This window comes from Apus apus, chromosome 24 (genome assembly GCF_020740795.1).
Source record: "Apus apus isolate bApuApu2 chromosome 24, bApuApu2.pri.cur, whole genome shotgun sequence".
NCBI lineage: Eukaryota > Metazoa > Chordata > Aves > Apodiformes > Apodidae > Apus > Apus apus.
Genome location: NC_067305.1, coordinates 3,043,370 through 3,183,456, shown reverse-complemented (window position 1 = coordinate 3,183,456; position 140,087 = coordinate 3,043,370). Strand labels below are relative to the sequence as shown.

At 54.8% G+C, this 140,087-nt stretch overlaps 2 protein-coding genes across 3 annotated transcripts; one reads left to right on the top strand and one right to left on the bottom strand.

Moving 5' to 3' along the window:
* The first annotated feature begins 12,662 nt into the window (after positions 1-12,662).
* Positions 12,663-14,726, top strand: CTXN1 (cortexin 1). 2 transcript variants are annotated; one of them, XM_051639804.1, is made up of 2 exons: positions 12,663-12,780; positions 14,360-14,726. In XM_051639804.1, exon 2 carries the CDS (start codon positions 14,377-14,379, stop codon positions 14,629-14,631), a length of 255 nt encoding a protein of 84 aa, XP_051495764.1. In that variant the 5' UTR covers positions 12,663-12,780; positions 14,360-14,376; the 3' UTR covers positions 14,632-14,726. The 2 variants fall into 2 exon arrangements, with proteins under 2 accessions (XP_051495764.1, XP_051495763.1); XM_051639803.1 differs by having other exon boundaries at positions 14,184-14,726.
* Positions 14,727-20,035: 5,309 nt separating this feature from the next.
* LOC127394028 (fibrillin-2-like) lies at positions 20,036-121,406 on the bottom strand. The gene is made up of 64 exons (XM_051639725.1): positions 121,237-121,406; positions 109,489-109,571; positions 105,984-106,082; positions 101,939-102,034; positions 97,544-97,639; positions 80,393-80,590; positions 79,714-79,839; positions 72,473-72,598; positions 67,354-67,506; positions 65,845-66,042; positions 64,916-65,059; positions 64,343-64,462; positions 62,284-62,409; positions 62,054-62,176; positions 60,867-61,142; positions 59,879-59,932; positions 57,829-57,954; positions 56,750-56,875; positions 55,387-55,506; positions 54,095-54,232; positions 53,402-53,452; positions 52,323-52,448; positions 51,047-51,274; positions 50,803-50,928; positions 50,329-50,457; positions 46,392-46,517; positions 45,835-45,960; positions 45,429-45,551; positions 44,499-44,624; positions 44,260-44,385; positions 43,500-43,622; positions 42,774-42,896; positions 42,272-42,397; positions 41,639-41,761; positions 41,138-41,260; positions 40,341-40,502; positions 39,707-39,775; positions 39,347-39,472; positions 38,583-38,708; positions 37,609-37,758; positions 36,594-36,665; positions 35,453-35,578; positions 34,851-34,976; positions 33,315-33,440; positions 32,950-33,066; positions 32,194-32,322; positions 31,245-31,364; positions 30,723-30,848; positions 29,902-30,054; positions 29,477-29,542; positions 29,106-29,231; positions 28,733-28,852; positions 28,097-28,219; positions 27,702-27,833; positions 26,589-26,714; positions 26,161-26,367; positions 25,810-25,935; positions 25,401-25,523; positions 25,151-25,267; positions 24,348-24,476; positions 23,228-23,347; positions 22,120-22,351; positions 21,275-21,443; positions 20,036-20,410 (listed from the first exon to the last, which is right to left on the bottom strand). The coding sequence occupies exons 1-64, from the start codon at positions 121,404-121,406 to the stop codon at positions 20,036-20,038; spliced, it is 8,622 nt and encodes a 2,873-aa protein (XP_051495685.1).
* Positions 121,407-140,087: the final 18,681 nt, after the last annotated feature.

Genomic DNA, 140,087 nt, shown 5'->3' with positions numbered 1-140,087 from the left:
CCTGGCTGTGCCTCCCCGGTCTGAACCGCCTGGGTGGGGAGGGGTCCGGGTGGTGCCCCCCGGTCTGAGCTGCGTGTTGGGGGGTCCTGGTTGTGCCCCCCCCCCCCCAGGTCTGAGCTGCCTGGGAGGGGGGGGGTCCGCGTGGTGCCCCCCCCGGTCTGAGCTGCCTGGAAGGGGGGGGGGGGGGGTCCGGGTGGTGCCCCCCCGGTCTGAGCTGCGTGTTGGGGGGTCCTGGTTGTGCCCCCCCCCCCCCCCCGGTCTGAGCTGCGTGGGAGGGGGGGGGGGTCCGGGTGGTGCCCCCCGATGTGAACTGCTTGGGGGGCGGGGGGGGGTCCTGGTTATGCCCCCTCCGGTCTGAACTGCATGTTGGGGGGGGGTCCGGCTGGTGCCCCCCCGGTCTGAGCTGCATGTTGGGGGGTCCTCGTTGTGCCCCCCGCGGTCTGAGCTGCGTGTTGGGGGGTCCTGGTTGTGCCCCCCCCGGTCTGAACTGCATGTTGGGGGGGGTCCGGCTGGTGCCCCCCGGTCTGAGCTGCGTGTGTGGGGGGGTCCTGGTTGTGCCCCCCCCCTCGGTCTGAACTGCCAGGGGGGGGTCTCGGTGGTGCCCCCCGGTCTGAGCTGCTTGGGAGAGGGGTGGTCTCGGTGGTGCCCCCTCCCCTTTCTGAATTATCTTGGGGGGGGGGGTCCCGGTGCTGCCCCCCCGGTCTGAGCCGCCGCCTGTTGTGGGGGGGTCCCGGGGCGGGGAGCTCTGGAGAGGTGGGGGGTCCCCGGGGTTGGGTGGGGATGGGGGGGGGGGGGTGCGTTGCTGGGGGGGTCTAGGACAGCCTGGCGGGGGCGGGGGGGGCTGAGAAAACCGGGCTGGGCTTTTTGGGGAAGGAGAAGTGGAAAACGGGGGAATTTCCTGCAGCTGCTGCGAAGCTGCTGATTTCCAGAGTTGTTCCTGCAGGAAACCTTTGGGGGGGGTGTGTGTGTGTGTGTGTCTGTGCGAGACCCCCTTGTGCTTGGGGAGGGGGGCTTTGCAGGGTTGCCCACCCCCCCGGGTCTGGCAAGTGGGTGTGGATCTGGGAAAGTTGGGAATGAAATGGAGCTGGTTCCTGCTCCCTGGAATTGAGGGGAGGGGGCTGGACTGCCCGGAGCCCTGTTGGGGGGGTTGGGGGGGATGGGGGGGGGAGGGAGAAGAATGAGCCCTGGAAATCCCCAAAGCAGCTGCTTTCCTTGAAATTTCGACCCCCTTGGGGAAAGAGTTGGAGCTGTGGGAATTCTGGCAGGCCAGGAGGGGCTGGTGAGCCCGTGGCAGAGGGAATTCTGCTCCCTGGAGCCCTGGGGAGCCTGGGCAGGGTTTGGTGCAGAGCCTGGTGGTGGCCACGGAGAGGATGGAAGCAGCTGCAGGGCTGGGTTTGACACTGGAGCTGGGTTCCCCGAGCAGGACGGGTCCCATCTTCACCTTCCTGCCCTTCCCAGGGATGTTCTCCTCTCTCTCAGTATCATGATTTGCTCTCAAGGATGAAATCGGTGGTTCTGTGAAGTGTGCCCACGAGTGGAGGAGGTAGAAGCTGTTCCCAGGGGTTCCCAGGGGTTCCCAGGGGTTCCCAGGTGTTCCCAGGGGTTCCCAGCTGTTCCTCTTTGGAACTGAAAAGCCAAAAGGTGCCTCCTGCCCCCCCAGCTCAGGTTCTGCTGCTGGGACCAAACCCTTTGAGGGCTTTGGCCTGGTTTAGTCTCCATCAGCTCAGGGCAAGGAGCTGGAGGGGGGGGTCACTGTGCCCACTGGGGACTTGGTGCCCCAGTTTGGGGCTGGTGGGCACGAGGTCCTACAAGGTCACAAGGTGGGCCTGGAGCATGTGCTGGTCCTTGCAAACATCTCCGGGTGGTTCTGCTGCTGCTTTGCAGGGCTGGGGGTGGGATGGGTGGTGGGGCTGGCTGGTTCTGGCAGGTTCTGCCTTGCTGCACAAGCCCAGCTTGTTCCCTGCCAGGCAGTCCACGTGCAAAGGCAATGATTCCAGGAGCTGTGCAGATCTTTGGGGTGAGGTTCTTCTCCTCCCCAAGCTCCAGGGAACCCTTGGGGTGGGAGGTGAGCTCAGGGTGGTTCCCCCCCCTGCTCTGCTTCCAGGAGGGGAAAGGAAAGCTGGCATCACCTTCTGCAGGCTGCCAGCACATGGTGTGGGTCAAATGCCCAACCTGCAGGTCTCCCTGGAGGGGGTTTTGGAAGCATCCTGGGAATACACGAGCCTGGAAGAGCCTGGCTGCTCCTCTCGACCCGCTGGGCACTTGTTGCAGGTGGCACCAGCTGGGAGGTGGAGGTTGGTCCTGCTGCCTTCTTGGCACTGCTCCTGCCAGGGAAATCTGCTCTTTTTGTCTCTAGCAGGTGGCCAGCTCTGCTGCACTGTCTGCAGCCTGGCTGGGGCAGCATTCCCACCCCTCGGGGGGGATGGAGTGGGCAGCACAGCAGGGACCAGTGCTGCCTTCTCCTCCTTCTAGAGGACTGGGCTGGAGCAACGGGCAGGGTGTGGGTGGGAGCTGGAGTGTTGGAGGGTTTTAGAGTCATGGAATGCTTTGGGTGTGAAGGGACTTAAAGATCATCTAGATCCAACCCCCTGCATGGGCAGGGACACCTCCCACCAGCCCAGGCTGCTCCAAGCCCCATCCAACCTGCCCTTCAACACTGCCAGGGATGGGGCAGCCACAGCTTCCCTGGGCAACCTGGGCCAGGCTCTCACCACCCTCACACTCCAGAATTCCCTCCTCATGTCTCACCTCCATCTCCCTCTCCCAGATTCAATCCATCCCCCCTTGTCCTCTCCCTCCCTGCCCTTGTCCCAAGCCCCTCCCCAGCTTTCCTGGAGCCCCTTCAGGCCCTGGAAGCTGCTCTAAGGTCTCCCTGGAGCACCAGACCAGCTCTATCAGCTCTGTGGTTGTCTCACCTGAGTGACAGAAGCTCCTGCTCGTGGCTCTCAGCTCCCTCCTGTTGCCAAGTGTCACTAAACCCCCAGCTGATGGATTTTCTGAGCAGCTGCTCCTGAGGAGGAAAATGCTGTTGAGCTGTCAGGAGCTCTGGGAGCTGCTTGGATTATTTTGATTATTTTTTTTTTTTATTATTGCAAATGTTCTCTACAAAGTAAAATTGATGGATCTGAATCTAATATTCCGAAGGGGAACTTAATGGCCATTAGGCTGGTTCTTTCCAGCTCTGAGTGCAGAGCTGCACCATTTAACTGCAGGATTAAAGGCATAAAGATCAATGGTGAGGACTGGCAGATGATGGGGGGGGTGGGGGGGGTGGTTGGGGCTTGGTTGCTCCAGGGATCCAGGCCAGGAGATGGAGCACAAGGACCTAGAGCCTGGGGGAGGCTGTTGGGAGGTCTGGGTGAGGCTGTTGGGAGGTCTGGGTGAGGAGGAGCTGCTACCAGAGCAGAGCTGTGGTGACCTGGGGGATGATGTGTGAGGTGGGTCTGAAAGGGTCAGACCTCCAGGGATCAGGGGTCTGTGAAGTTCCCAGTCCTGGCTTGGCTCTCAGCACTGTTCTGCTTGGGGTTCTCAAGTACTTTTGGGGGCAGGAGTCAATCCCAGACGTGTCACCTGTTGTCCTGAGGTTCTTCTCATTGCACTGTTGGGACAAGGACACCAACTGCTTGGGCAGATCAGGAGTACCTGGGGTGCAACCAAGGCTTGAGTGAAGAGCCCTCTCCTCCAGGGAGGGAGGTGGATGGTGACAGAGCTGCTGCTGTGGGCACAGTTACACCAGCAGACCTATCTCCTGGCCTTTCTCTGCTTGATGGGGTTGGTGAAGCTGATGGTGGGGGCTCTGGAGCTGTGTGGGTGGATCAGTAACCCTCTGGAGAGCAGAGCTCAGCATCACAAGTTGCACCAGAGGAGGTTGAGGTTGGATCTTGGGAACTATTTCTTCCTGGAAAGGGCTGTCAGGCCCTGCCCCAGGGGGGAGTCCCCACCCCTGGAGGGGTTTCCAAGCCCTGGAGATGGTGCTGAGGGACACAGGGCAGTGGTGGCCTTGGCAGGGCTGGGGGAAGGGTTGGACTGGATGATCTGCAAGGACAGAACCTCATCCCCACCAGCCGCAGGAACTCGTGTACTTCCCTGGAGGTGCCAAAGTTTGGGACAGACTGTGTGTTTGTGTGTGTGTCTGGTTGTGATCCTCTCTTCCAGTAAGAGCAGTCTGGCCAGAGGACTGGGACCAGCCCCCTTCCCAGGCCACGGAGACGCTTCCAGGAACGTTCCCGGGACGCGTTTCCCAGCCGGGGCAGCAAATCAAGCAGCTCTGACAAGCCCTTGGCTTGGAGATGGCACAAAGTGTCCTGGCACGGGGGACCTTCTGCCATCAGCCAGGGGAGAGCAGACAAGGGTGGGTGCTGCCCGGGAGCTGGGACGTGGAGGGGCTGGCTCTGAGACACCCAACCTGGCTGAGGACCAAGGCAAGGAGAGGACACTGGTCCCTGCTGCCCGTGGCCCCTGCCCAGCCTGCTGGTTTGTAGATCACAGGACCCCAGGCTGGTTTGGGTGGGAAGGGACCTTCAAGATCATCCAGTCCCACCCCCTGCATGGGCAGGGACACCTCCCACCAGCCCAGGCTGCTCCAAGCCCCATCCAACCTGCCCTTCAACACTGCCAGGGATGGGGCAGCCACAGCTTCCCTGGGCAACCTGGGCCAGGCTCTCACCACCCTCACACTCCAGAATTCCCTCCTCATGTCTACACCTAGATTTCCATCACAGAACCCCAGATTGGTTTTGGTCTGAAGGGACCTTCACGATCCCCCAGATCCAACCCCCTGCACGGGCAGGGACACCTCCCACCAGCCCAGGTTGCTCCAAGCCCCATCCAACCTGCCCTTGGACACCTCCAGGGATGTCTGTGATTCCATGATGGTTCAGGTGCTGGGAACTGTGGCAGAAATGAGTTGGTTTTTTTTTTTTCCCCCTCCCTGAGGACCAGCAGAAAGAGGACACCTGGGCTTCCTGAGGCTTTGTGTCTCCCTCCCTGCTGGTGGGAGGTAACACTCCCCTGAGTGAGGAGCCATCTGCTCCAGTCATGGGAGCAGCATCGATTTCCAGCTGAGGACCTGGCCCTGGAATCGATCTGCATTTTTATCAGCTCATCTCAGCTGACAAGGAGATGTTCTGAGGCTGCAGAGGAGGAGGAGGAGGAGGAGCAGCTCTGCTCTGCTCAGGGATTGCTCCTGGTGGTTGCCTCAGCTCCTCAGGTCTTCTCCTTGCTCCTGCAATGTCACGTTGGTGGGGGCTGCCCTCACCCCCCCAAACCTGGCAGGTCTTTTGACTGTTGTGGTGCTCATGGAAGAGGTGAACCTGGAACCAATTCCAGGAAGGTTTTGCCTTTCACTTTCTCCCCTCCCTCTGCTGAACTCTTGGGCTGGAGATCAATTCCAGAGTGTTTGGCCACCAAAGGCAGGGTTGGCTGCTCTTCTGGTGCCTGTGCTCTTTCAGGAGAGCAACCAGCCCGTGTGGGCACCTGAAAACTTCCTTCTTGTGGATTGCTGGGGATGCTGGGCTTGGAGGCTGCTTCTTGATCCCATGGCAGAAGAAGATTTCACATGCTGTGTCATCTGCTGCCTCTTTGCAGGGCCCAAGCTCTGCTGTGTCCCCTCCAGACCCACCCTTTCCTGGCTGCTGTTTTCTTCTCGTTGCCTTCTGCACAGGCTGGTGTGGTCCAGGCCTGCCTGGCTGTGTCCTCAGCCCAGCAGAGTCAGCCACCCTTCCAGCAGGGAGGTTTGGTGGGGGTGAGATGGGATGGGATGTTCTTCTGGTGATTCTCTCCTTCTTGGGTTATCCCACATCCCACCAGACCTGAGAGCCATAGAATCATAGAACCCCAGACTGGTTTGGGTGGGAAGAGACCTAAAAGACCATCTAGATCCAACCCCCTGCATGGGCAGGGACACCTCCCACCAGCCCAGGCTGCTCCAAGCCCCATCCAACCTGCCCTTCAACACTGCCAGGGATGGGGCAGCCACAGCTTCCCTGGGCAACCTGGGCCAGGCTCTCCCCACCCTCACACTCCAGAATTCCCTCCTCATGTCTCACCTCAATCTCCCTCTGCCAGTTTTCATCCATCCCCCCTTGTCCTCTCCCTCCCTGCCCTTGTCCCAAGCCCCTCCCCAGCTTTCCTGAAGCCCCTTCAGACCTACATGATCTGAAACTGGGAATAAATGTGGAAGGCTGGGAGGAGGAGGACACCTTGGCTGTGTTTTCCCTGGGTGGGCTGGTTTCCTGCCTGAGCTGCACCCCCTGCCTTCCTCCTCTTCCTCCTCCTCCCAACGTTGCTCCCACTGAAGGACTTGAGAGAGTTAAGAAGGACCAGGAGGGTTGACAGAACCAGCTGAATCTGAGTAGCAAGGAAGGGGAACAAACTCTTCCCAGCACATGAAGCTGCTCCAAAGTGACCAAATAGTTCTCTGCTGGGACCAGTTTAACTTGGAGCTGGTGAGATTTGAGCTCTGACATGAGTGAGGTGCAGGGTGGGATTTCTGGGAGAACCCCCTTCAGCTCCACCTTCACCAAGCAAAGGGCTCTTCTGGGCATCCTTGGGCTTCTGTCAGTGCTGAGGGCAGGTGGGTTTTGGGGACATCCAGGATGTTCTTACTGGAAACCCTTCCTGAAAACAACTCAGGGGGTGGGAGGGGGGGGGGATTGGGCTGGTGCCAGTGCCACTCAGCACCCCCGGGGGGGTGCAGGATTGGAGCTGGCCAGGTGGCCAATCCAAGCTCTTCCACTTCTCCAGCCAACCTGGCTCCTTCTGCTGGGGAATTCAGCTCCACCACCCCCAGGACCCACCCAGCTGTGGGGAAATGGTGACAGGCAGGACAGCAAACCAGGCAAAAGGAAGATTTAAAACCCCCTTAAATTGCAGCACTGGATTCCTTTGGAGCAGCTTCTTTGCCCACTTGATGAATAATTCAGAGGGGAGCCTGGTAATTAAATGCTAAAGACTTGATTTGCTTCCCATTGTTTGTGTTTCTATTACTATTGAAATGCAAGGAATTTCCAAGTCGGTTAATTGCTAATTAAAAAGGATACAGTTAGTGAGGCTCTGAGAAGAGTTAGTCAGCATTTCTGTGTGGTTTGCTTTGGGTTTTTTCCCCCCCCTTAGGCAATTTTCTTGTGAACTTGTCCCCGTGTTGGTGCTGCTGGAAGGTGTGTGGCCCATCTCCTCTTCATGGCTGGTGAACCCAGGAGGGAAAATGCAAATTAAGGGCTAATTAAGCAGCACAGGCTGGCTGGGGGGAGCAGCCAGCTTTCTTCTCCATCTTCATCTCCCAGCAGAAGGTCCCTGGAGGCCAAGCCAGCTGCTCCTGCACTGCCAGGCTCTGTGTGGACTTGGGGTGAAGGTCTCGGAGCAGGGAGGTTGGATCTAGATGATCTTTAAGGTCCCTTCCAACCCAAACCAGGCTGGGAGTCCATGACTGTCTTTTAACTGCTGGGTGCAAGTGGCTTTTGCAGAAGATCCTTTGCTTTCCACTCTTCTCGGGCTCTGCCCAACAAAGACCTGGCTGAGACTTCTGGAGAGGGCAGGAGAACTGGTCCTGGGCAGAGCAAGGTGTCCAGTTGTGTGGTTGTCCCAGGGGGGTGGCATTTCTGGAGGCTTTAACTGGTTGCCTGAGTTCTTGGAAATGATTCCTTCAGCTCTGGCACCCTCTGCCCTTTCTGCTGCTCCCTCATTTCACTCTCCAGTGGAGCTCTTCTCCTCACCTCTGTTTTGGTTGATGGGTTCAGCTGACACTTCCCCTACATCACGCAGCAGTTGGTCTTCATCTCCTCAAGGGCAGGAAGAGAACTTCAAGATCATCCAGTCCCAACCCCCCTGCATGGGCAGGGACACCTCCCACCAGCCCAGGCTGCTCCAAGCCCCATCCAACCTGCCCTTCAACACCTCCAGGGATGGGGCAGCCACAGCTTCCCTGGTTTTTGGGACTGGTGAGGAAAACCTGAGATGGGCATCCCTCTGGAGAAGTGGCTTTTGGCTCTTCTTGGGCCCAGCCTGTGTCCTGAGGAGAGGACACTGCAGTGTATTGGCAGAGACCTTCCCTGCCAGCCTGCTCATTAGGGGGTTTTAATTATGGAGATGCTCATGCTGGTGGTGTCCCCTGGTTCCTGCTCTGCTGAAATTACATCTGCTGTTGTTTTCTGCCCACTGGCTCTTCTCCAAGCCTCTCTGCTGCACACATGGAGTGTGCACGGGGGAAACTCCCCCAGCAGCCCAGGGACTGGGATGCTCATTGTTCTCCACCACCTGGGAGGAGAGCTGGAAGCACCAGGGGTGCTGGGAGCACTGGTCATGGCTTGATGACAACTGCTTTTCCAGACGAGGGCATGTGAACCTTCCCCTTCTTAGTTAGCTCATTATCCTGCTCCTTCAGATCCATCTTCACAGAGTCACAGGATCCCAGAGTGGGGGGGTTGGAAGGGACCTCTGGAGATCATCCAACCCCTGCCAGAGCAGGATCCCCTAGAGCAGATCCCACAGGAACACATCCAGGTGGGGTTGGAATGTCTCCAGGGATGGAGACTCCACAGCCTCCCTGGGCAGCCTGTCCCAGGGCTCTGTCACCCTCAGAGTCAAGAAGTGTTTCCTCATGTTTAGCTTGACCCTCCTGTGCTCCAGTTTGTGCCCATTGCCCCTTGTCCTGTCCCTGGGCACCACTGAGAAGGGTCTGGCCCCCTCCTCCTGACACCCCCTGGAGATATTCACCAGCACTGATCAGATCCCCCCTCAGCCTCCTTCTCTCTCAGCTGAGCAGCCCCAGCTCTCCCAGCCTTTCCTCCCAGGCAGATGCTCCAGCCCCCTCAGCATCTCAGTGCCCTGGGCTGGACTCTCCAGCAGCTCCTTGTCCTTCCTGACCTGGGCAGCTCAGACCTGGACCCAGTTCTCCAGGTGGGGCCTCCCCAGGGCAGAGCAGAGGGGCAGGAGAACCTCAAGACCTGCTGGCCACGCTCTCCTCAACACGCCCCTCTTTATGGCTTCCTCATGGCCCCAGCATCTTTCCACTGATGTCCAACTCTCCCACGGCCTCCGTGGTCCCTCCCCAAACTGCCCCCTTCTCGTTTCTTCCCCAGCCCTTTTCTTCTGGCTGGTGTCTGGCCAGGAGGACACCCCCCCCCCCCCGCCAGCAGCCAGGCTGCAGGGCTGAGCTGTGAGGTTAGAATCATCTCTGCAGGCTTCCTCCTGCCACCCCCACCTCTCTCTGCCTGCCAGCTCATCCTGTCCTTCACCACCAGCCCCTGCCTCAGGTTTCCCACCGTGCCAGCTCCTGGGCAGTGCTGGGAGGTGCCACCAGCTGCTGGTTTCTCTCTCCCAGCAGGGCTCTTGCTGGGCGCAGCTTCCAGCCTGGCGTGGTCGGGCTCCAGGGCTGCTGCAGCTTTTCATCTCCCACGGGTGGTTTTGCTCAGGTCCCAGCTCGTTTTAGAAGCCCCGAGAGCTGCTGTGGCTGGGCTGCACAGGCTGGAGCCCTTTGGGTGTTTGTTGTTCACTCCGCAGTCCAGGAACTGGGAGCTGTTGCTCTCCAGAAAGAGGAGGAGAGGAATCAATAGCCTGGACTCTCACTGAATCCCAGACTGGTTTGGCTTGGAGATCATCCAGCCCCCTGCCCTTCAGCACTGCCAGGGATGGGGCAGCCACAGCTTCCCTGGGCAACCTGGGCCAGGCTCTCCCCACCCTCACACTCCAGAATTCCCTCCTCATGTCTCACCTCAATCTCCCTCTGCCAGTTTTCATCCATCCCCCCTTGTCCTCTCCCTCCCTGCCCTTGTCCCAAGCCCCTCCCCAGCTTTCCTGGAGCCCCTTCAGGCCCTGGAAGCTGCTCTAAGGTCTCCCTGGAGCCTTCTCTTCTCCAGGCTGAACACCCCAACTCTCCCAGCCTGGCTCCAGAGCAGAGCTGCTCCAGCCCTTGGATTGTTACCAATCCCAGCTAAAAATCCCTGACTCCAAGCTCTGGTTTTCCAAGGAAGACACAACATAGATTATCTGATCCTGCTGATTCAAACATGTGGGAGCTCAGACTGATGCTCAGCTTGGCCAAGCTGCTCCCCCTGGCCCCTTGCCTCCCTCTCTCTGAATTGGCTGAGTTCTTCTGTCCCTTTGGCTGCAGCTCAGGTGCCCAGAGCATTTCAGGTGAAGGCACCAGCCCTTCACTCTGATCCCAGCAAAGCCAGTGCATCTGTGCCTGCCGTGTCCCACCTGCCCCTCAGCTGCACCTCCAGGGATTTCAAGGCAATCTGAAGCAAGATAGAATCTTATAATCATGGAATGGTTTGGGTTGGAAGGGAACTTAAAGATCATCCACATCCAACCCCCCCTGCTTGGGCAGGGACACCTCCCACCAGCCCAGGCTGCTCCAAGCCCCATCCAACCTGCCCTTCAACACTGCCAGGGATGGGGCAGCCACAGCTTCCCTGGGCAACCTGGGCCAGGCTCTCACCACCCTCACACTCCAGAATTCCCTCCTCATGTCTCACCTCCATCTCCCTCTGCCAGTTTTCATCCATCCCCCCTTGTCCTCTCCCTCCCTGCCCTTGTCCCAAGCCCCTCCCCAGCTTTCCTGGAGCCCCTTCAGGCACTGGAAGCTGCTCTAAGGTCTCCCTGGAGCCTTCTCTCCAGCCCTGCTGCCCTTTCCCTGCTCTGCTCCTCTCCAGCTCTGCTGTGCCTGCTGCAGTCCCTGGCTCAGAGGACACTGAGGTGACACTGCCATGAGCTCCACAGGTGCTGGAGCATCTGAAGGCTCCTGGCTCTTCTCCTGCCCTTTCTGTGAAGGTTGAGGGAGCTCTGGGAGCTGTGCAGGGAGAGGTCCCAAGGCTTGCAGGTCTCCAGGGCCAGGGCAGATGATCTGTGCTGGCTTTGCAAGGCTGAGCTTGCCTGGCAGGGAAGAAGGATGGGCTGTGAAGCTCTGCTGGGTCAGCTGCCATGGCAGAGCACTCAGCTGCTCCCAGGGCTTTGGAGGAGCCCAGGAAAGGACAAGCTCTTCCCTCCTGGTCACCTGAGAAATGTCCCCAAGCCCTGGGAGGGCAGGTCCAGGGCAGCACTTGGTACTTTCCAGGGAATGTGCCCCAGCCCTGCCAGCCTTGGGGGATGGAGAAGGGGATTTTCCAGGCTCCATCCTCCCCTGCCTCTCCCTGGGCAGCCCAGCAGGTGCCTCCAGAGCAAGGAGACCCCAGGAGCTTCCCTGAGGGCTCCAGAAGCAGCAGCAGCACTTTCTGCAGTCCAGGCTCACCCTGAGTCAGGTTGATTGCCTTTAATTCCCATTGGCAGGGAAAGGAAACCATCTCCTGGCTGAAACCTGGGGGGAACAAAGGGTTTCCAGTGAGCCAAGGGCAGCTATTTTTGCCTTGAGCTGGAGCATCCAAGCGTGCATTTGATGACCATGAGCCAGCAAAGTGCCCTGGTGGCCAAGAAGACCAGGGGCATCCCGGGGTGGATCAGAAAGGGGGTGGTTAGTAGGTCAAGGGAGGTTCTCCTGCCCCTGTTCTGCCTTGGTGAGGCCCCATCTGGGATATTGTGTCCAGTTCTGGGCCCCCCAGTTCAGGAAGGACAGGGAACTGCTGGAGAGAGCCCAGGGCAGAGCCACAGAGATGCTGGAGGGAGTGGAACATCTCCCTGGTGAGGGAAGGCTGAGGGAGCTGGGACTCTTGAGCTTGGAGAAGAGGAGACTGAGAGGAGACCTCATCCATGTTCACAAATATGTTCAGGGCAGTGTCAGGAGGACAGACCAGGCTTTGTCCAGTGACAGGACAAGGGGCAGTGGGTGCAAACTGGAGCAGAGGAGCTTCCATGTGAATATCAGGAAGAACTTCTTTCCTGGGAGGGTGACAGAGCCCTGGGCCAGGCTGCCCAGAGAGGCTGGGGAGTCTCCATCCCTGGAGACATTCCAGCCCCACCTGCATCCTGTGGGATCTGCTCTGGGTGGGGAGCCTCTCCATGCCAGGTGGCTCCCTGCTCTGGGAAACACTTCTCCCTGCTCCTCCTTTTGAAAAAAAACAACCCATCCCAAGACATCTCAGCTCTTTGCCACCCCCCAGTGAACACTGAATTGGTGTTTCAGGGCCAGAAAACCCTCCCTGGAGCCTTCCTGATCCTCTTCCTTCTTGAGATCCTTCCCTATTAAGCCATTCCCTTGCTCCTCTAGCCTTTTTAGTTACTAAGGGAACCAGGATCTTAATAAAACTCAATCAAATGTTCCCTAATTAACAGCTGCTTTCAATGAGCTGTCTTATCAGCCCCCTCCTTGCCCCCCCCTGCTCAAAATTCCTGGGAAGGTCCTCAACGTGGGGCAGAGCCAGCCTGGTCCTGCTGCCTGGGGACCTTGGCCTGGGCTTTCCCACCCATCCTGCTCCCAGGCTCATGGTGTTGCTGGGAGGGCAGTGGGTCCTTTGGATGTTTCCTGGTATCTCCCAGGGTTTGGTTGGGTCGTTTTCTTTTGTTGTTTTTTGGAAGCCCCACAGCACTGAGAACCCTCAGGCTCCAGGAGGCTGCAGGGAGGAGGTTGGTGTGGATGTTCCTGGTGTAAATTCCACCCAGTGCTGGTCTGAGAAGAGACACTGAGAACTTCAGAGGTGCCCTCTGGTATTTTTTGCTACCACTCTTGGTAACTATGGTCCTTTTCACCTCTTTTGCTCTCTTTATCCTTCTGTTTTGCATCCCTAGCCCAATAAAACTGGACCCTGGAGATCTTTCCTCAGTGCTGTGACAGCTTGGAGGCAGCCTCCTCCTCCTCCTCCTCCTCCTGCTGCAGTAGAAATGCTGGTGGCCCCGTGGAGCTGCAGTGAGGTACGTGTCCTCCTCCATCTGAACCCACCTCCTGGACCTGGTGGAAGACCAAAGGCAGTCCCTGCACCAAGGGACGTGCTGGGCACCTGTCCCTTAGCAGGAGTGGGCAAGTTCTAGGCTTGTGTCCACCTTGGGAGAGCTTCAAGGCCAGACCAGACAAAGCCCTGGCCATGGGGACTTATGAGCAGGGAGGCAAAGCTCTGCACCAGTGCCCTGGGCTGCCCACCCATCCCTCTGCCCTCACCCCTGGCTTCTTCAGCTTGCTGAAAACCCAGGGATCCACTGGAGAACTTCCCTGCTCTGGCTGTTGCAGGAGTGTTCCAGGTTGGATGGGGCTTGGAGCAACCTGGTCTAAGGGGGGTTGGACCCCCCATGTGGGAGAGTTGGACCCCCATGTAGGGGGGGTTGGAGTAGATGCTCTTCAAGGTCCCAACCCCTTCCACGGTTCTGTGATTCAGGCATGTGGGCAGTTCCTCCTCCCTCACCATCTCTCCTCTCCCTTCCAGGAGCTCTGGGCTTGGCCAGCAGCTCAACCCAAGCTGGGCACGGCCTTGCTGGTGGCTGTGGAGTAAACTGGTGGGGCAACCTGGTCTGGGGGGAGTTGGACTCCCATGTAGGGGGGGGTTGGACCCCCATGTGGGGGGAGTTGGACCCCGATGTAGGGGGACTTGGACCCCCATGTAGGGTGGGGTTGGACCCCCATGTAGGGTGGGGTTGGACCCCCATGTGGGGGGAGTTGGACCCCAATGTAGGGGGGGGTTGGACCCCCATGTAGGGTGGGGTTGGACCCCCTTGTAGGGGGGGTTGGACCCCCATGTAGGGTGGGGTTGGACCCCCAGGTGGGGGGAGTTGGACCCCCAGGTGGGGAGAGTTGGACCCCCATGTAGGGTGGGGTTGGACCCCGATGTGGGGGGGGTTGGACCCCCATGTAGGCGGGGTTGGACCCTGATGTAGGGTGGGGTTGGACCTCCATGTAGGGGGGGGGGTTGGACCCTGATGTAGGGAGAGTTGGACCCCCATGTAGGGTGGGGTTGGACCCCCATGTAGGGGAAGTTAGACCCCCATGTAGGGTGGGGTTGGACCCCCATGTAGGGTGGGGTTGGACCCCCATGTGGGGGGAGTTGGACCCCCAGGTCGGGAGAGTTGGACCCCCATGTAGGGTGGGGTTGGACCCCCATGTAGGCGGGGTTGGACCCTGATGTAGGGTGGGGTTGGACCTCCATGTAGGGGGGGGGGTTGGACCCTGATGTAGGGGGAGTTGGACCCCCATGTAGGCGGGGTTGGACCCCATGTGGGGGGGTGTTGGAGTAGATGCTCTTGAAGGTCCCAGCCCCTTCCACGGTTCTGTGATTCAGGCATGTGGGCAGTTCCTCCTCCCTCACCATCTCTCCTCTCCCTTCCAGGAGCTCTGGGCTTGGCCAGCAGCTCAACCCGAGCTGGGCACGGCCTCGCTGGTGCCGATGGAGTAAACCAGTGGGCAGAGCAGGGGAAAGGGGGGGGGGCCAAACCAAGGAGCTGCCTTCCCCGGGCAACTCCCCCCACCCCAAAAAAAAACCCCAACAAACCCCAACCCCTCCAGCTCCTCCTCCCTCTGCCATGAATGATGCGTCGACCATGGACTACGAGCTGCTCTCCCCTGCCTTGGCGGAGCAGCCGGGGGGCTCGGCGGGGATGGACGCCGAGCAGAAAACTGTCTTTGCCTTCGTCATCTTCCTCCTGGTCTTCTTGGTGATGCTGATGGTCCGTTGCTTCCGCATCCTGCTGGACCCCTACAGCCGCATGCCCGCCTCCTCCTGGACCGACCACAAGGAGGGCTTGGAGAGGGGCCAGTTCGACTACGCCCTGGTCTAGCGGGCCCAGACCCTGGGGAGGGGGTCGTCGAGCCCCCCCCTTCCACCTCCAGACCCACTCCCCACCCTTCCTAACCCCCCACCCTGCTCCCTTCCTCTCTGCTGTTGTTCCCCCCCCCCCCCCGCTCCCAGGGATGGGCTGGAGGTTCTAGCTCCGAGGTGGTGGGTGGGGGGGTTGGGGTTTTTTTTCTAAAGGGTTTCTCTCTTTTTCTAAGCACTTTCCAGCTCTCTCAGCAGTCTTGGTTGGGGGGGGGGCTGCTGGAGGTGGGGGGTGTTGGGTAAGGGAGGGGGTGAGGCGGGGTGGTCCCTGCTGCTGCCCCCCCCCACCCCCTCCCTGGGGGGCTCGTGGGCAGGAGGGGAAGGGGCAGGGGATGGCAGGACCTGCCCTCAGGGCTCCCAGTTTGGGTAGGGGGGCTCTGACTGGTGTTTTGACCCCCCCCCCCTCCTCCAGAACAACCCCCCCCCACTCCCCTGGCCCTGTGTCACCCCTCCAGGGAGCCCAGATCATGGCCCAGTGTGTGTGTGTGTGTGTGTGTGTGTCCCTGCAGCTGAGCTGTGTCTGTCAGGGGGTTTATGGGCACCAGACCCAAGTGTTGGCTTCATTCCTCTCCATGTGGCAGCCCCAAGTGCCCCCCTCCCTGACCAATGAGGAGGAGATGGAGACACGTCTCCTCCCCCCCACCCCCAACTCCTTTGCACAGCCCCCCCTTTGGTCTCCAGCAGCTTGCTCTGCTTCCCACCACAGTGCCCTGGTCCTCCCTGATGGCCACCATGGGCTGAGCAAGGCATGGACCTGCAGCCCCAGCTTGGGTGACCCCGCTGGGGTCCCCAGGAGGGGGGGGGATCAAAGGTCCCACATGATGCTTGGGAGATGCTCCTCAACCAGCCCAGGCCTGGCAGCCTCCCAGCAGCATCACCCCCTGCTCCAGCAGGATCTGGGGTGGCCACCCCAGGTCCACCCCAAGGTGTCTGACCCTTCCTTGGCCAGCAAAGGGCTGTGTCACAGCCCAGGGGACACCAAGGTTGGTCTCCTGCCCACTCCTGTGGGGCAGGGGTGCTGCATGTGGCCACTGGGCTAGCAGAAAAAAACCAAACAAAGCCAGGGTGGGTTTGTGGCTGTGGGCCAGGCAGAAGGTTTGTATGGAGGGATTTGAGCCCACGGGGGAAGATCTTCCACCATGGAAATAAAGCTGCACTGTGCTAACCCCACAGAGCTCTGCCTCTGCTCCTTGCTGTGGCCCCAGGGGCACTTTAGGGGGTCCTGGCCACCCCCAAAACCCCAGGCAGTGCTGTCCCAGCTCTGAGCCAGCACCCCAACACCTCCACGCAAGCAGGAGCTGCTCTGAAAGGAGGTGGGTGCTGTGAGGGACGGGAGGGTCCCCATGGCCGTGGTGCCCCAAGCCCTGCACGGGCTGTCAGGGTCCTGCAGAAGAGGCTCCTTGGTCACAGTTTCTGGACAGGGACAGTCACAGGGGACACGTCCCCTGCAGGGGCTGTGCCTGGACGTGGCTCCTACATCAGCCTGGGTCTGAGCCAGCCCTGCAGGCAGCACCCAGCAGGTTCTGCTGCAGCATGAGGGACCTTCTGGTCCAGGTTGCTCCCACTGACACAGAGGAGGAGACAAGGAGCCAGGGGTGGGTGCAGGACATGGGCTCCCAGGGCGCCCTTGCTCACCCAGCCCAGGCTCAGGAGCTCTTTTTTTTGAGGACAGGTTCCAGCTGCCTGAGCTCAATGGACTCCTGTTTCCCTTCCTCTGGGTTTCATGGAGTGGTTGTGCCCCCCCCACACACACCCCCAGAGGTGTCCCTGCTCCCCACGACCCCAGCAGGACCCCCCCCCCCCCAGGCTGGAGATGCTGCAGCCCTGCCCACCCTCTTGTGGGCCTGAGAAAAATGGGAACATCAACCTGGAATGAAGGGTGGAGCTGAGCTCCAGCAGCTGGACTCTGGAGCTGGGACACAGGGCAGGATCATGGCCAAGCACCCAGGTCATCACACCCTGCACAAAAGCCCCCCGGGCAAACCCTGCTTGGGAGCAACTCTGCTGGGCAGGAGAAGTGAGACCCAGACTGATCCTGGGAGGGGATGAGGCTGGAGCCAAGGGCAGCTTTCCTGGGGCAGGTCAGAGCAGAGCAGGACAGGTCCTGGCTGCAGGGTTGTCTTCATGCTCCTGCATCCCCTGGGGAGCCTGCAAGAAAGCTGGGGAGGGGCTTGGGACAAGGGCAGGGAGGGAGAGGACAAGGGGGGATGGATGAAAACTGGCAGAGGGAGATTGAGGTGAGACATGAGGAGGGAATTCTGGAGTGTGAGGGTGGTGAGAGCCTGGCCCAGGTTGCCCAGGGAAGCTGTGGCTGCCCCATCCCTGGCAGTGTTGAAGGGCAGGTTGGATGGGGCTTGGAGCAGCCTGGGCTGGTGGGAGGTGTCCCTGCCCATGCAGGGGGTGGGACTGGATGATCTTTCAGGTCCCTTCCCACCCTGACCAGCCTGGGATTTGATGATTCCCCCATCCCTTGTGTTCCCACCTCCCTGTCCCGTCCATGTCCCCAGCCCAGCAGCAATGATGGGCCATGGACACCCCTCCCCTGGGCTCCACGACCTGGTCTCCAGGCTCAGAGCTCTGCCAGGGCTCCCCTTGCAACTCCCCATGCTGAGGGAGAGAGCAAAGGATCAGGAGAGACTTTGCTGATGGGAATTCCACGACGGGACTTCCACCAGGGGCCTCTTCCTTCCTTCCAGAGACCTCCTCCCTCTGCTGCTGCTGCTGCTCCTTTGGGAAGGACCCATGGGAAGAGTTGGGTGAGGCTGTAAAACTGTGTCCCTGGGGTGGGGGGGCACAGATGGGACCACCAACCTCAGCCTCACTCCATCCAGGACCTGAGGCAGATGCTCCTACAGCCCCAAGAGGAAGCCACAGAACCCAAACTAACCCAAAATAATTTTATTGTTGCTGCTGCTTCTGATACAAAACCAAAAAATAAAATAGGAATTCCACAAAGAGCCACCTCTCTGTGTGGGACAAAGTGGGGGGGGGGGGGGCACAGGGGAGGGGGTTTCAATGCTCTCCACGCCCCCCCCCCCCCCAAAAAAAAATACAACCAAACAACCAGCAAGAAATGTCAATAATACACAAAAAAACCCCCAACCCCAACAACCCTCACCAGAGAGGAATGAAGGAAAACCTGGAGTTGTTGGGGTTTTATTTTGAGACTTCTGGCTCAACACACACACACAAACCCCATCCCTGCTCCTCTCTCTGGATGAATGTGGTTTGTTTGGGAAAGGAACCAACAAAACAAACAACAAATGAAACGAGAGCACCTGTTGGAAAAACCAAACCCAAATAATAATAATTAATAATAATAATAATTAAAAAAAAAACCAAAACAAAAAAACAAACCAAAACCAAACAACCCAAAACAACAACAAAAGCAAAACCCCCCCACCCCCCCCCCAAACATCAGGCCACCCATCCTTGTCACAAACTCTGGGGCCTCTTGCAAAAATAAATCCAGAGCCTGGAGCTGCGTGATGAAAAAAAAAACACACAAAAGGAGTTTTCAAGTTTGACACGAGCCCAAATACAGTGAAAAAAACCCCCCAAAATCAACACAACCACTTCCCCCCCCCACCACCCCGTGGTGGCGACGAGGCAGGAAAATAATCAAACCCTTTCCCCCCCAGAATAAAACAAACCAAAAATGAGCCCCCCCCACCATGAAATAAAAAGCTACAGGGCCATGCACTCCTCACAACAACAAGCAAAAAGGTGGTGGTTGCAGATGAAGATGAGGGTGGATGGGTACAGTGCATGATTCAATTCCAGCACCAGCTCCCAGCTGCTGGGAGCAGCTGGGAATGGGTTGGGAAGGGAGGTGGGGGGTGGGTTTCCCCTTCCCCCCCCCCCAGGGACAGAGCACCCTGGTGATGGTCAGGGTGGGTGGAGAACTTCATGCAAAAGTAGGGGGTGGTGGGGTTGGTTTGTTTTTTTCTGGAGGGGGGGGGAGAGATGGGTTGTTGGGAAGGACAGGTTGGAGGGAGGAGGAAAGAAAGGCCACCTGGACAGAAGGGTCTGGGTGCCTGAAGCCTCAGGTCATTGGATCCATCTTTTCCAGACTCTTTTATTTTTTAGTGCATCGGGTTTGTCTGCATGAACCAGAGATTGTCCAGCTTGGTTGTTCCCCTTGGACTGAGCAAGGTGGCTGGGAGAACCAGATGGGGGTTGACTTGTAGCCCCTGTTCCTGGAAGTTCTCCTGGTTTTGGGGGGGGGGGGGATTTTGGGCCAGAAGTCCCTGGAATCACCTGGCCAGGAGGGGCTGGGACTCAAGGACAGTTTGTAGAATGGAGCTCTGGTTGTTCCTGCCTCTTCCTTCCTGCCAGGCTGCAGAGACCTCCCCCCTCCATTCCCATCTCTTGCTCCTGCTGGTGGGAAGCCCTGCCCAGGTTTTTCCAAGGCTGCCACGGGGTGGTGGCCAGCAAACCTGTCCCTGCAGCGTGTCACCTGTGTCCCTGCCAAGCCCTCCACCCCCTCTGCCGTGGGGAGCATCCAGATGCTCTCCCACCAGATCTTTTCCTCCCTGCCAGCTTAGTTTTGGCCCATCACAGCCAGCAATGCAGGTATCTGCCTTTCCCCAGAGCTCCTCCTCATGCAGAGGAGGACACATCATCCCCTGGATCTGCTGGAGCTCTGGAAAAGCTTTTCCAGCTCTAAGTCTTTGGAGAAGATGCGTGTGGGAAAGCCCCAGGTTGCCTACAGGAGCCTCGTGGTCCCGTGGCCTGGCTGCTTGGTGGTGTGAGGTTGGCAACCTGACCTGCCCCTGGACTCAGAGGTGACCTTTTCTGTTTGCCAGAGGAGCCTGCAAAGGACCAGAGGACGTGGAGAGGACAGAGAGAGACAGAGCACAGCCCGGCTGGGTGTGGGATGGTTCCTGCAGCACCGCCAGGAGCAGAAGAGGCAGAAGAAGGTTTGGGCAACGCTCTTCACACCACGCTGTGCTGCTTCCACAGCTGCTCCCTTGGTCCCCTTCACACTTCCTGGGCCGTGGGGTGGTGTGTGGCCTGTGCCCGTGGAGGATGAGCAGCTTCCCCGTGGTGCTGCCCGTGCCAGCCGGGACCAACAGCGTCTTGGCTGAAGGAGACGGGAGCTGAGCTGAGCAAGGCTGGACCCTTGGGTGAAGCTTCCATCAGCTCCTTCGTGGTGTGGCTTCGACTCCAGCACCCCAGGAAGCTGAGCAACCCTGCGTGGCCAAGGGAAGGGGTGGGGGGGGGGTGGTGCTGAGCCCAGAGGGACACTTCCCAGCAGAGGGGGAGGTGGTGGCAGGGGGTGCAGCGAGAGGAGAGGCAGCTGTTTCCAGGGGTGGCTGGCGAAAGGACTCGACTGTCGGTTGGGTGGGTGGGTCTCACGGCTGTTAGTAGAGCTGGAGCTGGAGCTTCATCCTCAGTGCTTGGCCCAGCTCCCCTGCTAAGTAGTTGAGGTGGTTCTTGGCCTCCAGTTTCTGCAGTTCCCTCTTTCGGAAGAGGGACACGCTGACGATCTCCAGCCGGTAGGTGCCCGGCAGGACCCGCTTGCGGCCCAGGTGCAGGTAGCTGAGCCCCTCCTTCTGGTGGATCTGGAAGTAGCCCTCCTCATTCCCCTGGGAGATCAGGTACCTGACACGGTTCTCCAGGGGTTCCACAGCTGGCAGGAGCTCCAGGATGTGCTCCTTGTGAGCCAGGTCGGAGAGGTTCAGGGTCATGGACAGAGGAGCGTCCACGTCCATGCTGGCCAAGTTCACAGCGTGGTCCTTGGGAAGGAAGCAGGGGGGTTAGTGTGACAGGTACCAGCTCATGGCTGGGTGAAGGAGAACTTAATTTAGAGGAGGTGTGCCCCATGGGTCAATCCCAAAACCAGCTCTGAGAAGTGGGTGTGACTTCTATGGTCCTTGGGGTGTCTTAGTACCCTCATAGAATTGCCAAGGTTGGAAAAGACCTTCAAGATCATCAAGTCCAACCACCCAGCCCACAAACCCTAACCACTAAACCATCCTATGCAACACCACGTCTACCCCTTTTTTGAACATCTCCAGACCTCTTTGTGTCTCAGACTCCAGCAGCCAGTACCCAGCCCCCAGCAGCAGGGACCAATACATTCATGGACACTTTTCTCCCAAGGTTGAAGGGCCCATAATGACTTCCCAACCCAGTCTGTCCTGTCCAAGCTTTTAAACTTCTTGGGGGAGCCTTGGACAGAGGCCAGAACTTCCCTCCAAGGAAGAACCTGTACTTGTAGCCCCAGGTCTTGTCTGCAGTCAGACAGTGAGTGCTGACATCCCCTGTGGGACCTGCTCCCCCACCAGTTCCCCTTGCAAGGAAACCTCTGTTCTTGGTCCCACGCATCTCCAGCCATTTGTGGCCAACCCACCTCAGCGGGTGTCACTTCAGGTTGCCCTGATCTCCTCTAAGGTATTTGTGAAAGACCACCTTCCATTCCTGCAGGACTGCTGGACTCGGTGCCACCAACACCCAAGCACCCAGCACGGGCAGGGGCAGAGCTGCTGTCTGAGGCAGCCCCACAGGTTGGGGGCACGTTGCATGGGACCCACTCCAGCACCCACGGGACCCAGCTCTGGCCTTGCCCCACCCCAACCAGGAGACCATGGAGTCCTTACCTGGTGCTTCTCGGTGCCATTGACGCTGCGTCGCTGCCGACCCCTCTTGGGGTAGCCATTTATCTTGCACTCGTAGCAGGTCTCGGGGGACAGCAGGTTGTCTTCATCCTCCTCCTGAGGGGCAGGAAGGTAGGAACCTTTCCCGAAACCCAAGCCAGAAATACAGTGTCTGGTGGCAGAAGAGCAGAGAGACCCATCTCAGATTCCTGCTTCGAGAAGGGAATCTCACCGTTGCCCTGGCAGGTTCTCCAGGTGGCACCCAGGAACACATGGAGGACCATCCCTGGGGACAGGGCACGGCAGGTTCTCCAGGTGGCACCCAAAAACACATGGAGGACCATCCCTGGGGACAGGGCACGGCAGGTTCTCCAGGTGGCACCCAAAAACACATGGAGGACCATCCCTGGGGACAGGGCATGGCATGTTCTCCAGGTGGCACCCAGGAACACATGGAGGACCATCCCTGGGGACAGGGCATGGCTTGTACAGAGTGGCTTGTACACAGGACCTGCCTGAGGGACACCTAAACAAGATGGGTAGGTTGAATCTGTCTGCACTCTGGACTAGCTGGACCTGCAAGAGCATCTGCTCAGTGCCAGCAGCTGCACTTGACCATTGGAAGTGGAAGAGGAGATGGGCATTAAGATGAGGATCTTGTGCTGGGTGAGGAACAGTCTGGCAAGGAGCAGCCCATGGGACTCCCACGGGAATGGGAGCTCCTGGGGCTCCTTCAGATGGGTGGCAGCGAGCATGAAGCCTGGAGCATTTCTGGGGGCACCACAGCCAGCCAGTATCCCCCAGGAAGGTACAAGGGCCTGGGGACAACCTGCTGGCTGCCCTCTTACCCTTGTCCTGCTCGGAAGTAGCCTCCAGGACATCCACAGAGGTAGCCCCCATCCGTGTTGGAGCAGCCGTAGCTGCAGGGGCTGCCGCCGGCCGAGCACTCGTCCACGTCCTGACACCCCCCAAAGGTCTGGTCAAAGTCGAAGCCAGAAGGACAAACACACTTGAAACTCCCCAGGGTGTTGTAGCAGGAGGCAGAGCCACAGGCGGTGGGGCTGGAGCACTCGTTTTCATCTGTACCCAAGAAGAGCAGAACTGGTCAGATGTGGAGCAGGAAGGAGCTCCGGGGGCTTCCCAACCCCCCCCCAGCCCAAGGAACCACCTCCAAGCTCCAGCACCTGCCCAGGGGCACTTCAGCCCTGCAGGGCCCTGGAATTTTTTTCTCCTCCTGCAACGCAGGGAGCTGTTGGCATCAGGAGCAGCAGGAGCTCAGCCCTCTGCAGAACAGCTCCTGGGAGCCCCTGGGGCAGGGAGAACCTGGGGCAGGACCAGGACAGGGCTCTGGGCACCACCCGTCCCTGGGGCAGGAGGGAAACTCTGATGGGTTTCATAGAACCCCAGACTGGTTTGGGTTGGAAGGGACCTGAAAGATCATCCAGTCCCAACCCCCCTGCATGGGCAGGGACACCTCCCACCAGCCCAGGCTGCTCCAAGCCCCATCCAACCTGCCCTTCAACACTGCCAGGGATGGGGCAGCCACAGCTTCCCTGGGCAACCTGGGCCAGGCTCTCCCCACCCTCACACTCCAGAATTCCCTCCTCATGTCTCACCTCAATCTCCCTCTGCCAGTTTTCATCCATCCCCCCTTGTCCTCTCCCTCCCTGCCCTTGTCCCAAGTCCCTCCCCAGCTTTCCTGGAGCCCCTTCAGGCACTGGAAGCTGCTCTAAGGTCTCCCTGGAGCCTTCTCTTCTCCAGGCTGAACACCCCAACTCTCCCAGCCTGGTTCCACAGCAGAGCTGCTCCAGCCCTTGGATCACCTCCGTGGCCTCCTCTGGACTGGCTCCATTTCATTGGCAGAGATGAACCCAGAATCCAGTGTCCAGAGATGACCAGGGGTGTCCGGAGAAGGACTCAGGGCTTGGCCATCCCCTGTCCCTGTCCCCCACTCACCCACACACTGGTTCCACTGGTAGTGCTGCACGTAGCCCTGGGGGCACCCACATCTGTAGCCCCCCAGCACGTTCTGGCAGCCGTGCTGGCACCGGTGGTTTCCATCACACTCGTCCACATCTGCAGCAAGGGAAGACAGAAGGTGGTGAGACAACCTCTCCCTGTCCTGCAGGCAGGGCTGGCTGCACAGGGCCCACCTGCCTGGCAGGCAGCAGCCTTGAGGGTGCTCATGGGGTTGGGTGGGTGGTTCTTCTGCCTAATTATGTCTCTGCAGCTTGGATTTGAAGAACAGCCAAGGCCCCCATGCACCTCTTGCAGCCCCTGCTGGGATGGCTTTTGCTGTAAGGTCACAGAATCATCCCATCATCAAGGTTGGAAAAGACCTCTAAGATCATCAAGTCCAACCACCAACCCAACACCACCATGCCCACTAAACCATGTCCTGAAGTGCCACGTCTCTGTGTTTTTTGAACACCTCCAGGGGTGGGGGTTCCACCACCTCCCTGGGCAGCCTGGGCCAGGGCTTGAGAGCCCTTCCAGGGAAGAAGTTTCTCCTAATATCCAACCTAGACCTCCCCTGGGCAACCTGAGGCTGTTGCCTCTGGTTCTGTCGCTTGTTCCTTGGGAGAAGGGACTGACCCCCCTTGCTCCAACCTCCTCTCAGGCAGTTGCAGAGCCAGAAGGTCTCCCCTCAGCCTCCTCTTCACCAGGCTGAACAATCCCAGTTCCCTCAGCTGCTCCTCATAAGACTTTTTCTCCAAACTTCTTCTCTTAACCACCTGCCCCAGACCATTACCAGATCTCACCTACTTCAGGCTTTTCTTTAGTGGGGTTTGGCCAGCATGAGATCTCTCCTGAGGAGACACAGGCCCATTCCTTCCCCACCTTTGGCTGCTATGGTTGCAGCACCAAGACCTCCATCTACTTGTCCAAGAGCCAGAGTTTCTCCAGGCAGGTCAGGCACTGACCTCTCCTGTGCACCAGGGCTTCCCATGTGGGCCTCCCCAGGGAGGATCAGTCCCTTCTTGGCTGGACTGAGCTGCCTTAGAGACTGTGAGTGAACGTGGAGATCTTCCACCTGGAACACGTGCCTGTCAAAGCCCCAGAGCCCCAGACCCACCTTCACAGTTGACACCAGAGCTGTCGAGGGAGAATCCTTTCTGACACTCGCAGTTGTAGCTGCCTGGGGTGTTCAGACACTGTCCTTTGGCTCCGCACAGGGAGGGCTGAGCTGTGCACTCATTATTGTCTGCAAAACACCAGTGGCTGCTTGGAAGTCCATCCCCAAGGATGTGTGGAAGCTCTGCAGCTCCCTCAAGCCTGGAGCTCAGCCCTGGCTGAGAGCAGACAGACCAGGCAGGTCACAGAAGCTCAGAGTTGTTCTGGTTGGAAAAGACCTTTCAGAACATCGATCCCAAGCACTAACCCAACTCCACCCAGTCCTGTGCTGACCCATGTCCCTCAGCACCACATCTCCAGGGCTTGGAAACACCTCCAGGGGTGGGGATTCCACCACCTCCCTGGGCCAGGGTTTGAGAGCCCTTTCAGGGAGGAAGTTTCTTCTAATATCCAATCTCAACCTCCCTTGGGCACCTTGAGGCCATTTCCTCTGGTCCCATCACTTGTTCCCTGGGAGCAGAGACCGACCCCCCTGGCTCCAACCTCCTCTCAGGCAGTTGCAGAGCCAGAAGGTCTCCCCTGAGCCTCCTTTTCTCCAGGCTGAACCCCCAGCTCCCTCAGCTGCTCCTCCCAAGACTTGGGCTCCAGCCTCTTCCCCAGCTCCCTTGCCCTGAACAGAAGCCCAGGCCAACTGGAGAGGGGCAACGCTCTAGGGTCAGAGCTGGGGGGGCTGGAAAGACTCCCCATGGCTCCAAACTCAGCCCAGGACCTTGTTGGTGCTGCTCAGGGAACATCTCTACTCACCAATGCAGGACGAGTGGTGCTGAGTGAAGCCTGGGGGACATTTGCAGTTGAACCCTCCAATAACGTTCACACAGAGGAACTGGCAGTTGTGCTGCTTGGTGGAACATTCATCCAAATCTAAAGCAACAGGGACAAGACCACGTGTCTCATGGATCCTACTGAGATATCTTTGTGGTCTGAGTTTGGGACACCTAGATGTGGGGGGAGAGAGATGGGGCAGGGTCTCCTCTGCCTTCTCCTTGGTGAATACCTTTGCAGATCTTCCCATCTTCTTGCAGAACGTAGCCTCGGGGGCAGGAGCACTGGTAGCTGCCTTCTGTGTTCTTGCAGATGAAGTTACATGGCTTGGGGGACTGGTTGCACTCATCCAGGTCTAAACTCGAGAGATGAGACACATCAGCATTCAGAGGGTGTGCTGCTGGACTGAGTCCCACCACCCCATGGACCAAAGGGCTCCTCAATACTCCTCAGACCCAGCTCCCTCGGTCCATCTTCATAGCAGACCATGGGCAAAGCCTCCAGAGCTACGGAGAGTCTGGCCAGGGGGGCAGGTCCCGGGAGGGGGGTTAGAGGACTCTCCTCCTGCTTCAAAGCAGGGATGGAAGCCTGGCCAGGTCTGTCTGGAGCTGGGGTCTCCCCCTCCCTCCTTCTGTCCTCACCCACGCAGGCGGTGCCGGTGATCTCGGCCGTGTAGCCCAGGCGGCAGTGGCAGCGGAAGGAGCCGATGCTGTTGATGCACTGCCCGTTCCTGCAGAGGTTGGGCAGGACCTTGCACTCATCGATGTCTGTGGGAGGGAGAGAAGGAGCCATCAGTGCCACTGCTGCCCCCGTCCCCACGTCCCTGTGCCCCTGCTGGGACACCAGGGACATCCAAAGAGCTGCAAAGTAACCTTGCGGGGGCATCTGGTCACCGCGTGGGTCTGGCCCAACCGCTTCCCAGGGGAATTCTGCTCAGAAGCATCCGAGCAGAACACATCTCTGCTTCCTCTTCCCTGCCCTGCCCAGCTCACCTCTCCCATCTGTGGAGTACCCTGGCCCATGAGGACACATCTTCTTGTACTGGGCGGTGCCGGGCAGGGGGCAGAGCTCGCACTGGGGGCCCCAGCTGCGCCCGCTGTTGCAGCAGCACTCGGATTTGGTGACCAGGTTGCGGTTGGTGGAGGACATCTGGCACATGGTCTGCAGCACTTCGGTGAAGCAGAACCCCTGGCGGGTGTCTGGGAAGAGGGAATAGGGAGACGAGGTCAGGACCTGAGTCAGTGTCAGCACTAGGGACAACCGAGCAGCTTCTTCAGGCTGTCCCAGCTCCAGCCCGGAAGGTAGCGCAGTTTGGATGACGCTAAAGGAGACGCCCCAACAACCTTCTCAGGAAGCCTGAGAAGCATCATCGGTGATTAAAGAGAAGCTGCTCAAGACCCTCCCAGGGCTCAGGACTTACCAATACACTCCGTGCCAGAGGGGCTGACTTCAAAGCCCTCGTTGCAGTCGCAGCGGTAGCTCCCGACCGTGTTGACGCAGCGGCCGTTGGGGCAGATCCCGGGCTTGGTGCGACACTCGTTCTCATCTAGGAAGGAAGGAGCCACCAAGAGATGTGGTTGAGGACAGATCTCAGCTTTCTATGAATCCCCACGCTAGCCCTCAGTATGAAATGTCCTCAGCTAGGACTTGAGGACCATCTCCACGTCCTTAGGCTGTTGAGAAGCACAGCCACTCGCCCAGGACCTCATGCAGAGTAGGGTGACTGAGGATCCAGCCATGAGGGCCATGGAGATGATCCAAGGCTGGAGCAGCTCTGCTCTGGAGACAGGCTGGGAGAGTTGGGGTGTTCAGCCTGGAGAAGAGAAGGCTCCAGGGAGACCTTAGAGCAGCTTCCAGGGCCTGAAGGGGCTCCAGGAAAGCTGGGGAGGGACTTGGGACAAGGGCAGGGAGGGAGAGGACAAGGGGGGAGGGATGAAAACTGGAAGAGGGAGATTGAGGGGAGACATGAGGAGGGAATTCTGGAGTGTGAGGGTGGGGAGAGCCTGGCCCAGGTTGCCCAGGGAAGCTGTGGCTGCCCCATCCCTGGCAGTGTTGAAGGGCAGGTTGGATGGGGCTTGGAGCAACCTGGGCTGGTGGGAGGTGTCCCTGCCCATGCAGGGGGTTGGGACTGAATGACCTTTAAGGTCCCTTCCGACCCAAACCACTCTGGGGTTCTATGATTCTCTGGTTTGCTGGGCTCACTCCACATTCCTGCTGTGCCCAACACTGGCCCTTCCAAAAGCAGCTCAGTGCAAAGCAGGTTGACACAGACATGGAGGGACCTCCTAGAAAGGACACACAGCATCATCCTGTGCCCTCCTGTGTGGGACCTGTGCAGAGCCACGGGCCAGAGGTGAACAGAGGGTGGGTTTGTGCAGGCATCTAGTGGGACATGCAGGAAGTTCTGACATGTGGGAAACCCCACGAGAAGCTGTTTTGTCAGAAGGACAAGAAATAAAGCTACATGGACAATGCCTGGAAGAGGATGGTCTCCAGCCCCAGTGGGACCCCCTCCCAGCCTGGCCCCTGGTACCTGTGCAACCTTCTCCATCGGGCCTGCGCTGCATTCCTGGTGGGCAGATGCACATGAAGGTGCCGATGAGGTTCTTGCACAGCATCCCTCGAGACTCACAGTCGTGCAGCCCCTCTGCACACTCATCCAGGTCTGCAACAGAGAACCTGATGAGACCACGTCCCACCTGCCAGCTCTGCAGCACTCTGAGGACGACTGGGTGCTCACATCTGCACCATCCCACCAAGCCCCCTGCCTTGGTCCGGGCTGGCTGGCAACACAGCACGGACACCAGGGTGGGTGAGCACAAGAGGTGCCAGCCTGGATGTTCTGCCTTCTCTGTGCAGCACCAGAGCCCGTGCAGGGGCTGGGGAGGGCGTGGGTGCTCCCCTGATGGGTGCAGGAGGGGCTGTTACCTCTGCACATCCTCCTGTCTTCTCGCAGGGCGTACCCAGAGGGGCAGGTGCACTCGTAGGAGCCGAAGGTGTTGATGCAGCGGAAGGCGCAGAGCAGGGGGTTCAAGGAGCACTCGTTGATGTCTGGGAGGCAGGAGAGAGGGGAGAGCTCGACCCTGCTCCCAGCACAGTCAGCTGGGCAGTACTGGTGGCAGGGGACCCCCCCTGGACAGACTGTCCCCCTCCCCTTCATCTCATGAGAACTTTGTCCCACCAAGGCTTCCTGTCATGGTCTCTGGTGGCAGAGGGGAAGGCACCTTTGATGGGTTTGATGGGGATGGGGTCCTGGCTCCCTGGGGAGCCAGCTCCTGCATTTAGACAGGTCTCACAGAATCATAGACCATGCCGAGTTGGAAGGGACCCATCAGGATCATCGAGTCCAACTCCTGTCCCTGTGTCTCCAGACCACCTCCTGGGCTCCAGCCTTGGGGGAAGCCGCAGGGGACCAGCACTGGTGTGCACGCTGGTGTGGAGATGAGCCCCAGCCAGCTTCTCTGCACTGTCCAGCAGAGACTGACCCAGGCAGTGACCCAGTGGGGTGACAGCCATGGCCCGGCACAGCACGGGGGTGCAGGGACTGTCCCCCAGCAGTGTTACCTTCACAGGTCATCATGGGCCCAGGCTCGAAGCCCTCGTCGCAGGCGCACTCGAAGCCTCCCACCACGTTGGTGCAGGTGCCATTCCCACAGGGGTTGCCAATGGAGCACTCGTCGGTATCTGGAGGAGGTTGGGACCACGTTAGGTGGACGAGGTGGGCAGGAAAGGTGCAGGCTGGTGTCTCCTTGCAGCTCAAGCATTCCAACAAACCCAGCCAAGCCAGGAGCCACAGGGGAAAGAGCAAAGGGGCAGGGGAGAAGCAAAGTCCCTTCTCTCCACACAAGCACCCAACACGTGCTGCCAGCCAATGCCCTGAGGAGGAGGAGGAGGAGGAGGAAAGGCAGAGGAGCAGCTGGTCCCACCAGCTCCTTACCCACGCAGTTGACTCCTGTGTAGTCCAGGTTGTACCCAAAGGGGCACTCGCAGCGGAAGGAGCCGTCGGTGTTGATGCAGGCCCCGTTGATGCAGACACCCAGGTTCTCTGAGCACTCATTCACATCTAGAAGGGAAACCCAGGCACTGACACCTCCCCTGAGCACCTAGCCAGAGACTCCTGGATCCTACAGTCCCAGGATACTTCCTCTCCAGAGCTGGGAGATGAATCTTTGGTGAGCCACCAGAGCCCATGAGCTTGGGAGGGCACCCAGTCCTCCATCCCCCCCTTCTTGCCACTGGGATCCAGATAGCCTGGGTTTGGCTGCTCCTAGAGGACAAACTTCTCCACACCCCAAGATCAGACCTTACCTTCTCGGGTGTCACCTGGGCCTGGGATGGCTCCATGGCCATATGGACACAGCTCCTGGAAGGCAACTGGAAGAAAGCAGAGAAGTGAGATATGCTTACAAGTGTGTCCACTTCCAGAAGCTGAAGTGTGCTCTGGTGGCTTCTAAGGCATGACAGAACTTGGGAGGCCACGAAACCCTGGCTGGTTGGAAGACCTTGGATCTGGAGGCACTGAGGTGCTTTTGGCTTATCTAAAGCCCTGCAGGGAACCAAGAGCAGATCCAAAGCAGAAAAACCAATCCAGTTCCCAAGAGCCTGACTGTGGTTGCTGGAGATCCAAGGAATATTGGAGCCCAGCTTGTCTTGCTTGTTGTCTTGCCTGACCTGTGCTGGTTGGAGACCCCCTCAGCCATCTCCCCCGTGGAGCTGAGTCCCAGAACACCTACCATTCCCCTCCTGAGGGCACAGCTCACAGGGGTCTCCCCAGCCTTCTCCTGGCATCTTGCTGCAGCAGCACCGAGCCTTGGTGGTGTTGAAGGCCTTGGGCACAGAGCACTTCCCGTTGTCAAAGCGGGTGAAGCAGAAGCTCTGGCGAGTATCTGGAGGAGGAAAGAGAACCATGGAATGGGTGGAGTGGGAAGGCACCTTTAAAGGCCATCTAGAGCAACCCTCCTGCAGCGAGCAGGGACATCTCCAGCCAGATCAGGGCGTGCACAGGGCAGAGGAAATTAGTGAATCGTTGAATCATTTTGGTTGGAAAAGACCTTTGAGATCATGGAGTCCAACGATTCACCCAGCCCTGCCAAGGCCACCACTGACCATGTCCCTCAGCACCACATCTACAGGGCTTGGAAATCCCTCCAGGGATGGGGACTCCACCCCTGCCCTGGGCAGCCTGGGCCAGGGCCTGACAACCCTTTGGGGGAAGAAATTGTTCCCAAGATCCAACCTAATCCTCCCCTGGCACAACCTGAGGCTGTTTCCTCTTGTCCTGTCACTTGTTCCTTAGGAGAAGAGACCCACCCCCCCTGGCTCCATCCTCCTCTCAGGCAGTTGCAGAGCCAGGTCTCCCCCCTCAGCCTCCTGGTTCTCCAGGCTGAACATCCTCAGCTCCCTCAGCTGCTCCTCCCAAGACTTGGGCTCCAGCCCCTTCCCCAGCTCCACTGTCCTTCTTTGGATTTCATCTGGCTTGAGAAGTTTATTCCCAGGCCGTGGTGGACACCCAGGAGGGTTCTCCTCCCTGCCCACCCCCAGGAGCTGCACTCACCAAAGCAGCGCCGGCCGTTGTCAGAGAGGACAAAGCCTGGAGGACACACACACTGGAAGCTGCCAGGGGTATTGGTGCACGTCCCAAAGAGGCAGATGTTGGGCTCCTCTTCACACTCGTTGATATCTGGGAGCACCAGGGACAGGTTAGAGAGCAGCCAAAGCTCACTCCTTTCCTCATTGCATGAAGACCAGGGGAGGCTGTGATGTCTGGGGAGCTCTGATGCCTGCAGAACCATCACCCCAGCTCCAACCCTTCAGCCACCCTCAGGGCAAGTGGGACAATGAAGGGGCAGAGCAAAACCATGGAACCTGCTCCATCACGGGAGCAGGTCTTGCCCTGCCTGGTGTCCAATTGCTTTCCAGAAGATACCTGGGGTTGGTGATACATGTCCCAGACTCCCTTAGGAAGCATAGGGTTGTGCTGGGAATGGCCAGAGGTGCCCACGTGCTGGGCTGGGAACTTCCCAAGGTGCCCCAAGGTGCTGTGCTGGGAATGGAGGAGGTGGAGAGGCAACATTACCAATGCAGTTGTCGTTCTGCACCTCGTAGCCAGGGGGGCAGATGCAGCGGAAGGAGCCCTCCAGGTTCTGGCAGGTCCCTGGGGAGCAGGTCCCAGGCAGGCTCACACACTCGTTGATGTCTGCAGAGGAGGGAAAAGAACCAGTGACCCTGTCTGTGCTCACCTCGAAGGACTTGGGTGCAGGGAACCTTGCAGCAGCCAGGCAGCTGCACCCTGCTCTGCCCGAAAAGGTGCTAAGGAAACAAGAAGGCATCTCCCAGGATGTTCTGCCTGGTGCACCCTGGGGACACAGACAGCCTTGCAGGACCTGGCACTGCCCAAGTCAGAGTCATGCGAGTAAATGGGGTAAAATGTGCCTGTTTGCCCTCACAGCCCCTGCCTGAGGGGGCTCCCCAGGCAGCCCTGGCACAGCTCTGGGGACATGGACAGGACAGTGTCCTCCTCACTGCCTGCAGCAGTGGAAAGGGACAGGACTGACTGTTCCCTGTGTTGCTGGAAGGGAGATGGGGCCCAGCCCAGCTCCCCCTGGGCACTCAAATCATAGAATCCTAACACAGAATCCTAGAATGGTTTGGGTTGGAAAGGACCTTGAAGATCATCTAGATCCAACCCCCCCTGCATGGGCAGGGACACCTCCCACCAGCCCAGGCTGCTCCAAGCCCCATCCAACCTGCCCTTCAACACTGCCAGGGATGGGGCAGCCACAGCTTCCCTGGGCAACCTGGGCCAGGCTCTCACCACCCTCACACTCCAGAATTCCCTCCTCATGTCTCACCAAATGACCAGGCTTTGGCTCCAGAGCACGTGGAGCTTTGTGAGCAGTTCTGGAGAGTCCCCTGCTCTGCTGGACCAGCTTGGAGCACCGTGTCTCCCAGCACTGCTCGGTGCCAGCTGTGCCAACACCCAGCTGAAGCCACCCAGAAGGGTCAGGCTGTGCCTGGACACTCACCCACACAGTTCTTCCCGTCGGGGGTCCGGTCATAGCCCTCCTGGCACAGGCACTGGAAGGAGCCGACGCTGTTGATGCACTGGCCGTTCCGACACACCTGCCCCACCAGGGACGAGCACTCGTCAACGTCTGCGGGGGAGAGGACAAGGCCAAGGGGGGAGAGATGCAGAGGGGAGAGTGTCAGCAAGACACCCCGGCCAGCCCCCCACCTGACACCTACAGACACCACCAGGTGACATCCAGGGGTCACTTCTACACCCACCACCAGGTGACACCTTGAGATCACTTCTACACCCACCACCAGGTAACACATTGAGATCACTTCTACACCCACAACCAGGTAACACCTTGAGATCACGTCTACACCCACAGCCAGGTGACATCCCGAGGTCACTTCTACACCCACAGCCAGGTGACACCCCAAGGTCACTTCTACACCCACCACCAGGTGACACCCCGAGGTCACTTCTACACCCACCACCAGGTGACACCTTGGGATCACTTCTACACCCACAGCCAGGTGACATCCAGGGGTCACTTCTACACCCACCACCAGGTGACACCTTGAGATCACTTCTACACCCACAGCCAGGTGACACCTTGAGATCACTTCTACACCCACAGTCAGGTGACATCCCGAGGTCACTTCTACACCCACAGCCAGGTGACACCCTGAGCTGACTCCCTGTGTGCCACCTCCTGGGGCCCACCCTGAGCCCAGCAGCAGTCGGGGTGCTCAGGAGCCCTGCAGCTCACCCATGCAGTCGTTGTTGTGTGTCAGCTCGAAGCCAGGGAAGCAGAGGCAGTTGTAGGAACCCACGGTGTTCTTGCAGGTCCCGTTTCCACAGGGCTGCCGGTCACACTCATCAATATCTGCAGAGAGAAGGTCACACCTGCTGGAGGAGCTGAGGGAGCCAAGAGCCACTGTCCTGGGTGCTCAGACAGGCTCCAGGCAGCTGCACAACACCCGGTGGCTTGTGGGGACAGCCTGGGATCAAGAGGACACTGTGGCCCTTGGCTGTCCTTGGAGGTCCCCAGCAGGTGCTGGAGTAGCTGAGGTGGTGGAGCTCAGGTCCATCGTGGTGTGTGGAGCAGGGCAGGGCTGTGACTGTCACACTGACCCATGCACATGGTCTGCTCCCCCGTGGCCTTGAAGCCATTGTGGCAGATGCAGACGTAGCTGCCCTCAGTGTCCACACAGTCCCCGTGGCTGCAGACGTTGGGGATCTCCTGGCACTCGTTGCGACCTGGAACAAAGGCACGTGGGGACCAGTGAGTGGAAGGGATGGACCCCGATGGGAAGAGCTCCCATGAAGGCCTTCCCACGAGCAGCAGCACAGCAGAACAGTGTCTGTGTTTTCTGACAGGTCACAGAGTCACAGGCTCACAGAGTGGTGGGGGTTGGAAGGAACCTCTGGAGATCATCTAGTCCAACCCCCCAGCTAGATTAGGATCACCTACAGTAGATCCCACAGGAACATGTCCAGGTGGGTTGGGAATGTCTCCAGAGAAGGAGACTGCACAACATCTCTGGTTCTCTTCATAGAGAATTCCCTCCTCATGTCTCACCTCAATCTCCCTCTGCCAGTTTTCATCCATCCCCCCTTGTCCTCTCCCTCCCTGCCCTTGTCCCAAGTCCCTCCCCAGCTTTCCTGGAGCCCCTTCAGGCACTGGAAGCTGCTCTAAGGTCTCCCTGGAGCCTTCTCTTCTCCAGGCTGAACACCCCAACTCTCCCAGCCTGGCTCCAGAGCAGAGCTGCTCCAGCCCTGGGATCATCTCCGTGGCCTCCTCTGGACTCTCTTCAGGAGCTCCATGTCCTTCTTATGTTGGGGGCTCCAGAACTGGACCCAGTGCTCCAGCTGGGGTCTCATGAGAGCTGAGCAGAGGGGGAGAATCCCCTCCCTTGACCTACTGGCCACGCAACTGGTGGCACAGCCCAGGACATGGGTGGTTTTGGGGCTGGAAGAGCAAGGAGAGTAGGTAGCCAAGATACCAGGTAGGCAGGAGAACAGGCGGGCAGGAGAACAGGTAGCCAAGAAATCAGGTACCCAGGAGAACAGGCAGCCAGGAGAACAGGTACCCAGGAGAACAGGTAGCCAAGAGAACAGGCAGGAGAACAGGCAGGCAGAACAGCCAGGCAGGAGAACAGGCAGGCAGGAGAACAGGCAGGCAGGAGAACAGGCAGGCAGGAGAACAGGCAGGCAGAACAGGTAGGCAGGAGAACAGGCAGGCAGGAGAACAGGCAGGCAGAACAGGTAGGCAGGAGAACAGGCAGGCAGGAGAACAGGCAGGCAGGAGAACAGGTAGCCAGGAGAACAGGTGGGCAGGAGAACAGGCAGGCAGGAGAACAGGTAGCCAAGAGAACAGGCAGGCAGGAGAACAGGTAGGCAGGAGAACAGGTAGCCAAGAAAACAGGCAGGCAGGAGAACAGGTAGCCAAGAAAACAGGCAGGCAGGAGAACAGGTAGGCAGGAGAACAGGCGGGCAGGAGAACAGGCGGGCAGGAGAACAGGTGGGCAGGAGAACAGGCAGGCAGGAGAACAGGCAGGCAGGAGAACAGGTAGCCAAGAGAACAGGCAGGCAGGAGAACAGGTAGGCAGGAGAACAGGCGGGCAGGAGAACAGGCAGGAGACCAGGTAGCAGGAGCTCCCCTCTTACCCACGCAGGCTCCGCTGGGTGACAGCTTGTATCCCGTGGAGCACTCGCACCTGTAGCTGCCCGGGATGTTGATGCAGTCGGCGTTGCGCTGGCACAGGTTCTCCCCACTGCTGCACTCATCAATGTCTGTGGGGCAGAGCAACACGACCCTGGGCTGTGCAGAGGGGCAGAGGTTCCCCCCGTCCTGCCCTCCTCCAGCTCTCCAGGAGGAGAGCAACCTGGACTGGACACGGTACCAACCACCCCACCGGGAACCATCCTGGCAGGGCTAGAGGGGCTGGGTGGACTCCACTGAATCTGAACCCTTGGTTTGGTCCTCAACCTTTTTCGAATGTTTTCCCATAAAAGGATGAACTGGAGTTGCAGTTTAAAACCTTTTCCAAAAAAAAAATCCCCCCCCCCCCAAAAAAAAAACCACAGGAAGGGAAAACCAGGCAGGAAGTCAAATCAGTGACCTTTGTCCAGCCACTGGACGGTGATTTCCACAAAATGATGGTTTCCAGAAGGCTGAGGAGATGAGGTCTGAGTGTCCCTGTGGTGCCCTCCCCCCCTGGTGCCCCGTGGGGTGAGGAGATGATCCCCCCCCCCCAGGCTCCTGTTACCTTCACAGATGAGCAGGATGTTGTTGTAGCTGAAGCCGATGGGACATTCGCACCTGAAGCTGCCGATCTGGTTGATGCAGACCCCGTTGGTGCAGATGGCAGGGATCTCACTGCACTCATCAATATCTGCAGACAGCACCCCTCAGCACCCCTCAGCACCCCTCAGCACCCCGGGAGGGGAGCAGGGAGGGAAGAACCCCCCCACCACCACCCCAGAGCTTGGAGACCGTTGCCCTTGTTCGTTCTAGAAAGACAACTAGCAGGAAAGGGCCACCAGACAAGGAGTGGAGCAAATCTGGGAGGGTTGGTTATGGATCCTGAAGATCATGCCAGGCCAGGGACACTCTTGTGGGGACCCAGAAGAGCCACACAAGGCGTGGGAGCCATGGGATTGCTGGCAGACCTGCACAGCACGTGTTGGGAGGGATCCTACTCAGGACATCCACCTTGGTTCCTCCAAGTGTGTCTCTGCAGCAACAGGGACATTTGCTCAGGCTCTAGGGCCAGGCTGCAAGTGGGAAGTCCAGGGGGTCACAGAAATACTGAGATGGCTCCAGGATCTCTGCCTGTGCCCAGCACAAGCCACCAGAAGCCCTGCACTTTCTTCCTGGGAGCAGAAGATGAGCTTATCTCCTTCCTCTGCAGTCCCCTGGCCCCTCTGCCAAGGCTGGGAGAAGCCACAATTAACTCATCTGTTGGTTGGACCAGCCAGTCCACCTTTCAGGACTGCAGAACATCTGGAGACAGGCCTCAAATCCCAGGAATTTCAACAGCTCCTCTGCTTTTCCATCTCCCAACCCACACCCCTTGGCTCTCAGCAGTGTCCTGCTGGCAGTGTGAGTGCCAGGGCTACCACAGGGCTGGAGCCACCTGCCCACTGGTCACTTGTCACTCCAGGTGGGACAGAGACCAAGGCACATGGCAAAGGTGGGCTGGTCCAAGCAGCCCAGCTGCTCAGGACACAGGCTTGAAGGCTTGACCAGCTGCTTGCAGCCAGGTCTGCCACCTCTTTCCTTTCTATCTCCTCTGCTTGGGGCTTCATCTCCCAAGGGAGGGGAAGGGCAGGAGCTCCCAAGGACCACGGGGGAAGGCAGAGGAGCAGGGAGCAGGGCTGGCTCTGCAGGGCCTGGGCTCTACTCACCAATGGGCTTTCCCGTGTGGATATCGATGATAAACCCGGGGGCCTGGTTCCCACACAGGATCTGGTACTCAGCTGGAAGGGAACACCAAGGTCATGGCTGGGCAGAGCAGGGTGTGGTGAGGGACAAGAGGGATGAGGGCCATGGCTGGAGTGAGGGGTCTGACAGGAGGGACTTCTTCCTTGTGAGGGTGGGGAGAGCCTGGCCCAGGTTGCCCAGGGAAGCTGTGGCTGCTCCATCCCTGGTAGCCATGAGGGCCATGGAGATGATCCAAGGCTGGAGCAGCTCTGCTCTGGAGCCAGGCTGGGAGAGTTGGGGTGTTCAGCCTGGAGAAGAGAAGGCTCCAGGGAGACCTTAGAGCACCTTCCAGTGCCTGAAGGGGCTCCAGGAAAGCTGGGGAGGGACCTGGGACAAGGGCAGGGAGGGAGAGGACAAGGGGGGATGGATGAAAACTGGCAGAGGGAGATTGAGGTTGGACATGAGGAGGGAATTCTGGAGTGTGAGGGTGGTGAGAGCCTGGCCCAGGCTGCCCAGGGAAGCTGTGGCTGCCCCATCCCTGGCAGTGTTGAAGGGCAGGTTGGATGGGGCTTGGAGCAACCTGGGCTGGTGGGAGCTGTCCCTGCCCATGCAGGGGGTTGGGACTGAATGACCTTTAAGGTCCCTTCCCACCCAAACCACTCTGGGGTTCTATGATTCTCTGGTTTGCTGGGCTCACTCCACATTCCTGCTGTGCCTGACACTGGCCCTTCCAAAAGCAGCTCAGTGCAAAGCAGGTTGACACAGACATGGAGGGACCTCCTAGAAAGGACACACAGCATCATCCTGTGCCCTCCTGTGTGGGACCTGTGCAGAGCCACGGGCCAGAGGTGAACAGAGGGTGGGTGTGTGCAGGCATCTAGTGGGACACGCAGGAAGTTCTGACATGTGGGAAACCCCATGAGAAGCTGTTTGCCCACAGGCTTGGAGCAACCTGGGCTGGTGAGAAGTGTCCCTGCCCGTGCAGGAAGGGTGACTCACGGCTGGCTGGGGTGGGGCAGGGCTCGCAGGGCTTGTTCCAGGCCTTGCCAATGTTGTAGGAGCAGCAGCACATCTTCTTGGTCATGTTGAAGGACAACTCGTTCTCACACGTGTCGTTGTAGTTGCGGTAACACACGCTCTTCCTCATGTCTGCAAAGGCAGCCCAGGCAGGGTCTTGTGCCAGCCCCTGGAATGGGTGCTCCCAACCCCTGGAATGGGTGCTCCCAGCCCCTGGAATGGGTGCTCCCAACCCCCAATATAGGTGCTCCCAACCCCTGGAATGGCTGCTGTCAACCCCAGGGATGGGTGTTCCCAGTCCCAGAGATGGGTGTTCCCAGCCCCAGGGATGGGTGTTCCCAGTCCCAGAGATGGGTGTTCCCAACCCCAGGGATGGTTGTTCCCAGCCCCAGGGATGGGTGTTCCCAGTCCCAGAGACAGGTATTCCCAGCCCCAGAGATGGGTGTTCCCAGCCCCGGGATGGTTGTTCCCAGCCCCAGAGATGGGTATTCCCAGCCCCAGAGATGGGTGTTCCCAGCCCCAGAGATGGGTGTTCCCAGCCCCGGGATGGTTGTTCCCAGCCCTGGGGTGGTTGTTCCCAGCCCCAGGGATGGGTGTTCCCAGCCCCAGAGTGCTCATTGCTGAGGATGTTCCAGTCTGCCCTGTCCTGGTGCTCAGAGCCCACAGGTGACACTGGGGGCCTGCTCCAAGGAGAGCCTGGGGTGCTGCCCGTGGCAGGTGGGTACAAGGCTCTGCTGGGTCCCTCCCCACCCCATTCCAGCCATTCTCCCTCTACCTGCTGGCACGGACAACGTGCACGGTGCAGGAACATGGGGAGGGACATCCTGACCCTCCAGCCCCTGCTCCAGCCCTTCTGCTCAGCCCCCCTGTCCCCTCACAAGCTCAAGATGGGGGCCAGGTCCCCTCCCAGGGGCAGGGCAGGGCCAGGTCCCCTCCCAGGGGTCCCCATGCCATACCCATGCAGTTATTCCCTCCGTTGACTTGCATGTACTCCGGTGGGCACACACAGGTGTAGTTGCCCAGGGTGTTGTAGCAGGTCCCGGGGCCACAGATCCCGATGTGAGCAGAGCACTCATCAATATCTGCCCAAGAGAGACACAGAGAAGCCACACCAGGTTGGAAGGGACCTCGAAGATCATCTGGTCCAACCTAGACAAGGTGGCCCAGCCCCCTGTCCAACGGAATCTGAAGAGTGTCCCATGTTGGAGAACCCACCACTTCCCTGGAGGCCTTCTAATGGCCTTGCAGAACCTGAAGGGGCTACAGGAAAGATGGGGAGAGACTTTTCACCAGAGAGGGCAGTGACAGGACAAGGGCTTTAAACTGGTCAGACATCAGGAGGGAAAATTTCCTCCTGGAGACCAACTGGAATCTCCCCAGGAGCAACTTGTACCCAACTTGTACTTAATTCACAGTTTCTCCTTTTGGCCATGAGACAAAAGCCCACACTGATGCACAACGACCTCTACAATGGAAGAAGCATCTTCTGGCCATAAATGGTCAAGTGATCCTGCTTGGATGTTTGGAAGAAGGGGATGGGATGAGGATGGGAAGAGTGGAAGAGGAAGGGATTTTGCCAGCAGCTCCTAGGGCAGCTCAGCCAGCTCTGTCGCGCACACGTGTCTGCACCCCCACAGGTGTCTGCACCCGCCCACAGGTGTCTGCACCCCCCCCACAGGTGTCTGCACACCCAGGCAGGCCCAGCAGCAGGGGCAGGTACCTTCACAGATCCGGGTGTCCTCGTTCAGGTAGTACCCCAGGGGACATTCACACTGGAAGCTGCCGAAGGTGTTGACGCAGTTGCCTCCCTGGCAGAGCCCCGGGAGCTCCTGGCACTCGTCGATGTCTGGGAAGGGGGAGAAGCAAGGAGAGGGTCACCCAGGTGCCTTCACCCCAGAGTCTTCACCTCGGGATCCTCACGGGGTCATCCCACCACCTCCAGCCCTCCCTGGAGCCTGGGAAGCTCATCCAGGTGGCTGCGCCTCCTCGGAGAACGTCCAAGGAGGACACACACTGGCTTCTTTATCACTTGGTGGTCAGGGGGTGGGTGGGCTTGGCTTTGGAGGTTGGGCTGGCCTACCTTCCAGGATGACAGTGATGGGGTTGGGCCGAAAACCTTCTCCTCCAGGGCACAAAGTCTTGTACTCAGCTGTGGAAAAAGTAATGCAGGGAGATCCTGAGCTGAGTGGGTTCCCATGAGGGGTAGGGAGAACCAGCAGAAACCCAGGAGAAACAGGCCAGGAGGATGGTGACAGTGATCCAGGTGGAACAGCCTGGGCTCCCACCACACACCGAGCTCATTTGGCTGCTCTCCTTCTGCCTGCCCACCCCTGGTCAGGGTTATTCCAGATCCACTGCTCCTCCCCAGCCCGCTGGACTAGGAAGGTTCCCAACCTGGACCCCCAGGTACAACCTGGACCCCCAGGTACAACCCAGGTTCAGGTTCCTAACCTGGATCCCCAGGTACAACCAGCCTGGTCTCCCCCACCCCACTTCACCTCTCCCCTGCCCTGCTCCACCCATCTAGTGCTGTCCTGAGACAACAGGATTGCAATCTTCTCCCTCAGCTTCCCTTGCTCCACCATGATGATGGCACATCCTGCATGCAGGACCCCCAAGCCTGAGCTGGGAAGCCACAGGGAAGTGTCCACATGCCTCTCTGCTCTGCCCACCAGCCCATGCCCAAGTTCACCCCAGACATCCCCCCAACTCACTTGTGTTGGCTGGAGGACAAAGCTCACAGGGGTTGCCCCACGCACGACCCAACGAGCAGCAGCAGGACGCCCGAGTGACCCCAACTCCAATTTCTGCACTGCAGGAGATGCCTCCATCTCCTCGATCCTGGGTGTCCAGGAAGCAGTTCCCAACACGGGTGTCTGCACAAAGACAGGGCTGGGTGAGCAAAGCTGCTCCAGTCAAGGCTCGTGTGCCCAGCAGGAACGAAAGGCCTCGAGAAGCAGGGAGAGGGTTAAAGCTCCAGGTCCTGTCCCAGGTGGCCACCCAGCTGTGGTGTAAACCCCATCCAGGCTGTCCCTGAAGCTCATGGCTTTGGGAACCCTTCAAGGATGAAGGGTGCCCACCTTGTCTGGCAAAAGCCACTCTGTATCACCCAGAGGTCACGGCAGGGTGGCCTGTCTTCAGTCTGGCCAGGGAGAATGACCCAAATAATGCCACCCAGGGCCTTCCAGACACTCCAGAACAGCTCCAGAGTTGCCCAGGCAGCTGTTGGTGGTGCAGGTTCTCCCTCCTGCCAGTGTCAGTGGCACTTTGCTACCTCTAGGGCTGAGGCTGAAGGAATAACGTGGTTTCAACCAGGAGAGTGACACGAGGTGGGCCAGGAGGTGGGTTCTGTGCTGCTGCAGGGGTCAGCCCATCATGGACAGCCAGGTATTTTGTAGGACAGACCGTGGGCAGTCCCTGGGAGTGGCTAATTCCAGCTATGTGGGACCAACAAGAAGGAGCACCAAGCTCTTGGGTGGAAGGGGTGGTCTCCACACAGGTCCCCACTCACCCACACAGCCCACCCCAGTGGGGTTGAGCTCGAAGTCCTGGGGACAGTTGCACAGGTAGCTGCCTGGGGTGTTGACACACAAGCCATTGATGCAGTTCACAGGGTCTGCACATTCATTGATGTCTGAAAAAGGTGGGAGAGACAAAGACTGAAGAGGACAACTGCCACAGACACAACCCTGAGCTCTGCACTGTGTCTTCAGGCTGTACCCCCACCACCCTGGTGTTTCTAAGGCTCTTCATGTCAAGGTGGAGCTCTTCAAGACCTCACCTTGTCCTACCTTGCACCCCCTGGCCCAGAGTCAGCAGAAAAGAGCAGGACCCACCCAACTTCCCTCCCCACCCACCGAGGGGCCTCCTTCCAGCAGCACCTTGCCAAGAGCAAAGACACATCACCAGGTCCCCCAGGGATGTTTAGTTGGCTTCAGGCTGCTGCTGCCACCCCCTGGGATGGTCAGGGCAAGTTCCCACCAGCAGGTGACACAGCAGTGAAGTCCTGTACCTGTGCAGTTGCCTCCACTCCTGTCCAGCTCATACCCATCGTCGCAGGCACAGCGGAACATCCCGGGCAGGTTCTGGCAGGTCCCAAAGACACAGATGTTCTGGAAGGTGCACTCATCAATGTCTGCAAAACAGGGAGAGCTGGGTACTCAGGACCTGGCAGAGTGGTCCTGAGTCAGAACCTGGTCCACAACAGGTCTCTCCTGATCCCATCACAACGAACAGCCACAGCTGTGGGTAAGCTATCTGAGGAAAGTTCTAGTGCCATGGGTGACCACCTCCTGGGTGAGCAGGACCAGGCATGCTGTGTGCACACCCTCTCCCCTCACCCCTGTTTTGTCCACATCTTGCATGGACACACCTGCAGGCTGGGGACCAGCTCCTCTACGTGAAGAGCTGGCACCTCAGGAGCCTTGAACCACCAGGGGATGGTGGGTCTTGGTTAGAAACCCATCAGGTGGTGACAGCAGAGGGACAAGGCCAGAAAGGAGGTGGACACGGGGTCTCCTGGAGTAGCAGTTCTGGGTTCTCCTGGAGTAGCAGTTCTGGGATCTCCTGGAGTAGCAGTTCTGGGATCTCCTGGAGCAGCAGTTCTGGGATCTCTTGGAGCAGCAGTTCAGACTGTGGCACTCACCCTGGCAGGCCTTGCTGTCCTCCGTGGGGTTGAAGCCCATCTCGCACTCGCAGCGGTAGCCCCCGGGGGCATTGAGGCACTGCCCATTCTCACACAGGTTCACGTTGTCTGCACACTCGTCCACATCTAGGGAGAGCCAAGCACGAGCCTGACGTGGGGTCCACCTGGGAGCTTCCCCTCAGCTGGCCCAGGAAATGCCCACAACTTTTTTACCCCCCAACCCCATTGCTGGGAGGCGACGAGGAGGGGGCTGCAAACACTTCTCGTTGCCTCGGTTGCCCCCCAAAGCCCTGCTGAGGTGAAGGTGGGTCTGTGCTGAAGGCATCTGAGCAGGCTTTGGTGCAGACCAGGCTGCAGTGGCATTTTAGGGGGCGGGGGGGGTCATCAGCTTTGGGGAACCCCAGATGGGTGCTGAGCCAGGCCGGTGGTTGAGAGGGGGTGACCCCATGTCCCAGGACACACAAGCCCCCTCCCTGCTGGCAGTGGAGCCCACGGGCCTCACCTGAGCAGGAGAAACCATCCCCGTTGAAGCCCTCTCGGCAGGCGCAGCGGTAGGAGCCCGGGGTGTTGACACAGTTGGCGTTCAGGTTGCACTTGTGCTCCTCCGTGGCACACTCGTCCAGGTCTGCACAGGGAGATCACCACCTCAGCATTTTGCCTTCCCAGACCTTCCTCTAAGCCTCGGGCAGCTCGTGTGGGACCCCAGGAAAGGGCCCAGGAGGCTGCAGCCCGCGGGGACTTGGAGCACTCATGAGGCTCCAGCACATCCCTCTGAGCCTCCATGGCCACAAGACACTGTCCTGGCCGTGCTGACGCTGGCACTGAGGCACAGTGACACCCTGACACCCTCCCAACACCCCCCACCCCAGGCCTCCCACACCTTCTACCCCTGCCCACGCACCCCCCTGTGCCCCAGCACCCCCCCCCCACAGCCACACCTCTGCTCTGACCCCCACGCCCTGCCATGCCCACCTGCTCCACACCCCACAAACAAAGGTCTTCACCCCCACATTTACAGCTTGAGGCCTTCACAGACCTGGCCTTGACAGACTCAGGGGACACCCCCACCCCTCTGTCACACCCCCACGTCTCCCCACACTTCCATAAATCCTCACGCGGGGGGTTCCTGGGGCTAGAAGTAGGTGCAGGCACCGGCTCAGCAGAGCCTTCAGAGGTGCCCACAGAGCACCTGGACTCACCAAGGTCCTCTCCAGGGGTGGGAACTCACCGTTGCACTTCAGCCCATCTCCCAGCCAGCCTGTCCGACACTTGCACTTGAAGCTGCCGGGCACGTTGATGCAGGAGGCGTGCATGTCACAGTTGTGAGCCCCGATCTCACACTCATCGATGTCTGCAGGAGGGAAGGAGGACACCAGAGCTGACACAGCTCCTCCAGGAGGGCAGGGGGCACCTGGGTCTGGACACCAATGAGCCTGAACCCCAGAGGGTGGGAACAATGAGCTTTGGGGTAACACCTGCCTGGAGCGACACCCCAGAGCTGAGGAGTCATAGAGTCATCAGGGCTGGAAGGGACCTCTGGGGATCATCTAGTCCAACCCCCTGCCCCCCTAGAGCAGATCCCACAGGAACACATCCAGGTGGGGCTGGAATGTCTCCAGGGATGGAGACTCCACAATCTCCCTGGGCAGCCTGTCCCAGGGCTCTGGTACCCTCAGAGTCAAGAAGGATTTTCTTGTATTCAGGTGAAACCTCCTGTGCTCCAGTTTGTACCCACTGGCCCCTGCCCTGATCTGTGCTCAGCTCTAGAAGATGAAGACAAAATGGAAGGGCAGGTCCCTGGCTTGGCTACCAACTAGGGAAGTGTTCACTCCTGCATGCAGAAGAAGGGTCTCCAGCACCTCCCCCCCCATCCCTGCCATCCACAGCATCTCCCACTGCAGGAACAGTGTTCCCTCCACGGCAGCTCCAGGAGGTGTTTGTGGAGCCTCCCACCAGCAGCCCCAGCTCCAGGTCTGGTGAGTTCCCACCTGTGCAGCCTGTGGTTCCCTTCTTGACAAAGTACCCCAGCTGGCAGTGACAGATGAAGGAGCCCTTGGTGTTCTCACACTCGCCGTGCAGGCAGATGTTCGGGTTCAGATCACACTCGTTCACATCTGCAGGAGAAAAAGGACTTGCTTGGAACACCACAACAACCATCACCTGACTCTGGGCCAACCTTCCTCCCTCTGCCAGCTCTGGCAGGTCCCCAGGGCAGACTTGTCCTCACCAATACAGGTCTTCATGTCCAGGGATGCCATGAAGCCATCGAAGCAGAGGCAGCGGTACTCGCCGGGGATGTTGGTGCACTGCCCACCATCACAGATGTCTGGGTTGTCCTCACATTCATCAATGTCTAGAGAGAGGAGACCGTGGCCAAAGGGAAGATGTTAGAGCCACTCAATGGGACCTGTGGGAGCAGGAGGGAGTCCCAGGAGGGGCTTTGCTCCAAACTGTGTAGTTGCAGGAGTCTGGAGCCTCTAAGGAGGGGCTGGATGGAATAACAGAATCGTGGAAGGTGTGGGGGTGGAAGGGACCTTTCAAGGTCACCTAGTCCAACCTCCCCTGGAGTGCACAGGGACCTTTTTAACACGATCAGGTTGCTCAGAGCCCTGTCAAGCCTGACCTTAAATACCTCCAGGGATGGGGCCTCCACCACATCTATGGGCAACCTGTTCCAGTGTCTCACCGCCCTCATGGTAAAGAACTTCTTCCTAATGTCTCACCTAAACCTGCCCTGCTCTAGTTTTCATCCATCCCCCCTTGTCCTCTCCCTCCCTGCCCTTGTCCCAAGCCCCTCCCCAGCTTTCCTGGAGCCCCTTCAGGCACTGGAAGCTGCTCTCAGGTCTCCCTGGAGCCTTCTCTTCTCCAGGCTGAACACCCCAACTCTCCCAGCCTGGCTCCAGAGCAGAGCTGCTCCAGCCCTCAGATCATTTTTGTGGCCTCCTCTGGATTTGTTCCAGCAGCTCCATGTCCCTCTTGTGTTGAGGGCTCAGGAGCTGGACACGATGCTTGAGCAGTGCAGAGCAAAACCAGGGAAATCACCACTCTGGAAGTGACTTAAAACACGAGACCCTTCCCCAACCTGAAGCCAACAGTGTGGCTGGCTGGCAAGGGACCCCAGAGGTCCCTGGGGCAGCACCCTGAGCCTCCTGCTCACCTGCACAGGACCTCTTGTCTGGCATCAGGGCGTAGCCCTCACTGCAGCTGCACTCGTAGCTGCCCTCCGAGTTGGAGCAGTGGGTGTCGCAGCCCCCGTTGGTGATGGTGCACTCGTCAATGTCTGGGGAGAAAGGGAAGGCAGAGCTGCTCAGCCCCGGTGCCAGCAGCAAAGACTGGGCTGGGAGAGGTGCTGAAGAGGAAACAAAAGCTCCTCCAGCCAGCAGAAAGCACCTCCTGCCTCCTCTGCCAACCACGGTGGTTTCACAGCTGGTGAGAGCCCCTCACCTGCAGCGCCAAGAGGTCTCCCCTTGCTTTGCCCTCACACAGCCCACACAAAGAAGGAGGAGGCCAGGAGGGTCCTGGATGGGTCTTGGCACAGCTTTTTGGCCAAGGGGAGCACTCACCCACACAGCCCTGCCTGTCCAGGGTGGCCTGGAAGCCCGAGTCACAGGCGCACTGGTAGGTCCCGATGACGTTGACGCAGCGTCCGTTGCGACACAGGTTGTCACTGAGGGAGCACTCGTTGATGTCTGCAGTGGGAGGAAGGGTCTGAGCAGCCAGCCATGCTGAGGCCACCTTCAGCACCATTGCTGCCCACCCCTGGGTACCCCCCACCTACTGCTGTCTCCAAACTTGTCACTGTCCCATTGGTCAGTCTTCAGTGAAGGGCAGGTAGAACAACAGACATTGTAAGTACAATGAAACCCTGGGAGTGACTTTGGTCCCTCCTGGATGAGTGTGTTCTAACCCCTGGATGAGTGTGTTCTAACCCCTGGAAGAGTGTGTTCTAACCCCTGGAAGAGTGTGTTCTAACCCCTGGAAGAGTGTGTTCTAACCCCTGGAAGAGTGTGTTCTACCCACACACGGGATTGGAAGGAGAGATCCACATGCTCAGCATGAGATCCAAGTCCCATCACCCTCAAACAGGCTCTGGTCATGACGTGGCTTTCCATCATCTCACCTATGCAGGTGTTCCCTTCAGGAGTCAGCTCATGGCCAGGGGGACAGATGCACTCAAAGCTGCCATCTGTGTTCATGCAGATCCCACCACGACACAGCAGAGGGTCCCGCTCACACTCGTTGATATCTGCAGAGAACCACAGGAGAGGTGGTGGGTTGTCCCCTCCAGCTGGGTTTTCCAGCTAATGGAGTGGTGGTGGCACCATGGATCGCAGTCCCACCACCAGAGGCATCTCCCAAAACAGAAGGATGTCACAAAATGAACATGGCAGTGGCTTGGCAGAGCCTGGTGGATTTCTGGTTGAAGTTCCCACTTGGGGAACAGCAGGAGGAAAGAGTTTCTGAGCTTTGTGCAGATTATCTAGACTGGAAAAATAACTCCCAGCTCCCTTATTGTCCACCAGCTTTCACTTCACTTGAATAAAACACTCTGTTGGGATTTTCAGTTTATCTACAGCTAAAGAGGACTGGAAGCCATCTGACCATGGGGGGACAGTCCCCCAGGCTCTGCACCTCCAGTTCTCTGGGGTGGGACACGGTTCCCAGTGCCCTGCAGGATCAGTGCTGATGGTGTCTATTGCCAGGGGCTGGCAAGAATTCCTCCCTCATGGGGCTGAAGCCAAGTTCTTGGGTGGAAAGAAGTTAATCCTTGCCCACAGGCAATGCCAGTGTCACACCAGGCTCTGGGCTGGAATGACTCAATCCCCTGTCACCTAGAAACAGAGATAAGGTGGAATTGTGCAGCTGAGCATGAGAAAAGAGAGCAATGAAACACAACATCCTTATCTAAAGATACCATAGAATCCTAAAATGGTTTGGGTGGGAAAGGACTTCAAAGATCATCAAGATCCAGCCCCCCTGCATGGGCAGGGACACCTCCCACCAGCCCAGGCTGCTCCAAGCCCCATCCAACCTGCCCTTCAACACTGCCAGGGATGGGGCAGCCACAGCTTCCCTGGGCAACCTGGGCCAGGCTCTCACCACCCTCACACTCCAGAATTCCCTCCTCATGTCTCACCTCCATCTCCCTCTGCCAGTTTTCATCCATCCCCCCTTGTCCTCTCCCTCCCTGCCCTTGTCCCAAGTCCCCCTAATTATTCAGAAACCTCATGACTGCAAGAAGTCATCAGGCCATTGGTGGGGATGGTGACCTTCCCAGTGACCCAGAACTGGAGGAGGAAGATGCTCAGGGTGAGCTTGGTGACCCACACTACAAATTGTACAGCAAAGCCAAAACCAGGGCAGTGGCAGGGAGAAGAAAATCTGTAAAGAAACCAGAGAATCAAATACGAGAAATCACTAAGTGCTCTTGAATCCTGTCACAGACTGATGTGGTTTGGAAGCCCAAGCCAAGAAGAAAGAGCAGAACATTCAGACTAGGTCAGTCAGACAAGTTAGTCTGGCTAGACAGAGGAGAAGAGGAACGTGGTATGCCAGGAATTAGAGGACAGCAACAGTCTGGCTGACTTGTTGGAGACAAAGTGAGGTACTGAGGTCATTCATGGGATTTTTTTTTAAGCTCCAAACAAGAATGAGGCAATTGAAACCAGATGAGAACTTGACAGAACAAAAATCAGCAGTGGCCAGATGGGAGGAGCTGTAAAGAATTCACTGAGGGTAAAGGATGTGGAAGTGGGCAGGTGAAAAGGAGCCCTTGTCATTGTCACTGGAAACAGAGTGGGGTGGAAGGGTGCAGCTGGTCTACCAGAACTTCTCATGAAGGATTTGGTCTGTGCAGGTGTCTGGGGAGCTGGATGGGAGCCTGATGAATGGGTGGAGCTGGTATGGAACTGCTGCAGATCCCAAGGAAAGGGGCAGAAACAGCCAGAGGTGCTTAGAGATCACATGTGAGAGCAGGTTGAGAGTCACTGTAGAAAAGGGTGAGTGGAAAGCAGCCCAAGTGGATCCATCAGCAACATGAAGAGCTGGAAGAGACACAAGCTGGTGAACCTCCAGCTGAGCAAGGTGCATCTCCATCATCTCATGCCAGGGGAGGGACTGGATTTCATGGCATTAAAGCCCATTGGGATGGGCAATAACAGACCAAGCAGTGCTAGGAAGACCAAAGCTCATGGTGTCTCCTAATATAGGAGTGGAAATAACAGGTCTAAGTGATCTCAGCAGTGATCTCCTGATGATAAAACTGACAGCAACTCACAAGGATGATCTGTTATCTAGAAAAGGCACCAAGCATCATGTAACTGGATTAAAATGACTGGTGTGGTGTGTGAGACACCATTGAACCAAGCTAAGAAGATAACTGTGGTGGCATGGATTGGGTACCACACAAAGAGAGCTACAAGCTGAGGAACATTCTGCAATGGTGTTTGAAAAGCTCTGGTTGAATGTCAGGGTTGAAGAGATGACCTTAATCATGCCTGGAGATGGGTGGCTATGTCAAGAATCAGTGGCAGAAGAAAGAATAGATGGAAACAGAAGACTGAAAAGGAGTAGAGGGAGATGAGAATCACACAAAGGACACAGCCAAGTGTGTGTAAGACTTGGAGCTCCCAGTCCCAGCTGCTGGGCTGGCAGAGCTCCCCTGTCTCCTTGCCAATCCCCAGTATCAAGGTTGCCATCTCCTTCTGTAGCAGGAATGAAAATACCAGGCATGGATCATGTCCCAGCTCCAGGGCAATTGCTCAGGCTCCAGCTGCTGGTGGCTGAAACAAGATGGAAGGTTTAGTGGCCAAGGTTTGGTGCAAGGGAAGGTCCCAGTGAAGGAAAAGGACAAGAATAAACGTTGCACAACATGAAGAAGGAAATAAAAGGCCTTATGGAACAAAAAGGAAAGGCAACGTTGCCCTGGGGTTGCAGGGAAATGCCCTTGGGCTACAGGAAGCAGCAAAGGGATGGGAAAGGACCATGAGAAAGCTGGTTGGTGGCCCCACAGGCTCCCAGTGTGGGTTCCCCTGTGGGCTAATGGTGGCCAGGAGGCAGCAGGGCAGGACCAACGATGTCCCATGAGTGTGGTGGCAGGAAGGGCCCAGGATGCTGCCCTGGTCTGGCACCCAGAGTCCTCCCTGGTGCTGGCCTGGGCTCCCAGTCTCCTTCCCCAGCTCTTGGGGCACCAGCAGGCCAGGTGCTCTGGCCTCATACATGGAGGTCTCTGAGGGAAAGCTGCCAGGCTGGGCTTCAGGTCTGGCAACATTTCAGGGTCTGTCCTTGCTCTGGATGGTGCAGAGCCCTGGGGCTCCCAGGGGCACCTGGCACTGAGGGGCTGTTGGTCCCCATAACACACACCACCCACACCTCCTTCTCTGGAGGGGTCTGGGGCTCCAGCCAAGCCTTGCTGGGGACGTGGCCTCTCCCTTTAGGTCCTCCAGCTTAAGAGAGTCTGGGCTGTGTCTCGTGGAGCCCTGACTTCACTTTGCACGTAGAATCATAGAACCATCCAGGTTGGAAAAGCCCCTTGGCATCACCCAGTCCAACCAGCATCCCTACTCTACAAAGTTCTCCCCTAAACCATCTCCACCAACACCACATCCAAACGACCCTTCAACACATCCAGGGATGGTGACTCCAGCACCACCTCCCTGGGCAGCCTGTTCCAGTGTCTGACCACTCCTGCTGTGAAACAATTGTTCCTAATGTCCAGTCTAAACCCACCCACCCTGCCATGCTTTGCTGTCCTCCAGGGCTACATCTGTGGTGCTGCCACCTACACCCAGAACATTCTTCTCTCTCCCCTTCCAACCAAAGCAAGGCAGAAGACCCTCTGCCCTGGGGAGATCTGAGCCTCCCAGGGCTCTCTGCACCTCAGGGCCTCCCATAACTTCCCTGGAAGGCAAGGAGGAGCTTTCCCTTGATCCCAGAGAAGAGTTAGCTGGACACCCAGACACCCAGCAAGCTGCTTGGCACCGAGCATCTGGCCTCAGCTGCTTTCTTCCCTGCTGCAGAAGAGGGAGGGTGCTGCCCTGCCCAGGAGGGGTCCTCACCCATGCAGTTCTTCATCATCATGAAGCCACTCTCGTAGCCCTCGAAGCACTCGCACTCGAAGCTGCCCGGGGTGTTGACGCACGTGCCGTGGCCGCACAGGTCCGGGGAGATGCGGCACTCGTCGATGTCTGCGGGGAGGAAGAGCAGGGGCTGGAGGCAGGACAGGCTGCAGCACCACCCCAGCTGCCCACCCTGCAGCGGAGAAGGCCTGGGAGGTGTGAGCCAGCAGCCAAGGAACTGCTCGCCCTGAAGGGAGAGGCAGCAGCTGAGCTGCCCCTCTGCTGCGGGACGCTTCGTCCCAGGAGCAGGAGGAGCTTTCTGCTCATGGTCCTGCCCTGGGCTTCTCAGCACGGCCCCAAGACAACTGCCATGTCTCCTCTGGGCAGCACCATCATGCCCAGCAGCCCACAGGGCAGGGAAGAGGCAGCAAGATGGGCAGGAGTGGCCTGAGGGGGGGGCTACTCTTCCCTTACCTGTGCAGTTCCTCTCCTCAGCATCCAAAGCAAAGCCGTTGCCACAGATACACCTGAAGCTGCCAATGGTGTTTCGACAGGTCCCATGAGTGCAGAGGCCAGAGAAGACCTTACATTCATTCACATCTGTGGGGTGAAGGCAGCAGAGCAGCCTTTCAGGGAGGGGAGCTCTGCAAGGAACCCGGGGCCGGCAGCAGGTTCCTGAACACAGCCCACCAGCAGCACCTCCCACCTTTCCTCTCACCTTTGTAGAAGGGCCTTCCAGAAAGCACGTCTCCTCGGTTGGCAAAGCCAGGTCCCCTGGGGCAGATGGCCTTGTACTCACTGGAGCCCACCCTGGGACACTCCTCACACTCACTGCCCCAGGCTGAGCCCACGGAGCAGCAGCACATGTCGATGCGGTACTTGCCGGGCAGGGGCTCCGTGCACTCATCTTCATCCCACCTCATGTAGCACTGCTCCACACGCACGTCTGGGGACACAGCAGAGCTCAGCCCCTGCCTGCAGCACCCAGCCTCTGCTGAAGCCACCCCCAGCACCTTCTGTCATCATAGACTCATGTCTATGTGGGGTGGGAAGGGATCTTTCGAGGTCACCTAGGCCAGTCCCCCCCTGCAGTGCAGAGATGTTTGGGGGAGGAGGACCCTCATGCCCATCCCTGTGTTCACTTTTCTGATTTCCCAATCTCTCTGGTTTTGGAGAATTTGTTTTTCTGGATGTCATTCCTGCTTTTCAATTCACTGATTGGCTTGGACCCAGCCACAGCAGGAAGCTGAGCTTCTGGTTTGCAGTTGTGAGTCCCATCGTTGGCTGATCCGGGTGGATTGGGCAGCCCTCTTGACACTGGTTCATTCTGGGTTACAGGTTCTACAGGGACCTTTTTCACTAGATTGGGTTGCTCAGAACCCGGTCAAACCTGACCTTGGATGTCTCCAGGAATGGGGCCTCCAACAGCTCTCTAGGCAACCTCTTCCACCAGCCTCACTGTAAAGAACTTCTTCCTAATGTCTCACCTAAATCTGCCCTGCTCTAGTCTAGCAGGGTAGTAGTTAGTGAGGTCCCTGGGACAGCTTTGGCTGGGACATCCTCCAAACAATGCCCAGGTATGGGCCATTTGGATGAGGTCACCTTGTTTGGGATGTTATGAAAGAGGTAACACCATGGACATGGCCAGCCTGTCGGTAAGGAGAGGCCAGAGAATGTCCATGGTGCAGCTGGTAGCAGATGGCCCCTGGGAAGGGCAGAGGTTTGTCACTGAGTGCCCAGAAAGCAGCCAGGAGTTGCTTCAGATCCTGCAGCCAGGTTGTCTCTTTGGCTACCCCTGAAGCCCACCCCAGGAGAATGACTCCACCCCAGGCTGGCCCCGGGGACCCGCAGCTGTGCCAGCCTTGCCTCGCTGGGGCTGCTGGGTTTGGCACCACCTGCCATCACGCAGCTCCCAGGACGTGGCGGCGGCGGTGGGACCTCTGCAGAGAGGTTCTGAGCAGAGGCCAGGAGGGGCTGGGATGAGGCATCCTTACCCACGCAGGTCCTGGCGGTGCCATCCAGGGTCAGGCCCTCGGGGCACTCGCAGCGGAAGGAACCGGCCGTGTTGACGCAGCGGCCATTGGGACAGACCCCCGGGAACACCTCGCACTCGTTCACGTCTGTGGGCACAAACAAAACAGTGACAGGCACGAGCGTGGCACCCGGCCAAGCCCACTGTGGCCCTGAGGGGCTCCTGGAGGAGAGGCAAGGAGCCCAGAGCTGCCCAGCAGATGACAACTGGCCACTGGTGACAATGAAAGACGCTCCAGCCACAGCCGTGCCTGGACAGCTCTGCCAGAGGAAGCATCTGTCCATCTGACATAACCTTGTCAGAGATGGACAGACAGACTGGCTGGGCCTGCTGCACGTGTCCAGGGTTGGCACAGCACCAGCAGAGCAACCAGGGCTCACAAACATGGTACTGTTGATGGAGAAGCCCAACCTGGAAACCATTTCCAGGCATGTGAACGTCAAGGAAGTCAGCACAGATCGACCATGGGGAAGATATAACTGAGGAGCTTGATAAAATTCTGTGATGAAATGACTGGCCTGGTAGGGGAGGGAAGAGTGATGGACATTGTCCACCTAGTTTGCAGTAAGAACTTTGGCACTGTCTCCCAGAAGATCCTCATGGATGAGGTGTTGATGGGCTGGAAGAGGTAGCTTCAAAATCGGCTGGGGAGGATCAATCCCAGGCACCAAAACATGCTGTGGGTCACCCAGCTGGAAAGAAGCTTGGTAGGAAAGGACCTGGTGGTCCTGGTGGACACTAAGTTGAAGGTGAGAGAGCAACGTGGCCTTGCTGCAAAGAAGGTGAATGGTATCCTGGGCTGCTGCCTGCAGGTCAAGGGAGATGATCCCTCCCCTCTACTCAGCACTGGTGAGGCCACAGTTGGGTGCTGGGTCCAGTTCTGGGCTCCTCTGTGTAAGAGGGAGATGGACATCATGGAGAGTCCAACAAAGGGTCAGAAAGTGTAGTTCTCCCACCAGACTTAAAGATGCTGGAGAGCAGCAAATAAACAATGACCATGTTCCCAGGAAAACCAGTCTTCTGCATCCTGCAGCACTTTACCTTCACACGTGACCCCCTTCATCCTGGCGTATCCTCGGGGACAGGCAGTGTCTGCAAGAGACCAGAAGAATGTCAGCAAGGAATCACAGAATGGTGGGGTTGGAAAGGACCTCTGGAGATCATCTAGTCCTTGCTAGAGCAGGTTCACCCAGAGCAGATCCCACAGGAACACATCCAGGCTGGGAATGTCTCCAGGGATGGAGACTCCACAGCCTCCCTGGGCAGCCTGTCCCAGGGCTCTGTCACCCTCAGAGTCAAGAAGTGTTTCCTCATGTTTAGCTTGACCCTCCCGTGCTCCAGTTTGTGCCCATTGCCCCTTGTCCTGTCCCTGGGCACCCCTGAGCAGAGTCTGGCCCCATCCTCCTGCCACCCCCTGGAGATATTGACCAGCACTGATCAGATCCCCCCTCAGCCTCCTTTTCTCTCAGCTGAGCAGCCCCAGCTCTCCCAGCCTTTCCTCCCAGGCAGATGCTCCAGCCCCCTCAGCATCTCAGTGCCCTGGGCTGGACTCTCTCCAGTAGCTCCTTGTCCTTCCTGACCTGGGCAGCCCAGAACTGGACCCGACACTCCAGATTGACCCTCACCCGGGCAGAGCAGAGAGGAAGAAGAACCTCCCCCAACCCACTTGCCACATTTGGGCAAGAAATGGGTGACCTGCTGTCCTGCTGGTGGCCGTGGCCAGCAGAGCCTCACCGATCTCGCAGCGCTCGCAGGGGCTGCCCCAGGCTGCCCCCAGGGTGGCACAGCACTCTGACTTCAGCGTGGCCCCGTTGATGTTCACCTCACAACGCCCATCCTGGATGTTCAACCAACACGTCCCCTTCATGCTGTCTGTGGGGGCAAAGACAAGGGGGGAGTGAAGAGCTGCTCCGTGGAGGAGGTCCCAGCTTCGTGGCAACCTCGAGAAGCAGCTGGGAGAAACCACCCCTGAGATGCAGTGTGACTGTTGCTCTCCAGTGTCTCTTTACCTTCTAGGATGGAGGCCAAGCACTTTGCAGCATGGACACAAGCTGTGTTTGTCCCCAGAGCCCTGTCCCACTGCTGTGCTGGTCCCCAGATCCTTGTCCCACTGCTGTGCTGGTCCCCAGAGCTCTGTCCCACTGCTGTGCTGGTCCCCAGAGCCCTGTCCCACTGCTGTGCTGGTCCTCAGATCCCTGTCCCACTGCTGTGCTGGTCCCCAGAGCCCTGTCCCACTGCTGTGCTGGTCCCCAGAGCTGTCCCACTGCTGTGCTGGTCCTCAGATCCCTGTCCCACTGCTGTGCTGGTCCCCAGAGCCCTGTCCCACTGCTGTGCTGGTCCCCAGAGCTGTCCCACTGCTGTGCTGGTCCCCAGAGCCCTGTCCCACTGCTGTGTTGGTCCTCAGAGCTCTGTCCCACTGCTGTGCTGGTCCCCAGATCACTGTCCCACTGCTGTGCTGGTCCCCAGAGCCCTGTCCCACTGCTGTGCTGGTCCCACCAGCATTTCTGTGCTCTCTGACATAACTGCTATTGCACCAGTTCTGTCTCCTGCCCTTTTCCTGCTCCCAACCTGCTCCTCTTCTGGGTACAAATTGTCCTTTTTCTCTCCAGCTGCCTCAGGGATGTTTTGCAAGGCCCTGACCATCTAGGGATGGAAAGTGAGCACCTTCTCACCTTGATGAGAAGGGATTTACTTCATTGTGATGGGTCCTAGTGTCAGCTCATTGGAAACCCATCTGGTGTGTGAGAACACACCCCCCTGATGCCCTGGGCCCCCAGGTCTGTGCTTTCTCTTGCTGCAGCACAGTTGGGGACTTCTGTGTCAGCCACAGCACTGCCTGAGGTGGCACCTTTTCAGGCTCCCTGGGTGCACGAGAGAGACAATTGTTACCAACAACCAAGGAAACACCAGGTGAGAGAGGCCTCAAAGGGTCCCCACCCCCAAGGCAGGACCATGGGCCTTGCTTCCGATGAGCAACAAGGGCTGATGATGGTATCAGAGCTGCCTGATGAAGGTCACATCCTTACCCACACAGATGGTGCCACTGGGGTCCAGTTTGCTGCCTGGGGAGCACTCACAGGCAAAGGAGCCAGCATTGTTCCTGCAGACCCCGTTGACACAAGGGTTGGAGGTGCACTCGTTGATATCTGCAGGAAGGAAGGGACTGTCACCACAGCCAGTGCCATGGGACCCAGCTCTCTGGGCCAGAGACTGGGGGAGATGAGAAGCAAAGAAGGTGATGAAAGGAGTTTTTCAGCTGATGACCAGTCCAGGCTGTAGGAGTCCTGTGTGTACAACTCCTGTGGGCACCATCTCAAGGGGGTTGGGCATGGATGGACAACATGAGCTTCTTCAGGATGGAGGGAATGGATGGATTGAGGATATGGATAGATTGAGAGTTTGGATGGATTGAGGGAATGGATGGATTGAGGGAATGGATAGATTGAGAGTTTGGATGGATTGAGGGAATGGATGGATTGAGAGTTTGGATGGATTGAGGGAATGGATAGATTGAGAGTTTGGATGGATTGAGGGTTTGGATGGATTGAGGGTTTGGGTGGATTGAAGTTACGGACAGATTGAGGGAATGGATGGATTGAGGGAATGGATGGATTGAGGGAATGGATGGATTGAGGGAATGGATGGATTGAAGGTTTGGATGGATTGAAGGTTTGGATGGATTGAGGGTTTGGATGGATTGAGGGTTTGGATGAATTAAGGATATGGATGGATTGAGGGAATGGATGGATTGAGAGTTTGGATGGATTGAGGGTTTGGATGGATTGAGGGTGGTTGGTGCAGCTCCAGGGGAACACTGAACTGGCCTGCTCAGGCTGCTCCTGGCTGAGGTGGGAGCAGCCATGACCTTCATGCACCCATCTGAACCAGATGGGAGGCTCCACAGAACTTGCCTTTTTCCACCTTCTTTCCAGAAAATCCCAGTGTGTTTTTTCTCTCTAAACAGACATTTACGTGCAAAGTGCCAGTTCTCCAACTTTTGAGGACTCTGTGGTCAGGGAACAATTTCCTCACCTCCAAACTACAAACCTTCAATCCAATCCCCCAGAACTTGCCATTTTGGCCAGGTCTGAGCTAAAATTTTGGGAGGCCTGGAGGAAATTGTTCTGGTTTTCAGTCACTGCAAAGCCCAGATGTTCTGGGTTTGGATGTCCACCCTTCTGAATGAAGTGTGAAATTTCCCCTTAGGAATCAAAAGAAAAACCAAACCCAACCAACCCACAAACCCCAAACCTGGACCTGCTCCAGCTCCAACCACCGCGGTCAACCAAAGAGACGTCAGACCTTGAGCTCCCTTTGAGGCAGGACCTCGAGCTGGAGGTTGTTGCTCCTTCAGGCTTGTGGGGATGTTCTCCGTGGGGTCAACCTTACCTTCACAGGTATCTGTCTCTGTCCTGAAGACAAAGCCCTTGGGGCAGGTGCAGGTGTAGCTGCCCGGGGTGTTGCGGCACAGCCCGTTGTCGCACAGCAGGCGGTTGACCGTGCACTCATCGACGTCTGTGGGCAGAGAGATGGGCTTGCTCAGCTCCACCACCCACTTCCACTCTTCTACTCTGCCAGCCCTACAGAGCCCTGGCAGCCTGGGAGGCACAGAAATGCAGGACTGTCCTCAAAGCATCAGAATCACAAGACTGGTTTAGGAGGGAAAGGACCTTAAAGACCATCCAGTCCCAACTTCATGTCCAGTCCAGAACCTACTGGATTAAATCAAGGTCTCCTTTGGCTTCAGTGACCTTTGAATCAGACCATGGATAAGCTGCAGGGCAGCCTGTTCTTCATGAAATCATCAAACACATGTGCCAGGATTTAAATGGTGGCTACCAAGAAGATGGAGATCCCCTTTCTTACAAGGAGTCAGGGGTCATGGGCACGAGTTGCTCCCGAGGAGATCACAATTGGGCAGAAGTGGAAAACTTTTCACATTGAAAACAATCAGCCACTGGAATAATCATAGAATCATGGGATGGTTTGGGTTGGAAGGGACCTTCAAGATCATCTAGATCCAACCCCCCTGCATGGGCAGGGACACCTCCCACCAGCCCAGGCTGCTCCAAGCCCCATCCAACCTGCCCTTCAACACTGCCAGGGATGGGGCAGCCACAGCTTCCCTGGGCAACCTGGGCCAGGCTCTCACCACCCTCATGGTGAAAAATTCCCTCTTCATGTCTCACCTCTTCCAGTTTTCATCCATCCCCCCTTGTTCTCTCCCTCCCTGCCCTTGTCCAAAACACAAGACACAACTTGGAATCCACGTGAAGTCCCATTGGTGCCATTTCTTTTCTAGCACCTTTTCAAGACACCCTTGAACGGGGACAGTCCCTGAGGCCACCACCTGTGGGATCACCTCAACCTCCTGCCCAGCTGCAGGTCTGCACCTGGGTGAGCCCACAGCACCCTGTCCTACCAGCACAGAGCTCCTGCCACCCCGAGCTGGGCTGCCCTGGACTCACCCACACAGTTCTTGCCCGTGGGGTCGGACTCGTAGCCCAGGTTGCAGATGCAGCGGTAGCTGCCGCGCAGGTTCTCGCACATGCCGTTGGGGCAGATGTCTGGGTTGAGGGCACACTCGTTGATGTCTGCACAGAGAAGGAAGCCACATGAGCTGGACCACAGCAAACTCAACTACAGAGAACGCCCCCCCCCCCCCCCCCTTAATTCTTCGTTGGTCTTTGGTGACAACAGCCAGGTGGGGAACTTCTGAGTGAGGAGCCTCTGCCCGGTTCCTGGCCCTGGTGGGGCAGGGACAGAAGGGAGTGTTAGATTTGGGTGAGGGACAGAGGCCAGGTCTTGCAGGGTGTCAGAACCTCAGCTTCAAAGACTTGCCTTGGACACTTGAAAGCGCCTTGGACAAACCTGCCCTCAAACCGAGAGGTTTTTGGGTGGTTCTGCAGCAAAGTGCAGGGAGCACCACAGCCCCTGCTGCCCACGAGCAGGGGGGTTGGGCTCAGGTCTGCAAGACAGCTGGCAGGGACAGCCACGGGCACCTCTGCCATCACCCACCTCCTGCCTGCCCTGTCAGCAGCACCAAGTGCCCAGTGGATGTGGACAGTAACCCAGAAGGGAAGCAGCCAGGTGGGCAGCACCTCTTCCTCTGCACCAGCAGCATCTCACCACCTTTTTGGAGCAAAGCTCTGGTGTCCTTACAAAGAGCTTTTACCCTGGCCAGAAGCAGCCTCCCCCCAGAACCACAGAGCCAGGTTTGGGTTTGGACAGCAATGTCCTTGCAGGGCCAGGGTGCCAGAGGGCAAACAGCCCAGGCCAGGGCTTCCCAGACACCACTGAGCTTTGTCTCCATGTCTTTGGAGGTCAGTTAGATCCCCAGGGATGCAGCCCTGGAGAGCACTGGCTGCAGGTAGCCCTGGCTATGGGCAGCAATGGGCTGACCAGAGCATGTGTGACCTCAGCTTCTTGCTAGAAAGCATCTTCACGTTAGCCTGAGGCTGACTTCAGCCAAGACTCAGTGCCCTGGAAGGAAGCCCAAGAAGCCACCAGGGCTTTGCCTCTGGCTCACTCCCATTTGGAAAGTTTGAAAGGCTGGAGCTCTGGCTGCTTCCTGCTGCTCCAAGGCCTGTCCAGGGCTGGCAGAGCAGCCACTGCCTGACCTGCTGTGCACCCTCTGATCCAAAGCAGCCCCCCTTGGCACCACGTCTCAACAGGCCTTGTCACCTCCCTGTCTCTGGGACACCCTCTTCTCCCAGACCAATGAGCTGGAGGGCAGAGGAGGGAAACAAGCAAGAGGACACAACTGGTCATGCTCTGCATTTCCAACAAAGCAGGGAGCAGACCCAAACTCAGTGTGTGCACCCCCAGAAATGCAGCTTTCCCAGAGTGCCAGGAATCAACCACTTGATTCAACAGTCATAGAATCCCAGGCTGGTTTGGGTGGGAAGGGACCTGAAAGACCATCTAGATCCACCCCCCTGCATGGGCAGGGACACCTCCCACCAGCCCAGGCTGCTCCAAGCCCCATCCAACCTGCCCTTCAACACTGCCAGGGATGGGGCAGCCACAGCTTCCCTGGGCAACCTGGGCCAGGCTCTCACCACCCTCACACTCCAGAATTCCCTCCTCATGTCTCACCTCAATCTCCCCTCCTCCAGTTTTCATCCATCCCCCCTTGTCCTATTACTACATGCCCTCGTGGGGACGTCCTCAGGGACACGCAGCCCTCAGGGACTGTGTTAAGGTTGCTCAACCTTAACTCATGGAGCTTGAGGGAGGAAAAGAGATGCACAGCTCCCTCTCCACCAGTTCCCAGGCTCACGTCCCACCCACGGACACGTGCTCAGGCAGAGGCAGGTCCCTGCAGGCAGTGCCACCCACCCGCTGCTGCCAGCTGGCCCGTGCTCATCACAACCAGCTCTCACCCTGCCAAGGCTCCCCTGGCCCACGTCCCCACAGGTGCACACACACTTCTTCCTTCAGAGCAGCTGAGAAGAAGCTGCTGGAGGTGCCACTGGTGACACCTGCCATGGAATCTGGTCCAAGGGCTGCACCTACCTCTGCCATCGGCCGTGATTCCGATGCCGCTGCTGCAGAGAGCCTGGAACTCAGCTGTGTGGGAAGCACAACAGAGCCATTAGCTTTTCTGGGTGGTTCATGCACAGTGACATTAGTTCTGAGGAGTGGTGGATTTATTCTTGGCTTCTTAAAATGGCACCCGTGGGCACCCAAGCAGCGTCTGCTGAAGCTGGGTGTGTTTTAGAGCTGGTGCTTGCGGTGAGCAGACCCTGAGAATCCCTACAGTGAGATCAGCATCACATTTGTGGATCCAACCTAAACTTCTTGGCTTCGTGGCAGCCCCTTCCCCTGCCTGAGGCCTTCCCGTGTCACTGCCAACCTGCCTAGGCCACCCCAGGGACCTGCAGGGACCTAAAATGTCTCTGAGCACCTTCCTGGTTTTTGGCAAACTCAGATCATCACCATCATCATCATCATCATCATTGGATGGTTTGGGTTGGAAGGGATCTTAAAGATCATCCAGTCCCAACCCCCTGCATGGGCAGGGACACCTCCCACCAGCCCAGGCTGCTCCAAGCCCCATCCAACCTGCCCTTCAACACTGCCAGCGATGGGGCAGCCACAGCTTCCCTGGGCAACCTGGGCCAGGCTCTCCCCACCCTCCCACTCCAAAATTCCCTCCTCATGTCTCACCTCAATCTCCCTCTTCCAGTTTTCATCCATCCCCCCTTGTCCTCTCCCTCCCTGCCCTTGTCCCAAGTCCCTCCCCAGCTTTCCTGGAGCCCCTTCAGGCACTGGAAGGTGCTCTCAGGTCTCCCTGGAGCCTTCTCTTCTCCAGGCTGAACACCCCAACTCTCCCAGCCTGTCTCCAGAGCAGAGCTGCTCCAGCCCAAGGATCATCTCCATGGCCTCCTCTGGACTCACTCCAGGAGTTTCATGCCCTTCTTATCTCAAGGGCTCCAGAGCTGAACACAGTCTACAGGGAGGGTCTCATGAGATCTGAGTGAAGGGGGAGCGAGCAGCTCACCGGAGTTTTTGGCTGGGCAGGGCTGGCAGGGCTCTCCGAAGCCATGGTCTGGGTTAGCGCAGCAGCACTCGGACTTGGTGACTGCCCCCGGGAAGGGCCGGGCACACGTGCCCTTCTTGATGCCCCCGTAGCAGGTGCTGCGCATGTGGGTGTCCACGCAGACGCGCCCGTCCACGCCGATGGCCAAGCCCCCCAGGCACTCGCAGCGGAAGGAGCCCTCGGTGTTGATGCACCAGCCATTCATGCAGATCCCCGGGGTCTCACACTCATCAATGTCTGCAGGAGGAAGCACAGACTGGACCCTCACCTCCCCCATGGGCAGCAGGACACACACCGGGAGGTTTGGAGGGAGCTAGAACCATAGAATCATGGAATGGTTTGGGTGGGAAGGGACCATAAAGATCATCTAGATCCACCCCCCTGCATGGGCAGGGACACCTCCCAGCAGCCCAGGCTGCTCCAAGCCCCATCCAACCTGCCCTTCAACACTGCCAGGGATGGGGCAGCCACAGCTTCCCTGGGCAACCTGGGCCAGGCTCTCACCACCCTCACACTCCAGAATTCCCTCCTCATGTCTCACCTCAATCTCCCTCTGCCACTTTTAACCCACTCCCCCTTGTCCTCTCCCTCTCTGCCCTTCTCAAAAGTCCAGTTCAGAGCATCACATTCCCTGCACACTCTGCTGATCCCTGATGATTGAAGAAGGAACAGGGACCTGGGCTTCTTCACTCTCCTGAGATCCAGCCCCTGCTCAGGGCCTGGTCTCTGCTCTGTGACCCAGGGAATTTGCCCCATCTCACAGCAGCACCTCAAGGAAGTGCCACATCCTCCTTCTTTCTCCCCTCTGCATTCACATCTCAACCTTCCTGGCACACAAACCACAGTGGAACATGCTGTAGAGGCTGGGAAGCTGTGGAGATAACTGCTGCCAGCTCCCACTCAGAGCTTCACAGCCCCACTCACCCTCCTTCAGGGTAACCTAAGCTCCAATCACTGCTGAAGCAGCAGAGGTGGAAGAACATGTTTCTCTTGTCCCCGTTCTGCTGCGAGGGGGTAATTCCTGGAGAGGCCTGGGAGCAGCCTTGGTTTTTCTCAGCTCCCCGTGGCCTCAGGCACCTCACAAGTCCCCAGCAAGGGGAAGAGCAGGCTGGGAAGAGGGCAGAGCCCAAGCCTGAGGAGCTACTCACCCACACAGTAGCGGCCATTGGGGGCCAGCACAAAGCCAGGCTTGCAGATACACTTGAAGCTGCCGTCCTCGTTGATGCACATCCCGTTGAGGCACATGTTGGTGGTGGCACATTCATCGTGGTCTGGGGAGGACAAACAGAGCTGCAGCAAGACCCCGCCGCGTCACCAGCTCGGGGGAGGACACACAGACACCCTCAGGCTGCCCGAGGCCCCGCAGGAGGAGACTCACCCATGCAGTTCTTGCCATCTGGGGTGATTTCAAAGCCGGCGTTGCAGATGCACTGGAAGCTGCCGTCGGTGTTGACGCAGCGGCCGTTCCTGCACATCACCCCGTTCATGATGCACTCATCGATATCTGGCAGGGAAACAAGCACGGGGAGGTGGCAGCAGGTGGAAGGAGAAGCAGTTCCAGCTCCAGGAGAAAAGCAGGCAAAGCCTCCCAGACAGCAGAGCGGGCCCTGCTCCAGGGTCACCCCCTTGGCCGCCGTACAAATGGAGATGGAGATGATGCGGGGAAAGCACCTTCTGCATGGTCTGGAAGCAGCACGTTTGGGAGGTTACAGCTGTAGGATCTCCATGATGTCTTTGCCAACCTCCTGCCCCAGGGCCCTCTTTGCAACTCAACCCATCCTAGGGCTGCTCAAGTCCAGAGTAGGCAGCAGAAGCCCACAGACCACCAGCCGTGGACTCAGACCTGCCACAGAGATGTGTTCCAGTGCCTCAGCAAAATGAATTCCAGGAGAAACAGAAAACGAGTCCTATCCTGGCTCAAACCAGGACAAGGACAGAAGGTGGGGCACAAGATGGCTGCAGTTTGGCAGCAGGGGAGGTGCTGGCTTGCACCTCAAGAACATGATGTCCACTCAGGACACTGAATGCCTCTGGGTAGAGCCAGAAGGAGAAAGGAGGAGGATTATCCGGGGTTGGGAGGTTGTTATTGACCCTTTATCCAGAGCTGGGGCAGCAGGATGAGCCATTTTATAAGCAAATTACAGAAAAAAACATGAGTCTGCCCCAGGAGCAATGGATGAACCACTTTGTGGACTTCTCCTAGAGTGGAGAAGTTGGCTGGAGAGCAGCCTGGCAGAAAAGGGTCAAAACTGTGGATGAAATGGGGTGACCCTGCACAGAAGGAAACCTCCTTAGGGGCTGTATTGATAGAAGAGCCACATGTAAGCCCCGTGGGACAGGGACTTGTCCTGACAGCTTGAGAGGTCCCAGCTGAAAAATGACATCCAATTTTGGCACCAGACGTTAGAAAAGATTGAGACCAAATGGAGGAAGCTGAGGAGATAAAACCAAGGAGAATGAGAAGCTTAGAGACATTATCAATGAGATGAGATTGAGAGACTTGTGTTTGTTTAGTCTAGAAGGGAGAGGACAGGAGGGTGACAAGGTGCAGCTTCCCAACACCTACAAAATGCTGTAAAGGAGACAGCAACGATCCAATGTTCAGGGGCAGGAAGAGAATCACAAGAAGAATTCATAGAATCATGGAGTGGTTTGGGTTGGAAGGGACCTTCAAGATCATCCAGTCCCAACCCCTGTGTGGGCAGGGACACCTCCCACCAGCCCAGGCTGCTCCAAGCCCCATCCAACCTGCCCTTCAACACTGCCAGGGATGGGGCAGCCACAGCTTCCCTGGGCAACCTGGGCCAGGCTCTCACCACCCTCAAGTTCAGTTCAACACGCCTAGTTTGGAAAGGATGAAAGCCTTTCACATCATCAGGCAACTGGAGGGTCCTTTGGAAACCCCTTCAGCAGAAGCCACTTGACAGAAATGTTAAAAATCAGGCACTGTCAGGGCAATCTGCCTCTCCTTCTTCTTCACATGGGACATCACCTTCCCACCCCTCTTCCTTAGCACCAGAGCTCCTCACCTCACCCAGAGCTCCATCTTGCTGCAAGACTCTGACAGAACAGCTTTGCTAGAAATCCCAGCCCCTACATTGAGAGGAACACCTCCCAGAACCCTCACTTCTGTCAAAACAAAATGTTGATGTCTCTAAAACAGAGTTCTGCTCTTGAAAGGACTCTGTAAGTTCTTTGATTGCAGCCAGCCAACTTCAAGGTAGATAAAGGCAGAGGAAACTTCTCCTGGACAGATTTCAGGCCAGTGGTGGCATCTCAAGGAAGTTGTTCTGAAATCCCACCACTCACCTGGCTGGGAGGGTGTTTGGTGCTGGGGTCTCCTCTCAGTTTCCCCTCTACAACCATTGTCCCGTGGTGCCCAGGTCTCTTCCAGCCCTCTGTGTGTCCCCCCAGCTGGAGGGGCAGCAGACACTCACCAATGCAGGCCTGCTTGGTGGGGGTGCTCTGGAAGCCCTCGTGGCACTTGCAGTGGTAGGAGCCGGGGGTGTTGACGCAGTCGCCGTGCACACAGGGGCTGCTGGAGCACTCGTCCACATCTGCAAGGAGAAACACCCGGGTTTGGGGGCACCACGATGGACAGCAAGCTGCCAGGACAGGCAACAGAGGTGGCCTCCTGGGGGGCTGCTGTGCACACCCCTTCAACTCCAGCGTGTCCCGACAGCACGGCCAAGGACGCGCCGGATGGCGTCTCCTCCCTCCAGTGAATCGTAGAATGAAAGGTTGGAAGGGACCTGAAAGACCATCAGGTTCCAACCCCCCCTTCATAGTGTCCCTGAGGGGCAGACAGATCCTTCCCATCCAGCTGCTGCCTGCCCCCCCTGCCCACCCCCCTGTCCATCCAGGTAAGGACCTGACACAAGTCACATCTCCAGCCCCTTGTGGGGAGCTCTGCTCGGGGGTGGGGGCAGCAGCTCGAGGTGCAGAGAGGAGCTCCCTGGGGTCCTCCAGCTGGAGGTGAGGCCTGGGGACACCCAGCAGGACCTGCTCACCGATGCACTCTCCTCGCACGTCCTGCTTGTAGCCCATGTTGCACTCGCAGCGGTAGCTGGAAGGGGTGGGGATGCAGCGCCCGTTCAGGCAGAGGTTGGTGAAGTGTTTGCAGATGTCGATGGTCTGGTTGAGGGTGGCTGTTCCTGGCAGGTACAGAGGCAGCATCAGGAGGAGGATTCCAGCCCCCCCTGCCTGCCCCCCAGGAAGCTGGACCGGGGACTCCAAACACCCTGAGGGATCAGAGGTGTTCCTGGAGCTTGAAGAGCTGGGGGGGGCTGCGGCTCCAGGGGGGCAGGTAGGAGGGCAGGTGGGGGGACAGGCAAGGGGGCAGGCAGGGGGGCACTTGGGGGGACAAAGGGGCAGGTAGGGGTACAGGGGGGCAGGCAAGGGGGCAGACAGGGGTACAGGGGGGCAGGCAGAGGTACAGGGGGGCAGGCAAGGGGGCAGGCAGGGGGGCAGGGAGGCAGGTAGGGGTACAGGGGAGGAGGCAAGGGGGCAGGCAGGGGTACAGGGGGCCAGGTAGAGGGGCAGGGGGGCAAGCAGGGGGACAGGAGGGTGGGCAGGGGTACAGGCAAGGGGGCAGGCAGAGGGGCACTCGGGGGGATAAAGGGGCAGGTAGGGGTACAGGGGGGCAGTCAAGGGGGCAGGCAGGGGTACAGGGGGGCAGAGGGGCAAGAAGGGGGACAGGAGGGTGGGCAGGGGTACAGAGGGGCAGGGGGACAAGGAGGGGGACAGGAGGGTGGGCAGGGGCACAGGCAGGGGGGCAGGCAGAGGGGCAGGAGGGGGACAGGAGGGTGGGCAGGGGCACAGGTGGGGGGCAGGCAGAGGGGCAGGCAGGGGGGCAGGCAGAGGGGCAGGCAGGCAGTTCAACTGCTCCAGGCCATGCAGCCAAACTGGGTCAGCGCAGCAAGAAAGCCCCTTGAATTACCAATGCTTGAGCTTCCTGGGCCCATTCCAGGCAGCCCTGGGATCCCGCCTTGTCCGTTTGCCCCATTTGGGCCGATGCCTCCGGGCCCGTTGAGTCCCGGCCCGACACCATTGGGCCCAAAGCCAGGAATTCCTGGAAAGCTCCCAGGGAAGCCTGGCACGACCGGGAGTCCCTCGATGCAGAGCCTGCGGTACTCGTCTGCAACACAACAGCTGCCTCACAGCTGGGCCCAGAGAGCCCAGACACCCTCCTGCAGGGACCTGAGGGGTGCAGGGGGACCTGCAGGGAGCAGGGCTGGGTGCTCCCATCACAGGATGGAGAGGGACCTGCAGGGAGCAGGGCTGGGTGCTCCCATCACAGGGATGGAGAGGGACCTGCAGGGCTGGGTGTTCCCATCACAGGATGGAGAGGGAGCAGCAGGGAGCAGCAGGGCTGGGTGCTGGGTGTTCCCATCACAGGATGGAGAGGGACCTGCAGGGAGCAGGGGTGGGTGCTCCCATCACAGGGATGGAGAGGGACCTGCAGGGCTGGGTGTTCCCACCACAGGGATGGAGAGGGACCTGCAGGGCTGGGTGCTGGGTGTTCCCATCACAGGGATGGAGAGGGACCTGCAGGGCTGGGTGTTCCCATCACAGGATGGAGAGGGAGCAGCAGGGAGCAGCAGGGCTGAGTGCTGGGTGTTCCCATCACAGGATGGAGAGGGACCTGCAGGGAGCAGGGGTGGGTGCTCCCATCACAGGGATGGAGAGGGACCTGCAGGGCTGGGTGTTCCCATCACAGGGATGGAGAGGGACCTGCAGGGAGCAGGGCTGGGTGTTCCCACCACAGGGATGGAGAGGGACCTGCAGGGCTGGGTGCTGGGTGTTCCCATCACAGGGATGGAGAGGGAGCAGCAGGGCTGGGTGCTCCCATCACAGGGATGGAGAGGGACCTGCAGGGAGCAGGGCTGGGTGTTCCCATCACAGGGATGGAGAGGGACCTGCAGGGAGCAGGGCTGGGTGCTCCCACCACAGGGATGGAGAGGGTTTCAACACCCTCCAGACCAGAGCAGATGATGAGACACAGCTTGGCAGGGGGTTTGGCAGGAGCTTCTCGGGGTGGTGGGACAGCAGCACCACGGGGTCCCTTCACGCAGGGAAGGACAAGGACACAGGGCACCACACAGCTCTGCCCAGCTCGGGGCTGGGGAGCCAAGAGGCAGAGAGAGGGATCTACAGGGCTCTGCCTCCTCGAGGCCTCCTGCTCCTGGGCTCACCCTCCTTTGGCCCCAAGCTTGGGTCACAGTGGGAGCCAAAGAGCTGGAGGAGTCGGGAGGGATAAATTCTTGCCTTGGCTGAACTCATCTGGCCCCACTTCAGAGGAGAGCCAGGCAGGAGAGCCAGCAGCCCCAGGTGACCTTTCTCTGGGTCTCGTCTTGCCGATTCTCCACCTCAAGCCCACTGGGGCTGTCGGGGGGAGCCAGAGCTGGCCCAGCAGCAGCAGGGGGAGGTCCCGTTGCGTGGCACTCACCAGAACCCCTGACAGGACACATCTCAGGGGCCTGGGTGGTGGCCCAGCAGCGCCCAGTGTCACAGCAGCACTGCATCTTGGTGTACTGGCCCGGCAGGTCCCCGGCACAGCGGCCCCCGATCAGAGCCGAGAAACACGTCCCGATGCGCTGGTCTGCAGGCAGGGGGAGGAGGTGGAGGCACCTTCAGAACGTGGAGCCACCAGGCTCTGAGTCAGCTCCTGGCTAACCCTTCCCAGCGGGGTCTCCAGCTGTCCTGTGTCCCAGTCTCACCTCATGTTCTACCTCATCCGCCCACAGGGTGAGGTTCTCCAGCACCTCGTAGGCTCACAGAGTGGTCTGGGTTGGAAGGGAACTTAAAGATCATCCAGTTCCAACCAGGGACTCCATCAGGAGCAAAAGAAGGCTGTAATGCCAGGCCCCGTTCCCCAGTATTAGACCTCACATTCCCATTTGGGCTCCTAAATACTAGAAGCAGCCTGACCAAGAGCCGGACACAGGCAGGAGGTGGACAGTCCCTCTCCATCAGATTGGGAGCTGCTCTCCTTGCTCTGCAGGAAGGACAAGGTGATTCTGGCTGAATTCACACAGCAAAAACCAGATGAGGTCCTCCACCTCATCCCACGTTTCCTCACCTCCTCAAAGATATAGGATTGAGAAGAACCACCCAGCTCTGCCTGCTACTGTTGTGAGGGTCCCCAGAGAGCAGGTGACCATTCCCCAGCCAGCCCAGCTCCAGGCTGAAGCCTTGGCTCAGGAGTCCTGTCCCTTGCTTCCCCTTGCTGCAGGACAAAGCTGGTAGATCAAGGTGGTCAACCATCTCCTACACCTCTTTGGAGAGGCAGGTACAACCCTTCCAGTTCTAGTTGGCCACCCCCATGCAGTGCTAAGCAAGGACCTGGCCACAGCCACCTCTGACCAGTGTGGTCCTGCTCACTTCAGGCCTGGGAAGGTCCTGCCTCTCCTTCCTACAACTGCTGGGCAGCTTTCCCACATCCCAGCCTTCCCATGAGGAAGCATCCCCTGCCAGGCCCCAGTGGTCCCAGCATCTCTGGCGAGACAAACGGAGCAGTTCCCAGCTCCACATCCCTCCCTGATCACTCCCACTCCCCGTGGGTGCCTGTTGCAGCTCACGGGCTGGTTCCCACAGCCTGGACTTGAGCTGGGAGGAGAAGAAGCCCTGGCTGGTGGTCAAAGCCCATGAGCCTGGCCAGAGCCACGGACACCAAGCCTGGCACTGGGCTTTGGTGTGTGTGGCTTCTGGAGCAGGCCCAGGAGACTGAGGGTCTTGCACACATCTAAGCAGGCTCCACCTGGCACCACGTCCTCTAGGAAAACCTGGAACCTTCCACTCATTCATCTCCTGTTCCTGTTTCTCAAGGAAATTAATGAGGGGGAAAGTCTAGTCTGATTTGTCACCTGTGCCTCTGGAGTGACACTTGCCAGCAGGTTGGCACTGCCCTGCCATGTAATTGGAGTTAATTGCAGGGAGCTGTTTGATCCCTGGGCTGTGGGGACGTTTCTTTTCTAATCCCAGCTCCGTGACCTGCAGAGGACACTGACCCCATTTCAAGCCAGGGTGACTAAAGCAGCAGGTCTTTCCTCAGCTCCAGCCTTCCCACCACTCTGCAGCCCTGAGCTCTGCGTGAGCTGCTCCCTTTTTAGGAAGCTTTCTCCACCAAAGGGACTTGTAGAAAGAGAGAGTGGGAGAAGGGAAACTTGAGGGAGGGGATGGAATGCAACACTGGATTAGCTCCTCAGTCCAAGGAAGGGAAGTACAAGCCACACATGGGTGTTTGGGACATCCCAAGCCCTTGGTGGCAAGAGCACACGAGCACTGGCCATGTCTTTGAAGGCCTCAGCAGCTGCTGGAGTGTAGAAGAGGGTCATGTTCCCACAGCACACCCACAGGCTGATGTTGCAGGGACAGGGAGCCCACTGGAAGTCCAGAAAGAATCACAGAATCGTTTTGGGTTGGAAAAGACCTCAAAGATCATCAAGCCAAATTCTCTCTGCTCTCTGAAGAAGCCAGGGCAGGATAGTGGGAGCATTTGGGAAAGATGCACCTCAACCCCTTGGTGGGAGTTTAGATGAGAGAGGACTTAGGGCTGGGCTGCAAATGAACTTGAAGAGCTGAGGGGAGGCAGTTTGGAATAAACCCTTGGGGCATCAGAGAGGACAGATCCCACCCAGCTCCTGCTCTTCAGTGGGACACTTGCTGTCCCAAAAGCTGTGACACAGGGTGACAACCAGCCAGCTGATGGGCAAGGAGTGCTCTGGAGAACGTGGCCTCTTTCCCCACAGACAGACTTGCTGACAGGTCTGGCAAGGCAGGGAGGTCACAGCAGTCTGGGAACGGTCCAGCCCTTCTTCATCTGGACAAACTTGCCTGAAATTCAGCTGGTTTTGCTGCAGTTTGTCATGATCTCTCTCAGAAATGAAGGCCAGAACTAAGTGAAAACTCATCTGGAGCTGCCTTGGGCAGAGAGAGGGGTGGATGGAAAGACCAGTGGGTCCCTGCAGTCCCCCTGGGACCTCCTGCAGGACCACCCCGACGCTGGAGGTGGGAGCACAAAGCCCTTGTGGCTTTGTTCTGCCTCCCTCTGCAGCTGCTCAGGGAACAGGTTCACACCAGAACCTCAGGAAACCAGATAATGCTACAGGAGAGGAAGGAGGGAAAGTTCCAGATGAGATCAGCCAGCCCAGAGCTGGGGACAGAGCCACAGACCTGCCAGAGGGGCCTCGCATCCAGAGAGGCTGTGGGTGCTTCAGGAGGTCCTGCCAGAAGTAGAGCAGGAGATGGAGTTTGGGGCTGCTTATCCCAACGGGGCAGGAGTGACTCCAAGCTGGACCTCCCTGCTGGGATCTGGCAGAGCCTGCACCCCTCTGCCCTTCTCTGAGCCCAGAACTTCACAACCACCACCACGATCTGGTCCTACCTGGGATGTCAGGCAGCAGATTCGCTGCTGTTGCCCAAGGAAGAGATGAAGACCCAAACCTCTCAAGAGTTTTGCTGCACAAGCAGGGGGGGGGGGAAAAAAAGAGCAAAGAAAGCCATGTGCAGGATTGCTCTCTTGCCATGAGCAAGGGAACACCATGTGCACGTCTGGAAATGCATCTGAACAGCCTTGTTTTTAATTCCTCCCTGGAAAATTCTTCTTGTCAAGCTGTTCCTGAAAAGCAACTCGTTGTACTGCAAAAAAAGAAGACAAAACCAACTCCAGCTCCCAGCCTGCTGGAGCAGATCCTCCTGCTGCAACCCTGTCTTTTACTAGCAGGAATGAATGAAACTGTGAGGAACGTGTGTGGAACTGGATTCCTTGTGTCAGGCACAGGTGGGTGAGTCACCCAAGAAATGTTCATTTCAATCCAGGACGGGTTCTCTCCTGGTTGCCTTTCCCTGAGGAAGGCAGCAAAGCAGCTCATGAGGTTTGGGAGCCACTCAAGCTCAGGCTCTTGCTGTTTCAGCTGGAAAAACTACAGGAGATGATTCCAATGCCACTCAAAAAAGGTGTTTACTAAAGGAAAAGAAAAGGGAGGGGAAAGGGATGGGGCTAGATCAAGGCTGCCACCAGAAAGTCATCAGTGTTGGTGACACTGGGGTCACTTCCAGCCTAAACAAGAGAGAGGTGGCAGAGGGACAATCTCTTCTAGATGCTGTTTGGGCTTCAAGGTTGGCCACATGATTGATTCACCCTCTATTTCACTGACTACTTGGTTGATTCCTTTCCTAGGATGTTAACGAGCGGGCTCTGACCGCCCTGAAGGCTCCAATAAAACCCCCCTCCAACACAGGGTTTGCACCATCTGGATCCCAGGGCAACAACACCCCAATGGGAACTCTGCACTTTGCCAGGAAAAAATATGATCTGTCCCCCCCCCCCAAAAAAAAAAGGGGACACTGGCAGCTCAGGGAAATGGCTGGAGCATGAGGCATTGAGCTCAGATGCTGTCATGAGCTTGGGACTATTTATAAAGTTGGGCTTTCTAATTTTATTTAGTTTCCATTCCTTGAAGCATTTGGTTTCAAGGGAAGGGGGGAAAGAAACGTCCACATGACTCATCTGACACCCTCACAGCCTCCAGGCTCTGGGAAAGAGGGAGGAAAAGAATTTCATTCTCATGAAAAAAAACCATCAGGCTCCCAACCAAAGTGACTCGGACGTTCTGCCTGACAATCTTTTTCTTTCTGGGACTAAGACATGATTCATTTTTGCTCCAGGTTCTGTGGATGCAAAATCAGCTGGGAATTGTTTTGGTTTGCTCCTGTTTTCATTTCCAGGACTTTGAACAGAACACCTGAGACTTTCCATTGCACTGACAGTGATCTCTTGACTTTTCTACCACGGCTCCTGCTTCCAAACCCTCCCATCCTTGTTTTTCCAGAGGCAACTGAACTTCCTGATCAGACAGACAAACCCTGGGATTCATCCTGACTGAAGTAAGTGCCCCTGCTGAGAGCGAGTAAACAGAATTTACCACATCAACTGTTGTCTGTTCCAAAGAGAAATGGCCCATCAAATATTTACAAGGCTTGGCAAGGGATTTTGCTCTGTTAAACATGCAGGATTCACTGCAGGCTCTGCAGGCAGGACAGCTTGTCAGCCTGGGGACACTTGTCTGGACTCACACCAGCTCTGGGGAGCTTGGAAAGCCCAGAGTCATGGAATGGTTTGGGTTGGAAAGACCTTAAAAGATGCTCAGGATCCAGCCCCCCCTGCATGGGCAGGGACACCTCCCACCAGCCCAGGCTGCTCCAAGCCCCATCCAACCTGCCCTTCAACACTGCCAGGGATGGGGCAGCCACAGCTTCCCTGGGCAACCTGGGCCAGGCTCTCACCACCCTCACACTCCAGAATTCCCTCCTCATGTCTCACCTCAATCTCCCTCAGCCAGTTTTCATCCATCCCCCCTTGTCCTCTCCCTCCCTGCCCTTGTCCCAAGCCCCTCCCCAGCTTTCCTGGAGCCCCTTCAGGCACTCAAAGGTGCTCTAAGGTCTCCCTGGAGCCTTCTCTTCTCCAGGCTGAGCACCCCAACTCTCCCAGCCTGTCTCCAGAGCAGAGCTGCTCCAGGTGGATCTCTCCCTGTCCCTCTGGTCCCCAGGTGTATTGAGCATCTCACCAATGCAGCGTGATCCATCAGGGCTGGTCATGAAGCCACGGGGACAGGTGCAGACGTAGCTCCCTGCTGTGTTGGTGCACTCCCCCCCATCACACACACCAGAGATGGCCCCACACTCATCCACATCTAGAAAAGAACAAACCAAGAGGGATTACATCTCCCAGCAAAGCCATTTCCTCTCCTAGCTGGCTCCAGGAGCTGAGCTGGGATCAGCACAGGAGCTGGTGCTACAGGTTGTCACGGGATGCTTGAGGTGGCCTCCAAGCAGTGGATCCATGGGCTGGGTCCTGTCCAGGGGGAAACAGAGAACAAGGAGTTAGGAAGGTGCTGTTTGAGTGCAATCTCACAGTGCCATGCAGTGGCTGGCACTGCTAGTGCAGCCCTGAGGAGGCTCAGGAGGGACACAAGGAGAAGCAGAAGCAGGAAAGAGCCGGTCCCTCTTGGATCACCCCTGGACATCACAGCTCTGTGTGGTGGCAGCTCTTACAAGGTGACATTGACCAAGTGCAGGGGTTCAGAGTCCAGGGGGAGGACTCAAGACCTGGAAGAACCTGCCTGGCATGAAGGTTGAGCAGGATTCAAGGACCTTTGTCCAAGAAACTGTGAGGATGTGATGGGATCATAGAAAGGAGACACACAAAGGTGATGTTGAGAGCTCCGTGCTCTGCAGACCCAAGAAGAGAAGCTCAAAACCAAAGCTGAGACATTATAAACATCAGAAATTCAGGCTGGAATGAAGCAGACAGGTCTACACCCATGGTAAAGAACCTTTGAGCTACATACCCAGGGACAGGGCTGGTTCTGATCTAGTGGGAGGTGTCCCTGCCCATGCAGGGGGTTGCAACTAGATGATCTTTAAGGTCCCTGCCAACCCAAACCATTCCATGATTCTCCAAGGCTTGGGATGGATTCAACTCACCTAGAAATGTCTGGAAAACTGTTCCCTAGCACAGGCCCAAATCCCAGGATCTGGGTGCACAGAGGTGGTTCTCCAGGAACAGACACTGGCCTCAGTCCTCCAGAAACATCCTCACAAACTTCATCCTCCTCTCTAAAACCAGAGAAGCTGCCAGGAACCTTCTGCTATTGTGACCCCCCCACACACTCCAGCAGCCTTTGGCTGCAGGTGGGACAGCCATGGACACCTGATGATGACAGTTAATTCACATCACCACCTTGAAAAGAGGTACAAGAGGGTCTACACTGTTTGACCTCTTGAGGAACAGACTGCAGGAAGGACCTGGACAGTGGAGGGTGCTGAGTTGTGGTCAGATGATAGCAGAGAAGGCATCTCCAGAGCTTTTTTCCCCTCCTTGGCAGAAAAACAGGCAGAAATTCACCCCCTCTGAATGGGAATGTCTCAAGGGGGCAGAAGAGCTGTGCCCTAAGAGGGATGAGGTTTCCCTGCCAAGTGAGACAGAGGGAAATTCCTCCCTCTCAGCTCAGTGACAGACCCTGACAACGTCAGGGATGAGCTGAGCTGCCTTTGAAGCGAGACGTGTGGCCTGGCGAGAGGCCCCCCTGGCAAAGGACCCACCTCCAATCTCTCCCTGTAGCTCCCACAACCTCTCACAACCAACATTCAGGTTCGCTTTGCCTGCAAGTCGGAGGAAACAAGTGACACCTGAATTTCACTGGGCCCAAAATGAAGCCCGAGGGCCCAGGGCAGGTTGAACAGCAGCACCAGGGGAAAGACACATCCCTCCTGGGCTTCTCAGGAACTCTAACATGGGATTTTTTGGCTGGCCAAAGATCTCAGCTGCCTTTTGCAGAGCAATCCCCTCAGTCCTTGAAGTGCTCCTGCAGCTCTTTGATGCTCAGAGCCCCCTCAGCAGACAAGCAGGGCTGGAAACCTGGCCAGGCAGAAGTGCAAATCCCCCCCCCCCAAAAAAAAAAAAACACTCCCCAAACCTGGGCCCCTGCAGCCAGAGAGATTTTATCACTCCAGCCTGCCCTGCCATTTAATTACAGGCCTGTGTTTGGTTACAATTTGCAGAACACTGGAAGGGAAAAGAGCTTTATGAAGCAAAAGCTGCTTGTAGGACTAGAAATAACAGCTTCAAACTTCTGGGGGGCTCTCCTGAAGTTTGTTGTCCCAGAGGGCTGGGGGCCAAGCTGATAGCCCAGCATCTTATTAGATCAATACTTCAGACATCAGTCATCCAAGGGAACACAGACATGTTGGGGGGGGGGGGGGCAGCAGCTGCATTCCATTCTTCAGGAAAACCAGAATGAATTCAAAAGGTTAAATCAAACTGCAACATTTTTTTCCCCCAACCCTCCACTTGAAAAACCCAGCTCAGATGGGAGCAGCTCTAGCAACCCAAGAAGCAGGGAGGAGGAGGGGGGGGGAAGAAAAAAACAGAGGCAGAGCTGCTCAAGCCTGCTCACACATCCTGTGCTTTGAGAACCTGAGCTTTGTTGTCCTTCTCAGTTCTTCCCCACCACGTTTTGCTTGCTTTGTTTTCTTTCTGCAAGATGTCTCATGGTTTTGATGGCTTCAGAGCTGCCACACGGTGAGGTGGGGATGTCCACCTCCCATTAGCACCCAGCTGCCAGCTCTGGGGAGGGAACCCTTCCAACCCCAACCTGGCTGCTTCCCCACTTTTCCTACTCTGCTAAAAAATCACAAGCAATATCCTCTGCACCCTGCTCTTCAGACAATGGCAGGATTCAATGCAAACGTTGATTTTGGACCTGGTCTCCAACTGCCTGGGTTGGAATTGGCCTGGATCACCAAGGCTGAAAACGCTGGAAGCCAAAGGCTACAAGAGCTTCAGGGGGAGAGTTGCAGCCTGCAAAGCCCCATCCAACACGGGTGCCCAGAGACGTGTTGAACCCCCCAACTTTTCCATCTGCTTCCAAAAAAAACCAAACCAAAACAACAACCCAGGACTTGATGGAGAAAACATCCCTGGGTCAGGTAAGAGGGGTCATGGCTCATCAGACCCCGCACGGGACTCTCAGACCTGCCCTTCCAGAAAGGACAAAGAAACCACAGAGGAGAGTAATGGAACCCTCCAAACCACACCAAATCCATGGAAATGAGCTTTTGATGGAGCCAAACAATGAGCTCTTCTGTAGAGGTTCTGGAAGAAAATTGAAAACATGCTCATCAACTGCCTATCGTGTTCCATGCGCGAGGGAAGTGGGGCCAGGGCTACCCACTCTGCTCCTGGAAAATGCAGGAGAGCTCCCCCCACCTCAGAAACGTGAATGAGAAGGAGCAGAGGGAAATAAATAGAGCCTTGTCTTCAGCAGAAAACTGGGAGGTTTGTGCAGTGCTGACAAAAGAGCACCTGGTGTAAGAAGCATCTGACGGGTCCCCCTGCAAACGCTAAATAAAAGGGGTGAGAAAAATAGGTGAGGTTGGAAAGGAAAGGATTTGTTCTTCCTTATCATGGGATGGTTTGGGGTGGAAGGGACCTTCGAGATCATCTAGAACCAACCCACTTGGCAGAATCTGTCTCCTGGAGATGCTGGAGAGCATCAAGCAGGGTCTGTCCCGGATGGATTTGAACAGAGCTTGTTGCCCAAGGCCTGCAAGTGCCTTTCACTCCCTGGTGTTTCTCCATGGACTTCATTGCATCTTGTGTGTTATCATCCTGGAACAGTTCTGGATGTGAGACACTGATTCCTTTTGGGGCATTAGAAAACACCCTGGCTGAAGTACTGGCATGACATCCTTCACTGGTAACAGAGCTGGCTTAGAGCTCTCTCATGCAACAGAGAAAGGGCTATTAAGTGGTTAAATTATTGGCAGAGAACTGCTGAAATGATGGAAAGAAAAGCCTTATTCACTCAGTGATTCCACCCTTAAGAACATGCCATGGAATTGTTCCCTTAAGTGTAATTCTTCTGGTTGCTTCCAGGATAATTTTAAAATGTCACTGTGTGTAACGACCCCCCCCACTTCCCTCCAGGCTATGGAGAAAGGTCTTTGCAGCAGGAAGATGTGTCTGATTTCAGCTTTGATCTTTCCTTCCTGCATTTGGCACCAGCAGAGCTTTCTTGTCTCCTCCTCAACAGTCCTTTTCTTCCAGCAGGGCTAAGGAGTCAGCTGGGTCCCAGTGTCCTGGCTCACACACTCCTCCTTCCCCTGCAAACCTCAGCAGATCCTGCTCTTTCCCACCTTCCCTGCAAACCTCAGCAGATCCTGCTCTTTCCCACCTTCCCTGCAAACCTCAGCAGATCCTGCTCTTTCCCACCTTCCCTGCAAACCTCAGCAGATCCTGCTCTTTCCCACCTTCCCTGCAAACCTCAGCAGATCCTGCTCTTTCCCACCTCCCCTGCAAACCTCAGCAGATCCTGCTCTTTCCCACCTTCCCTGCAAACCTCAGCAGATCCTGCTCTTTCCCACCTTCCCTGCAAACCTCAGCAGATCCTGCTCTTTCCCACCTTCCCTGCAAACCTCAGCAGATCCTGCTCTTCCCCACCTTCCCTGCAAACCTCAGCAGATCCTGCTCTTTCCCACCTTCCCCACGAACCAAGCAAAGCATCACTCAGTTTGGTTGCAAAGCTGCCAAGATCTGCTCTCCTTGCTCATCTTGTCACACAAGCACCAGAGGAAGACAAACCCCTGGGCCTTGCAGAGCTGGTTCAGAGCAGCTTCCCCCCTTCCCCACTCCTCCTGTCTGTCACAGGCTGCTTCTAACCCTCAGAAAAGGAGCAGGCAACTCTCCCTGTGCCAGGAATCTCTCACTGTACATTGCACAGCCCCCAGCTCAGGAACTCTTGATCCCTGGAGCTCCCTCCGAATACAATGAACAAAGGGATCAAACCAGCCACTATTTGCAAGTGTCACATTCATTAGAGATGAGCTGCAGAAATAACTCTGGAGCTGAGCAGCCCCGAGCTTGGCTGATGTGCAGGTTCACATCCCAACTTGACATCATCTGCACGTTTTCACGTCTTGCAGAGAGAAAAAGGGGGAGATTTTTTCCTTCTGGGGTGGATCAAAAGCCTCCCAGTGTCTCCAGCTGCAGCCCCCTCCCCTACTGGGGAGACCTGAGCCCCTGTTATCAGTGCAGATCTTGTATAAGAAAAGCATTCCTGTTATTCAGGGAGTCAGGGCTTGAAAAAGGAGCCTCGATTCCAGGTGCCCTTTGTGGCAAGAGATAAATATCACTCTGGGAAAGGAACAACATTATCTCTCCTCCTGCCTCTTCCCACCCATAAACAGCCCCAGAGAAGATTAGTGGCACATGGTGCTGCCTTAATGAGGGAGACACCATTAATCAGCAGACACAGTGACACAGACTCTGACCTTTGGCTCCACCACAAGCCCATCTGCTGACTTCACCCCCCAGGAGGAATCTTCTGAGCAGCAAAGAGAAGCTCCTGGGAGTGAGGGAAGAATTTAACAGAGACATTAAATCTACTTTTCAGTGTTTCCTGGATGAGGAATCTGAACACCAGAGGAAACTATCCTCTCTTCCTAAAGCAAGATGGTCTCAGCACCAGCTCAGGAACTGCTCCTTTCACCAGCTGTAGGGTTGGTGCAAAGAGACTCAAGTCAAGGAACTCCTGCAACTTGGAGAGTTGAGGCTTGGAGGACACCTGGGTAAAGAAAGTAGCCTCTTATGCTTGGTGGTGATTCTGATTCAAACCCTTGGCTTGGTGAGAAGGTTACTTGGACTGATAGAGCTACCCTGGCAGGACAGAAATGTCAGCACGTCAGGAACTTGCTGCTCTACCCACTTGACCCAACAGTTCACTCCTGGTGAATTCCATCATGCAGCAAACTGAGGGAGAGCCCAGATCTCCCTCTGTGTGTGAAGTGTTGGTGTCAGAGGAACCCCTTACAAGCTGCTGGCTTCCCTGCTCACACAGTTACAGAGTCACAGAATCATTCTGGTTGGAAAAGACCTTTCAGATCAAGTCCAACCCCTAACCCAACTCTCCCCAGTGCAGTGCTGACCCGTGTCCCCCAGCACCACATCTCCAGGGCTTGGAAACACCTCCAGGGCTGGGGATTCCACCACCTCCCTGGGCAGCCTGGGCCAGGGTTTGAGAGCCCTTTCAGTGGAGAAGTTTCTCCTAATATCCAACCTAGACCTTCCCTGGGCACCTTGAGGCCATTTCCTCTTGTCCCATCCCTTGTTCCTTGGGAGAAGAGCCCAACTCCTCTAGTTATAGTGACTCCCATGGGGTGAGTGTCCTAGAGACCAGTGATAACCCAGACAAAGGTGTCCTCTTCTTCACCTCCTGACTGCCTGGTGGGGACCTGCTGGTGACTCATGTCTGGGAAACAAGCCCTCAAAACCCATCTCAACCCTGTCAGGTCAGAGCACCCCTCGTGCTGGACTCATTCTCCCCGAAGCCCCCGGAGGTCAGTAAATCACCCCAAAAAGGAAAGCCTCCTCTTTTGGTGGTCTCCTTAGCGAGTGATGGAACAGGCACAGGAGAAGCTGGAGATGTCTCTTTTTCTGGCCATCCAGGAAGGAGAGTGAAAGGAAGCTCTTTATGGCCACATCAAGCTGCTTTTGCAGGCGTCCTGGGCAGCGGGGACCCAGGCAGAGGCCCCTCGCATCTGGATGACAGATTTAGACAATGGATGGTTTTTAATCTTGGAATAGAGGAGATTCCAGCTAAACTGATTTCAGATGTGCTCTGCCTGCTCCCCAGCCAGCACGGGTGAGCAGGGCAAGGCCACAACAGCTTTTTGTTTCTGGCCTGAGGTCGAGCCTGTGGCTCTAGGGCAGTTCAGCCCTCACCCCTTGGCCAGACACGTGGCACAGGACACCACTGGGTTTGGGGAACTGGTTCTTCCCCCACCCCCCCCCCCCCCAAGATGCCTGTCAAAGGGCTGGTTTGGAATCTACCAGTTGCACATCCTTGAATCATAGGATGGTGAAGGTTGGAAGGGACCTTAGAGATCATGACCTGAGCAGGAGGTTGAACTGGAGCACTCCTGAGGCCCCTTTGGTTCAATGAGCCTGTGTTGCTGTTAAAACATCTTCCAGAAAACACCTGCATGAAGAAAAAAAACCACCTCTTTCTAGCTTAAGAGAAGATCAGACAAGCTCTAGTCCTCATTTCCTTGCCTGGGACTGTGGGAAGCAGATCAAGAGACCAGCAGCTCCTACTGCAGGACATTCTCTAGCCCTCCTGGCTGGAGCTGGGACCAAGGCTCCCATGGGAGCTCTTTCCCAGCCTTGGAGATGTTTTTCCATGCCCTGGTGCTTTCAGAGGGTGTCTGGGAACCCAGTGGTGAGGCCTGCAGGAGTCTCCAGGCTTACCTTCACACCTGTGGCTGGTCTCTCCCTGCTTGTGTCCTGCAGGGCACTTGCACTCGTAGGAGCCCACGGTGTTGATGCAGTTCCCACCTTGGCAGAGGCCAGGGATGGCTTGACACTCGTCCACATCTGTGGGGACAGGAGCAGAGATGGTGCAAAGTGCAGCAGATGAAGGAAACGTTCAACCCCAGCAGGGTGGCAGTGCCATGAGAAAGAAGCAGCTTGGTTCCCAGCAGGTGGATTTACGTTTCCTAATCACAGGATGCTTAAGGTTGGAAGGGACCTTCAAGATCATCTAGATCCTACCCCCCTGCATGGGCAGGGACACCTCCCACCAGCCCAGGCTGCTCCAAGCCCCATCCAACCTGCCCTTCAACACTGCCAGGGATGGGGCAGCCACAGCTTCCCTGGGCAAGCTGTTCCAGAGTCTTGTGGGATGGAGGGTGGCACCTGAGAACCACAGCATGGCCAGAACATTTCATTATCCTGAGATGGTCTTAGGTGACCCCACGGGAGACCCGAGGTCCACGGTGATGCTCTGAGACACACAGTGATGGATCCAGCAGAGTTTACCCAGACACCTGCTCTCTCTTGGGGCTTCTCTCACCTACAGTCACTGAGCAGTCACCCTTTCAAGTGCCCAGCAGGCTGGAGAAGGGGAGACCCTCCCAGAGGCCCTCACCTTGGCAGGCTCCGGTGCGGATGTTGGGAATGAAGCCGCGGCGGCAGGGGTGGGGTTGGGCAGGACACATCTCACAGGGGTGGCCCCAGGCCCGCCCGATGGTGGCACAACACATGGTCTTGGTGCAGACGATCCCACTCAGCTGGCCCTGGCACATCTGGTTGTTGACTTGGCTGAAGCAGGGACCAGTACGATAGTCTGAGGGAGAAGAAGAACATGGCGGGGTTAGACCAAGACACAAACACAAGGGTTCCTGGCTCACAAACACAGTCCCTGCTCCCCCTCCTCCCAGCACAGCCATTCAAGTGCAGAGTGTGTCAATTCTGGGGGACAAAAACCAACTGTGATCATGAAAAGAACAAAAAATTAAGACCAAGGTGGAGGTGGGGACCTCCTTTCTGCTGGGCGCTTCCCGTGGTCATCTAGAGGGTCTCCAAGGCAGCTCTTCCTGGTCTCCCCAGGCTCATCTCAGGAACTAAACTTCTTGAATGCCTTTGGTCACTCCCTGTCAGTGCTGGCAATGACCTTCTGAAATGCCAGACAAAGAAACAACTCCAGGGCTGCAGGTTCACCTGTTGGGTGGAACTGCTGGTGGCAGCAAAGCAATCAGACCTCGTTTGAATTGTGGGCAAAGATGGAGGTGATGTGGTGCAAGCACCTCATGGACAGTCTTGGGGCCTGGCAGTCCATGTACTGTGAATGTAGAGGGTCATGGAATGGACCTTCATCTGGATCCAACCCCCCTGCATGGGCAGGGACACCTCCCACCAGCCCAGGCTGCTCCAAGCCCCATCCAACCTGCCCTTCAACACTGCCAGGGATGGGGCAGCCACAGCTTCCCTGGGCAGCCTGGGCCAGGCTCTCACCACCCTCACACTCCAGAATTCCCTCCTCATGTCTCACCCCAATCTCCCTCTTCCAGTTTTCATCCATCCCCCCTTGTCCTCTCCCTCCCTGCCCTTGTCCCAAGCCCCTCCCCAGCTTTCCTGCAGCCCCTGCAAGCTCTGATGGAGATCTCTTCCACTTGCCTTGCAGAGGAAAAGCTCTAGAGCCCACCCACAAAACTGTTCTGGGAGAGAATTTCCAAACCTTTTCCTGGGATGCCTCCTGTGAATCCCACAAAGGAATTCCTGCCCCCTCTGTAGAGGCACCTCCTGCTCTGACACACACAGCCCTGGCAGCCACTGCTTCACCTGCACTTTTCAAGGTTTCAACTCTCCCTCCCTGCCCTTGTCCAACGTCCCTCCCCAGCTCCCCTACAGGCAGAATCATTCATCTCCAAGGTGGGTGCCAGTGCTGCCCAAGGCTCAGGATTTAGGAATTAACCACCCTCCCCATGAGTGTTTTGGTTGCTTCCCATGTCAAACCTGGACGTTTCACTGCCAAGACAGCTGGGGGGGCTAAGCTGGGTGCTGCTCCAGGGCTCTGGCTTCCCAGGCAATGACTAATTAAGGGGCACCCCAGCACCAAAATGCCCTCAGCAACTTTGCAGACCTCAGCCAGGCTCTCTGAAACACCAGCCATCTGCCCAGCTCCTAACTTCCTGAGACAGTTAATGGGGAATTTTCTGGTCTGACAATAACGTGGTTAAAGGTCCTTTTTCCAGGCACAGATCAAACACTTGCATTTAATCATCTCCTCCCAGTAGAAGGGGAGGGGGGGGGGGAAAAAAACCCCCTCTTGTTTAAGAATTTAGTTTCCTGCTGTGCTAATATCCCTAATCGAGGGTCACAGGAGCCCGGGCAGTGGCAAAACCACATTCCTTAGTGCAAACAAACCCTTGAAAATCTCTCTGGAAGGGAGAGGAGGATCCTTGTTGGGCAGGGGGAACAGGCTGGTTGGTTCTTCAGCAGCTGGGTTGAAAAGATCTAGTTGAAACCTTGAAAAGTGCAGGTGAAGCAGTGGCTGCCAGGGCTGTGTGTGTCAGAGCAGGAGGTGCCTCTACAGAGGGGGCAGGAATTCCTTTGTGGGATTCACAGGAGGCATCCCAGGAAAAGGTTTGGAAATTCTCTCCCAGAACAGTTTTGTGGGTGGGATCTAGAGCTTTTCCTCTGCAAGGCAAGTGGAAGAGATCTCCATCAGAGCTTGCAGGGGCTGCAGGAAAGCTGGGGAGGGGCTTGGGACAAGGGCAGGGAGGGAGAGGACAAGGGGGGATGGATGAAAACTGGCAGAGGGAGATTGAGGTGAGACATGAGGAGGGAATTCTGGAGTGTGAGGGGGGTGAGACCCTGGCCCAGGTTGCCCAGGGAAGCTGTGGCTGCCCCATCCCTGGCAGTGTTGAAGGGCAGGTTGGATGGGGCTTGGAGCAGCCTGGGCTGGAGGGAGGTGTCCCTGCCCATGCAGGGGGTGGGATCTAGATGATCATTAAGGCCCCTTCCAACCCAAACCACCCTCTGATCTACAGTTCATTCATGTCTTGATACAATACAGACACTCAACAGAGCAAATCTCCATTTCTGGAGCTGTGTGAGGTTCATCTGTGTTGTAATTGTCCCACCTGGCCTCAGGAGAAGCATAAGCTCCAAGGAAAGCACACAAGAAACCCTCCTCTGCCTCTGGGAAAGAATCAATTAGCACAATAATTGCTTATTTCCAGCTCAGTGCTCCTTCTGATTTGTATTTCTTGAGCAGTCAGGAGCACAGTCCTACTTAAAAATGACTGCTGATTAAAGTGTCAGAAGAAGTTTGGTCTGGGGATGTCACAGAGAGGCAAAGAGCAAGAGGGATTGGAGGGGAAAAAAACAAATGAGGACAAGGATTGTGAAGCTACACAGGTATCAAGGTGAGGGGATCTCACAGAAATCAGAAGCAGTTTGGAAATCAGAATGGGAATCTGAGGGAGGTTTGGAACAGTGAGTTACCAAATCAGCATCATCTTAAGATTTTTTGTAAGCCAGATGCCAAGAGCCAAAGCACACAGCACCATTCCTGTCTCCTGCTGCCTCCAGTTTGATGCTGGAGTTTGTTCTACTTTATGCCTGGATTAGAAATCAACTCCATTTAGTTGTTTTCTCACCTCGTGACTTTTTTTTTTTTTTCCCCTGTAAAACTGAAAAGCTCCAATTTTCAACCTTGAGGAAAAGACCAAGGAGTGCTCTTTATGACCACACCAGGGAGCAAGATCTTCTCAGTGATCCCACCAAAAGAACCAGGGAAGAAAGGGCCTCGTGGCCTCCTCACTGAGGTGATCAAGTCAGTAAAGACTGAAAAAAATCAAAGCTCATGGACTGAAGTATCAGGAGAGGAATGAAGACCAAAAAAAAAACCACCAAGAGAGCATCATCACTAAACTCACCCTTTGGTTCCACCCTGAGGGCTGCCTGCAGTCCTAGCCAGGAACCAGGCAGCAGAAGGGGGAAAGGAGCAGAAAAGAGCAGCAAAGCCCAGCAAGGGAGTGGAGGGTTTATGTATGAGGGGCAGCTGCTGTGGTTGGCTGAGCTCAGGCTGGATCAGAAACACCTGGAGGAAGAGCTGGGGACAAGCCATGAGGAGGACCAGGCTGCTCGGTGGTCGAGCCAAGAAGCTGGAGCCACCCCAGGCAGATGGAGGAGTGATGGTGGTTTGTCCTAAATGAAGGGAAGTGGTTCTCCAGGCACCAGGGAGGTTATGGGGAGCCCTTCTCAAAGAGGGGGTGGTGGATTGAGGAAGATTGTGGGCTCCACAGGCTGGGAAAGTCTGACAGAGGAGGATCACAGAGGGTTGTGCTGTTCCTGTGCTGTTCCCCTGACATCAGCTGATGGACATTGCTGGAGCTGGGAGACACAGACTCATCTCAGCCAGAGAAAAGGAGGCTGAGGGGGGATCTGCTCAGTGCTGGTGAAGATCTCCAGGGGGTGGCAGGAGGATGGGGCCAGACTCTGCTCAGGGGTGCCCAGGGACAGGACAAGGGGCAATGGGCACAAACTCGAGCACAGGAGGGTCAAGTTAAACATGAGGAAACACTTCTTGACTCTGAGGGTGGCAGAGCCCTGGGACAGGCTGCCCAGGGGGGTTGTGGAGTCTCCATCCCTGGAGACATTCCAACCCTGGATGTGTTCCTGTGGGATCTGCTCTAGGGGATCCATTCTAGGATCCTATGAAGAACACCCTGAGATCAACAACCAAAGCACAGTTGGAGGGAGGACACCCCCTTTTAAAGAAGGGATTGTCCAAAATAGATTTTCCTGTGTAGCTGACTTCTTTGGAGGGCATGAAGCCAAGGAAACTGAAGTCTGGAGCCCACAAAGCCTGGCCCAGGTCCAGCTCCCATCTGTTGCTAATTTTAATGGTCAAATTATTAAATTTTTAATGAGGCCCCAATCAAATTTTATGAAGGAAATCTGCATGCTTGGGAGATGTCTAAAGCCCTTTTACAGTCTCTGTATGGGATCCCACCTTCCAGGAACCCTCTTACAGGTAGTTGTGCTTCACAAGTTTGGCTTTTACTGGTAGATTTCTTGGAAAAAGCAGCTTTTTCATCACTGGGAGCTGAGATTTCTTCCTGTTCCCTCTTACTCAGCCCTACACTAACAGTGTCCAGGGGTGGGAGGTGGGTGAGCTCCATCTTTCCATCTGCAGGTCAAGTTCTCATTTAAAGACACTGCAAGAAATGCTGGATCAGGCCTTACTTGGGGACTGGGTCAGGATCTGTTCATCTCTACAGAAGGGACACAGCAGGGCCATGCAAAGCTGGGCCCTGACCCATGGCTTGTGGCTGCAGAGAACATGGCAGCTCAGTGCCTGACCCCTGAAACACAGCTTGGCCAGCAGCACCAAAAGGGCATGGAATCATGGAATGGTTTGGGTGGGAAAGGATGCTAAAGATCATCTAGATCCCACCCCCTGCATGGACAGGGACACCTCCCACCAGCCCAGGCTGCTCCAAGCCCCATCCAACCTGCCCTTCAACACTGCCAGGGATGGGGCAGCCACAGCTTCCCTGGGCAACCTGGGCCAGGCTCTCACCACCCTCACACTCCAGAATTCCCTCCTCATGTCTCACCTCAATCTCCCTCTGCCAGTTTTCATCCATCCCCCCTTGTCCTCTCCCTCCCTGCCCTTGTCCCAAGCCCCTCCCCAGCTTTCCTGGAGCCCCTTCAGGCACTGGAAGGTGCTCTAAGGTCTCCCTGGAGCCTCCTCCTCTCCAGGCTGTGGACACCCATCAGCTCCTCTCCCAGCATCTATCACCAGCCTCACCCACGCCCTCATTTCTCATTCTCATTTCTCCTTCCTGCCCTACTAATTTCAAAGCAGACCCAGCTCAGTGCAGCCACCCTGTAGGTTTCTTATCTCCACAGACCTAGAACAGCTTCCTCTTCAGGCCTCCTTGTCTCCAGCTGCCAGCGAGGAGGGAGAGCTCTCCAGTTGCAAAAGGAATCAGGGGGGGTTGAAGTGTCGAGGTGTTTGCATTAACCACAAGAAATCTGACTCCTTGCTGTGCTCTTTGTTCTCAGGCCCTGGGTCCCCCCCACGGATGGGCTCTGAAGAAGCATCACCTGCCCTGGAGGAGGAACTTCTGCAGATGCAGAGCAGGGGAGAGATGGAGCCTGGATATCAGGAAGAAGTTCTGTGCCATGAGGGTGGTGAAGCCCAGGTTGGTCAGAGAGGTGATGGAGGCTCCATCCCTGGAGACCTTCATGGTCAAGCTTGACCAGACTCTGAGCAACCTGGGCTGGTTACAAAGGTCCCTGTGCACTGCAGGGGGGCTGGACTAGGTGGCCTTTGAAGGTCCCTTCCAACCCCTCACCTTCCATGATTCTATGACTCTGTGCTCCAGAGCCAGGCTGGGGCTACAGTGAGTCTCCCCTGTCCAGTCCTGCAGCCCACACAGGCCCCAGGTGTGCTCAGAAGAGGAAGCCTGAGAGGAACAGACCTCATTCCCAGTTTCCCTGCTTGGCCAATTGTCACGGAGATCCTTAGGAACCCCCACAGCTAATGACCAGCCATTCCTGGCCCTTCCAAGCCACAAACCCTTGGAGGGGCAGGGCTGGGACACCTGCCCCTCCCCTGCCCACTCTGCTCCACCTGCAAACAGCTCCTGACACCCCTGCAGACCCCCCTGCCCTCCCTCACCTGTGTCCTTCCATCCACCTGGAGGCTGCTGGGGACATTTGCCTTCAGCCACCTGCTGCGTGGAGGGGCTGGGACACTCAAGCCCAGAAAATGGGTTCAGGTATTTCTGGTCCAGCCCAGCCAGTAAACGAGAGCTCCCAGCACACCAGAGCTCCCAGCACACCAGGGCTCCCAGCACACCAGAGCTCCCAGTACACCAGAGCTCCCAGTACACCAGAGCTCCCAGCACACCAGAGCTCCCAGTACACCAAGTCTCCCAGCACACCAGGGCTCCCAGCACACCAGAGCTCCCAGCACACCAGAGCTCCCAACACACCAGAGCTCCCAGTACACCAGAGCTCCCAGTACACCAGAGCTCCCAGCACACCAGAGCTCCCAGTACACCAGAGCTCCCAGCACACCAGAGCTCCCAGTACACCAGGGCTCCCAGCACACCAGAGCTCCCAGCACACCAGAGCTCCCAGCACACCAGAGCTCCCAGTACACCAGAGCTCCCAGCACACCAGAGCTCCCAGCACACCAGAGCTCCCAGCACACCAGAGCTCCCAGCACACCAGAGCTCCCAGCACACCAGGGCTCCCAGCACACCAGAGCTCCTAATACACCAGAGCTCCCAGTATACCAAGTCTCCCAGCACACCAAGTCTCCCAGCACACCAGAGCTCCCAGCACACCAGAGCTCCCAGCACACCAGAGCTCCCAGCACACCAGAGCTCCTAATACACCAGAGCTCCCAGTACACCAAGTCTCCCAGCACACCAGGGCTCCCAGCACACCAGAGCTCCCAGTACACCAGAGCTCCCAGTATACCAAGTCTCCCAGCACACCAGAGCTCCCAGTACACCAGAGCTCCCAGCACACCAGAGCTCCCAGCACACCAGAGCTCCCAACACACCAGAGCTCCCAGTACACCAGAGCTCCCAGTATACCAAGTCTCCCAATACACCAGAGCTCCCAGCACACCAGAGCTCCCAGCACACCAGAGCTCCCAATACACCAGAGTTCCCAGTATACCAAGTCTCCCAGTACACCAGGGCTCCCAGCACACCAGAGCTCCCAGTATACCAAGTCTCCCAATACACCAGAGCTCCCAGCACACCAGAGCTCCCAGCACACCCAAGCTCCTCATTTCCCCAGCTCCAGCCCCCAGCCTGCATCCCTGCCCAGGCTCTGCCCACCCTCCTCAGCCACGTCCACCTTGCCAGAACCTCCCACCTCCTCCAAGAGGTACCAAAGAACAGGCTCCTCTTTGCCAACCAAGCCTCTAACTTCAGCCAGAAATGCAGCTTGGGCTCATTACAGAACAGAACAACCCATTTCAGCCACCCTGAGGCTCTCAGACACTTCTGTAGGACACTTGGAGGCACCTTCCCTCTTGCCCAGTCTCCCCAGTTGCTAAATGAAAGCAATGGAAACCTTTAGTGGGGCATTTTCCCCTGGGATACCCAGAACTCAAGGCCACGATTTTGCAAGGAGATGTCAACTTCAGCAAGTCTGATTTCTTCCAAGATCTCCAAGGGAACATTTCCATAAGCTCCCAGTCCTTGCAAGGGGCTCCAGGAAAGCTGGGGAGGGGGTTTCAGCAGGGAAGGTGGTGATGGGACAAGGGGTGATGGTTTGAAACTGAGAGAGGGGAGACTTGAGGTGAGATAGGAGGAAGAAATTCTTCACTCTGAGGGTGGGGAGGAACTGGAATTGGGCAACCCAGGGAGGTTGTTGATGCCCCATCCCTGGAGGTTTTTAAGGCCAGGCTGGATGAGGTTTTGTGCAGCCTGGTGTAGTGGGAGGTGTCCCTGCTCATGGCAGGGGGGGTTGGAACTGGATGATCTTGAAGGTCCCTTCCAACCTGGGTGATTCTATGAGCTGGGGTATTTTTTTCACAGCTTTTGTCACACCTGAAAGTGAAGCAGCCCCTGAACCTGAAATATTGACCACCCTGTTTCCCATCCAATTTAAATGACTGCTTGGCTGGAGGGAGGGAAAAGAAACAAAAAACAAACCCCCCAAAACAACCAAACCCCAACACTTCAACATCTTCCTCCCTTTTAAACTCCTTCTTACAACCCCTGTGGGGATGGGGGTAGTTTTTGACCAAGCACTTTTGAAGAGGAGCATTTTCAGTGCCTGTTTTCACAAAGGAGAGAAGAAATCTGCCCCATTTCTGCACCATCCACCCCCCTTCCCAGGGCTCCCACCAGGAAATTCAGGCTTCCAGTGGGAATTCCAATCCCGGGGTAAAGATGCAAAAGGAGAAATCATTGCACTGCTTTGAAAAGGTGTCCTAAAAAGGTGAATGGGTCAGCAGGGCTGCAGAAATCCAGGCTGGAAAGGGCTTGAGGAGTTCTCTGTGTCCTTCCTCTGGCACCAACTCACTGGGATCCCCTCCTGAGAGAGTCCCTGGGTTTGGTGAATTCCTCCTTTACCAAATAAATAAAGAGAGCAGCAAGGGAGAAGAGCTTTTAATTGATTTTTTTTTTTCCCCTTTCTTTCTTCCTTTCTTTGCTCAAAATCAAATCCCTTCTCATAATAAACGAGGCTTTGACTGAAGGGGTTTTGTTGTGGTTTGGGTTGTGGTGTTTTTTTTTTCCCCCCCATCAAGCAGCCAGGACAAACGTTGCTTGGCAGGAATCCCCAGGGGAGCCTCAGACCTGGCTGGGCTGAGGTCAGTGCAGCTCATGTCCCAGGCTTTGGCAGGATTCCCTGCTGCTCTCTGGAAGCTCCACCCAAGGAGGGCAAAGAGAGAGTGGATGATCAAACCCACCGTCTAATTTTCTCCTCCCAAAGGGATGAGTTGCATCAGCAGGAAGCTCAGTCCCCGGAGCACAGACCTGTGTGTGGTTCTGCCTCTGACCTTCTGGGCTTTTGGAACAAGGTCAACAGCTCTAGGAGCAAATAAGATCTTGGGAATCGTTTCTTCCCAGAAGGGGTTGGTCAAAAACTGGAACAGGCTGCCCAGGGGAGTGGTAGAGTCACCACAGAATCATGGAATGGTTTGGGTGGGAAGGGACCTGAAAGATCATCTAGATCCAACCCCCCTGCATGGGCAGGGACACCTCCCACCAGCCCAGGCTGCTCCAAGCCCCATCCAACCTGCCCTTCAACACTGCCAGGGATGGGGCAGCCACAACCTCTCTGAGGTTAAAACATCTCTGAGGTTTTCACCACCACCCCTGGAGGTGTTTCCAAGCCCTGGAGATGTGGTGCTGAGGGACACGGGTCAGCACTGGACTGGGGAGAGCTGGGTTAATGGTTGGACTGGGTGATCTGAAAGGTCTTTTCCAACCAGAATGATTCAATGAGAGCCCAGCAGCCAAGGCAAGGCACTGATCTGGCACATCCCACTGCAAACTTCCACCCAAAAAGATTCCCACACCAACCCTGGCTGCCTGTGCTGGGGGTTGTTCCCCTGAGAGCCCCCAGAGAAGCTGGTTGTGCCCTCTGGGCCCTGCTGAGAGAGCTGGGAGTGGATGAGTTAAAGGCTTAATGGAGCAATTCGTGCCCTGCTGAGAGAGAGACCCAGGCAGGATGGGAAAGTGCAGAGGGGACAGCATCCAAAATGCAGCAGCCAAGTGACCAGCTGAAAGGAGCCCACCAAAAACCAGAGCGACACAGTCAGAGAGTGGGGGGGTTGGGAGGGACCTCTGGAGATCACCCAGTCCAACCCCTGCTAGAGCAGGATCCCCTAGAGCAGATCCCACAGGAACACCTCCAGGTTGGGAATGTCTCCAGGGATGGAGACTCCACAGCCTCCCTGGGCAGCCTGTCCCAGGGCTCTGTCACCCTCACACTCAAGAAGTGTTTCCCTATATTTAACTTGACCCTCCTGTGCTGCAGTTTGTGCCCATTGCCCCTTGTCCTGTCCCTGGGCACCCCTGAGCAGAGTCTGGCCCCATCCTCCTGCCACCCCCTGGAGATCTTCACCAGCACTGACCAGATCCCCCCTCAGCCTCCTTTTCTCCCAGCTGAGCAGCCCCAGCTCTCCCAGCCTTTCCTCCCAGGCAGATGCTCCAGCCCCCTCAGCATCTCTGCAGCCCTTCCAACAACCCCTGTCCTTGTTCCAGCTGCACCAAAGATGGATGCAGATTTGACCACCTCAATCACAGGTCCTGGCACACAACAAGACTCCAAATATCTGCTGGCCTTCTTGGGTTGTGTCCATCCCTGACAGCTCTGGGGGGAGAGGGGCTGGGGGGTGGGAGAGGGGCTGGGGGGTGGGAGAGGGGCTGGTGGGGGGGAGAGGGGCTGGTGGGTGCAGGGAGCAGCAGCATGAGGGTCCCAGAGAAGGGCTCCTTTCTCATGGAATACTTTCTCCACCCAGTCATTTCCTTACCTCATCCAAACACAGGCACATTCCTGATCTTTAACTGTTTGGGCTTTTTGCAGAAAAGCCAAAGCTGGCTGAGGCACTTTTTTAAGGCCAGACATTCCGAGTGCTGAAAAAACATATTCAAAGGAAATAGTAAAGGGAGAAGTTTTTTTTTAACTTTTCCTGCCCTATTTTTACAGTTTCCTGTCAACGTCTTAGCCTGATGAAACCTGAGATAGAGCTCCAGGCACAACCCTCCTGCAAGGGCTCCCTGCTCCAGCAGCATCTGAGGCAGCCTCTGCTTTCAGCCCTTGCAGAAAGAGGCTCCAGGTTTGGGTGAACTGGGAAACCAGGCAGTTATTTTTGTGCCACTTTTCTCCCACAAGGATCAGCAGGTTCAACATCAGGATACTCTTGGTCATGGATACCCCTCCCTCCAGTGAGAATGTGGAATCATAGAACCATAGACTCCCTGACTGGTTTGGGTTGGAAGGGACCTTCAAGATCATTAGATCCAACCCCCTGCATGGGCAGGGACACCTCCCACCAGCCCAGGCTGCTCCAAGCCCCATCCAACCTGCCCTTCAACACTGCCAGGGATGGGGCAGCCACAGCTTCCCTGGGCAACCTGGGCCAGGCTCTCCCCACCCTCACACTCCAGAATTCCCTCCTCATGTCTCACCTCAATCTCCCTCTGCCAGTTTTCATCCATCCCCCCTTGTCCTCTCCCTCCCTGCCCTTGTCCCAAGCCCCTCCCCAGCTTTCCTGGAGCCTGGGCTGGTGGGAGGTGTCCCTGCCCATGCAGGGGGTTGGATCTAGATGGTCTTTCAGGTCCCTTCCCACCCAACCCATCCCATGATTCTATGATTTAAGCAGCAGAAGAACTGCCTAAGGCAGCTGTGAATTTTCATATCTGTAGGTGATTAAGAGCAAGTTATACAAATATTGGTCTAATTCTGGTAGTCAGACTTGTCTGAGGGCAAGAGAAGTCCCAAATGATCTCCTGTGTTCCCTCCAGCTGTAGCTTTTCCAGTGACAGACACTCCAGGCTGCATCTAAACAGAATCCATGATCCAAAATACCATCTTGGAGCACACAGATGGATGCTGGGGAATGTCTCAGCATCAACTGCACTTTAATCCCCTCATACTTCCAGATGGTGGGAATATTGTAGGACACCCCATTAGTCTTGCTTCTAAGGCCCCTCCAATCCCTTCTCCTAAGGGGAGTTATTGAGTGGCTTTTGTCTCAGCTTTTCTGTTTCCTCCTAAAAATGATCCCCCCCCCTTGATATTCAGTCTAATTTGGGGGCTTAGGAGAGACACGAAGCAGCCACACAGGATGTGTCTGATCCCCACGGAAAAGCCCTGGCAGGAAGGAGCCAACAGGAACGTGGGCACTTTGCTCCTTCCCTTCTAACTCAGGTCACCATCCTGACCACCCAAAATGCTGCTCCTAGTGAAGCAACCCACAGGGATGGATGTTTGTCATAGAACCATGGGATGGGTTGGGTGGGAAGGGACCTTCAAGATCATCTAGATCCACCCCCCTGCATGGGCAGGGACACCTCCCACCAGCCCAGGTTGCTCCAAGCCCCATCCAACCTGCCCTTCAACACTGCCAGGGATGGGGCAGCCACAGCTTCCCTGGGCAACCTGGGCCAGGCTCTCCCCACCCTCACACTCCAGAATTCCCTCCTCCATGTGTTTGAAACACTGTGTGCAACAAGACCCAGTGAGGACTTTGCTTTCTTTCCTAACAAAGAGCCAAGACTCAGACACTAGATGCCAGCTGTAAGTTTGCTTTTGCCCTGCCATGGACACAATCCCTTCCCAGGCTCTTCACGGGACTTGGGAACAACCAGGCAAGGCTTCAAGAGCTCTGCTGGCCTTCAGCTCAGCTCAGAAGTGGCAGAATGATGATGACAGAATGGTTTGGGTTGGAAGGGACCTTCAAGATCATCTAGTTCCCATCAAGTGTTTGCACTGAGGAACACCACCCCAAGAGTGTGATGGTTAAACTTGAGGCAACCTTGTGCCATGAAGAGGAGAGGACATGGAGCCCTGGCAAGAACCTCCTGCCCCAGACAAACCATAGGCCCCACAGTCTCCACAAAGACCAAGATGCTTCCTCTCAAAACCTTTTCTTCCAAACCCAAAAGCTAAGTTCTCTCCCACGAGGGAGCAGGTGGCACCCACAGGGAAGGCAGGAAAAGACCCAAATGAAACCTCATCCCTGGAACACCAGAGGAGCTCCCCCACCTTCACCCCAGTCAAATCTTGTCCCTTTTTACAACCCTTTTTTTCCTACTTGAAAGAGGGTGAAATCAGAAACATGACATCAAAATGTTGCCTTTTTTTTTTTTTTTGCTTTTCCCAATAAAGCTATTTTTTTGGTAATAAAAAACTGGCCTCTTTCCCCACAGATTCATTTTTCCTGGACTGCAGCTTTTCCTCCAACACTGATGTCATGGGAGCTCATGTTACCAAAGGCTGCTGGGGTTGTACAATATATTCACTGATCCTTCATCCCTGAAGATGTCTGTAGAGGGAGGAAATGATGCTAAAAACCCTCTGAGTACCTCGTTATGAAGGTATTTACCTCTGAAGTGGAGTATTTCCTGAATGAGGTGTGAAAGCAGGCAGATTGCTTCCCTTACAAAGCAGCCTCTCACTGGAGCCCTAAGATGTTGAACATGCAGCTCCTGGAGGGCAGAGCAGGAGGAGGGACTCGATTTATGACACTTTAGAAAAGAAAAAGTGTCTCTTTTCAGGCTTCTAGCAAAAGAAATGCAAAAGCAAATCACAGCTCGAATGGATTTGTGGGGTTTCAGTGTCTACCAGTGCAGATGGGCTCGATTTTCAGTGCTTGCCAGTTCAAACTGACCCCCCAGAGGCTGTAGGAAAGGCCACCTCCAGAGAGCAGAGGAAATGCTAAAGGCCACACCAGAAAAGAACACTAATTGTGCAAAGGTAACGAGCTCTTCAGAGAATCCTGAGCTCCTCAGCACAGGGGTCAGCTGGGCTAAAGCAGCATTCTGAAATAAGTTGGTATCTTTCATAGAATCACAGAGTCATGGAATGGTTTGGGTGGGAAGGGACCTCAAAGATCACCTAGATCCAAACCCCCCTGCATGGGCAGGGACACCTCCCACCAGCCCAGGTTGCTCCAAGCCCCATCCAACCTGCCCTTCAACACTGCCAGGGATGGGGCAGCCACAGCTTCCCTGGGCAACCTGGGCCAGGCTCTCACCACCCTCACACTCCAGAATTCCCTCCTCATGTCTCACCTCAATCTCCCTCTTCCAGTCTTCATCCATCCCCCCTTGTCCTCTCCCTCCCTGCCCTTGTCCCAAGTCCCTCCCCAGCTTTCCTGGAGCCCCTTCAGGCACTGGAAGCTGCTCTAAGGTCTCCCTGGAGCCTTCTCTTCTCCAGGCTGAACCCCCCAACTCTCCCAGCCTGCCTTCATGGGACAGATCTTTGTGTGGTGTTACCTTATTTTACACATCACCCTCTGGGATGGTGGCACCAGGCTGTGCCCTGCAGCAGGAGAAGCCTAAGGACAACTCTCCTTACACTCCTCAGCCATGAACAGATTGTGAGGATTGATGGGTCTGAGTCCAGCATCAACCAGGCCAGCACGTGGCAACCAGAGACTCTTCCCTACACACCCTACTACCCATGGATTAGCCACAACACGTCCCCTGAAAGCTCTTCCTGCTTGGTTTGAAGATTCCAGAGTTGGAATCCCCTTGATTGAATGTAGGGAAGTCCACAGCCCACACATCTGTGGCAGAACTGACCTCCCCTCTGCACACACGTACCCAGCTGTGCTACTGGGGCATCACCACAGAGCCCTGACCCAGAACTTGTGCTGCTTCATGTGAAGTCGGTGGGTTTTCAGGCTCTGCTTTGATTGAAGCACAGAATCATGGAATGCCAGGTTGGAAAGGACCTCAAGGCCCATCTGGTCCAACCTTTCCAGGTAGGAACACAGTTTCCATGAGATGGCTCAGCACCTTCTCAAGCTGAGTCTTAAAAGTGCTCAGCGTTGGGGATCCCACCACTTCCCTGGGGAGGTTATTCCAAGCTCAGGCTGTTAATCTTCAAAAAAAAAAAGCCCCTTTGGGAACAAGACTCAGAGCTACAGTGAGAGCTGTGGATGATCCGTGCTGCCTCCAAACCTGCTACTTGAGTCTCCTGCTGCTGGAGACTCCCAAGGAACCTTGTAAACACATCAAACCCCACCTGAACTGGATAAACTGGCCAGAAACCCCACAGTGGTCAAGTCTGGTGCTGAGGGACCTCATCTTACCAGGCCTGCTGATAGAGCAGGGATTCATTTTCCCCTTGGAAGGGTTAAGTTCTTTGCTCTCACACTAATTACTCTCCTAGGTCAGTCACAACCACCTCACCTGGCTGCAAAATCCCAGCCAGGAGCCTCTTGGAAAAGTGTAACTTTTAACATCTCTTAGTAAAGCAAGAGCCCTGTTTGTCTTGGCAGGGAAGAGCCGTGTATACACAGCTGGAGAGCTTGTTTTGTCTCTCAGTACAAGTCTGGACTAAACCAAATCTCTAAAGGCTTTGTAAAAATGCTCTCTTTATTTAAAGAATTTTATACATTACAAGATGTCTCCAAAAGTCTGGCCCTGCTCAGCCCCCTTCTTTCCTTGCCTCTTCCACTCTCTCTCCTACTCCCTCCACTACCACAGAGTCAGGAGAAGGGATTTTTCAGCCCCTCCTGCCATTGCTGTGGCCAGAAGTTTCTTTAAGACACTTCCAGCTTTCCTTCCAAATGCAGCCAATGGCCTTTTGGATTTCTGAATCTCAATATTTCACGTCCCTGGGAGCTAAAAAAATGAGAAGCAGCTCCACAGACACAGTCCTGGAGCTGGGGTTTAGGGTTTTAGAAATCAGAGAATTCCAGACTGGTTTGGGTTGGAATGACCTTGAAGAGCATCCAGTCCCAACCCCCTGCATGGGCAGGGACACCTCCCACCAGCCCAGGCTGCTCCAAGCCCCATCCAACCTGCCCTTCAACACTGCCAGGGATGGGGCAGCCACAGCTTCCCTGGGCAACCTGGGCCAGGCTCTCACCACCCTCACACTCCAGAATTCCCTCCTCATGTCTCACCTCAATCTCCCTCTGCCAGTTTTCATCCATCCCCCCTTGTCCTCTCCCTCCCTGCCCATGTCCCAAGTCCCTCCCCAGCTTTCCTGTTGTGTTCTGAGCATTCCTGCTGGCCCCTGGTCAAGCAGGGTGACTGATGCCTGGGCTACCAGCAACCAACCACTCTTTCTATCTCACCCTCTAAATCCCATTGCCTGGAACCCTCAACCTGGAAAAAAAACCCACCATTAAAAGCAAGAACAGTCCAACCTTTGGCCACAGAGTTAAACAGAATCAGCCCAATCTCAGGAAAAGGAGAGGCTAGAAAAGCAGGATATTTCCAGGGTGCTTTGATCTCAATCTTGAGAGTCTGCACATGAGCTTCATGTTTCAGTTTCATTTCTGCTCCGTGCCCCTCTGGCCCTTGCCAACAACCAGAACAGAGTCCTGGGATGTCCAGCTAAGCCAAAAGGGAGAATTTTCCCCTCTCAGCCAAAACCTCAGTCCCACCCACGCTGCCCAAATGGAAGTGGATCCAGGCACTCAACACACACGGGCTGGTTCACATCCAGCAAAGCCACCTGGCACCAAGAGCCAGCTCCTTCAACCAGGGTGCTTCGTGGGGCTGGTTTGGTTCATCCTGGGGGAGCAGCTGGCGTGGAACCAAGTGAGGTTTGCAACCCACCAGAGCTGCCTTCTGTTTGCCTTGGAAAGGTCCTGGCACAGAAAACCTTCAGTCCTGCTCACAACTGTCAATATTTTTCAAAGAAATACAGGACTAAATGATCCCAAAAAAACCCCCAGGATTTTGCAAAGGTTGGGATGTTGACTTGAGGTCCCATGGTCATTTGAAAATTGTTTTCTACCCATCCCAAAGGAGAGGGGAGTGAGATGTTGAGGGGGTGTTTGGCTGCTGGTTGGGGCTGACCCACCACATCATTTTTTGGCTGATGTTTCTTCTTCTTGCTCTCTGAGTGTTTAGGAAGTGACTGGTGGTGTTTGGGAAAGGATTGATGGTGTCACCTCCCCTTCACGGGGAGGCTGTGGTAGGAGGATCCTGGCATTTCTAAGCCAATCCCAGGTTATCAAGCCAAGAAACAGTGAAATTCCCAAGAGAAAAAAAAAAAAAGAACAACTCAGCACGGGGGGGGGTTGCTGATGTTCACCCAAGAGCTACGAGGGGTCACACCTGGAGTGAGGAGGATCCAGAGACACCCAACCAGCCCTGCAGTCACTGGGAACTTCCCATCCTACATGTGTACTAACCAGGGACCCCAGGGAGTGCTTTGGGCATGAGGGTGGCACTTGGGGCAGAAATCCACATCAAACCGAGTGTCCTTCGTGCACGTTATTAGATACACAACTGCTGGTCCCAGAGAACCCTGGAATGCTTTGGGTGGGAAAGGACCTTCAAGATCATCTAGATCCAACCCCCCTGCATGGGCAGGGACACCTCCCACCAGCCCAGGTTGCTCCCAGCATCCACCTCCAGGGATGGAGCAGCCACAATTCCCAGCTCCATCCATCCCTCCCTCCCGGCCACCACCGCGTCCCAGGAGCTCCCTTTGTCCCCGGGGTGTGGGGATGGGGCTCCCACCCTCCCCGCAGGGTTGCCCCTCTGTCTGGGCAGCACAGGGGACAGGGCCCCGTCCCAGCAGGGACGGTTGGGTGGGATCAGCTCCTCACCTCTCTCGCACTGGGGGCCGGTGAACCCGTAGACACAAGCGCAGCGGTTGGGTCCGATGCAGCGCCCTCCGTTCTGGCACCCGCTCTCACAGACGGCTGGGGGGGGGGAGAGAGGGAGACACCAGTCAGCTCTGCTCTTTGGTGAACCACTTTGTCAGACCTGTGCTGCTGGCAGGACTTGGAACGTCACCCTCGTGGTTGCTGTTCACCCATCAGGGGTCTCCAGCCCTCTTGGTGTTGTTCACCCATCAAGGATCTCCTCCTCTCCTGGTGTTGTTCACCCACCAGGAGGAATCTCCTCCCCTCTTGGTGTTGTTCACCCACCAGGAGGAACCTCCTCCTCTCTTGGTGTTGTTCACCCATCAAGAATCCCCTGCTCTCTTGGTGTTGTTCACCCATCAAGGATCTCCTCCCCTCTTGGTGTTGTTCACCCATCAAGAATCTCCTCCTCTCCTGGTGTTGTTCACCCACCAGGAGGAACCTCCTCCTCTTTTGGTGTTGTTCACCCATCAAGGATCTCCTCCCCTCTTGCTGTTGTTCACCCATCAGGAGGAACCTCCTCCCTTCTTGGTGTTGTTCACCCATCAGGAGGAACCTCCTCCCTTCTTGGTGTTGTTCACCCATCAGGAGGAACCTCCTCCCTTCTTGGTGTTGTTCACCCATCAGGAGGAACCTCCTCCCCTCTTGGTGTTGTTCACCCATCAAGGATCTCCTCCCCTCTTGCTGTTGTTCACCCATCAAGAATCCCCTCCCCTCTTGCTGTTGTTCACCCATCAGGAGTCTCCTCCATGCACTGAACATGCAAAATCCTGATTATTTCTTCCCCCCCCTTCCCTGCACTATTTATTTTATCATTTCCCTGGATTGTTTCTTTCCCCCCCCCTCCCGTTTATGAACAAAACCATTTATAACAAAGGCCTTTAAGCTCTTCTTTCACCCGAGAGGATTTCCCTACACTCAGCTCATTCAGGTCAGCCTTGGGATTTAAATGTCAAGGTCAAGATGGGGCTGATAGAAACTGCAAATGTCTGAGTGACAGCAGGGACCTGGGAGGAGAAGAGCCTGGTCATTCCAGCCCACACCCCCAGGGCAAAAGAGAACCAGTCTGAGCCACACATAAATATTCCCTGACTTCAAATGAGAGCTGCTGCCCTCAGCTGAAAGCCTGAAGTCAGTAGGTAGGACTCCTACAGTAGGTAGGACTGAAGCCAAAAGTAGGTTGCAGATTCATTAGGTGCTGGCCTGAGGTTGAGCTAATTGGGGAGGTTGTAGGAACATCTCTGCACGTGTCAGGAGCAACTGCTGGTTGTGACAGACACCACTGACCTACTAAAATCTCAGCAAATCTAATGACTAATTAGAGAAGGACTGTTATGGTACTTCCTAAAGTTCCTAAAGCTTCTGAGCTACTTGTTGCTCAGGTTGCACAGGGAACTGAGCAACCTGGACTGGTGACAGGTGTCCCTGCCCATGCAGGGGGTGGGAACTGGGTGATCTTGAAGGTCCTTTCCGACCTAAATCAGTCTGAGATTCTATTCTAAGCTGGGGAGGGACATGGGACAAGGGCAGGAGGGAGAGGACAAGGGGGGATGGATGAAAACTGGCAGAGGAAGATGGAGGTGAGACATGAGAAGGGAATTCTGGAGTGTGAGGGTGGTGAGAGCCTGGCCCAGGTTGCCCAGGGAAGCTGTGGCTGCCCCATCCCTGGCAGTGTTGAAGGGCAGGTTGGATGGGGCTTGGAGCAGCCTGGGCTGGTGGGAGGTGTCCCTGCCCGTGCAGGGGGTGGGACTGGATGATCTTTCAGGTCCCTTCCAACCCAAACCATCCCATGACTCTATGATCCTCACCACCACCAGCACATCACAGACGAGAAGAAGACAATCCCATGAAAGGTGAGGTCCAAACCATCCTGTCCAGTTCCTCACTGTGACCATCCCTGGGTCTAGAGCCAAACTGGGAGCTGCAGAGAGCCCAGGTCCTGGCGTGTTTCACAACCTTCAGAGCCTACACCCACCTCAGAGCCAAGCAGACCCAAATCTGCTCTGCTGGGACACTGCCAGGGGGACTCTCCATTGTTCTCCACCCTCTCTCAGTGATGTCCTGCCAAGAGCTGAACCACCCTGAAAACTCCACTGAGGATATTCTAGGTGGAGCTGGTAGCAGCACATAATTAAGGTTGCCTGGAGAATTCCACCATAAACCCAGGTTTGCTGTTACTCCTGATTTTCCCAAGCTTCAGCTGGACAGAATGAAATGTTCCATCTGCTGTGTCTGCTCCAGTGGAACTTTCTTTCTTTCTTTTCTGGACAGTTTCAGCAAAAAAAAAATATATAAAATAAAATGAATCCATCATCACTGAGAAAAAGTTTAGAGGAAAGAGGGTGGTTTGCCCATCTCTTGAAACATTGCCCAGGGAATTTGAGCTGCTCCCATTGATCCAGGGAGGTGGAATTGCCCTGGAAAGCTTCATTTGATCAGAGATTCTTTCAGAACTATTGGGCAAAGTTGCTTCCTAGACACTTCTAAAGAGATGGCCCCTGAGTTGTTTGGGTAATTCCAAGTTGTTTGTTCACTCTACAATGTGAACAGGGAATGATTTCAAAATTCCAAATATCTTTTTGGGGGGAAACTAGAGGGAAAAGTTGAATGTTAGAGTTTTTCTTCTAATGGAAAGAAGATTTCACAGGAGCTAAAAGGAATCACGGAATTGTCAGAGTTGGAAGAGAGAGATCTAGATGATCTAGGGATCTAGATGATGTAGGGATTATCCAGTCCAACCCCCCAGGGCCCCCTGGAGCACATTCCCCAGGGCTGCATCCAGGTGGGTCTGAAATATCTCCAGGGATGGAGACTCCACAGCCTCCCTGGGCAGCCTGGCCCAGGGCTCTGCCACCCTCACCCTAAGGAAGTTTCTCCTCATCTTCAGATGGACCTTCCCGTGTTCCAGTTTGTGCCATTGCCCCTTGTCCTGTCACAGGGAACTACTGCAAAGAGCCTGACTCCATCCTCCTGACACTCCCCCCTTAGATATTTGTAGGCAATAATAAGGTCTCCCCTCAGCCTTCCCTTCTCCAGGCTGGACAGTCCCAGCTCTCCCAGCCTTTCCTCATCAGGGAGATGCTCCAATCCCCCTGTCATCAGCAGTTCCCTGTCTCTCTTGGACTGGGGAGCCCAGAACTGGTCCCAGTTCTCCAGCTGTGGCCTCACCAGGGCAGAGCAGAGAGGGAGAATGACCTGCCTCAACCTCCTGGCCTCACTCTTCCCTATGCACCCCAGGATTGCCTTGGCCCTCCTGGCCACAAGGGCACATTCCTGGCTCATGGATCATTTACCAAGACTCCCAGATCCTTCTCTTCAGACCTGCTTTCCAGCAGGTCCACCCCCAACCTATACTGGTGCACGGGGTTCTTCCTCCCCAGGTGCAGGACCCTAAATTTGCCCTTGTTGAACCTCAGGAGGTTCTTCTCCACCCAGCTCTCCTCCCTCAAAAAAACCACTCCCAGGGAATATCCCATTAACTAAAACCATTTGCAGAGAAAATATCTATATCTATATACCTATATACCTATATATCTATATACCTATATATCTATATACCTATATATCTATATATATCTATGTATCTACGTATCTATATCTCTATATCTATATCTATTTATCTCTATATCTATATCTATTTATCTATATCTATATACCTATATATATCTATATCTATCTATATCTATTTATCTATATCTATATACCTATATATATCTATACCTATTTATCTATATATCTATATCTATACCTCTATATCTATTTATCTCTATATCTATATCTATTTATCTATATCTATATACCTATATATATCTATATATATATCTATATCTATTTATCTATATATCTATATCTATACCCCTATATCTATTTATCTATTTATCTATATATCTACATCTATATCTATTTATCTATATATCTTATCTATACCTCTATATCTATATCTATTTATTTATCTATATATCTATATCTGTATCTATTTATATCTCTATATCTCTATATCTGTATATCTTTATCTATTTATCATCTATGTATCTATACCTATGTCTATATCTATTTATCTATATCTCTATATCTATATATTTATATCTATATCTCTATATATTTATCTATATCTATTTATCTGTATATCTATATATCTAGATATCTCTATCAATATATCTATATATCTCTCCATCTATCTATAAAGATCTATATACTTCTATACCTCTCTCCATAGACAGATGCAGCCCCTAAGGAGAGCAGGCTGAGGTTCCAACGGAGGGGAGAACACAGGGAGGACCTCAAAGAGGAGCCACCAAGGGACCTGTCGTGCTGAGCCCGCCCGGCCCTGCAGCCCCCAGCCCAGCAGGTACTCACGCTGCCCGCAGTAGGTCCCCGTGTAGCCCTTCTGGCACAGGCAGGACTCCTCGTTGCAGCTCCCCCCGTTCATGCACCTCACGTTGCAGGTTTGGACTGTGGAGAAGAGCAGGGAGATGTTACGTGACAAGGACACAGGTTGTCGGGGACAGGAAGTGGACACCTCACGTGGCATGGGTGGGCAGTGGATGTTCTGAGGCTTTTCTTGCCTTCATGACCTGTCACAGGCTCTCACCCCCCTCACACTCCAGAATTCCCTCCTCATGTCTCACCTCAATCTCCCTCTTCCAGTTTTCATCCATCCCCCTTGTCCTCTCCCTCCCTGCCCTTGTCCCAAGTCCCTCCCCAGCTTTCCTGGAGCCCCTTCAGGCACTGGAAGCTGCTCTCAGGTCTCCCTGGAGCCTTCTCTTCTCCAGGCTCAACACCCCAACTCTCCCAGCCTGGCTCCAGAGCAGAGCTGCTCCAGCCCTTGGCTCATCTCTGTGGCTCCTCTGGACTCTCTCCAGGAGCTCCATGTCTCTCCTGCACTGAGGGCTCCAGGTGAGTAGAGGGGCAGAATCACCTCCCTCAACCTGCTGGCCACACCTCTTTGGATGCAGCCCAGAAGAACACATTCCTCCTCTGCAAGATGTGACAACTCAGATGGCAAATGTCTGAAGTGAGAGCAAGTTCTGTGAAAACTGTTTTCCAGCGTGTACAGCACAGGTCAGGTCTGCCAGGGGTAGGAGGGGCCGGGACTTGGCAGCTTGGAGAAAGTGGAGCTGGCAAGTGCATGTGGGAGTGGAAGCTCAGCTGTGGCTTGTGTCTTCTCCATGCATGGGACAGCAGATCCAAGCAGGGAAGAGCTGGGGCCAGTGCAAGCGAAATGTCTGGCCAGAAGGTAGTAGGACTCACAAGTGTCCAACAGGGATAATTACATGGTTGATGCCTTGTTCAAAGGAAGCCTGAAAGGAAGGAGGAGTGGGACAAGGAGTCTCCAGGCTTGGTGTTCAGAATGCTCAGCACACGTGCTGTACATTTAATCCATGCATTGCTGGTGTGGTTTGAATTAGTCACGACGTCTCCTGCTCTTCCTACTGCTCCACGGCCAGAGATCGTGCCAAACTTAGATGAAAGCTTCATCAAGAAGGAAACCAAGCTTGAGGCTTCAAAGCACTGCCTGGATTGTCAGACATCGGCCCGGGCGCGCGGGGAAAAGGCTGTTTCCAGCACTGCTCACCCTGCACCTCTCCTTGCAATTAATCAGCCCTGGGAAAGGAATTACACACAGCAAATCTGGGAGGGTTGCCCAGAGACAGGGGGAGCTTGGAAGTGTCTGTCTGTCTGTCAGGGCTGTCCATCCCTCAGAGCCCTTCCCTGAGCAGCATCCCGAGCGAGGGGGGAGGTTGAGTGAAGCTGAGATCTTTTGGGAGGGCAGGGTCTGGATGTCAGAAGAGCCCTGAGGCTCAGCCAGAAACTTCCCACCTAACTGGCAAGACTGTTCCTGGACCTGCACAGAGCAGGTCCCTTCTGCCATGATCCAAAGGCCCTGAGGTCCCACCACCATCTGACTTATCTCCCTTCCTGGCACGGATAGAACCCCCTGCAAATCTGGAGCACAGAGGAAGATCTTCCAAGCAAGAATTTCAAAGCCTGTTACTCTTGGTCAGGATTTTCCAAGAACATCTTTCAACCCAGGATTTCAAGGCCTGTTGTTCCTTCTCAGGATTTTCCAAGACTTTTAAGGCCTGCTACTCTTTGTCAGAATGTCCCCAGGTAGCAAAGAGCAAAGCTGCAGGGAAAAAGAGGATGAGAGCTCATCCCACCTACATCTTCCCATGATGGGGTTGGACTGGATTTGTTCTACAATTTATTTGATAGGCTCAGTGGCTGCAGCTGTTCTGCCAACCAGCAGGAGTGGAGTTTGCAGGCAGGTTCTCTGCCTGCTCCCTGACTGCCCCTTATCTAAACAGTCACTTGCAAATGACTCCTAAAATATCTTTACTCCCCAAAGCAGGAAAACCAAGCGTTTTGTTATGACAGAGAAAAGCAGAGTGGCTTTTATTGCCTCTGGAATGCACCATTTGTCTTCTCTACCTCCCTGAAGCATTCATGATAAATGCAGCTTCCAAACATCCCCACAATGAAGGCCAGATTTGAAGCCCCTGCAGAGGAACCCACCTCCCCCCCCTCTCCCCAGCCCATGCTGAAATCCACCCCAGGCTGAGGGGAAACCAGCTCTGTGCCCAAATGTACACACTGCTCACAGCATTCCTTGCATTCCTCCCTGATTGCAAACATATGGACCCCTCACTCCTGCAACTTTTGTGTCTCCAGCACCTTCCTCCTCTCAGCAAAACCAAGGGAAGGTCTGGGAGGAGAGGACACAACCAAAGGCTCTGGTGCTGAGCGCTTGCTGGGGGTGTCTGCAGGGCTGGAGCACAACGTGGCACTTGGGAATTCAATTCTGGGAATTTCCTGCTTTGAGTCACACCCTGAATGTGGTTGGGAGGTTTTGGGGGGGCCTTGTGCTCTGGCCTTCAGACAGATGCCTGCAAGTCACTTTATTAACAATAGCTTGTCTGGGGATGGGCAAGAGTGGAAAATCAATGTCTGGGTTGTCTTTAGCAACGCTCAGCTGAGACTTTCAAAGATGCCATAAAATCCCATGAATTCCTGCATTTTACACAGGGCACCAGCAAAATCAGCCCTCTTAAAACAACACCCTGTCACAGCTCTGCCTCTTTGCTTGCAGGATGATTCTTTTATTGTTATTCTTATTCTTATTCATTGCCTTCTTATTCTTATTCATGTCCTTCTTATTCTTATTCATATCCTTATTCTTTTCTTATTCTCATCCTGATTCCTATTCTGATTCCTACTCTTATTATTTTGTCTGGTATGTTTGGGCAGTGTCATCACAGATGGCTGCCCTGCTGATGCCCTCAGGTGCAAAGGGTCACCCAGTGTCATTGTCCACAGCTGGAGATCTAGCGTGGAGGCCACCCTGGTCACACCCTGCTACTCACTTCAGGAACAGCTGAAGCCCTTCTGGGCAGGGCTGCTGGCTGGGTGGGTCTGTGGTGGCCACAGGAGCGTGGTGGGTTTGCTGGATTCCTCCATCCAGCCTCTCCACAGATCAGGCTGGCTGTGACTTGGTTTGGGTTGGAAGGGACCTTCAAGATCATCCAGTCCCAACCCCCTGCATGGACAGGGACACCTCCCACCAGCCCAGGCTGCTCCAAGCCCCATCCAACCTGCCCTTCAACACTGCCAGGGATGGGGCAGCCACAGCTTCCCTGGGCAACCTGGGCCAGGGTCTCACCACCCTCACACTCCAGAATTCCCTCCTCATGTCTCACCTCAATCTCCCTCTGCCAGTTTTCATCCATCCCCCCTTGTCCTCTCCCTCCCTGCCCTTGTCCCAAGTCCCTCCCCAGCTTTCCTGGAGCCCCTTCAGGCCCTGGAAGGTGCTCTGAGGTCTCCCTGGAACCTTCTCTCCTCCAGAAGCAGCAGCAGAAGTGGCAGAGCAGTTTCTGCAGCCCCAGTGCACAACTTCTCTTTGTCACTGCAGCCTGTTAAAAAATGCTGGGAAATTCTCCCTGACACCCAAATCCCAGTCTAAAAAAACTCAATAATTTTTCCACTGGGAAAAAATAAATAAATAATAATAATAAAATACTTCTTTGGTTGACAAAACCAGGGAGAGATTTCATTCCACTTCAAAGAACAGCCAAGTGGGGGATGGACTTTTTGGCAGCACTGCTGTTATTTGCTGCTGGGAGATGTGGTTTCTTGAGCTGCATCCTGTAGGATTTCTCCTAGCAAAGCAGCAGGAGTGGCAAGGAGGTTGCCAGTTGTCTCCAGGTACCAGGAGCTGTGAGGACCCTCAACAGAAGCACCACAAGACATGAAAGGTTTTACACCTCCTGCCCAGTTCGGATGAGAACCTGGCTGCCAAAACACAAAGTATTTCAGAGATTTCCTTTCATTGTGACTGGGAAATGTTGACAGGGAGCACGTAACAACTCCAGAGGGAGGAGGATCACCAGGAATGTTCTCTTACCTCCAGCTGAGCCACAGTTGGGAGAGAGCTGCCCATTGGAGCACGTACACATGTTTGGCCGTGAACAAAATCCATCCCCACAAGAATTCCTGCAAATTGCTGGGGGAAGAGGAGGACACAGTGGTTAGCACAACGTGTTACCCCGTGAACTTGTGGCTGCTGAGAGGCTGTGAGTTCATCTCTGAGGAATAACAACCTGGGGAATAAGTTGGGGCACCTCCTTGAGGACCCTGATGTGGACAGGGCAAGAGTGGGAAAGAGCCACTGGTTCACTGAGGGTTCCTGGAGCCACCTTCCTTCTGCCACGGGCTGTGGCTGGTCCTGCTATCCCAGCTTTTTTATAGAATGGTTTGGGTGGGAAGGGACCTTAAAGATCCTCAGGATCCAACCCCCTGCATGGGCAGGGACACCTCCCACCAGCCCAGGCTGCTCCAAGCCCCATCCAACCTGCCCTTCAACACTGCCAGGGATGGGGCAGCCACAGCTTCCCTGGGCAACCTGGGCCAGGCTCTCACCACCCTCACACTCCAGAATTCCCTCCTCATGTCTCACCTCAATCTCCCTCTGCCAGTTTTCATCCATCCCCCCTTGTCCTCTCCCTCCCTGCCCTTGTCCCAAGTCCCTCCCCAGCTTTCCTGGAGCCCCTTCAGGCACTGGAAGCTGCTCTAAGGTCTCCCTGGAGCCTTCTCTTCTCCAGGCTGAACACCCCAACTCTCCCAGCCTGGCTCCAGAGCAGAGCTGCTCCAGCCCTTGCATCATCTCCGTGGCCTCCTCTGGGTTCTCTCCAGGAGCTCCATGTCCCCCTTGTGTTGGGGCCTCCAGAACTGGACACAGTGCTCCACAGTCCAGTCCAACTGGACTCAGGTCTCCTGAGGCCTCATTAAAGGGGGACAATCCCCTCCCTTGCCCTCCTGGTGCTTCAGCCCAGGACACCATTGGCTTTCACAGTTGGCTTTTCAGCAGCAGAGGGTGGGGAAGGCCCATCTCACTACTTCTGCCTGCTGAAAACATTTCTCAGCAGAGACATGAGACTTTTGCTCTGAGCCAGGTTGTTCTTTTCTTTTAAAACTCCTTTTTCCATGAGGGATTTTGCAGTCCATGCTCTGGCAGGGAGGAAACTGGCTGGTACTGGGATGCACCTCCTGGTGACCAGGAGCTGAGAAGATGCACCAGCAGGATGCCTTCATATCAGTCCTCAGCCTTTCTTGCCCTGGACCCCTGCTAAGCTCTTCCCCTTCCTGTGCCATGGGAGCCCAGAGCAGAGCTGGCAGTTTTGTTCCACCTGTGTAAGCAGAGATTTTATGAGAGCCCCACAGAAGAATCTCATCTCTGCGTGTTTTATAAATACAGTTACAACCCAGAGTCCCCTGAGGAACCTCCAGCCCAGATGGCATGTTTTGCAAGTTATGAGAAAAGTCAGCAGACAACCCCAAATGTCACTAACCCCACATGCCACTGAGCAGCTCTTTGGCTGAGAGCTCCTTAACCCTTTGCTGCAGCCAACACTCCCCTCCAGCCTTGTCTTGTGGTGGAGGAGATGGTGAGGATCATCAAATCCTAGAATAGTTTGAGTTGGAAGGGACCTTCAAGATCATCCAGTCCCAACCCCCTGCATGGGCAGGGACACCTCCCACCAGCCCAGGCTGCTCCAAGCCCCATCCAACCTGCCCTTCAACACTGCCAGGGATGGGGCAGCCACAGCTTCCCTGGGCAACCTGTTTTGGGGGTTGGGTCTAGATGATCTTGAAGGTCCCTTCCAACTCCAACCATTCTATGACTCTAAGACAAAAGTCTGAAAAGCTCTGGGGTGAGGACTGGGTGGCTGAGGCTTCTGGAAAACAAACTGTGGAGAACTCAGCAGTGTGATGGTCACGTATCCAGGAGGCAACTCCCAGATCCCTCAGGTAAACCCTTCAGGATGTATTCAAGACCAGATCTTGCTCCTAGCCACCCTGACACCCTGCAGCTCATGAGGAGGGTCTTCTGAGCTTGCCTCTCTCTTCACGTGGGGGAAGGAGAAGACACAGACCTCTGTGCTTCACCATCACCCAGAGTGAAGCTGGACACATTCACCTCTTGATTCCTCTTTAGAGCCCTCCTGAGTGAGATCTTCTGGCACTGGTTATTCATGGTGTTCAAGGACACATCAACTGGGCTTATCACTTGTCATCCTATAGACACCATTTCCTTTGAGAGGAGACTATTTGCAGCTTTGGGCTCAGTTTTGCACACGTGAGGCAACCAGACAGCTCTAGGTTAGGAAACATGAGGAGCTTCTCTCTAAGATGGTTGAGTTTTAGACTCTGGAGGTGGAATTTCTTCTGAAACGTGACTCGTGTCGTGTGGGAGATCCCACCAGAGGAACCCATTGTTGTCCTCAACTTGAAACCTCCTGATGCCAACCATTTTTAGGAAGTTTTGGAACAGGTTCCTTCATCTCCCTCCAGCTCATGCCTTTAACCCATGGCAAAGCAAACCACCAGCAGCCCCTTGACGGGTATTTTAGGTGTCTATCAGCACTTGAGAGGACAACAACGCTCAAATCCAAATAGGAAAGGTACCTCCCAAAGCAGAGGTGGGATTTTTCTACATCAGCATCCTGCTTTGGATGGTCACTCCAAGAAAGATGCAAATTCCTGCTTGGAAATGCTGCCTCATCACATTATTGCAGGATCAGCATGAAGCTGCTCTTCCAGCAACTGACTGAATTATTTCATCTAAACAAGCTGCTGGGAAATAACTTTCTCAGGAGTCACCAGGAGCTTTCCTTGGAGGCTGATCTTCCAAAGCAAGCACACAAACTGTCGAGCAACAAGGAGCACAGTGGCAATTTGGCAAAAGATAAAAGGCCATGGACTAAATGGGACCAGTTGCAACCGCCCTGGTTTAATCAAGCCCGGCAGAGAGAACTCCCAGCAGCTGCTGCTCCTGTCCCCATGGGCTGGGAAATGATAGAAACATCTTATAGACTGGTCTGGGTTGGAAGGGACCTTCAAGATCATCAGGATGCAGCCCCCTGCATGGGCAGGGACACCTCCCACCAGCCCAGGCTGCTCCAAGCCCCATCCAACCTGCCCTTCAACACTGCCAGGGATGGGGCAGCCACAGCTTCCCTGGGCAACCTGGGCCAGGCTCTCACCACCCTCACACTCCAGAATTCCCTCCTCATGTCTCACCTCAATCTCCCTCTGCCAGTTTTCATCCATCCCCCCTTGTCCTCTCCCTCCCTGCCCTTGTCCCAAGCCCCTCCCCAGCTTTCCTGGAGCCCCTTCAGGCACTGGAAGCTGCTCTAAGGTCTCCCTGGAGCCTTCTCTTCTCCAGGCTGAACACCCCAACTCTCCCAGCCTGGCTCCAGAGCAGAGCTGCTCCAGCCCTTGGATCATCTCCGTGGCCTCCTCTGGACTCTCTCCAGGAGCTCCATGTCCTCCTTATCTTGGGGGCTCCAGAGCTGAAGGCTGAGATGTGCTCTGCTCCCCAGGCAGCTCTGGGGAAGGTGGATACTCACGGACGATGCACTGGTTCCCTCCGGGCAGCGTTTTCCAGCCGGGGCAGCAGTAGGAGTGAAACCTCGAGCCACAGACATTGGGCCTGAAAATTAAAAACAATTGATTTCTTTTTTCCCCCCCTCTCTATTTCTCTGCAGGGCCATGGGATGGACTCAGCATGTACCAGCACTGCAGGAGAGCACCCGAGTAACCTCTTGTGGGACAGCTCTCTGTCGGGTTCCGTTCCCCCCCAATGACTCTGAACAATCCATGTTTGATTCCCACCAACAATATCTCCATAACCAACTTCTCACCTCCCTGTGAAGAAGGTTTCGGGGCTCTGATCTTACCCTGACCCTCTTAGGACCACACAGGGGAGTGAAGAAGACCATGCCATGCCATGCTACACACCCATACAGGAACCAACAGGCTTCCCAAGACAATTCCAAAAGGAAACATCTTTTTTAAAACTCCCAAAGCATTGGTTGATTGTTGTTGGGTTTTTTTAACTTTGAAGATGTGTTGATTCATCCCGGATCTCCAGCTAAATGAGCAAATTCCTTTCAGAGGAAATGAGCAAATTCTTTCCAGAGAACACTCTCTTCCTATTTCCCTGCTTTTCTGTCACCAACAAGGGGCATCAGGCAGGTTCATTCTCAGCCTCCTTCCATTCCTGTAAAACAGCATCCCCAGCTCTGCCTGTGCCTCTGTAGGACCTTGGATGGTTCTACTCCCCTCCCAAGTCAAGAAGTACTGGCTGCAGAACTTGTCTTGCTTGTCCTTCATAGAATCATGGAATGGTTTGGGTTGGAAGGGACCTTCAAGATCATCTAGATCCAACCCCCTGCATGGGCAGGGACACCTCCCACCAGCCCAGGCTGCTCCAAGCCCCATCCAACCTGCCCTTCAACACTGCCAGGGATGGGGCAGCCACAGCTTCCCTGGGCAACCTGGGCCAGGCTCTCACCACCCTCACACTCCAGAATTCCCTCCTCATGTCTCACCTCAATCTCCCTCTGCCAGTTTTCATCCATCCCCCCTTGTCCTCTCCCTCCCTGCCCTTGTCCCAAGCCCCTCCCCAGCTCCTGGTTGCATCAGGTTGGTTCCACACAACCCCAGCAAGCCCTGCCATGGATATTCCAGTGCCAGTCCCAGTTAGAAGCAGACATCTGTCTGTGGTTGGCATTAACTGGGCAGATAAGTTCCCTCTGAGCACACCAAGGTCCTGTCAAGCCTGAGTTTCAGCCAGGCTTCCCAGCAGGCAGGCAGGATGGATGGATGGGTGGCTGATCTTTAGTTGGCATGGACCTCTCCCTGCAGTGTGTAGGCAGCCCAGAGAGCTCAGCCAGCCACCAGAGTTTTAATTGCACCTGAATCTCTCTGCTTCTCCTTCCATTTCCCACACAGGGGTGGGAACAGCTCTGCAGGGCAGGTAGACATTGACCTTAGGACACTCCTGGTCTTCACACTTTGGCCTCATGCTTCTTCAAGCCTTGTTGAAGACTGAAGAGTGTGATACAGCTATTTTAGCAGACAAAAGGCTGAGAGAGATTTTTTGTTTGTCAAATCAGTGAAGGAAGAAGAATCTGGCATCAAACCCACAGACCAAAAGAGAAGAAAGGGGAAGAAATGGATGATAAAGTGGGTGTTTTGAACTATGGTGGCATGAACTACCTCTTCCTGAGAGCCCCTGAGCCAAGGATTTCACCAGCTCTGTGCAGGGATCCTGGGAGAGGTCCTGGGCACCCTGTTACACAGGAGGTTTAAACCACACCAGCACAATTGTTCCTCCAAAGCTGAACCTTTCCGAAGCATCTGCTAAACATTAGAAGAGTTTCAAAACAAAACATGGGGGAGAATCCGTTTTGAATGGCTTGGAATTAATGGTGTCACAGAAATGACCTAGAGGGAGAAAGAAATGAGATGCCAAAGCAACAGCTCAATAAGGGGAATGTTGTTTTGCAAGGGAAAAAAAAAATAAATAACAGAATCAGCAAAGTTGTGACAAAATTGCTTCTCAAAATTAAGAGCAGTTACCTCGAGCCAGGGAAATCTAAGCTGGAAACTCATGTTCTCACCAGCAAGAAGGTGGGGATAAAAGGCAGGTCATTTACTTGTTCAATGGAAAACAGCAACCAGAGTTTGTGGTGAGATGCTGCAAGAAGGGAAAGCTCAAGGTTTGAAGGAAAATAGTTTATATTCAATAAACTTGCCCACAACATTGTGACTAAAACTGATAATCACAATCCACAGACATTTCAGAGCCATCAAGAAACATCTCAATGATCAGTCATAGAATGCCAGGCTGGTTTGGGTTGGAAGGGACCTTCAAGATCATCTAGATCCAACCCCCCTGCATGGGCAGGGACACCTCCCACCAGCCCAGGCTGCTCCAAGCCCCATCCAACCTGCCCTTCAACACTGCCAGGGATGGGGCAGCCACAGCTTCCCTGGGCAACCTGGGCCAGGCTCTCACCACCCTCACACTCCAGAATTCCCTCCTCATGTCTCACCTCAATCTCCCTCTGCCAGTTTTCATCCATCCCCCCTTGTCCTCTCCCTCCCTGCCCTTGTCCCAAGCCCCTCCCCAGCTTTCCTGGAGCCCCTTCAGGCACTGGAAGCTGCTCTCAGGTCTCCCTGGAGCCTTCTCTTCTCCAGGCTGAACACCCCAACTCTCCCAGCCTGTCTCCAGAGCAGAGCTGCTCCAGCCCTTGGATCATCTCTGTGGCCTCCCCTGGACTCTCTCCAACAGGTCCATGTCTCTCCTGTCTTAGGCATGTGGCTTTTCCAGGATCTATGATCCTACCTCTCCACACAAGCTGGAAACATTAACTCAAGATCCCTTTCAGTGTTGATCTCAGCCTGAGTCTTTGCTGGAGAACACCCCTGCAGGCATCAGCCACCCTTGGCCGTGGTGGAGATCACCAAGGGGGACAATAATTACTGCCAAACGTGATGGTGGCTTTTGGGTCTTGCACCTCCCCACCCAGAGGGCTGGAGGATTGTGTCACGGCGTGAGAGCAAGACTGGAAACCAAGATGACTTTTGGATCCTTGCTCCTGGAGGGCAGCATGGTTGTGTCCTCCTCCTTCTCGAGTTCCCCCCGAGCCCTCAGAGGTACTGCCAGGGTTTCCTTCAGTGATTTACCAGCTTCGTGGGCTGTGCCACCTGCATCTTCACTGCTGACTTCCCCAGGTCCGGCCGTGCCCGAGCAAAGGACACAGTTTCACAAGGAATTTGCCAAGGAGGAAGCAAGAGGAGCCAGCAGTTCCTTCCCACACAACCCCCTGCTCCATGTGGGGGATATTGGCTCAGTCCTGCTCGGTCCCTCCTGCCTGAAACACCATCCTCATGTTTGGGACCCCCACACCCCCTCGGGGGCTTCCAAATACCCCCCGACCCCCTCCAAATCCCCTCTGGACCTTTCAAATACTTCCTGACACCCCCAAATCCCCCCTGGACACTTCAAATACTCCCTGACACCCCCCAAATCCCTTCCCTGGACCCTTCAAATACCCCCTGACACCCCCCAAATCCTCTCTGGACCTTTCAAATACTCCCTGACACCCCCAAATCCTTCCTGGACCCTTCAAATACTCCCTGACACCCCCCAAATCCCCTCTGGACCTTTCAAATACTCCCTGACACCCCCAAATCCCCTCTGGACCTTTCAAATACTCCCTGACACCCCCCAAATCCCCTCTGGACCTTTCAAATACTCCCTGACACCCCCCAAATCCCCTCTGGACCTTTCAAATACTCCCTGACACCCCCAAATCCCCCCTGGACACTTCAAATACTCCCTGACACCCCTCAAATCCCCCCTGGACCCTTCAAATACTCCCTGACACCCCCAAATCCTTCCTGGACCCTTCAAATAGTCCCTGACACCCTCCAAATCCCTTCCCTGGACCCTTCAAATACTCCCTGATACCCCCCAAATCCCCCCTGGACCCTTCAAATACCCCCTGACACCCCCCAAATCCCCTCTGGACCCTTCAAATACCCCCTGACTCCCCCCAAATCCCCTCTGGACCCTTCAAATACCCCCTGACACCCCCCAAATCCCCTCTGGACCCTTCAAATACTCCCTGACACCCCCCAAATCCTTCCTGGACCTTTCAAATACTCCCTGACACCCCCAAATCCTTCCTGGACCCTTCAAATACTCCCTGACACCCCCCAAATCCTTCCTGGACCTTTCAAATACTCCCTGACACCCCCAAATCCCTTCCCTGGACCCTTCAAACACTCCCTGACACCCCTCAAATCCCCCCTGGACCCTTCAAATACTCCCTGACACCCCCAAATCCTTCCTGGACCCTTCAAATACTCCCTGACACCCCCCAAATCCCCTCTGGACCCTTCAAATACCCCCTGACACCCCTCAAATCCCTTCTCTGGACCCTTCAAATACCCCCTGACACCCCCCAAATCCATTCCCTGGACCCTTCAAATACTCCCTGACACCCCTCAAATCCCCCCTGGACCCTTCAAATACTCCCTGACACCCCCAAATCCTTCCTGGACCCTTCAAATACTCCCTGACACCCCCCAAATCCCCTCTGGACCCTTCAAATACCCCCTGACACCCCTCAAATCCCTTCTCTGGACCCTTCAAATACCCCCTGACACCCCCCAAATCCATTCCCTGGACCCTTCAAATACTCCCTGACACCCCCCAAATCCCCCCTGAGGCCTCCAAATACCCCCCAACCTCCTCCAAATCCCTCCTGGGCCCTTCCTATACCCCCTGACATCCCCAAAATCCCTCCTGGGGCCTCCAAATACCCCCCAACCCCCTCTAAATCACCCCTGGACCCTTCAAATACCCCCTGACACCACCCAAATCCCCCCTGAACCTTTTAAATACTCCCCGACACCCCCCAAATCCCCTCTGGACCCTTCAAATACCCCCCAATGCCCCCAAATCCCTCCCTGGGGCCTTCAAATACCCCCCTATTTATCCTAGAGAAAGAATGATCTGAAACTGAAGACAACCTTGACCCTTAATTTAGCATTTCCTTTAATCAACCCAGCAAATGCATCATATCAAAGTATATGCCTTTTAACTGAGCACTTAGTTTAAAACAAAGTTATTCAGCATTTTCTACTCTTTTCAGTATTTTATACTGTTAGAAAATGAGGAGAAATTGACCTGTTTTTTTCCAGATAGTTATTGCTTTTCTACTTGCCTTGGCTGCCATCAGAATAAATCCCTGTGCTTGCAACTAAGTGCTGCCCAAGTTTAGGTGACCCCAAGGGTTGACACCTGAATTTGAGCTGCAAGTTATTACCCTGAAAACCAAAACAGAGAGAGATGGAAAACATTTTTAAAGTGTCTATCCCTCCATTTCATACAAAGGAATGAAGCAAAACCCAAGGAAAACCTTACACAGACTGGATGGGTTTTGGATTCCATCAGCTTCATGTCAAGTTCAAGCCCAATATTTCTCTCTTTTTAGCAGAGTGGGTTATAAAATCTTTAGTTCTGCACTTTTTCCTGGTTAATGATGTTATTTCCACCACCCCCTTTATTCAGCTCTTCACACATTCAGCAAAAGTGATGGGAAAACTGAAGTTTAAATCATGGAATCATGGAGAAGACTTGCCTTTGAAAAGGTCTAAAAATGGAACTGGGTTCCAGGAACTACCCAACACTTTCACTTGGAAAGCAACTTCACCAACTCCTCCACCTCTTTCTCTTTTTTTTTTTTTTCCCCTCCCCCTTAAATTCTGAAATAAAACCTTCTCATCCAATTCTTCAAACTTCCAACCAAAAACCCAACTGACCTATTAACTTCTCTGCCAGGCAAACTTGGGCCATGCCAGGAGCTGCCTCCACGTTTTCTGCCAATAACCAGAGAAACCAACCTAGGCCAGAGGTCCAAGATCAACCATTTCACAATATAAATCAAGACACGAGGAAAATTTAGGAGCAAGAGTTAAGTCAGAAGTTTCCAGCTACTGCCTTCATTTTGTTCCTTCTGTTATTTGTGGTATTTCACCTCTGGCTTTATGAATAAACATCAAGCAGGTTAGGTGGACCTGGAAGCAGCTGAGCTGTGCCCAAGAGGTGACTGGATGACAGTGACAGAAGCTCCAGCTGCACTTTCCTTAAAATCACCCCCATTCAACTCTAAACTTGGCTTTAGAGACAAGTTTTTGGAGCACAGAGACTCACGTCCTGCCCAGGGTAGGATTCTGGTGGGGGAAGGCAAGAAAGCTTTGCTGGAGCTTGACCATGTTCTTCCCTACCGTGTTCTCCCTCATCATTTCTAATTGGAGATGCCCCAAAGCTGCCTCCTTGCAGATGGAGAGTCCTCTGTGTGTCCAGAACCACAGATTTCACTCGTTTCTAGCAAGGAAATGAGTATTTAGAATGGAATTTCTTTACTCAGCTCTCATGAGACCCCACCTGGAGCACGAGGTCCAGTTCTGGAGACCTCAACATAAGAAGAACATGGAGCTCCTGGAGAGAGTCCAGAGGAGGCCACGGAGATGATCCAAGGGCTGGAGCAGCTCTGCTCTGGGGACAGGCTGGGAGAGTTGGGGTGTTCAGCCTGGAGATGAGAAGGCTCCAGGGAGACCTGAGAGCAGCTTCCAGTGCCTGAAGGGGCTCCAGGAAAGCTGGGGAGGGGCTTGGGACAAGGGCAGGGAGGGAGAGGACAAGGGGGATGGATGAAAACTGGCAGAGGGAGATTGAGGTGAGACATGAGGAGGGAATTCTGGAGTGTGAGGGTGGTGAGAGCCTGGCCCAGGTTGCCCAGGGAAGCTGTGGCTGCCCCATCCCTGGCAGTGTTGAAGGGCAGGTTGGATGGGGCTTGGGGCAGCCTGGGCTGGTGGGAGGTGTCCCTGCCCATGCAGGGGGGTTGGATTTAGATGATCTTGAAGGTCCCTTCCCACCCAAACCATCCCATGATTCCATGATGATCTCAGTGTCAGCTCCAGCTTAAACTGGTGCCATGTGGCCCAGAATCACAGCCTGGGGCTTTCCCTCTCCTCTGCACCTGAGCCTCCAAATTTAGGCAGAAATCATCTACATCCCACCAGTTTTTGCAGTTCCCATATACTCTCCCTTCTCCACTCCCCAGTGGCAAGCTGGAAACTAAGAAGGTGTCCAAAATCTCCAGGAAAGCAGCTTGGAAACTCCTCATATTCCCCATTTCTCCCTCCTGAATTGAGACCCACACCAGTCATTTTGCAGGCAATGGAAGAGGTGAGACAGACACCTCCTGAAACATCCCCTCTTCATCCATCTTCTCAGTTGCAGTGGCCCTTTCATAATTAATGGCTTTGACATAATTAGTTGTATTTCAAGTCAGGCTACAGCTCAGCCTTTATTCTTCCTTGAAAAAAACCAGGCAGCCATGAACTTACAGGAAATCATCCCTCAGCTCAGCTGGCTGCAGACTAATCATCTTTTCTTTCCCCTTTGTTAAACACATTCTTGCTCTTGGAAACTGTTCAATAGTTCATTAAACTAATAATCCCCTTCAAATCCTGCCACATAAATGGATTTGTCAGGGCTGTTCCTTTCAGGAGAGGGGCATTTTAAATTGTCTCTGCTTTAATGAGTTTAAGGACAGATTAAATCATGGCTCTGGCTGTGATTTATTGCTCCACATTACTTCATTAATTGTTATTTGTAAAAGCAGTGGTGAATAACAGGGGGGTTTATTTTGCATTTATTTCATGCTTTGCATGTATTTCATACTTGTCCATTTAATAAAGGAGACTGGGATGGGAACAGAGCTCCAAATAAATGTTTTTTCCAGCAGAATTATGTCCAATAGTTTCTCCTGTGTTGCTGAAGCCTCTTCTACCAACAAGACAGCTCCAGGTGTCCTGGTGCAGGGCAACAAGTAGAGTTTGTGTTGGTCATGGTGGAGTTATCAGGGAGCAGTTTCTCACCATGAATTCATAGAATCATGGGATGGCTTGGGTTGGAAGGGACCTTCAAGATCATCCAGATCCACCCCCCTGCATGGGCAGGGACACCTCCCACCAGCCCAGGCTGCTCCAAGCCCCATCCAACCTGCCCTTCAACACTGCCAGGGATGGGGCAGCCACAGCTTCCCAGGGCAACCTGGGCCAGGCTCTCACCACGTGAGACAACTTCAGAAGTTTCTAAGTTGTTCTGAGTGGAAGGAACTGGACATCACACTCTGTGATTCAGTGATTCCCACAGAAACCAGAGTGTTGAGGACATGGTGGCTGGAGGTGGTGGCCCAGGGCTCAGCAGGGAAGGTGCCAATTCAGCCCCAAGTGATGCAGCTCAGCTTTGCTGTATTTTCATTTCAGTTTTATCTGAAACCCTTTCATGGCAGCCTCAGAACCAAAGATATTTCAGGGATTGAAATTAGTGCCTCTCTCTCTGAACAAGGAAGTTGTGGGTCTTGGAAAGCAAATCTTGGAAATGGTGTCATCAGCTCCTAAAACAGACACCACAGATACGTGTGTTGAGAGGTTCAGGTGTGTGTTTAGAGGTGTGACATTACAGAACAGATGGTTCCACAAATTAGAAGCATCCAGATAAGCCAACTGCATGGACCACCCTGCAGAACACCAAGTTTAAAGAGACAGCCCGACCTGCCTTTCCATTTCAAGTTGCACCAGGAACAAACACTGCTCACTCACTTCTTCTGCTCCTGCAGCACCATTCTGGGACCAAACCAAACCTTACGTGATGTCTTAGCTGGTTTCCCCAAAGAATTGTGTCCAATTCAGATTTTTTACAGCAGCAAAGAATCCTGATGCTTCAAGGCAGCAAAACCCAGGTCTGGGAAGAGCACAGAATGGCAGGTTGGAAAGGACCTCAAGGATCATCTGGTCCAACCTTTCTAGGTGCTACTCTAGTTGATATGAGGTGGCTCAGCACCCTGTCAAGCTGAGACTTGAAACTGTCCAATGTGGGGGGATCCACCACTTCCCTGGGGAGACTATTCCAATGTTGGATTGTCCTCATGGGGAAAAATTTACCTCTTGTGCCCAATTGGAATCTCCCCAGGAGCAACTTGTGCCCATCACCCCTTGTCTTTTCCATGTGACTCCTTGTAAACAGGGAGTCTCCATCTTCTTGGGAGCCACCCTTGAAGGACTGGAACTTGGTGATAAGGTCTCCCTGAAGCCTTCTGAAGGCTGAACAAACCCAGTTTTCTCAGCCTCTCCTCATATGGCAGGTTCTCCAGTCCTCTGATCACCCTTGTGGCCCTTCTCTGGACCCTCCCCAGCCTGTCTGCAGGCTGTTGATCTACAGCAGCAACTCTCCAGAACTGTTCCAAGGCAGAGCATAAGGACAAGGGACTGGTTCTGTCTGAGAAACCCATAACCAAAGGTTTTGGGTCTGGGGCTCTGCAGGAGGTGGCTTTTACTGGCTGCCAGAGCCATCTCCAGCACTGCAGCTGGCAACATCTGCAGCTCCTTCCTAAGCCCAGGAGAACATTATTTAAAACATGGCTCTTCAATAGATTTCTCATCTCAAGTGGTTTGTATGTGCTTATAAACCAGAGATTTTTCAAGAGAGGGGTTGGAAAGCCCTGGAGGAGAGATCTGGACACAAAACCTAGGAGGCTGCCAGGGTCACTTGAGCATGGGAAGTGCCTGAGGCAGCAGCTCCAGCCACTCTTGAGCTTTGCCAGCTTCCCTGGGTTGCCCACCAGGATTCCCCTCCCTTGAAACAAGCCTGCTCTCTTGAGGGCCAGGAAACAATGCTTCTTCAGTTGTCTTAAATTATACTTGCCCAGACTTCCTTAAACAGACCTTGCACTTATCCCAGGGGGTTTGTTTTCCTCCAGCAACTGCTTCAGAGGACATGAGGAAAGCAGAATGGAAAAGGAAGGAGGTAGCAGTGTGGTCCTCAGCTCTCGGCAGGGGACTGAGAGCCAGACACTTCAGTCCTGATTCTGATCCTGCCTCAAACTTACTGTGTGGCCTCTGGGAACTGACACAACTGATAATTTGGTATTATTTTCCTTATATGTTGGCCCACGTCTGAGGCTTTAAAGTAGAGAAGGGTTTTCAGAAGTCATTTCTAACTTGGGAATCTGGGCTTCATTTTTGAAACGGGTTTGGGATTTGGAGCCTTCAGAGTCCCCAAAAGGCAGAAGGGTTTAAGCTGTAAGTAATTTTTGGAAATAGGGTTTAGTGTGAGGGTGGTGAGAGCCTGGCCCAGGCTGCCCAGGGAAGCTGTGGCTGCCCCATCCCTGGCAGTGTTGAAGGGCAGGTTGGATGGGGCTTGGAGCAGCCTGGGCTGGTGGGAGGTGTCCCTGCCCATGCAGGGGGTTGGATCTAGATGATCTTGAAGGTCCCTTCCAACCCAAACCATTCTATGATTCTATGATCTGGTCACCTCAGTCACTGAGTGCCATAAGACCACTGGACACCAGGGATCTTCTCTTGGGCCCCCAGAGGGAACGGAAATACAGGCTGTTTCCTTGCTCTGCCACTCCCCTCTCTCCACAGAGCTGCACAGGATTATCTGTGCACATGTCAACTCCTTCCAACCCTTTCTATCCCCACGATGAGCACAGTAATCAATCCCACAGAGCCCGGGGCAGCCAGACTGAACAAGAGGCTCTGGATCTGGCAGACTGTCATCCCACCCTTACCAAGAAACAACCTTCAGCCCCGGTAGCCATAAAGATTTGGGATCTTTTATCCGAGGCATGATGGGCTCAGGAAGTCCTCACGGGTCCTACCGGGGGAGACACAGGGTGTCCTTACTCTGAGAGGGAGCTGATGGCTGCTTGTGGTAGCTGGTTTTGAGAAGACCAAACCCCCAGGACACTTGGTGTCCATCTCTTCCAAACGCGCCGGAGCAGGAGGGAGTGGCCACGCGCGTTTGGATTCCAAGAGCAGATGCAGGCAGCCCCACGGCCCTGTCCTTGGCAGCTGGACGGCCGGGCTCTGTGTTCCAGCTCCAGCCCAAACACAGCACATTTGACTGTCTGGGCTGAGAGCACAGAGCTCCATCCCATTCAAGCAGCATTCCCAGCAAGTGCCGGAGGACTCTGGCACGGCCGCAGCTTCGTGCGTGTATCACGTTCTGCTCCCATCCTGCCCACTGACACAGGAACACTTTCCAAGAACTACAGCCAGGCAGACTTAAAATAACCCAGAATCAACGCCGGGGCCAGGAACCATCTTGAGAGCATGCAAACACAGCTGAGCTCCAGCACGAGCTTCAGGATTTTCTAGCTGAGCCCTGTCTCCCTCCTCAGGTGGAAACGCTCACGCGTCCAGCTCTCGCACTGGGACCACAAGCCCCAACTGTGCTGCACAAGGGACCTGGTGTGACACCTTCTCATTAGCAACAATCATCATGGAAAAGCAGCCATCAGAGGCAAGGACCTCTCGATACAGCCCAGAGCTCTGACTGGCAGCAGAGAGCCACAGGCAACTCCAGGTGGACGCCGGAGCTGAGAGCAGCCCCACCAGCCCTGGTGGGAGGTCCAGCCACAACTAGCAGTCCAGGAAAATGCCCAACATCCCTCCCACAAACAGGCAGGTGTAGATGGATCTTCACAGTCCCTCAAGTGCTGTGGTCACCTGAACCAAGCAGCAGAGCTCAGTGCACAGCTCTCTGCAGCACGGGACTCTGCTCGGTTGTCCACTGTGGCACGAGCCCCCCTCCTCCTGTAGGTCTGCAGAGCAGACTCCAGAGCTCAAGGAGAGGACAGAAAAGCCCATTCTGCAAGCACGTCTCTATGTGATATGACAACGAACCAAGTTCTGCTTTGCAAAACAGAGAAGAATGTTAAACATACCCTCGTAGAGTGTCTTGGCCTCTTCTCCTCACTCTGCTGGCTGGCTGTCTTTCCTCGTAGCCTGCAAATCTGTCTGTCTGCAAGTCCACTTCATACTGCCCCTGGGCTTGCTCCACGTACATAACTGCTGTACATCCCAGCATGAACCTGGCCAGCCATAACACCCCCATGATGGCACAGATTCCTTGATTCTCCTGGCTGTCCTGAAAGCTTCTTCCAGCTGGAGGGTCCCTGCTGCCTTGGTGGAGGGTAGGTTTTGGCAGCAGCCCCCACGTGCCAAGTCGCCGTCCTGCCCGTTCTCCTTCTAGAAGGAAAGACAAAGGAAAGAGAGAGACACGAGTGTTGCCACATTGGTAAAATGATTGATCATCCCAGGCAGCCCCTCCACAGAGTTCCCACAGGGTGGTCATCCAGTCACACCAAGTTTGGCTCCTTGTACAGGCAACCAACTTCCTCACACTGTCATTCCCTACCATAGCGCTGCCAGACCTCTCTTTCCCAAGAGCTGGAAACCAAGAGAAGATCTCCAGGAGCCATGGAGAAATGAAGTCTGACAAAAGTGTGTCTGTCCTGAGCCTGCCCGTGGTGGTGGGATACCACACTGACCTCAGGATAGTGCCTTGGTTCAGAGGAACAACAGGAGATGCAGGGCTATGAAGCAAGAGGAGACCAGAACCTCGAGAACGAGTGGATTCTATTTATGGATCACCTTCCCAGGTCCCACAGCTCTGTTTTATTTCATTGTGCTCCAGACAGGCCATGGCATGGAGATCAGCTGTTGAAAAAAGCCTCCCAGATACTGGGGAATTCTAGCTGGCTGAGGTCTGCTGGCAAACCCATCAGAGGGACACGGACACCAGAAGGACCATGGTGGGCTGGAGTGAGGTGGAAGAATGTGAACTGGGACTAGAGCAAGAAGACGTGCAGGGGGGCTGGAAGTAGATGATCTTGAAGGCCCATTCCAACCCCAGCCATTCCATCATTCTAAGACCTAAGCCTGGTTCCCATGGAGGGTGAAGGGACAGAGGAGTAAGATGGGAGGGCTGGGGAGATGCAGGAGGAGAGCCCCCGAGCTGAGACAGGCAGCTGAGCACCAGAGGGGGAGGGTACAGGGTCCAAATCCTCTGTGGAAGGGAGGGAGCGGGTCCATAGAGGCAGCAAGGAGACCCCTCACACCTCTGGTTGTGGACACAGCTCGGGGAGAGCAGCATGGCCAGCTCTCCAGGGCCAGCAGCTGAGCCTGAGAGGTGGCCACAGCTGGGCAGGGGCCAGAGCCAGGGTTTGGCCCCGAGTCCATCCTGAGCAAGGTCCCTTCTGGAGAGAAAAAGGCACCAGCCCCTTGCCTGGGGGGGCAGGGGACATGAGCACAGCCTGGGGGTCAAGCTGAGGGGAGAAAGAGCCCAGGGTGGTCTCCGGAGCAGCTTTATTTTTAGTCCTTACAACCCTCTTGAGGGGCTCCAGGCACTGGGGGGGTGGGAGGGGGCAAAGAAAACAACCCTGGGGAAGGGGATCCAGACCCTGGCACGGCTCAGAACCCCCTGTGGTCACTGGGTGGGACAACTCGAGGGGTGGCAAGAGCAGGCAGGGCTGCAAAACCAGGCTCAGGGAGGCAAAACCCCTGGGGAAAAACAGCTGAAGTAAAAAGGGACAGCAGAGAAATGTGCCCCCCCCCCCTCAGGCTGCACCCCCTCTTCTTTCCTCCCCATCTCCCCCCACCATGTCCCAAACCTCCCCAGCCCTGCCTGTGGAAACTGGGGGGTGGGGGACTGGGGAGCCCCTTCCTCAGAAAGCAGCTCTCACCTCCAACCCCCCCCCCCCCCTTTTTTTTTTTGTTGTTGTTTCCCTTCTCCACCCCCAAAAGTGCAAAGAATCTTCTGTGAACGTCCCCGGGGGCTCCTGCCAAGGGGGGGGAAAAAAGGGCCCCTGAATGTTCCCCCCCCCCTTTGCTCTCCCACAGCAGCACTTTCCCCTTCCAGCCCAGCCCCAAAAACAGGCAGAGAAAAAATAAGAAGAAGAAGAAGAAAAATAAATAAGAACATTTAAATTAATTCATAAAATAAAATCAATCCAGAGAAGGCAGAAAATGTGTCACAACCCTCACCAAAAAAAAATATATATAAAATGATAAAAAAATAAATTGTAAAGGGGAAAAAAAATAATTAAAATTAAATAATTAAAAAATAACCCACAAAAAATAATTAAAATTAAATAATTTTAAAAATAACCCACAAAAAATTAGAAAAAGAAAAATAATATGAAGAAAAATCAGTAAACAATTAAAATAATAATAAAAACCAACCCACCAAACCCTACTGATCCTTGTGTCCCAGCTGGGAACCTCTCAGCTCTTCAGGGCATGAATTTTTTTTCAGGCTCGAATATTTGAAAAGCATGGGGAGGTGGTGAGGGGGGGGGGAGTTGAGAAAGGCAGAGAGTGGGAAGGGAAAAGGCAGAGACAAAGAAACTGCCCTTCCTGCAGCCCCCAAGAGCTCTGCAACTGCCCTGGAGCCCCGGGCTCTTGGTTATCTGCAGGGAGACAAAAGGGAGAGAGTTTTCCCATTGCTCCCAGAGCTGCCGAGGTAGGGAAGGGCTCAGGGGGGGGGGGGGGAAAAAGCCCTTAAAAAAAATTGCTTAAAAAAATTCAGATTTCCAGAAATTCGAAAGTCCAGCTGCATCCATTTCCTCACGGAGAAATGAGAAGCGTGACAAATGATTGATCCACAAGGCACGGAGTCTGAGAGCAAGTCTTCCTGAGTATGGAAAAGTCATTTACACCATCAAAAGGGAGGTTTGGGTTGTTTGGTGTGGGTTGGTTTTGTTGGGTTGGTTTGTTGTTGGGTTTTTTTTTTTTCCTTGAAATAGAGGCTTAAAAGTTCTTTTCAGCCCTGAGAAACCCCATCAAACCCCAGCAAGTTGTAAGAAATGCAGTGAGAAAAGCAAAGAATCAGTCCTTACATCAGATTTTAAGCTGATTTGCAAGTTTGGAGGGAATCAAGGAAAAGACATTTCAAAGCCATACACCTTTGAGTGTGCAAATTAAGTTTAAGGGGGGGGGGGGAGAAAAAGTGCAAGACACAATAAAATACAATTAGACAAAACAATTAGGCAGACAAAACAATTAGGCAGACAAAACAATTAGGCAGACAAAACAATTAGGCAGACAAAAGAGAAAGAAATCAGCTCTTAGCTAATGCAGGTCTGGATTGAGTCTGTTTAAATACCTTGAGGTCCTGGAACTGGTGATGTGCCCAGAGCTCCTTTGTTTAGTGGAGATCTGGGCAGAAAAGAAGGGAATAAAAACCCTCACTCTTGAAGGAGAGAAGAAAAGGTAGAGCCTGATCCAAGTTGGCCAGGGGGAGGGCCTTGTGGCGGGGAAAGGGGTGCAGGAGGAGTGGGAGTAGAGAGGACAACCCTACTGCATTCTTCAGCCAAAAGTTTTTAGCTTCAAGGAGGGGCTGGGGGAGAGAGAGAGGAGAGAGAGAGAGGAGAGAGAGGTTGGGTTTTTAGCAAGAGCAGTTTGAATGCAGACACGATGATCACCTAGTCCTGCCCTCCCGGAGCATCAAGGAATCCCTTTGGTTTAGCTCATTTGAGGGGATTCTTGCAGTTCAGAGCTGGATGGGGTTGGGGGGGGCTGGTCCCAACTTTAGGCTGGAGCTGCAGGAGGGAATTAGTGCCAGACACTTCCCATCCAAAGGTTTGGTGAAAACATCATTCGGTTGCCATGTGGGGCTTGTTCTTTTTTATTATTATTTTTTTAATAACGGTGTGTTCACCAAAAAAAAAAAACAACAACTCCGAATAATTCGAGTAAAAGGCACTTTTCTTACTGATCATTTCCCTGTACTTGGTGCAAATGAAACAATCAAGGAAAGACAGATGGTTTGAAGGAGAGGTGACCCAGCCCAGGACCTTCATGCTCACAAGTTTGCTCATCTCCAAAGGAGAAAAAAATGTTTAAATGAAGCATTTTCTCAAAATAAATACATTTTTATATATATATATATATATATATATATAGGTGAAATTAAGTCCTTCTAAGGAAGAACTTGGATGTCAGCTCTGAGCCTAATTCCAAGCACAAAAAAAAAACAAACAACAACCTTCCCCCTGCCTTTTGCTTTAGGAATCCTTCCTGATGGCTTTTCTTTGAATAATATAATAAAATGCACATGGCCCTCCTCCTCTCCCAGCTCCCCCTGCTCTGTGCCACTGCACACCCACGGCTTTTCCAGGAGGTGAAAGTCCCCCAGCCTGCCAGAAGCCTCCCCAGAAAACCCAAACCAAGCTCCTTTCTCAGGTCAAAAAGGTTCAGAGGAGTTTCTGCACCAAACGGAACCCACCCAGAGATCCAAACACTTCCTTATTATCCCACCATCTGGCCTGGAGCTCCGTTACCACTTTATAACACCAGATGAGGGTTCAAATGCAGCCATGGGAGCAGCTCAGAGAGGTGCAGAAATTCCAGGGCAAGCCCCAAGCTGATGGGCAGGCTGCTCATCTCTTCTCCTCCTGCCTCCCTTTGAAATGTCCTCCCTGCCTCCTTTGTTCTTGCCCCTCTTCCCAATCAACCCCCTACCAGCTTTAGAGAAGTCAGGATGATGCTCAGCCTAATTAACAGCAAACTTGGGGAGGTTAAGAGGGGGGGGGGGGGGGAAAAGGCAGAGCTGGTTTTTCACCAGCAGCCAATGATGGAGCATTGCAAGGAATGTGGCTCTGTCAACACGTCTGCAGGGCTCTTGCAAAGCTCAGAAACCAGTTTCTGGGCTCGATCCTGCAACTACCTCTTGTAGTTTAACATCACTGTGGGCTTCACCTGGTCGGGAAGGGCAGAGCTGGGTTGGTGCAGAGCAGGAGAGCAATGCAAGCACAAGGAAGGATCACATTTTCCTCCCAAGGGCACAGCAAGTTGGTGACAACTGCTGAGGCTCATGATCAGGCTTTCCAGTCTGGGCTGGTTTAATCCTTGTTAACTCCTGTATTGTGACCAGCACGTTGATGATGTGGGTGCTGGGTGGCTAGGTATTAGAATACCCAGGTATTCTGCCACCTCTAAATGCACACAGGCTCTTTGTTAGGTTTGCAGAAGCTCTCACAAATCTCTCTGTGACTTTTAACCACCAAATATTTAAATTAAAAAAAAAAAGCCCACAAAAAAAAACAACAACCAACAACAACCCAGACTTCCAAGTGTCCAGAGCAGGTGATATTACTTAAAGGGGGAAGTTTACTTTCTTCTCCAGGTTGCCAAATCAACTTTAGTTTTAGAAGAAATGCCAATTAGATTTTATTTGGGTCTATAGTTTAGGATAAGTGGGCTAGAGAAGACTGTTCTTTGTGCTCAGAATAGATGCTATCCTGTGTCTCACCTCTGGCACCACCCTGCTCAACCCTCCTCCTCTGTTAATTCACCTGTAACTGATCTCAGAGAACACATTTAATCAACATTTCCCAGGTACATTTGCTCTCCTCTCTCTGCAGCCCCTCTAGGAGGGGGGGGACAAAGGAGGGAAATGTATTCTTTTCTTTTTCCCCTGCATTCCACTTCGGAGGGTTAAGAAGCATTTTAATCCCTCCAACAGGCACAAACCTCCATGAACATGATGGTTTTTGCTTCCTCCCCAGTTTTCTAGAGCTGGGTTTGCAGCACAGCTGCATGCCATTAGGGCAGAGCAAGCCCCAGGATTCAGCCATCCCAGCAAGATCTCCTTCAAAGCCTCATTCAAGCTTCCAACCAGTTCTTTATTTCCCTGCCATCAAACCCTTGTTGCTGGCCACAGGGAGTTGCAAACACTTGTATGTGTTTGTCTGGTTCCCCAGCTGGTTTCCCCCTGGGTGTTTTGGCCTTGCTTTTGTGCACAAGTCATGGAATCATGGAACGGTGAAGGTTGGAAGATCAAAGATCAACCAGTCCCACCCCCTGCATGGGCAGGGACACCTCCCACCAGCCCAGGCTGCTCCAAGCCCCATCCAACCTGCCCTTCAACACTGCCAGGGATGGGGCAGCCACAGCTTCCCTGGGCAACCTGGCCCAGGCTCTCCCCTCCCTCATAGTGAAGAATTTCTTCCTAACATTTAACCTAAATTCCCCCTCTTTCAGCTTCAAACAATTACCCCTTGTCCTATCACTGCCCTCTCTGGTGAAAAGCTTCTGCCCATCTTTCCTGTAGGTCCCCTTCAGGTATTACAAAAGATCCACCCCAAACATTCCTGGGTCTGCCTGGTCCCAGGCAGCCTGGAGAAGTCAACTGAGCAACCAACCTCTGCAGTTTGCATCCAACATACCTTCCCAGCAGACTTCAAGCTGGGGATGGGAAAAGGAGCTAGAGGAAAGTCTTCCTTCCTCCAGGCGACCCCAGGATGTGCATCAACCCCCTGAGGAACAAGAAGTGGTGGAAACAGTTGATGTTTCTCAGCTGGATTCTTTCATGGTCCAGAAAACCCTGCGAGGGAGAAGCTCTGAAGTGTGAGGAGCAGTGGGATGGCTGAATGAACTCCCAACCAGTCCACGTCAAATCCCCCTAAATGAAAAGCAGCTGCCCCTTCTGCAATTTGAATTAAAGAGCCAAAGGGAGAACCCCTGATTGGAGGAGTGAAGGCAGATAAGTCTCAATCCCACATCAGATCCATCTGGAGCAGTTTCCTCTAGGACAGGAACAGCAGCCACTAAGGCTGCCTAACTAGCAAACATCATTAACTCAGAGCAATTTCCTTAGCTTGGCTGTTGAGGCTTCTAAATAAACATTCAGGGCCCAAGCTTATTTTTAAACTGTAAAATGAAGATCATCATATTAAAAACCAAACCAACAACCCACATTTTACCAAATTGGCAGAGCTTTTCAGGCCAGCTGCACCAATTCCTGCCTGCAAAACCCAAACCTCCCCTCAATTCCTGGGGCTGTCGTGAAGATAAACTGCTCTGGAAGTGTTTCAGTCTGGGAAGCACAGTGGGAAAATGCTTGTAATTAATTGTTATTATTAATTATGTGCTTAAGAGCTGTAAAAGTCATGGATTGATTATTATTTTTGCTGCTCTGGATAAACTGAAGAGGAAAGGAAGAGAAAGGAAGAGTCGTTAGGGGATGATTTGATGAACGTTTTAGCTTGACATGAAGTTACAATTTGACTTTCAATGATGCACTTTTGGGATTGGAGGAGTTTTTTAATTAATTTTAAATTATTATATTGCTTCCAGTTCCTCAGTGTTGCTTTAAAAGTAAAAAGTCCAGCATATATTACGAGTAGTGATATGAAAGACTTGCAAATAATTAATTCCCTAATTGTCTAACTAGATAACTATCTAAATTAGCTAATAGTTAATGATGTAAAACTACTTGACAAACTTAGTGATTTGCAGGTTTTTCACAGCAATAGTCCAGGAATTTTGCAGTTTTATCTGGGCAATAAATGATATCAGGATCTGATGAACTGAGAGATGGAAATTCAGGAATTCACACCAGGGTCGGTTCTGATGTTGCACATTATTCCACCTCTTCCCTTGAGTCCTGCACAGAAGTCTCAACCATGTCTTCAGTCACATGTCAAAAACAGGTAACAAAGCTGAGGTAAATTCATAGAACCAGAGAGTGTCTTGGGTTGGAAGGGACATCTGAAGGTCATTGAGTCAATCCCCCTTCAATAAGCAGAGACATCGCACACGAGAACAGATTTCTCAGAGCTCCATCCAGCCTCATTCATAGAATCACAGACTGGTTTCGGTGGGAAGGGACCTTAAAGATCCTCAGGTTCCAACCCCCTGCATGGGCAGGGACACCTCCCACCAGCCCAGGCTGCTCCAAGCCCCATCCAACCTGCCCTTCAACACTGCCAGGGATGGGGCAGCCACAGCTTCCCTGGGCAACCTGGGCCAGGCTCTCACCACCCTCACACTCCAGAATTCCCTCCTCATGTCTCACCTCAATCTCCCTCTTCCAGTTTTCGTCCATCCCCCTTGTCCTCTCCCTCCCTGCCCTTGTCCCAAGTCCCTCCCCAGCTTTCCTGGAGCCCCTTCAGGCACTGGAAGCTGCTCTAAGGTCTCCCTGGAGCCTTCTCTTCTCCAGGCTGAACACCCCAACTCTCCCAGCCTGGCTCCAGAGCAGAGCTGCTCCAGCCCTTGGATCATCTCCGTGGCCTCCTCTGGACTCTCTCCAGGAGCTCCATGACCTTCTGATGTTGGGAAATACCCCCTAATGCTGTCAAAATATTCCCATATTTTCCACCCACTTGAAATTCCTGTGGGAACTGGGATGTGTACTGACCTGGACAGACCCACCTGCTTCTCTGAAGCCACCAGGCAAGGATCAAACCCAAGGCAGCCCCTCATGATAAGCTGCTATCAACGTCCTGCTGGAGCCAAAGCTCCTGCCTGTGTGTGTGTAAGATCTGCAATCCTAGAGCTTGTGACCACAGTTGCAACATTCCTTTTGTTTTCTAGGAATTCGACTCCACCAAGGAGGGAAAACCACAGGGAAATTGTTTCAGTCTGTGCTCTGGATGGAGAGAGGAGGGATGGGGGCCGAGGCCTGATGTGTAACACACAACTCAACAGCCAAGACGTTTGGAAAAAAACCCCTCAAAACACACATTTTCATTTCTAACCTAAGGAAAGTCACTGCTTTTATTTTGTTGGTGCTGCTCTCTTTAGTTTGGCAGCCGCCGCCGCGCCGGGCCCAGGCAAGTGGAGATCAAAGCCAGGCAAGTCTGCTGCAAAAAAATCAAGTGCTGGACATTTATGAAGAGTTTCTTCATTGAAATAAAGAAATAAATATGAAAAAATAATAATGAAATAAAGCCATGCAGTGGGATTTCAGTGTGGAACTTCTGACATGGGAGCTGAATTCTTTGGAAGACGAGTTGCCTCCTTCTCCTGCCAGGAGCAAAGCGATCCCTCCTTTCCCCTTGAAATTCCAGTCATGGACACCAACACCTTTCTTGTTGCCCTCAGGTGGGCTGGAGGCTGCAGCCAGCCCTTGCTTAGGAGGGTAGAGAAGGTCTCACAGCCATGGAGTGGCCATCTCCAGGCAGGGGGGAGGTCTCGCCGCCACAACTCTCTGCTCCAGCCCCACGGAGGTCGGCGTCGTTCTTTTTGCCCTTGGTTGAATTCCACTCCCAACTCAAAGCTCCCCGTTTTCAACCCATTTTTTCCTTGCATCTGGAGCTCTTTTCTCCCCTTTGTGCAATCCGTAGCACAGAAGTTTAACTTGGCAGGGCTGTTGGAACAGATGGAGGACACTGGACCAGCTCCTCAGAGCCCAGGAACTTCTGCTCGATGCCGGATCCGGATTTCCAGCCACTTCCTGCTTGGCTCTGCCAAGGCAAAGCCTAAAAAAAGAGGTTGCAGATAGAGAAGCTGGAATTTTCTTTGGGACATCAGCAATCCACGAGTCATCCCATCTATGTAATTCTCCAGTGGAAGGTTCAAAGTCTGTAAATTCCATTCCCAGGTTGCCCAGGGAAGCTGTGGCTGCCCCATCCCTGGCAGTGTTGAAGGGCAGGTTGGATGGGGCTTGGAGCAACCTGGGCTGGTGGGAGGTGTCCCTGCCCATGCAGGGGGGTGGGACTGGATGATCTTGAAGGTCCCTTCCAACCCAAACCATTCCATGATCATAGGATCATGCTGGTGCTTACCAGGAGGGTCCAGAGAAGACAAGAACCAAGTTTCCCCAGAGGTGCACAAGGAAAGGCCAAGATGCAATGGGCATAAGTTTGGAGGATCTGCTTAGATCTGCAACCTTTCCTTGTACAAAGATTGGTCAAAACCTGTGAAGAGACACACAAAGATGATGGACTCTCCATTCTTGGAGACAACTCCCACTCAGCAGGGGCTGACAAGTTGCTCCAGCTGGGCTTGTTTTGGCTGGGTGGTTGACTCGACACCATCAGTCTGGGTGACTAATGAGCCTTTCCCAAACGAGGTGTCTCCTCCTCACACAGGGTCCAGTCCCACTTCCAGACTGAACTCACTCCTCGTGGATTGCAGAGAGGCAAATATCACCATTACATCAAGGGGAAAGCAGCTGGGTGAGCTAGCTTGTTATTTGGAGGATAAAATCTGTCCTGGATATGATTTTATTGGGGTTTTTTCAGATGGAAAAGACCTCTGAGGTCATCTCTTGTGTCCTCTGCCAGTGTATGATGTTAGATTATATTTTGTTTGCCTTTCTTGGGTTGACAAAATAATTCAGGTTGGTTGAGACCACTGAGCTCTGAAGATCTGGTCTTTGAAACCTGCCCATGTTTGGTACCAGGGCGTTCAAACAAGGGATTCCTCAGGACTCCCAAAAGTAGGAGGAGAGTCAGAATGATGAGCCATGAGGGAGAGGAGGCCTGAAGAGGGTCTGAAGGGGCTCCAGGAAAGCTGGGGAGGGACTTGGGACAAGGGCAGGGAGGGAGAGGACAAGGGGGGAGGGATGAAAACTGGCAGAGGGAGATTGAGGTGAGACATGAGGAGGGAATTCTGGAGTGTGAGGGTGGTGAGAGCCTGGCCCAGGTTGCCCAGGGAAGCTGTGGCTGCCCCATCCCTGGCAGTGTTGAAGGGCAGGTTGGATGGGGCTTGGAGCAACCTGGGCTGGTGGGAGGTGTCCCTGCCCATGCAGGGGGTTGGGACTGGATGATCTTTAAGTTCCCTTCCAACCCAAACCATTCTATGATTCTATGATATTCCCACAATCCTTCTTTGGACTGACAATGGGTGTTGCAAACACAGACATTTCCAACCCATCTCAACCTGGTAAATTCTGGCCATGTCCCTGAGAAGAAGGTGTCCTGCACTAGAGCTTTCAGCCAACTAGCAAGCCAAGTGCTGGAAAGTGCTTTAAAAGCAAGTATGAAGCCCAGTGTGTTTATGTTTATTATTTCTTGCAGTTATGCAGAACACTGTAAGAGCAACATTGTCCTTCCTCAGACAGATCCCACCCTGGAACAGACTCCTTACTGGGACTTCTACTCACTCTCAAGCAGAGGCAGGATGTCTTCATCATTTTCCTGCACCTGATGCCTTCTCAAACTCTACACAAGCTCGACTCAAAGCAGAGAGTTTTAAAGAAACCATTTTTGGAGCTCTCGATGGTGTTCACACCTGTGTGCCTGGGTTCTCTCTTGGCTTGTCTTCAGTCCTGCCCAGTTTGAACACAGAAGATGGGAAACCTTGATTGTTTTCACTCAAGTCTTCCCATCTCTGAGCAAATGATTTATACCAGAGGTTCTACCTCCCTGACCATGGCAAGCTAAATGAAACCAGACTTGTAAACTTCTGCTGCACATATGGCCACCAGGCTCCCCCAGACCACCAGGACTGTCAAAACCTATTAAGAGTCACTCTCCTGGACCCAGCAAGCAGTTGGTTTTCAGCAGCACAAGGAATGTTGAAGAAGCTGGGCTGGTGGGAGGTGTCCCTGCCCATGCAGGGGGGTTGGATCTAGGTGATCTTGAAGGTCCCTTCACACCCAAACCAGTCTGGGATGTTGTGATTCAGGTGGAGCCTTGTTCTGAGGTGCCCACTGGGCTTCCCAAAAATTCCAACCCAAACCAGTCTGTGAGTCTTTAAGAAAAGGCTCCAGGAAGAGCTCACTGAGGCATCTCAGTACTTTAAGGGTGTTTCTAAGATGGGATCAGACTCCTTAGCAGGGCCTGTAGTGTCAGGACAGGGGGTGGTGGCTTGAAACCAAAAGAAGGAGATTCAGACTGAGTGTAAGGAAGATATTTTTTCCACTGAGGGTGGTGAGACACTGGCCCAGGTTGCCCAGAGAGGTGGGAGATGCCTCATCCCTGGATGGTCAGGTTGGACAGGGCTCTGAGCAACCTGATCTGGTTGAAGATGTTCCTCCTCAAGGCAGGGGGTTGGACTAGATGAGCTTTCAAGGTCCCTCCAATCCAAACCAGTCTGTGATTCTCCTGATATCCCAGTCAGGGGACTGAGGTGTCTCCCATTGCTTCATGGGGCTGCATTTCCCTGGATGGATCCCCTGGAATTCTTCTCCAGTGACATGTCATCTGCAGTGCAGTGGTTGGTTTCTTCTCTTCAAAGGAGGTCCAAAGATTTGGGTTTCTCTGCCTGTGCAGAATCAGTCAGGAAATGCAAACTTCTCTCTCAGGTTTCATACTGCCCAGGCCCCTCGTTCTTCACTTCTTGTCCCAAGATTTGCCTCCACAGAAGGTGCTGCAGACAATGGCATCTGTCCTGTGAACACTGCCAGACCACACAGGCCACGTTGGAGCTGGGACAGTACAACGTGTGCTGGAACAGGCTTCCCATCCCAGAGCTGCAGCCCAGTGCCATGGACAACAAACCAGCCCAAGCAGCAAATCCAGCCCTGAACCCTCCCTGCCATCAACTGCAACACTTGAAATGCTCCTGCAAAGCCCCCACTCCCAGCTGTGTCACACCAAAGGAAGGGGAAGCTGCTCCAATTAGTGGAACAGGGACTGTTCTCCTGCCCTGAAAACAATTATAACCTCATGGAACTTGTCCAGATCCTTAAACTCTCTCCCTTTCCCCAAACAAGCCCTGGGACAGGCTGCCCAGGGAGACTGTGGAGGCTCCATCCCTGGAGACATTCCCAACCTGGAGGTGTTCCTGTGGGATCTGCTCTAGGGGATCCTGCTCTAGCAGGGGGATGGACTGGGTGATCTCCAGAGGTCCCTTCCAACCCCACCACTCTGGGATTCTATGATCCTATGATTTTATGATTCTGTGAACAAGGCAGTGACATCTGACTAGGACCATGACCTCTCTTATCCCCTGAACAGTAACTGGCTTGGCTGGAAGACTCACCATTGCCTTGCTCCAGACTTGGGTCCTGGTGGTTTATCAGCTTGGACTATCACAGACCAAGGACCAAGGGGCTGTTTGGTCACTGCTCTAACCCTCTTGTCTAAGAAGAATCCAGAATCTTCAGGATACATATGAAATGAATTACTGAAAACCACAGAAAGACCAAAAGTGATGAGAACAAATTTGTGTCCACCAGTCTCTCCATCCCAGTGGCAGTTTCCAAACAAGGCAGCAGCAGCTCAAGGACACAGGATTCCTGCCTCAAATCCACAGATCTGTGCAGCCTTCAGCATCCTCAGAGGAAAGACACAGAGCAGAGTCTTTGTGTCTTGGGCAGAATCATAGAATGGGTTGGAAGGGACTTTGAAGATCATCCAGTTCCAACCCCCTGCATGGGCAGGGACACCTCCCACCAGCCCAGGCTGCTCCAAGCCCCATCCAACCTGCCCTTCAACACTGCCAGGGATGGGGCAGCCACAGCTTCCCTGGGCACCCTGGGCCAGGCTCTCACCCCCCTCACACTCCAGAATTCCCTCCTCATGTCTCACCTCCATCTCCCTCTCCCAGTTTCGATCCATCCCCCCTTGTCCTCTCAAGAAGACCACTCTGCCTCTCTTCTGCCTCATTACTTTCTCCTCTTGCAAATACTCTTCCTATTTCAAGGTCTGGGGGAAGAGATTTCCCTTCTCATTCTTTTGGCTCACGAACAGACTCTGCTTGTCAGGGTCGTGTGCGAGTCACCATCACCCTCTGTTCCCAGTTAGTCCACCAGCTGATGTCATTTTTTGGCCACAGCACCTGAATGTCTTCAGCCCGTCGCCTGCAGGGTCTCTTTTCCAATTCAGTGTAAGGAGAGAATCAACCAAGAGCCAGCAGAAAATCTGTTTCCTTTTAAGAGCCAGAGATTGGAGCTAAGAGTTTTTAGCTCTTGCTTCTTTGCCTTCCCTGGGAGGTGCAAAAACCACCCTCTTTCTTCTCAGCTCCCTCAGTGCCAGCTGGGAACTAACAGCAGAAGCACATTTCCCCCCCCCCTGTGCCAGCACCTCCCTGGCTGATTGTGTTGGAAAAGGCAGCTGGAGGTTGATGTATGACATGGTGCAGGCTGGAGGTGTTGGCCTGGGAGGGCTGGTGGAGGGGCCAGGAGCTCTGGCAGGGGAGGTGCTGGTGGGTGCTGACACCCCTCCCCAGGAGACCTCATGTTTGGTCCCTGTTCAAGACTTTCATTGGAGATGGGGAAATAAAAGGCTGAAGGAACCAGATGACAATCAAATGGGACTTCCTGAGTAACACAGGCTCAGAGTGTGACCTGTGCTGCTGCCTGCCCTGTCAATCAGAAGAATCAGAGAATCCTAGAGCAGTCTGGGTGGGAAGGGACCTTAAAGAGCATCTAGATCCAACCCCCCTGCATGGGCAGGGACACCTCCCACCAGCCCAGGCTGCTCCAAGCCCCATCCAACCTGCCCTTCAACACTGCCAGGGATGGGGCAGCCACAGCTTCCCTGGGCAACCTGGGCCAGGCTCTCACCACCCTCACACTCCAGAATTCCCTCCTCATGTCTCACCTCAATCTCCCTCTGCCAGTTTTCATCCATCCCCCCTTGTCCTCTCCCTCCCTGCCCTTGTCCCAAGTCCCTCCCCAGCTTTCCTGGAGCCCCTTCAGGCACTGGAAGGTGCTCTAAGGTCTCCCTGGAGCCTTCTCTTCTCCAGGCTGAACACCCCAGCTCTCCCAGCCTGGCTCCAGAGCAGAGCTGCTCCAGCCCTTGGATCATCTTCGTGGCCTCCTCTGGACTCCCTCCAGAAGCTCCATTTCCTCCTTGTGTTGGGGGCTCCAGAACTGGACACGAGCTCCAGATGAGGTTTCAGGAGAGTGAAGCAAAGGGGGACAATCCCCTTCCTAGCCCTGCTGGTCACTCTGCTGGTGACACAGCCCAGGCCACAGTTGGTTTCTGGGCTGCAAGGACACGTTGCTGGTTTATCTGTGGGAGCAGTTTAAAGTTCAAGGGCAGTGGCTCAGCTGGTGTCAGTCAATAGGGCCAAAACCTGCCCAGACCTGTGGCCACCTCCTGCACCAGACACGAGTGTGGTTTGGTGCAGTGGAGGAGTGGATATTAGGAGAAACTTCTTCCCTGAAAGGGCTCTCAAACCCTGGCCCAGGCTGCCCAGGGAGGTGGTGGAATCCCCACCCCTGGAGGTGTTTCCAAGCCCTGGAGATGTGGTGCTGGGGGACACGGGTCAGCACTGGACTGGGTGGAGTTGGGTTAATGGTTGGACTGGGTGACCTGAAAGATCTTTCCCAAGCAGAACACCTCTGTGATTCTGAGAGTAGGATGGTTTCACAAACCAGTTGGGTTCAAGGACAGGTTGGATCTAACAGGGAAGACACTGGCAGAGCAGATACTGCACAAATGACACCAGCAGGGCATGTCCTCAACAGGTCAAGAGTCATTTAAGACACTTATGGATCTGGCTCCTGAGCGTGCAATCCTATTTCTGGCTCTGTCCACCTCCAGAGGCACAAAAACCACTGGAAATGTTCTGCTAGGAACATTTGCAGCCCCCAGACTGGAGAAATTTTCAACAAGGGTAAGGAAAGGGCCATCAAAGGGAGGGAGCTGAGCAGCAGGGGCTGTAAAACAGCTGCAAAACTGATCAAAGGCCTGAAGAAAGTCCCTGGGCACAGAGCTGGGAAGGCTGATCCACTGGGTTTATCCAAACAAAAGGAAGTCTGAGGGATAAACTGGTTGCCATGCATGGATGTCACTGGGGGAAGGAGAGAATGTGGGATAAAAAAGAGTTCTTTACCATTGGGGGAAGAAAAAAAACCCCCCAACACAACAAACCAACTGGATCCAAAGGCAGATGATTGCAAATTAGAAATAAGGGAAGGGTTTTTAATAGTATCAGAGATTTGCCTCTGCCACAGGGAAGCTGTGGATCCCCCAGTCCCTGGTGCCTCTGGAGCAAGCCTGGATGTCCTGCAGGAGGAAATCAGTTGGCAAGTGGGGTGATTAGAGTCAGACCAGGATAGAAGGGTGAAACTCAGTAATCTCTGCTATACATGAGGTCACTCTGGATGATCTCATGTCCTTCCTGGCCTCTGGCTCTGTGAAGCTGTATCAGCAGGCAAATGTCACCACATCTGCTTTTCTGTGTGGGACAACTTCCTGGTCCTCTCCAGGCTGTTCAGCCACGTACAAATGACAACCAGGGCACTGACAATTTCAGCTAAAAATACCTGAATCAGAATCATTGAAAGGTTTGGGTTGGAAGGGACCTTCAAGATCATCTAGATCCAACCCCCTGCATGGGCAGGGACACCTCCCACCAGCCCAGGCTGCTCCAAGCCCCATCCAACCTGCCCTTCAACACTGCCAGGGATGGGGCAGCCACAGCTTCCCTGGGCAACCTGTTTCTCTTCTTTTTTTTCATCCTGGACTTTTCTTTCCCCCTTTCTCTCTCCCCCTTTCCTTTCAGTCCACTCTCCTGTGTTTCCTCTGCTGTTCCAGCAGGGACCCAAGCAAGGGAACTTTCTGCAGGAAGTCTGTGTCTCTCCTGCAGCTGCATATCACCCAGCGTGTGCAGGGCTTCCTGGTCCTGCTCACAGGAGACATGAGTTCATTCAGGCTCCCTCTGGCTAATCACTAACAGCCATGGAAAAAAACCCCTCACACACCCGAGAACATAAACATCAATGAGATGTGCACGAGCTTATGGAGACAGGACTATGTGAAACACATGGCTCCATTTTCCTAAATATCCTTACATTTCCACTACTTGCTTCTCTTCTCTTCTCTTCTCTTCTCTTCTCTTCTCTTCTCTTCTCTTCTCTTCTCTTCTCTTCTCTTCTCTTCTCTTCTCTTCTCTTCTCTTCTCTTCTCTTCTCTTCTCTTCTCTTCTCTTCTCTTCTCTTCTCTTCTCTTCTCTTTTCTCTTCTCTTCTCTTCTCTTCTCTTCTCTTCTCTTCTCTTCTCTTCTCTTCTCTTCTCTTCTCTTCTCTTCTCTTCTCTTCTCTTCTCTTCTCTTCTCTTCTCTTCTCTTCTCTTCTCTTCTCTTCTCTCCTCTCCTCTCCTCTCCTCTCCTCTCCTCTCCTCTCCTCTCCTCTCTCCTCTCCTTTTCTTTCTTTCTTTCTTTCTTTCTTTCTTTCTTTCTTTCTTTCTTTCTTTCTTTCTTTCTTTCTTTCTTTCTTTCTTTCTTTCTTTCTTTCTTTCTTTCTTTCTTTCTTTCTTTCTTTCTTTCTTTCTTTCTTTCTTTCTTTCTTTCTTTCTTTCTTTCTTTCTTTCTTTCTTTCTTTCTTTCTTTCTTTCTTTCTTTCTTTCTTTCTTTCTTTCTTTCTTTCCTTCCTTCCTTCCTTCCTTCCTTCCTTCCTTCCTTCCTTCCTTCCTTCCTTCCTTCCTTCCTTCCTTCCTTCCTTCTTTCTTTCCTTCTTTCCTTCTTTCCTTTCCTTCTTTCCTTCTTTCTCCCTTTCTCCCTTTCTCTCTCTCTCTCTCTCTCCCCCTTTCTCCCTTTCTCTGTCTCTGTGAGCAGCAGTGCTTGTTTTGCTGTTCTGCTGGTGGTTTATGAGGACAATCCCATGTCCATAGCTGCAGACATCAGATACTGGGGTGGGGAAGATAAGCTCCCAGCAAGAGCTCTTGGCTCCTGCCCAGGTCTCTATTAACTCCTTCTGGGATTGCTCAGGCTCTGACAGCTGGAGATGGGCAACGATGGAGTGGCCAAGAAGGCCCAGATGCTCTGAAATATTTTATCTAATCTTCCCTCTTAAATAACTTCAGCCTCTCCACTTGGATTCTTTAAAATCCTTCATGCTTGCTTTGTGCTCATGCACAATTTCAGAGTCACAGAGTCATCAGGGTTGGAAGGGACCTCTGGAGATCATCCAGTCCAACCCCCTTGCCAGAGCAGGATGCCCTAGAGCAGATCCCACAGGAACACATCCAGGTTGGGAATGTCTCCAGGGATGGAGACTCCACAGCCTCCCTGGGCAGCCTGTCCCAGGGCTCTGTCACCCTCAGAGTCAAGAAGGATTTTCTCATATTTAGGTCTCCTGGAAGCCTTTGGTCTGCAGGGAAGAGGCTTTTCTGCTCAGCTGAGACAAAAGAAGGTGGACACGTGGAGCAGGAAGGTCCATAGAGCTCATCAATCCCTGTGAGCACCTGAAACAGCTTTTGATCCAACCTGAGGGTGGATGGGGGAAAGTAAAGGGGAAATGATGAACTTTTCTCCCTACACAAACACATGTCACTTCTTTAACAGCTTTTGTAGCCACAGGGATGAATCACAGAACCACAGAACCCTTCTGGTTGGAAAAAACCCTTTAAGATCACCGAGTCCAATTATAACCCAACTCTACCAACCATTAACCCAACTCTACCAAGTTCAGTGCTCAACCCACGTCCCCCCAGCACCACATCTACACGTCTCCTCAACACCTCCAGGGATGGAGACTCAACCACCTCCCTGGGCAGCCTGTTCATGTGCCTGAGATTCCAGCTGCTCGGTGAAGTGGAAGAGCAGGGGAGTCAAATTCAAACTACATCTAACCCCACTGCCTCAGGTCTGCCTGAAACAGCCCTGCCAGGGGGTTGTGGAGGGAAGTGGGTTAATTCTTTATAGCAAAAGCTGATTCCACTCTCCAAATCATGTATATATATATATATTTCTTGGGGGAAGGAAGCAAATTAGGCAAAAAAAGTCAATGTAACAGCATGATTTTAATCTTTCCCAGTGGGTGGATGAAACCTGGACTGACACAGCGTGCCCAGAATATTCCTGGAGAACCCTGCACTCTGCCATTCCTCAGCATGGATCCTCTGCAAGCCCCTTCACCCCCACCAGCCTCTTTGTTTCCTGTTTTCCTCCTGTTACATTTCCTTGTTCACAAGCAGGGGAAACGATCCTCTTGCAATCACTTCTGTTTTCCCCATCAGTAAAACAAAGCAGCCCCCAGACACTCAGCACTGATGGTCTCTGCCCAAGTGAAAAGAGGGAGAGAAATCCCTCAATAAACAATCCTAAGGTTGTGGGAGCTAGAAAAGGATTCAGGGTCCATCCCAGCTCTGCTGACTCCTTTGGTACTTCCC

Excerpts from the sequence above, each read along its gene's own strand:
- CTXN1 (XM_051639804.1), top strand. The coding sequence starts at position 14,377 with ATGAATGATGCGTCGACCATGGACTACGAGCTGCTCTCCCCTGCCTTG.
- LOC127394028 (XM_051639725.1), bottom strand. The coding sequence starts at position 121,406 with ATGGGGGTGTTATGGCTGGCCAGGTTCATGCTGGGATGTACAGCAGTT. Across the intron at positions 55,507-56,749 it reads AGAGACAGATACCTGTGAAG|ATATCAACGAGTGCACCTCC; the intron begins GTAAGGTTGACC and ends TCCTTCCTGCAG. Across the intron at positions 26,368-26,588 it reads CTCTGGCACGGAGTGTATTG|ACACCCGCCAGGGGTTCTGC; the intron begins GTAAGTCCTGAG and ends CCCTCTTCCCAG.